This window comes from Symsagittifera roscoffensis, chromosome 7 (genome assembly GCF_963678635.1).
Source record: "Symsagittifera roscoffensis chromosome 7, txSymRosc1.1, whole genome shotgun sequence".
In the NCBI taxonomy this organism is placed as follows: Eukaryota; Metazoa; Xenacoelomorpha; order Acoela; family Convolutidae; genus Symsagittifera; species Symsagittifera roscoffensis.
Window position 1 is genome coordinate 7,141,966 of NC_087068.1, and position 144,179 is coordinate 7,286,144.

The window sequence follows — 144,179 nt, forward strand, 5'->3', positions numbered from 1 at the left end:
CATCGGGCCAAAACGATAGGCGCCGTCTCTCTCAAGTTTCCTTCCGAAACAGCATCCACTGAAGGACTACCCCATCCTTCCACTTCTCTCTTCCTCTTGCGAGTCTTCACATCTCTGCTCGAGGGTGTTGTGGCTATCATCATTGATTCTACCTCTCCATCCACTCCTTCCAACTCTTGCCTCCCCCCTGCTCGAGCCTTAAGGATATTAGTACTTTTAATCATATTACTAGTCCCAACCTTATCCCTTTTTATATCATCAACCATTTTATCCACAGTTTTTTGTTTCAGAGTAGAGCTGTCCTCACATTTCTCTTTTCTCGTCTTCGATCGTGCGTTCCTCAGCTCCACTAGCTTGTTCAGCAGCTCTTTTCTTGCTTTCTCATCCAGGCCCGTTCCTATCAGGAGCGGTTCCCCGAATCTCACTACTGCGTCCCACAGTTCCTTCTTGAACTTGTCCAGCGTCGTCTCGCTGCCCACTTCTCGATTGAATTCCTCCAGGAACTCCTGCCAAGCGTCATCCTCGAGAGATCCCAAGAATATGTCCCTATTCCCTTCGAACGTGTTCTTCTCCCTTTCCTCCGAGCTCAAGAGTAACATCCCCATATTGAAGGTCTCACCTGCCAATGGCAACTCTAGGTTCTTCCGTGGAGACGGAATCAGGGGTGGTGTGGCAGTATCTGCCCAATTCTCCTCGCTCAAATCTTTCAACAGCTCTTGAGTGGTGAGCTCCTCCCCTGATGGCCCTGGTTCAGGCGTATTCCCCACTTCCATGTCTTCACCAGCTTCACTGAGAGTTTCATCCATACTCTCTTCTTCTGACTCATGTCTCCTTCTCTCGAGAATTTTCTTAAATCGGTCCTCGACGGGTCCGCTCCTCTTGTCTCCAGGTGTGTCCACGGACAGTGGTGATGGTGTCGCGGGATCCAGCTTTTTGTATTCCGTCAGTGCTACGTGCAGTTGACCTGCTGCATCTAGTTCTGTCCCTTCCTGTCTTATTTCCACCTGTTCCAAGCCATAGGGCGCCTTATATTTTCTCGTGGCAAATTTCATGTCGTCCACCAGTGCGACGTGTCCCTCCATCACGATCATCCTGCCATCATCCCATATGGGTAGCATATTCTCAAGTCCTTCCTTCTCAAGAGTCCTCAAGACTTTCCGCACCTCATATCCAGGGGGCTGCGAACCTCTACTCTTTTTCGCTTGCGTCGTCCACGAATTTACCTTCATCTCGCTGGTATGGAAGTAGACCGCCGCCGTGTAGCCAATGAACAGGGGGTCCCAGCCATCAGTGAAATCCTTCTGCATTTCCTCCGCCCTCATCCTCGCCATTATGGAGGGAACTACCAAGGGACTATTCATTCCTAAGGTCATCCTCCTGACTATTGGGAACTCAGGCATGGTTGCCGGGAGGATTTCTTTCTCCATTATGGTCTCTAGCTCCCTCTTCACCAGTGCGAAGCACTCCTTCCAACCAGGAATTCTCAAGATTTCTCGTCCGTCCGCCGTCAATGGGTTCAAGTTCCAGAATTTGGGATACATTTCAATAGGGCCCTCTCGCTTGCCTCCCATTCTGCATTGCATTTGTCCCCTGAAATTGCACACCATCATCTCAGCATCTTTCACTTTTCCGAAGAGTACCGTGTTGCTCATACGCGCCCTGAGCACTTCCTGCTGACACCAATTCAGCGCTGCCCCATCCAGTACGCTGATGAGACTCAAGTGCGTCACCGAGTGACGATACGTTATCACCAGGGGATCTGGAAACGCGTACGTCACTGCTGGACCATAGATGCAGGTCACCACCTCCTCCAGACCTCGGATTATCCCCATTGGGTCCGACCTCATTGCCAGACACAGGTCCGTCAACAGAGGCATCCCTCTGTTCGCCTTCTCCCATTCTTCTCTCGAGGTTGGGTTCTCATCTTCACCCGTCATGTATCGATTCTGCATCATGAGGTATTGCACCAGTAGTGTCTTCAACCCTGCGGCGCACTTGTAGGAGCTGGTTTCAATGCTCGTGTGGACTCTCCCCATAGACAGAGGTTCTCCATATTCCATTAACCGATGAAACGACACCAATTCCCCATGGGTCAGGAGCACTAGTGCCAGGTACCCATCAACTCGAAGTGTCTCCACTCCCCGACTAAACATATATGCTGGACCCATATTGAACAAGTATCTGGGGTAGACCAAATACAGGGCCAAGAGCAGGCTGATGGGCATGCCCAGTATCTCCTGCACGAAGGCTCCGAAGATAGTCGCCGTGGTGCCGAACACTCCTGCCAAGAATTCTCTCTCCCAACAAGGACTCAAGAACTTGAGAATCTCGTAATCTCTCCTAGTCTTCAATTCGCCGTTGGCGTGCTCTCTCCAAAATCCTCCAATCGTCACTTCATTGGCGGCCGAGACAAATCTAACCACCGTCATGTCTCTCCTTTCAGCTAGCTCCAGTTGCTTCTCTAGAAAACTCCAGATTTGTTTCACGAGGAGTGGTGCTTCCTCCCTCGTTTTATTCGTGGCGTTCTCCAGCCTTGGTGTCAGGAATGGCCACCAGCCATTCTCTTGGGTCAAGCGATATTTCATCGATTCTAACTGTTTCTCCGTCTCGACCACATTTCTTCTCTCGTTGCTGGGACCTCTAGTCCTGCTGGTGGAATTTGCGACTTTCACATCCATACTCCGGAACCACAGGCTGGCCGTCAACTGGTTTATCGCCGGGTGGTCGTCCCCGATGACTGGGCTGAACTTGAGTTGTCTAGCAAAGTTCGATATCTCTAGCAAGAGTACCTCATCCAATACAATCAAGACATCGGCTAGTCCGTAAAAGCCCCTCAGCGCATGAGATATGTCAGCCCATGCCGCTGGTAATTCTGATCTGTAAAGTCTCAAGTTTACTGGCTCCAGCTCTCGATTGGGGGCTGCCATCAGAATCCGCCATTCACTCCCTTCCGCTATCAAGATTAAGACCGCATACACGAATTGTAGGGCGGGTGGCATGCTGGCGTATCCTGGGGATGTGGTAAACACCACCTTTGTCTTGGACCCAAATCTCGAGGCTACGTTCTCTTGTACCTCATTCATCGCCGCAAATAACGCCTGAATAGCCTCCCATATCTTCTTTGATGTCGGAATCTCCTTGCCCTTTAGTTGCTCAAGAAGTCCCATCGCGTGCAGGTGGTCATTCATTCCTGCAAACAATAGCAGCTCAGGTTCACAGGGCATCTCCGACTTTATTGCCACCACTAGGGTCAACATCTGGTTCAATTCGGCTCCTGGCAAAGAGTATACCAGAGTCTCCGGCCAGAACAACTTGGGAGACGTTCCTTCGAAGTCTGATCCCGCCACAATGATCACTCTTGCAGCAGCTGGATCTGCTCTATCATAAACTGCCAGAGTCTTGGCCAATTGGGTGCCGCCACAGGGCTTCCCGTACCTGGGATCCTCTGCCAACCTTGGACCTTCGTAAGCGGCATCAGGCAATTCCATTCCTCCCGGATTGAGTAGCTTGTCTACCACCTTCAACTGTGCCGGGGTTGCCAACCTGATCCTGGCGATGCCAGTTCGGTGCTTGGGAGGTTCTGCTATAAGTCCAGGACTCCCTAGCTGCTTAAGAGGCCTGTAGTTAATGGGTCCCATGATCGTTTTTGTGGGAATTCCAGTCAGGTCTGTAGTCTCCATTAACTTCGTTCTCGAGAAATGCGCCTCGTGTGCTTTCAACCAGTCTACGCAATGATGTCTATTCAAGTCCTCATGCGACACTCGTTCGATCCCCAGGGTTTCCGCCAACTCTCGTCTGCATTCCAAAGTCTCTAGATCCAGTTCCTTCACCTTCTCAGGATATCTCAAGCGGGTAGTCTCCCTAGACTTCTTTTCTCTCCTGCCATCTGCCACCACCACGGAGGACATCGCCGAGGTCGGAGGTGTTGATGACTCTACCTCCTCCGACTCCATTGGTGTGGCACTCTGCAATCGGGTCTGATTGCTCCTCGAGCTATCTCTAGTATCAACTCTCGCTCCCAATCGACCAGCCAAGGCCCTCGAGGCAAGGAATGGTGGGTTGGGAGGTGGCCCTAAAGTGAATTGGGCTGTCTCCAGCAGGTCCGTTTCTAGCGTGTTTATGTGTTCCTGGAAGACGTCGTTCAGCCACTCAGCTCCCCTCGGCCTATCGAAATGGATTCCATCTTTCGAGGTGTCTTCAGGGAATCCCTTGTTCTCCATGCGTTCTGCAACGTCTAACAGCCTGAGAGGAAGCACACTGTTTCGGTGTATTTCTCGGATCGCCTTGTTCAGGCTCCGCACCCTCTGGTTCATCTCTAGGGAGTGTTGATCAAACATCATGTTATAGGGGACCGTGCATATCGTCAGCAGGATGGGATCCATTTGGATCCTCAGCTCCTCAAGAAGGCAACTCATCTTGTCGCATAGCCTCGTCACTTTCCTTGCTTCTCCTCTCGACACGTCGTTGGTCCCAACCATCAAGGTGACTGTGTAAACTTTGGTCATTCCTAGCATGTCCAGAGTTGCCAACATCTGTGGCGTAGCAGCTCCAGCGAAACTCAAGACTCCCGTCTGCCAATGTGACCGGATCTGGGTCAACACCCGCACCAGGCTGTCTCCTATAATCAGGTGAACCGCACCCTCTGGCACACGAGGTGGCGCTAGATACTGCACCCAGGCTGCGTCGTGGAAGCAGTCCCTCCTGGCTTGCTGTTCCGCATTCCAGTCCAGCCGACTATGCTTGTGGTAGTTCCCCTCTGTGTTCTTCTTGTAGCTCGCGATCACGACGTTTCTGACCGGCTGTTCCCTCCAAGTTGGGGGAAGCTCTGGCCTTGTCGCTCTTTCACGACTCTGCTGCTGCAATTTCTCGCCCAGCTCCTTCAGGCGCGATGAGGCGCCACTCACCTGACTACCGCTCGAGGTCGAGGTTGGTGTATATCCTGGTAACACCACATCCATCAGAGGACGTACAGGTTGGGTCTCTAGATTGCGCAAGGAGGGCGTCGCGTCATTCGGTATCCAGACCTCCAACCCTTCACTCATGTGTTCCCTGGCCTCGCGGTCAAGGTTGAACCGTCCTCTAGCCCTGGGAGCTTCATCCACCTCCATGCGCGACTCTGGCCTTGAGCTTGTCACCACTCGTTCGTTTGACCTGGCTCCCTTTTGTGCGTCCAGCTCGCGTTGTCGTTGTTCTATCCTTTCCAACTCCGACTTTAGTTGATCACGATTCGCGGCGTTCTCCCGCACCTTTAGCTCCTGCTGATGTTCCGCCCTTAGCATCTCAAGTAATTTCAACGTCTGATCCCGCTCGTCGACTGCCTGGTCTCTCTCCAGCTGAAGCCTCTCCCTATCCAACTTCGCCTGATCCCGATCGAGGTTCGCTTTATTCCTTTCCTTCAGCGCCTTCTCAAGCTCTTTCCTTAGGACTCCCAGCTCCGGATATGCCTCGGTCGTCTGTTGCGCCCGCGACATCGACGGCACCTTACTCGAGCTCTGGCCCGTGGATCTCGCTGTTGGCCTCGTCGGTAGCGGGAACTCTCCTGCGCCGTGTTCGGTGTTGTTACTCAGGCCAGGATTTCTTGCCAAGTCAAAGCCCCTTACTCCTCCATCCGCATTCCAAGACAACCATCTGGTCTGTGCTCGATTTGATATGCCCTCAGTGGTGTAGCCGACTATCAAGACAGCCTCCGTCGCAGACTCCCTGCACTCGCCCTGGTCCTCCAACTGGAGGATCGCATTCAGCATCACCGCCATTCTCTCGTCGATCTGGGTGTGGTCCAGGTCCCTCAAGCGTCTGTACAGCTCGTCAAGAGTGGGCCTCTGCAGAGCCGTGGGCATAGAGTTCCAGAATCGGTCTGCCATTCTTTATAACTTCGGGATGTGTGTAGATAGATGTCAACCAGCTCAAGAATTACCTTACCAACTCAAGAATTACCTTACCAACTCAAGTATTACCCAATTCAAGAAATCTCTAGAAATCTTCTCTTGCAAGCACTTGCTGTAGATCCGGATTGTCGCGTGTTCAATCAAGATTCTCTTTTTCTGTTTCTCGCTTGAGTGTAGTTGGATATTCAACTTTGTTTTCAAACTTGATCTGAAAACATAAAGCTCATTAAAACTTAGTATGTCACGTTCCTAACCTAGAGACCCCCCTTCTACCCATATGATTAAAATCTTATCATTCACATATCACTTAAAACAATTTGATTGGATCTCCCTTAAGAACATGCAGATTCATTTTATGTTTTAGCACCATCAATTCTTTCTTTTAAAATTCAATTGTCATGCCAATCACATCTTAAGATCCCTTTACCTGCGCCGCACCCCAGTACCTGACTCAAGACTCCTCCCTCACACCCGACCTGGTACTTCCATGTACCCGACTCAGGCGATGCTCAAGTAGTACTTCTTGTGAAGATGCACCATTATCTCTGTTTCTGCAAAGACCACATGTAGGATAGCGTACAATTCCCTCGAGCTCAGTTTGCCCCTGTTTGGGTCGTACACCGGCATCGAGACCTCCACTATTCCTCTTTCAATCATGAAGTCACGTAGTCTTGTCAGTGCCAATATCACGTGTTCGGGATCAATTGTGTTTCTGTCGTTGACTCTCGTTACTAGGAAGCAGAGGTATTTGCCCGGGACTTGTGCCACTGACGGTGGAAGCGCTGCTATGCCTCCCAGTCCTGGCCTCTGTCTGAACAGAAACTCTACGTTCTGGTACTCTCTTTTGAAGTCAGCCTCCAATCTTGATTTGAAACTCATATCCGCCGTGATGCAGATCGCGCTGGTCCTGTTTGACAGGATGAAGTCGCTATCTGTTATCATGATGTTCTCTGAGTATTCATTGGGTATTTCGAATTTCGTTTTGAAATTCCTTCCTATGGTAGGCTCTGGTTCTTCTTCCTCCAGTTCCAATCCGCTTGTTTCCCTCACTTCCTTGAGCTTCTTTATCATCAAATTTTCGGTGTGGGTAAGTCCTACCCCCACTCCCCGGACAAAAATATTTATCGACGTCCCCGTCGATGTAGTCGGGTCTGAATTGTCCTTAGGGATGTCCAGTGGCCTGTCTGTTGCTGTCCATCCGAAAAGAGGGTCCTCTGTCTTCATGTAATTTGCTGCTGATATATCGACTTGCTGAATGCTTTGTCCTTCGTGGCTCTCGTCCTTGACATCACGCATCCACTCTAGAATCCTCAAGTTCGTGTTCTCCCTCCTTTCTATTTCACTCTGCTCGAGATCCGTCTCCAATTCTGGCGTCGAGTAATCATCCTGCGGATAATGTCCACCATCGTCAATGACCTGCCATTCCTCTCCGGCTTCCAGTTCGCCTGCGCTTAGTAGTTCATCGCCCAACTTGTCTGGCTGTATCTTATCGATCAAGAAGTCATCCCCGTACCTATTGTACCTCATGCCTGTGCGTTTACGATTGCCAGTCCTGGTTTCCGGTGGTGTTGGTCGATCCGGCTCCATCCACTTCGGTACCTCGTTTTGCTCTGGGTCGTTCCAGTCTTCTTCTACAAATGAACCTGCATCCGACTCCACTTCTATCTTTTCGTTGTCGTCCAAACTCAAGTTCTCATTACCATCATTTTTCTCTCTAGTGCCTTTCTCATTCACTTCGCACGCTGGTTCCACCACCAGGTACTCAAGACCTTCCATGTCTCTTGGTAGGCACCAGTCCTCCGGGGACGGGACATGAGGCTTCAGATTTTCGTAATGTGCTGCTCGCCCTGTACTCAAGCGATAGAACCGTCCTTGTTGATGTACTTCCGTAATCATGAACGGTCCTCTCCATTTCTTGAGTAGTTTCTTTGTTCCCTTGGGCGGTATGACATTTTGGAAGACCCACACGTATTGGCCCACTTCGTATGGCTTTGCTCTTAGTATCTTTTCGTCATATTTCTTGCGTTGCCTCATTTGCGCTTGCGCCGTGTTTCTCCGACATAGCTCGTTTAGCTCTTGTTGTCTTTTGATCGCTTCCTTCACGTATGCTTGAGGTGACGTCCTCTTCCCCTCGTACTCCGGGTAAAAGAAAGTTATAGGCATTGCCCTTTCCCTGCCTGTCAACATCATGAAAGGACTGATACCCGTCGTTGAGTGCTGAGTACTATTATAGGCTCCTACTACCTGTGGCAGGTATTTGTCCCAGTCCGTCATGTATCTCGAGCAGTACACCCTGAGCATGTTGACCAGTGTCCTGTTCTGTCTCTCTACCAACCCATTGGTCTGTGGATGATAGGTCGTCGAGTGCGCTTGAGCAATGTGTGATCTCTTCATCAATTCTTTTGTCAAGTCCCCCACAAAAGCCTTGCCGTTGTCTGACTGGAAAGTCATTGGACAACCATATCGCGATATCCAATGCGTTATCAGGTGATCACATGTCTCCTCTGCCGAGGCTGTCTGGCACGGAACCGCTTCCGCCAACTTGGTGAAGTGATCTATTATAACTAGTATTTGGTTATAACCCGACTCCGTCATGCAGATTTTCTGATGGTCTATCTGCACCACTTCATTGAATTCCGAACTCTCGACAGACTTGAGGGGAAACTTCATCTTCCTTGGGTCTTTTACTTGAAGGCATGCTAGGCAGGCATTCACCCATCTCTCGCAAGCTTTTCTCATTCCCGGCCAATCAAACCTGTGAAGTATCCTTTGTTGTACTTTATCTATCCCCTGGTGGCCCATCTGGTCGTGTGATCTGAAAAGCACCTCCGTTTGGTACAATTGTGGTAGTATGATGAGGTTGTGTTTGTGTAATATTTTTTCCTCATCTCTTCTCTTGCACGCTACCACCCCTTCAGCTGTGTGATAAAGTAAATCTCTCTTTTCCTTGTAGAACTGGCTCAAGATCTTGTAGCTGTCTTCCTCAAGTTCCCCCTTCTCCTTGACTCCCGAATGGATCCATTTGGAGAGGTTACTTGTCATTTTGTCATTCTTCTGGGCCCTTATTAGGTCAGACAGCCTGTATCTCGCCTTAACGTGCTCCTTTAGCGCCATGATCTGTCCATTCATTTCACCAGGGTTGTGGGTGTCATCACTCAGCTTCACACATATCATCCTTTTCACGATTTTCATGTCGTCTTCTGGTACCAGATTCGTTCTGACGTTTGAGTTGCACGATAGTTCCCTTAGTGGTTTTCTTGAAACTGCTATTTTCTCGAGCTCTTCACCACCTCGTACCTCTTGTGTTTCCAGATTGTACGTCCCTGAAGATGGATCCGTCTGTAATTCCCTGTCGTGCTGTCTTATCTTCTCTTCCGCCAGTATCATGCATAGACTGTCTTGGTCTTCGCTGCTCTCATCCGAGTCTTCATCCCATTCTTCACGCTCCCCGGACAATTTCCCTTCTCCGGTTTCGTCTTCTTCCATGAATCTGGACCACTCCCCGGACTCTTGATCTAGTCCCAGGTGTTCAACTTCTTCTCTGAATGTTACTTTCTTATCCCTGACTTTTGTCTGCTCCAGAATTTTGTCGGGGATTTTTTCAACTAGTGATCGCACAACTTCCTTGCTATCAGTGATGCTTCCTTTTGAGACGTCAGTATTGTTCACTGTTTCTTCTCTCCGAAGTATGGTTAGTTCCGGTGCCTCCTGACCTTTCCCTTGGATCACGGGCTTGTCATCTGATAGTTTCTCAAGCAACCTCATTAAGTCTTCATCTATTCGGACCGTTCCCTCCTCTACCTGGGTGAGATCATAACCTTTTGCCTTGAGTGTCTCCCTCACGATCTTGGACTTGAGCATTATTCCTATCGGAATCCCTCTATTTTTCTTCAAGATGGTCTTTTCAAGAGGCTCTTTCGGCAATTCGGGATGATCTTCTATCGGTTTGCCTGATTTGTCCAGCCATCTCGTGAGTGGAAGACTGTCGTACGTTTCTTTGTCCATAAAGGAGAAGCCGTCTTTGATCTCAGGTCTGTCCGCCTCTCTTTGTTCTTGCCTCTCGTAGAACTCCGTCTTCTTACTCAAGCTGTCAGCATTTTGATGTTTATCTCGTGTTCTGTGCTCAATTATCATGTTGTATCCATCCAAGCGAACTATCCACCTCCCAATGTAGCTCTGGTCCATTGAGTACGTTTTCAGCCAGCTTAGTGCTCGGTTGTCGACTCGCAGCTTGAAGGGCTCACTGCCTAGGTATGCTCTGTATTTTTCGACAAAGGTGACCACCGCGAACATCTCTGCTTTCGGTGCTCCGTACTTCATTTCTGTGTCACTTAGGACCTTGCTCCCGTATGCTATTGGTCTCAAGACTGTCTTCCCATTCCATTCTTGTTCTTGATGGAGAATCCCAGAAATGGCGACTACTGACGCGTCCGTGTCTAGCACGTACATCCCCTTCTCTGTCGGCATACCCAGTACTGGTGCCTCACATAGCTCTTTCTTTATTCTCTGGAATGACTCTTCTGCCGCGTTGTTCCACGTGAACTTCTTGCCCTTATGTCTCATTAGTTGTTGCATCGGGTATACCTTGTCCGCATAGCCCTTGATGAATTCTCTATAATAGTTGGCGAAACCCAGGAAGCTCATCAGCTGGTGCTCCGTCTTCGGTGATTTCCAGGTTAGGACTGCTTCCACGGCGTCTGGATCAGGTCTAATGCCGTGCTTATCTACCATCCTTCCCAAGTATTTAATCGAGTCCTTGAGTATCTCGCACTTTGATGGTTTACACTTCAGCCCCGATCTCTTCATGCACGCGAACACCTCGTCAAGCCTCTCGATGTGGTCTTCTAGTGTCGGCGTCGCTATTACCACGTCGTCCACGTAGCACATTACCAGGTTGCCGTACTTCTTCGTCACGCCTATCAACGCGTGTGCCATCAGCCGCTGAAACGTGGCTGTTGCATTGCAGAGTCCAAACGGCATCCGTTTCCATTGAAACAGACCCAACTCGCAGGCGAACCCTGTCTTGTCCCTGTCTTGCTTCCTTAATGGTACCTGCCAAAAAGCCGAGCCTAAATCAAGAGTCGTAAAAAATTTTGCATCACCTAACTTCGAGAGGCTCTCATCAATTCTAGGTATGGGATAGGCATCCTTCACCGTGACGGAGTTCAGGTATCGAAAGTCACAACAAAACCTTAACTGGTCGCCTTTCTTTTTTGCCATCACTACTCCACACGCCCACGGTGACTTGGATGGTTCTATCATGTCATACTCTAGTAACGTTTCGATTTCTTTTCTACACGCGTCCGATTTGTGTGGGGTCATGCGCCTCGCCCCCTCCCTGTGTGGTACCGCGTTTTCCTCAAGTTCAATTTCATGTTCAACAAAATTACAACACCCGATATCCGCCTTATGCCTTGAAAAGACCTCCTCGTTTCGCTCTAGTACGTCCTTGATAGCTTCGAGCTGTTCATCTTTCAGTTTGCCCCTTAAATGTTCAATCTCCGGCAGAACCGGTTTATCAATTTGCATTTCATCTAGTGTGGGTCTCTCTGGAAAGTTCGAACAGCTCGAAAGCCCATCGTCCGTTTCTGACTTAAGTGATTTGATAAGACCTGAAGAATCTTTTATTCTCTGCAATCGTCTCAAGATACAAATTTTGTCCCTGTGGTTGGGACAATCAACAACTTCATTTTGTTTTGAGTTTTCAATTGTTTCATATCGAGTTTTAACCGGTAAAGCATATCCCAGCTTCCTCCCTCTCTGTATCGTGATCGGTATATCAAGGGTATTCAACAAGACACTGACGCAGAGGCCGCTCTTCGTTATCGAAAATGATCTTCCTAAAACAGCAGCGCTTTGACTATTAGGATTTGGAACTATACACACTTGCTTGTTGTCACTTAGTTCATTATAATTTTTCATCCTCAAGCTTACGATTGCCGCTTCATTAGCTTTTAACCTCACTCTCCTACTCAAGAATACCGGTGCTTTGTTTTCATTTGCCATTATTAAATTTACCGGTTTGATTGCGTACCTCCTATCCGGGTTCCGTATCCTGAACATTGCATTATTTAGATCAATCGTTACGTCGAAGTTCCTGATGAAGTCTCTGCCCAAGATGAATTGGTCAGATTCATCTAGGTTTTCTACCACGATGAAGCTCATCCACAGGTTACGTTCCCCCAAATTGAGAGCTATTATCGGCGTCCTGCCCAACACCCGAAGGGCCCCTTTGTTTGCAGCTGACAGCCGTATTCTAGAGTCTATCAAGTCACCTTTGTCAAAGCCCATTTTTTCCCATGTTTCGATTGGTATGACGCTCAAGACTGCTCCCGTGTCGAGTAATCCACGTAACTGAGTCTTTTTGCCATTTATGTCTAGCACGTGCCCTGTCACGTCTGCTTCCGTCCCGATGTGCATTGCATCTTCTTCGAGCATAGCGCAGTGTCCAATCGATCTTACTTTCAATTCTTCTTTCCCTACATATATTTGTCCAATTAGGTCTTCGTCGCATGTTATCATCGTCTTTGTGTAGATGTTGATTCCATCTATATTCAGCATGACCTCATGTGGACCATAAGCTTCAGTGTACCTATTATCAACACGTACCGATTTGCTGCCCCCTCTCGTGAGTAGTGCCCTGAGCGCTCTAGAAGTCGTTTGTGGACTTATTCCACTCAAGTAGTCTGCATACACGTCAATGTGCATTATCGTCTGGTCGCTCGGCTCGCTCAAGTTTCTGGTTACCTCGTGTCCGCCCACTGTGATTATCGACATTATTCTTGCTCCGATTTTCGATATCCCAAAAGGTTTACCTGTCACCATTTTCACGGTGTTACAATTCCCGGTCTTCATTGAGCCCGTTCTAGCCTCTGGTATTGAGTTCGATCCGGTTAATGCTTCGTTAAAATTCTGTCTTTCGATCTCCAACTTTAGTCGTTGCTCTATTTCTTTCGCAGCCAGATCTTGTTTCACTTTGGCAATTGCTTCCGTCGCCGCTTTCTCATAATTTATCTCTAGAGAGCTTCCGGCCGCGGACTCTAACGCACCGCTAACATGTGTAACAGCTTTCACTGTCTTCGTCGGCAATTCGGTGTTTGGTGCCCCCAAGTTCCTAGATTCAAACTCGTTTTGCCTGTTCCGCTGATTCTGCACCGCCGCTAATGCCAACTTATGTTTGGGGTGATTCTGGTCCTTGACCGCTTCCCAGAACAAGGGACAATCCATTCTGAAGTGCCCCTCCTGATTACAGAAGAAGCATCTGGCGCCTATCTTGATGATCAAGCCATTATAGTACTCGTGTTCCTCCATCTGGCTCATATCCTCCTCATCCGGTGCATAACCTAGGCTCTTCATGCCTTGTTTGTACGTTGTGCAGTCAGCCACATGATGATCCGCTGACCCGCAGTTCGCGCATGATCTACGCTTGTCCATATCATCTCTAGGTTTGTACCATGATGACCTCTGGGGTTGGCTTCCCCCTTGCGTGTTCCTGTTTTCGGAATATGAGTACTTCTTAGGTTTCATCAGCATGTATTCTCTTGATTTCTGTCTCATTTCTTCTGGGGTGGGTGCGCTGTCCTTCGACAATGTGTAGTATGTTGCTAACATTGTCCTTAAGTCATCACTTTTCACCCCATCGATGAACTTCGAGGCAATGCTAAAGTTCCGTCTATTTGTCGACTCCTCTGGGTCACTCCTCCTTCTCAAGCTCTCGAGGTCATCTAGGAACCGATCTATTGACTCGTCGTCCCTCTGCCTTCTCTTTTCAAATCGCATCATCGCTTGGTGACCCTTCATGCCTGACCCGAATCGATTCAGCAATATCTCGAAGATCTTGTCCGCGGTGTCGCGTTCTTCCTCCTTCTTTGCGACCACGCATTTTAATGCCGTTCCTTCCAAGTTGCTCAGTATGGCTGTACATGCTTGCCTTTCGTCACTCAAGTTGTCTTGCTCTAGATGTAATCTCATCACTTCCACCCAAGTGTCAATGCATCCATCGGAGTCGTCCTTGAATTCTTTTGGCTTCTTGAATGTCTTTCTTGATTTTCCCTCTCTCCTGTCGCTCGAGTCAGTGTTCCTCGTGGCGAAGGCCTCTAGAGTCCTGTTCATCATCTCCCAAGTGCTGGCCCATGTCATAGCATCTGGTCCTGTGTTGCTGTTAGCTGTTGAATCTCCCGGAGCAGCCGTTGTATTCGACGTTCCATTCTTCATTATTGTTTTCGCAGTTGTTGGTGCTATGCTTATCGCATCCCTGGTTAAGGGCAACGGTGTCGATTGCCGTTTGTTCCTTTGTGGTTCTACAAAGTCAACTCTGGTGCTTTGCGTACGATCCGCTGCCGGTCTTTCTTGTGGAGTAGAACCTCTCAAGATTGCATCCAACTTCGCCTGTATTGCACACGAACTCTCGGCTTGACTCTTGCTCATTGTGTCCATTCTCCTTTCCAGGCTCCCTAATTGGCTGTTGACATCATCATATCGGTTCTTCAACTGTTGCATGTCTGTTTTGATGTTCTTTTCTCGTTCTTCATTGGTGGCTTCTACCTTGTCTGACATCTCCTTGAGTCTCTCCTCTGTTGCCTTAGCCAGGTTAAAATAACTGTCTAGATATTCGTGCTTGTTGTATCTTATCTCCTTTTTTATCACCTCTCTGTCTTCTTCACTGTTCTTAAGTCTTTTGTCGATCTGATTTAATTTCGCCAACAAGTCGCCCAGCTCAATGGTAGTCTCTTCATGGTCAGCCGTGAGTTTCTCTTCGGCCTTAGCCTCTGCTTTAGCTTGTTCCTCATTCTGGCCGGTTTCTGTCGTTTTCGTGCTCACTGTACCAAATGTTCGTGCTCTTTCTGCTTTCGGTTCTTCAGTCACGTTTTCTTTCGTTTTTATTCCGAACATTATTCCCAATTTTTCCGTAAAAGATGTCCTCTTTACTTGAGAGTCTTCTTTCACCGTTTCTTCGGTGTTGCCTATTGCATCTTCCGCGTCATCTATCGGTGAGAACTCTATGGGTTTCTGGTTCGGTTCCTCTGCATTGGGCATTGGAGTTGACTCTGTCGCCATCTTCCTTGTTTCATCCACACTTTGATCTGGTGTCTCTAGATCAATCTCGATGGTGGGTTCTACTCGCTCCCCTTCCGTGCCCTCTTTCGCCCTGTTCTCCGCTGTACTCCTTGTGCTGACCATGTTAACTGAAAAATTCGTCTTCGTTATCTTTGGGCCCGTTGATGTCGTTCCGCGCAGCGATGAATTATACTTCGTGTTTGATCCACTTGACCTTTTTTCGAGCACCGGTACCCTACTCCGCCTCATTATTTCTATTTACAACTGCTTCTATTTACAATTTTATTATATACACGATTCTATTCTAAGGGTAAAAAAAAAATATTTTTTGTGGTAACAAACTCTGTACAACGTGTTAAAAACCTTATCCAATTCTCTTTCTAAAACCTCCGAAAAATTTTCCTTAATTTGGTCTTAACCCTACCTATTTCGATTTGTCTTATTCTGTCTTAAAACGCACTTGTTGTAATTTGACTTCAATTTCTATACCGTCCCAAGACTATTCGTCACTATCACAGTACTCTCCGCTAGTGTCCTAAGACCCTTGTACCAAGACCACTGTTCCAAGACTAGTGTCCCAAGACTACTGTCCCAAGACCAGTGTCCCAAGGCTAGTGTCCCAAGACTACCGTCCCAAGGCTAGTGTCCCAAGGCTAGTGTCCCAAGACTACTGTCCCAAGGGTAGTGTCCCAAGACCAGTGTCCCAAGACTACTGTCCCAAGACTAGTGTCCCAAGGCTAGTGTCCCAAGACTACTGTCCCAAGGCTGGTATCCCAAGACTAGTGTCCCAAGGGTAGTGTCCCAAGACCAGTGTCCCAAGGCTGGTGTCCCAAGACTAGTGTCCCAAGACTAGTGTCCCAAGACCACTGTCCCAAGACTGTCCCAGGACCACTGTCCCAAGACCCTGTCCCAAGACCACTGTCCCAAGACCACTGTCCCAAGACCCTGTCCCAAGACCCTGTCCCAAGACCCTGTCCCAAGACCACTGTCCCAAGACCACTGTCCCAAGACCCTGTCCCAAGACCACTGTCCCAAGACCCTGTCCCAAGACCCTGTCCCAAGACCACTGTCCCAAGACCACTGTCCCAAGACCCTGTCCCAAGACCACTGTCCCAAGACCACTGTCCCAAGACCCTGTCCCAAGACCACTGTCCCAAGACCCTGTCCCAAGACCACTGTCCCGAGACCCTGTCCCAAGACCACTATCCCAAGACTGCTCTGTTTTAAGACTTCTTCGGTCTTGTCCCAATACTCGTCACGGAGTGTCTTCCTCGTTGTAGGGTCTTCTTGAACCACCGTACCTTGTACCACCACTCGAGCTCTAGTAAAATTTTCCCAAAAACCCTCTCTTAAAAGCCAAATGCTGACCCCCTCTTCTTTTTGGTTGTTTCTATTTCAATGTAGGTGCGCAGGTATCTTGTGATCACCTGTTCGTATAAAACCAAACACAAATCCTCACTAAAATGCAACAAAAATCTAAGTAAGAAAAATAATAAAAACAGAAAAATGAGCCCACCTGAAATTCAAAGGTGACCAATGTCTACCTTTCGTCCAAAAAAAAATGTCTGGTACCTAATTGCCACGCGCTTTCCTCCCCCCACTAGTGATCTTATGGGGTATCACAAAAGCTGTCTATATCCGGTCCCCCCTACCAAACCAACCAGCGTACCAGTCTTAACTCGAGTTGAATTCTGGATCTCCACCTAATATTACCAACGCGTGTTAATTTCTAATGTAACTAAGTCAACGATGTCGACTAATTAGTTACTCTAATTTCCCCCTTTTTACAATTTACAACCGCCAACCTCTAACTTAACCAGCCCCCCTTCTAACCTCCCCCCTTTCTAGCCCCCCTTCTTAAGCCTAAAAATTACTTTAAGCGCCGGGTGCTAAACCTCTCAAGAGAAAACCGTAGACCTGTTTCCAGGCCTGCTCAAGTAAAAACGTTCCTCAAAACTGGGGGATTTCGCTTATCCAATTTTACACTTATTTCCTATAATGTAATGTGGATTCTAACGATACCCGTTCTGCCCAACTTGAGAACTCGAGAATTGCCAAATCCTTCTTGGCTGCTTTCCCACTCGACTGGTCACCTGTTCCAGTCCAGTCTCCTATTGGTTCAGCCAAGTGTCCCTGAACCACTTTCCCACTCGGCTGGTCACCTCTTCCAGTCAAGTCTCCTATTGGTTCAGCTCAAGTGTCCCTGAACCACTTTCCCACTCGGCTGGTCACCTCTTCCAGTCAAGTCTCCTATTGGTCCAGCTAAGTTCCAAGCTATCTGAAAACCCTTGATAACGCCCCACTTCGGGCACTTTATTCAGTTTACTGGTTTAAATTGCTAGGTTGATCGAAACGATCGAACTTGTAAAACAGTATGGGTATACTATTTAATTAATATAAAGGTTTGATCCAACTAATCTGGTGTCAAAGTCACTGTCTTTTTTCGTTTTATGGTTTTTGTTCCTTTTTCTATTCTTTTTTGGTTTTTGTTTTGCTTTTTGTCTTTTTGCTCGTGTTTTTGTCCCCCTAGTTGCCCCCCCTTTACTCGGTTAGCTAAGCCTCGTTCGGAGAGCGTACCAGGAAATTTTCTCGAGTTTTCTTAAAAAGCTATCACGGTACAACCGGAAGGTTTGCACGTTCCTGTCGAACCGTACCGCCGGTACTCTAGAATGGGCATTCAGCCCGAAGCTGTCTCAAGTGGGTTCGACTCCGTAGTCTTGATGTCGTAAACACCCAGGAGCGCCATAAAAACACTATGTAACATTCGTCTACTGCAGTCACACATGAGGCTTAAGAAAAATAGGCCCTATAACCACTGGCTCAAGGGTCAGGGACACTATCTCTTGTGTTTTCCCACCTCAAGAACGGTCGGAGCCAGTTCGGTTCGCTTGTGACATGAGACTACGACCCGTTACAGCTTAAAGGCTACTACTAAAATATCCCCCCACTCTAGAATTAGAAACGTCCCCATACTTAGGTCTCTAGATACCCAAAATACATGAACGCCGTTAAAAACCGGGTTGGAACAATCCGTTAGGTTACTTTTTATTAGACAGTGTGACTTTGATCCATTTCAGATGGATCAACCTAAAACTCGCCTTACCTCAACATAACAATCATAAAACACACTCTAGAATTTAAATTCGTACTCACATATCAGCGCTCTCAAGAGTTGGGAAAATAATCCAGTCAGTAACTAACTCAAGAAATAAATAACTAAGAGAAGTTTAATGTTTTATAGTTTGGACAGCAAGGATAAGTTCATGCTCTAGAATTTGAGTTCTCTTGGACCGTTGGGACACTCCAGTTGTCCGCCTTTCCGCTGAAGGTTCACTCTGGTCCAACTTTAGTAATCGCTCTCTCGGGGATACTCTGTCTTCTATTTCAAGTAGGACAGCTCTACTCTCGTTCACTATGATGGAAATTGCGAATAGCAATTTCCCACTCGTTTTTAATTGACAACTTCCCCGCAATTGTTCTAAAATTGCTCTGATTTCTTTTTCTGATTTTCAGTTATCGCGAGAAAATCGTGCATGACATGTTCCTTTCGAAATTTTGAAAAATTAAATTTCACTTCAAAATCAAGTATTTTCTGCTCTTCTCAAGGTCAAACTTCCAAATATGACCGACTGGCACATCTGGTGACACTATAAACTTTTTAAATCAAGCCTTATAACCTCGCTTTCTATGCTGCTAAATTCTCTCTCACCCATTGGGTGCCACCACCGGATAAATATTCGACCTATCCATTATTGTGCTACTCTCTTCATAATCGGGCCTTCCTGTTGGGTCATTACCCTGACCAACCTACCGGCTCATCCACCCCAGCGCCAAAACATTTCTTTCGCGTGGCGAAAGTAATTGAACTATATTTAAATTTTCGCTCTTATGAAATATGCTATCATGGTCCAAGGTGCTCTTTTTTCTTATAATACTATCTTCTTGCCCATCGGGCCCGCCTGTGGGGTCTTGCCCGACCAGTCTAATCGCTCATTCGACCAGCCTACCCGCTCATTAAATTTTCGTTATTATAAAACATGCTATCATGGTCCACGGTGATTTTTTTGATATTACTATCTTCTTGCACATCGGGCCCGCCTGTGGGGTCTTGCCCGACCAGCCTACCCGCTCATTCACCCCAGCACCTAAACACTTCTTTTGCGTGGCGAAAGTAATAGGTTATAGATAAATTTTCGCGGGGAATGTAAAATGTATCATTTAATGTTTGACCGTTTAACCTCTGAGCAATACTGATCGATGACCTTTACCATATTAATTTAAATACATCTGCCAAAAGCGCAACGGCTTTTGGTAGATTTGGAATTTGTTCACTATCTTTTGTGAAATGCAACAAATCATCAGAAAACGAATTCAACCTTTTTAACCTCTTTTACTTTAGATAGATACCACCGTCTTTTATTTAGTCCTAGATAAAAGTCTACAATTACTTGTAGGAATCTTATTCAACCTTAGTCTTAATCTAGTCTTAGTTTAAGTTACCACTCTTAATCAATAAGGAGTGTTATCCTAATTTTTTAACAGCAACTGTTTTTTGGAGCCACATTTGGCTCCAAAAACAATCTTGCTTTATTTTTTGTTTTCTGACATGATATCTAAAAAATGTTTTGCAGGCGAGGAAGTAGGATTTTCTCGGCGGGGGATCTATAAAAATTTTGAAAAATTTGTCATTTTGTGGTTCACTGCGACCGTTTGTCTTTCTGCCATCTGATTCCTACTAATGATTCTCCCCCTGCCGAACTCATTGGTTAAGCCTATTTGATATTTGTAGCTAGCAAAGAAACTCCAACTTTTTGCAAAAGGGTATAAATAAAGAGATACTGACGGCCAAATTGATTTGCCTATCTTTCAGAAAATACTATAAAAATTACTTTTGCGCAGAGGGTAATTTTTTGTGAGAAAATAGAGATCTTGTCAACTTTTACCCCCAGTTTCGATTTTCGGAAAGTCAGCTCGATTTGAATATTCTGAATATAGCTTAAGACAACTTCTAGAAAAAAAATTTATTTAAAATTCTTAATTTCGTGTCTGTACAAAGCCGTCCCATACAAATCAAATCAGTCCAACAGAAAACAGACCAAAAAAAACGAAAATTAAAGAAAAATGGTCCAATACAAAAAACAGTCCGAAAAGCAGTCCCAAATGATAATTGATTTTAAAAGCCGGTAGGCCGAGAGTTTTCGTTTGTTAAACAAAAACTGTGAATAAGGAACCACCACAGCTGCGCAAACATGTTGCACGCTTGCCAGCAAATTGAAGCCCATTTTTGCCACGAAGTGACAACGCCCGTGCTGCGCGCGAACCTGCTATCTTAAACTGACAGTCGGCTAGGTAGTCTTTTAATGTTTAAATCGGAGTGCAGCCAGTATTTAGACAGCCGCGTATTCATACTGGTCAGTATTTAGACAAATACTGTATGAACCAATCAGAATCGAGAAAAAACATAAAAATCCAAAATAAATAATAATTATTTATTAATTTCTTCTTTGTCTCGATTCTGATTGGTTGAAACAGTATTTGTCTAAATACTGACCAGTATGAATACGCGGCTGTCTAAATACTGACATGTAACCGTTTAAATCAAAGTTGGAAAGTTTTGTATTGGACTATCTCTGAAATAGTGAGTAATACAAACACAAAGGCACAAAAAAACCCAATTGATTGTTGACATTTTCGAAATGTATGTTAAAAACAGTTCTCAAAAAGGATACATATACAGAATGAGCGGGTAATTCATAAGGTCCAACAGATAGAGAGTTATTTACCAAGTTTCAAAATCAGGCCATTTTTGAATGTTTTGACCCCAAAAAAGTTGTGGTTTGTATTGCGCGCCTTAAACCACACCCCCTCTCTCGAGATTAGGGGTAGGTTAGAGTCGAAGGTGCGTTTGCAAAACTTAAAACCGCTCAACTCAAATGGATGTCGTAAGGTGCCACAGAAGAGAGCTGTCCGAACATTCATAACATTCAAAAACGAATTAGAGTAAACGAATCAAACCACTCAGAAAAGTAATTCAATAACTTTCAAATATGTGTCTTTTTCATTTCCATTCATTTCTCTGGGACACATGTTGCAAAAAGGTAGGATTTTTTTTTCTAAAATCAGCGATAAATACTTCATAAGTGAGCGCTTGTAAAGCGATTCCGAGTAGAGCTTTTTCTTCCAACTCTCGAAGAAAATGAAGGATTATTTTGTCCTCGGGGTGGTTTTTTCCAGACAAACATTTTTTAAAAAGCATTTTTTAAATAGCTTTTTTTCAGAAATTTTTTAAATCATCCAAAAAACATTAATTTTCTGAGCTCAGTGTTGAAAACATATTGGCTCTTTTTCCTTTCCTCCCAACTTCGAAACTTAACTAGTAAAATTACTGTTCTCTTTGTCCGACTGTTACATAAATTGGCAAGCAGTCTAACTGAGCCGAGACAAACTTTTTTGGTATTGGGACCTTACCTCATAAAACCCTTGATACACCATAAAATGGATGCTTATCAGAGACGTGGGGAGGAAAAAGAAACAAGATATTTCCTATTAAATGATTTTTGGTAAAAATGGGGGTTCAAACTTTGTCAGTTTGACAATTTTAGGATAATCAACGCTCGATAATTTTCGCGCTAATAGCGCGTTGATGGGAGTTTAATCCGTCTTAGCAATGGTTCCTAACTTCTCAAGCAATTCAGTCAATTTAAAACTTTGCTAATGCCAACCGTCACTTGGTATTTTACAAAAACAAATCTCAATTCATAATTTTTTGATTAGTAGTTTAAACGGCAGTCGAAACATACTGGGCTTTGCTTTTGTGCGGCGGGGAAATAGAGAACCCAACTCTTCATTGAATCCAACTAAATGGTTACGCCTGCACTAAAGTAATCATCCTTAATGCAGGCGTAACTGACGCCCTATTAGCCTGCTATTCTAGCAAATTGGTTCCATATTGTCCTCAAATGTTTTTGTACAGTTTTACTAAGTACCAATTTGGTAAATTTTTGAGTATAATTACTCAATCATGTAACAATTATTTCTCAACTTCTATGAGTGTACCGATAAGATTATTCATTACGTTTGATCAAACTTTCTATCTCATTCAATAAAGACAAACCAAGGTAAAAGTCGAACTATTACAAGCCACTGAAACAAACAATCAATGGTTTCCTGGTTTTCTGCAGTTTGGACTTTTTAGTTTACCACCTTTATGAACCATCAGCAAAAACTACTTCTCATCTTCACAGTCCCCCCAATTTTTAGATATACAAAAACTATTAGAAATTTGGTTTCTGTCGTGTTGTCCTTGTCGTATTGCCTCAATCAAATGTGTTTATTTTGTCTTGTGTCCAACATCATTTCGTCTCATGTTCGTAGTTATATTTCGAATCAAAGACAGGTTATCATCGTATCTGTTTTTGTATATGTACATGTATCTCACTCGCATTTTTCCAGCTTATTGCCTTTTACCCGCCCAGCCTACACTGTCTTAAAATCATTCTAAGCAATAACAAGCCATTCCAAACCATCCCATTTCTTTTTTTTTCAAATCAGCCTTCTATATTTACAACGACAATTTTTTCAAAGAACCGTCTTTAAATTTAAAGTAAAGTTTCAATCTTTACTTTAAAATATTCGTCTGAGTAGAGCGCTGTCCGATTTTTGCTATGATGTTGTCTGAAATAAACCGTTCAGCCCAACAATTACCGTTTTTTGTACCGCTTGTACACCAAAATGATTGTTTTTTTATCAGGTACACCAATTTGTACCATACCATCTCATATTTTGCAGCTCGCTCTATAAAAATTTCAATTTGAGATGTGTCTAAAATATTAAATTGCTTGACGCTTTTTGACTTGATTGCCAACGTATCGTTGCTTTCTTTTTCTTCCTCTAACGGTTTTCTCTCCCTGTACCGTTGTTCCCCTTGTATGATTGAATCACTGGTTGCTGTTCATTGTATTTTTGCTCTTTATTTCAATCTTTTTTTTTAAATGCGTGATATCGTTTTCATTAGAAACTTACCAAAAAAAAATAAATTTTAATTTTTTATAATTGTATAGCTTTTAGTTTTCCCTTTTTTGTTTAATTAGTTCTAAAACCGATACCAAATCCTCTAACTCGAAAAAATCATTCGAAGTTAAGTAATTGTCGTATCTTCGCAACGTTGGCGGATATTCCTTGAGAAGTCTAGCTCAAAACTGCACCATTGCTGCTTTAACTTTTGTCCACAGTTTTCTTGTTGAAGCTTTCTTGTTATGAATGCACATGTCAGTGTTTGTTTCTTTGGTCCAGTCTGCGAGAAAAAGTTTTCACGTAAAAATTCAATTTTTAGTGTCAGTACTAACTGTCAGTTAGTACTAACTATAATGTCAGTACTAACTGATGTCATTAGTCTGGTGTTCAAAAAGGATTCTATTTGACACTCAATTGTCATAAAACTGTTTTGATGTAGTATCTTCGATCCAGCAATATGAAAGAAGAGTCGTCTGCTGACATCAGCTAACCTTTCCCATACTCATACAAAATGTAGAGTCTCAGGTGGTACAAAATTCCATTTAATTTTCCCGTTATCCACGTATTCTTTTAATTTGACCGTCGAAAATAACTTTCAAAGGTTTTGGTCTTTGCCGTTTTGACAAAGCCGAGAGCATTGTCACTGTGAATTTTAGTAAGTTGTTCACATCAACTGAAAAACTTCACCTTACAATCTGTGATGAAAAAACTTTGTACAATTTTCACTGCTAGTAGTTGACTTATATCATCAACCCAGTATCCTTTTTCCTAGTTCTCCACAAGTTGGTCCAGTCGTAGACTTGATGTCTATATATTTTGTGAAATGGTTTAGCTATAACAAAGATTGGTGAAATCAACTCCATTGATTCAAAAAAGCTAGACACATACGACATCTCTGCTACATCACCACATATCTTTTTTACAATTGGTTTCCGTTTTCAGTAAAAAGCAAAGTTCGACACATGCCAAATTTCAATGGATGCCGACAACTCTTTAACTAAATTTGCCGTCAAACTTTACTGACAAGGACAGCTGTTATTGCTTTTTTTTTGTCAAAATGAAGCACTTTTGATTAGTATTTTTACTGCTGCGCTTGCAGTTTCTTCTCTTTGTCTACGTTTCTCACCGACAAAAATAGTTAGTCCGAATTATGATTTTATTTTCGTCCTCGCTTTTACTGATTGTTTTTTTTTGAAGCGGCATTAAATCTGGCAGTTTGTTGCTAGGCGAAGTTACCTCAGCAGGTGAATCTTGATCTCACAAAACATGTCGTTGTTATTTGTAGCCGTCAATAGTTGCTGAATTAGGAATTTCCCTGAGAAAACGGAGAAATCGCCTGTCCAATTGTTCAACGCTGACTTCCATGAACACTCCATCTTCGTTTTTCTGTACAGCCACTGCAGAAACTCGAGAAAAAATTGATCCGTAGCATGTCAGCAGGCAAATATGATCTGGCTTGCAGCTTGTATTTTAAGCAAACGATTGGTACTTTTTTGTTGCAAAAGCATATGATTTTATCAGGCTTGTTTGAATCCACAAGTACCTACTGAGCTTTGTAACATTAGATATTGACTTCTACATTCTTCGTTACTTTTGATTAAAAAAACTTTTTTAGGGATCATGTTGTATGCATTAGTCGTATTTGTTGCACCTTTTTGGCTCCTAATACAATCGTCCTAAATTTTTTAAATCAGAAGTAGTAGAATTGAATTATTAATATTCGTTTCCTGGTTCATAAAAATCGGCTTCAATCATATTTTAAACATCAAGTTCCAAGGCGGTTTGTACTTCAGTTTTTATTGAAGTCATCTTCATTTCCATACTCTGTAGTGGTGATTTCACATGAGAATAAACTACAACAGCTAAAAGATATCCTAAAAGAAACATCCATGCAATTTAACTGATGTCTATTGAGCGCTCTTCAAAAACTTTGCGCTCTACGCAATCATGTTTCGGTCTCCGATATGATGAACTGGATCCATGGAAACACATAATTGAAAAGCTGAGAAGTGCAATCGACATCGAATCCACTAAAGCACTTGACTTAACGAAGTTATTTCAATTTTTTTCACAGGTCATCGAAGCAAGTCTTTTGTAAAACGTGGTAGCAAGTTTGCCTATGACTCCCGTGCACGAAAGAACAAGAGGTGTGAATGAACTATGTTCAGCTTCTCTGATACGTTGCTCATATCATCTCCCTTTTTTTACCACTTCGTGCTTCTTGTAAATACTTGGCAGAGTACCAGAATTTGATTTGGCGCCCTTCATCGCCACTAATTGATGTTCTCAAAGCCAAAATCTTGCCAGATAACCGCTCTAAATGTGTTTCGTTTGAAACATTTGAGCGAATTTTAGTCAACATTTCGGCTGTTATGTCTCTCACTTCATTTTGCCAAACAGTTGGGAGGCCTCCAGAAGGACAAGAAACGCAATGCACAACCGAGAACATTTTTCCACAAACTCAATGAGAAAGGACATCTTTCAGCGGCCAATTATATTGCAGGCACAATGCATCACTAAACGCAGCTTTACTCAGGCAAAAAGCATGTTCTTCTAACGGCAACGTTGCGAGCCAGTTTGACGTGCCTCTTTCGTTAGCCAGTTCAAAGGCTCTTGAGTATGGTGTACTGTTACGCGATTGCAACACAACATCTTTCCTTCTTTTGGCGCGCCGTTCGTTGTCCTTCTGTATTTCAGTAGATGATCGTTTCTGTCTACTTGCAACTTCGTCAAAATCACTATCGCTTGACAAAAGTTTCTAGACAAGAATTTTAAAGATTTACTCGGAGTCTTTCAATTTTTGAGTAGTGGCGTCTGTTTCTGAATTGATAATGTTCAAATCATCCAGTCTTGCCGGAAACAGATATTTCAATGCCTCCTGGTGATACTCTACCAGCCATTTTTGGCAAATTTCATCTTGGCTACAATCGATAACTCTCATCAGCTATTTCCACTTTGGATTGAAACTATGCTCAAACGCTTCAAAAGCACAATGTGGCTGTGTCTCAGTGATGTGACATAAGCTCTCTAACTCACTTGTCTATCCGTCTGACGGTTTAAAAACATGTTGTTCAATGAATTTTTTTGCTGCCAATCGGGCATCTCAAATTGGTGTGTCCCTCTGCTAAAATTATGATACCGCTTCCAGAGAAAACACGCTCTGCAAAGTCCAAGGGTTCACGTTTAACAAAAAGCTTACTCTTGAAATCATCCGGGATATATCCATACTCCGGTCTGAGTTGTTTCAACGCTTCCCCCCTTGACTTCAGTTGTTCAAGTTTCCCACCTGCAGCTGAGTCATCTGCATATCAAAATTGCTTAACATGGTCACGGAGTCGTTTAATGAGAAGTAACATAGCTACACCATACTTTGGCATAGCTTCAGGCCCGCCATGACTAGTACCTTCTTGTGACAAAATCACTTCTCCGTCTATAAACAAGTTTGCAGGCTTTCTGTAGATATTGGTGAGAAACGCAGCCACAGATGGGCACTCAAGATACATGTTCAGCGAATCAAGTTGTCTGTTGAGCTCATTAAAACCATTGCTAGCTTCAACCAGCAGCACTCTTTCAGTTTTTGACTCATTAAAACAGACGAGAGAGCTGAAGCAGCTGCCTTGCAAGACGCCCGTTGGCCAGCATATAGTTGGAAAGTACCAGCTGCACCGAGTAGCTCAGACGAGATGCTACGAAGTATGCTCTTGGAATTTATTCTGCGTGCAACTTCTCCAATGCCAATTTGTCTGACAGCTGGAAAAGCGGTTAATGCTTGCACTCCCTGAGGACCTGTTACTGCAGTAGCTAGCTTACGAGATGTCATGGCCAAGGCTTCACCCAGAAATTTTGATTTCTTAACCAAATACCGTGCATAAGCGTCTCCAATGCAAAGCATCGCCGTCAGAAGATCCTGCTGCTCCATAGACAAAAAGATAAAAAGCTGTGTCTGATAAGTCTTGCGTTATTGATAAGACTGCTGATTTAGAGAATTTACAAGATGCTGGGTGTGTGTTTTTCAACGCTTAGTAAACAGATAGTTTCACGGTGTAATCGCATCCAATTTTAACAACTTTTTTCTCTTCTGTCAAACCGTCTAATTGCTGAACCACAGCTTTCTCTCCACTGAGCGATCGCATAGCACTTGTAATTTTTCCTTTCTTAATGAGCTTAGCGAACGAAGGAGCAAGATTCTCTTTGGGAACTTTGTTGCTCATAAGACGTAGTTTACTTTGAACAGCCGTACCTTCTTTTAAAAGTTCCCTTAAATCGCCACTCTTCCAATGTTCTTTACTGCACTTCAGATTTGGAATTTTCTATTTGAATTTGCTCTTTCTGGATGTCTTCTGACAAAGTAGTGCTGGCATGAGCATTGCTGACCTAAATCAATGAGTTCATTACTAGAATTCCCAGCAAATGCAAAAAATCAGTCTGCCAATGGACCTTGAAACAAATTTGGTTTCCAATGCACCACTTTCTCATACATTTCATCAATGACTTCACACATATCTATTCGATTAATTCAATGCCACATACATTTAGCATGTGAAATATTAAATCAGCATGTGAAGTAAATCATATTAAATGATGTCGTAGATGTGTCCGAGCAAAGGATTCAATGTTTGGTAAATTCGGGTACTTAGCCCATAAAAGTACTGTTTCGTGTTTTTTGTCTGATTTGCCGTAATTTTTTATTTGTTCGTTTGACTTTCACTGGTTGTGTTTTCTCGTTGTATGTTGAAATTATTTCTGCTTTCCACCAATGAGCAGATTCGTCAAAAGTACTGACGTCACAATCCAGACATGTCTCACAAAACCTCGTAACAGGGTAATCTAAATATAGTGTTCTATATGTCGTAGTAGCATAGGGAGAGCCCATCAAAGTTTGACCTTACTTGCAGTTGGCTTTTTTGTAGGACCAGTTTTTAATTGAAGTGCAGAGATCAAGTTAAAACTTTCTCTCCAATGACGATTGTCAGTTCCCTCGTGCCCAGTTTTGGTATGCCAATGTCTTTTAGTTTATTGTACTGCTTCAGTATTTTGGCTGGATGCTGGTGAAAGGATGGTAAGAAAAATTGACACACCACGCAAGCGTTTTCGAAGTCAAAACTTTCACATCCGCCGACGCTCGATATCTGTATATTAGGTTTTGACATCTGAACCTATGGCCGCCAAAAGACAAATTTGCTGTTGCTCCAATTTTTAATTCTTCAATTAGTTTGCTGTTTTGCGCAAAATTGTAGTCAGTGTGCTTCCAGAGTCCTGAAATACATAGGTACTGACTTCGTGCCCCTTACATAAAAACTTACTGAAAGAATGGAAAACAGGCACTCCATAGACTTTGTTTTCATCTCCGTAGTTTTTGGAACAATTTGCTGAGTCTCAAGGATACTGAAGAGCAGTTTTTGATTGCGTAGATTGCTGTTTCCCGTCGTGTTGTTAATTAAACTTCGTAAAGAAGTGAAAGATTTCATATTTTTTAACCCGGAGAACGGCATATCAAACTTGACAGACACTCACGTGATCTGTGCCCAGATTTCAGACAAGTAATGTAAAGGTTTTGTTGTTGTACTACCATCCATCGAGAATCAGGAGTTTTGGAGCTGAAAAATGGGCAGCACATGAGAACCTGATGTCTGTTATTGAAAAAGCAAGAAGTTCTTTTGTTGGTGCCACTAGTAGTCTATCTATTGCCACTCTGGTATCATCCGCGCTTCTGTTGATCTGCCGTTAATTTTAACGTGCTCGTTGTATGAAAACTTTTCAGTAGAGTGCTTCATTATAATCTTTGATTGGGATTGAAAAAAAAAGCAGTTCTTCAAGTCTGCGAACCATGGTTGTTTTAGGTTAAGCGCACTCAGTTAGTGTTTCCGGTTTGCGCGAGAGAAGTCTTGGAAAACGCGTAAATCTTTTGATGAAGCAGTTAACAATAGCTGTTGGATGGTCGAAACGTCGCGGTAACTCTCCAACTGCATCCTCAAACAAATTGTCGTTGCAGACAAAGCCTTCAGTCTTAGTTTTACTTTTTCCTGTGACTAGTCCTTGCAGGTGTTTCTACGAAGAGAAAAAATAATCAAGTATTAAGATCCATCCAATTTGTTGAGTCTCTTTCAAAAGTAGCGAAATTGATTTTTGGCGGTGAATTGGAGAATTCAAAGCGTCCACAGTTGTCGAAGTTTGCATTGGAAGCTGATGATTTCAGGTTTCCGCCAAGTATATGAAACTCTTTTGTCCGCAACCCCTATTTAACTAAATTTTTGGTCACCTCCTTCGTTGCACTAGTAGCTGACACTTCATTTGTTGTATCAACAACATCTTCTTCATCGTCGGCTGAGTGTTGTCTTGTGTAATTTGATGCCTGTTAAGTTGGGTTGAAGTATTTTGTCAAGTCATTGTCCAGGATTGAGCGACCATCGCATGTCCATATGCTGCTCGTTTGCATTGTTGACGTAGCTCTTTTTTGACTGTTTTCATCATTCAGCCTAGAGTTCAACTCCTTTTCTAGTTTCCCAAATGATCTTTTGTCTTATTGGTGAGTTTATTATGAAACTTTATTTGTAGTAGTTTGTAGGTCGTTCCCTCACGGCTGTCTCTTGGTGTTGTTGATAGCGTCAACCAGTTTGTTTTAGTCGAAAGTTTTGATAGTTTGGTTTGGTTCAAAGTTACTACCAAAATTCTGAAAACTTTACGTTGTATTTTGGGTTCAACAAAACAATAGAAAAAATTGTGTCAAATTTGCAATGTTAAAAGTTATATAAACCACTAAGAGACGTAGAATAAATTTTTTCTTTCAATGGAATGAAAATTATTCCATTGCGTTCAAAAAGATTAGTAATGAAATAGTTAATCCTTCCTAAAAGACACATTTTGGCCTTAAACGTCTACCAAAAGCGAATTATGACGCATCACATCGAATTCTAGGGGCATCTTTAAAATAACTCCGTGGAAATAACATGAAAGGTTTTTTCATTTGCATCAAGATTTTCAAATCACAACAAAGCAAAAAAAACTCGACCCAAAAAATTTAGAATTGCTAAAAATACTATGGGCAGTCGAACACAACAAAAATATTCAAAAATAAATTGCATTATTTAAATTTATGTTTTTCGATTTAGAAAGAACTACCGATCACAAAGCCCTCGTGTTTGTTCACTCTTTATATCGTAGCACAGACAAAACTTATCATAGTAGATTAACTCGTTCGTTAGACAGATCACTACTTTCTAAAACCTCAATTAACCAGTTAGCGGGCAAAGATATGGGTTTTTTTAAACAGATAGTTAAAATTCCTTCGCTGAAAGCAGTCCCTAGCTGAAATTTTGCAAAATAACACTGCAATAAAACCAAGCGAATAAACACGAAACGTAAGCTGTAATGCAATAGCTTTTAAGCTAGAAAACTCCAACTTCGCAAAATTATCTTGTCGATTCTGATTTTCATTAATTCCAGTCTCCAAGTTTGTATTTGTAGGCGCAGTCGAACCAAACTTTGATCCTCGAAATGTATTTCTTTGTTGGATTTTTCCGATGTTAACTTAACGGAATTGTTTATTTCCAGTTCATCGTTCTTCTATTTTTCAACTGTAAATACTATTTTATCGATATAGTATGAAACAATAATCGTATGAATCAATCCAATATGATTTTTTTTTAGTCTGTCTAAGACTCCCATAAGTGAAAGCTAAAGAAATCATCATATTCCGGTATGAAAACTTCTCATAAATTGAACTATCATCATCTCATCTTGCTTCAGTAAAAAATACCAAGAAAAATTTTAGTTGACTGAAAAACCTGTGGAAGTTTCCTCTTTTGGTTCAGAAAAAATATTAATGCTTCTGACATAAGAAGATGCGATATTAAATCCTTTAACTAAGGCATTCCACGAGAAAAAAGAATTAAAGAACTGCAAATACGTGGCATTTTTCTATCATTACATAAAAAACTGCATAAAACTGACATATTGCCGTACAATAACGCAAATATACCATCATGGCGTAACCTATAGTTAGTGCACAAAAGGCGGTGAGAATGTCAAAAAAATAATGCGTTTCTTTTGAAAAACTACCCGGTTTTTCTGAACCTAGGGAAAAAATCGTTTTTCAAAATTTTTTTCCCTAAAAATTGCTTCTAATATTTTTTACCGATTAAGTCACTGATTTTCTACAAGAGTACACTCATTTTCTTTGAACTCCGAATTCTATTAGAGTTGACCACTTTTTTTGTTTAACCAGTCAAGAGTTTTAAAAGATTTGCTAACCCATTCATTTAAACTTATTATTTTGCCCAGTCTGAAAGCATAGATCAAATGGATTGGTGGAGAAACTTGTAAATACTGTAAGAAACAACTCCTTGCTATGTAATTTGATTTTTCCAAACCCTCATTAAGCAACAAATTTATATGAATTATTTGGAATCAACGTTTTAAAATTCAATTTCATTAAAGTGCTATTCTTTTGAATAACACTTCGGCAAAAACTTGAATACATTTTGGAAATCTTTAGCTTCAGATAATTTCATTGCCATTTAACACAAAAAAATCAATCGTTTCAAAGAATCGAGCTAGGAATTGGGGATTTAACAATCGAATCGAGGATCGCTGAGTAGACGAGAGCACATTAACAGAAAAGCCTAAAAACAATAGAAAAAGATTAAGTTTCAGGCAATCAATCAAAAACGATCGGAGGACAACACAGCAGAATTTTTTCGGAGAAAAATTAACCACAAATCCGATATCACTTTTCGTAAATCCGGTAAAAAACATCTGCTTTCCATGACAATATACCTTTTCCGTACTTTGCCAATCTAAATCTCGCAGCAGAAAAATCAGAAAAGTTTCTCAACCAACAAATCCAACTAAGATTCCTTCGACTCCGATGATCATAATTTAATCCTCATCATAATTATCACACGAAATAGAAGGAAAACCACACACCAGCAACAAAGAAGGAAAAAAAACGACTGCAATGAAATCCTCAAGAAGTAAGAAAAAACGCCGTCAATTTCAGAAACCCGGTAGATAACACTAAAGTTATCACAAAAGTTAATAGAACTTTTGATTGAAATTCCGTATTTCATTAATCGGCAAAAACAATTAAAAACAGGGTTTTTGATTTTTAGATTTAAGATTTTTGCACATGGTTAGCGGAGAGTTTTACTTTTTATTGGCCTAATAGAGACATTGACTGCCTTGAACTACATCTTTTTTTCTACAATTTATGTTCTTCAAAAACTCGTTTATGATACTGAATGTTTAAGCTTGAATCATTAAACGGCTAGAAAAAAAACGTTGCTCGAAACTTAGCTTTACAAGTATTTTCTTCAAACAGATCCAAAAACAAATAAAAGAGCAGTACTTACCAGGAACCAAATAATTCCGCTAGAATCAAATTTTCACGGGCTGCTGAAAAATGCTAGTCTTACAGTTTTTATTTATGGATGCTGATCATTGACTCTATATTTTTCCATAGGAAAAAAATTGTATGAAATTAGTATGACAAACTTTTTCCCATAAAATAAATCGTATGACTAGCATTTTTTCATAAAAGAAATTGTACGGTAAAAATTTCCAGAGATTGATATATTTTTTTTTGTTGCGCTTTGCATGTTTGTGTTTTGCCCTAAAACACAAAAATCGAAGAATGTCTTAGAAGAGGTCAACTTGGGTTAGAAGAGTTGGCAGAATTGGGGCAGAATCTTCGTACTAATAAACCCCACTAGCTAAAGCTCGCGAGTATGATCGAGCAGCACGCAATATATACTTCGTCTGAAATACTAAACTATGCACTTCATTTTTCACCTGAACACTTTTCGCCAAAAATGTTCTCTTTAGATGAACATTAGTTTTCAAATATAGAATTCAAATTGCATTACTCATAGTACCCAAGCAGAGTTTTGTACGATTCATACACCTAATTAGGTGACAAAACTGTTTGAAAACTCCACTAGCTCAAATTATGACTTCGAGTAATATCTAGAATCGATTTCTTTTATTCAAAAATTTGTAACTAGAAACCTCTATTAATTCTATTAATCTATAATATATTTTCAAATCGGGTAAATTTTTTGAGCTTTATGTAGGATGCATACCACATTTTGTTCATTGTAATTCTTCAGCACCGTTTTGTCAATATTTATAATTTCTAATCTCGAAAACTGGTTATGAGATCTGAAACAAAAATAAGCCCAGTGTAAAGCAAAAAAATTAGATCTGCGAATGTTTTTTAAATTTCAGGGTAAATTTGTTCGAGATGTTTCCTGCACCATAATTTCCATTGTTTCAAGCTCGTGGGGTTTCATCTTCTATATTTGAGTCCAATGCCGCACTCACTGTTCTGGACAAGAGAGATAAGTCTGAGCCAGACACAGAAGCTACTCCTCTACTGTAAAATAAGCGGAAAATTAAGAAACATTTCATTTTCGTGATGTCATACTGGGATCTCGATTATTTGTAGGGAAGTTTTTGTTAAGACCACTTCACGAAATGGGCAGCAACTATGAGAATTATGACTAAGTCGTGCTCCGTTGTTCAAAAGATATTTCAGAAAAGCTCAAAAACACCGATGGCCCAAAAAATGCTCAAAAAATGACAAAAAATTCAAAATTCGTATCCAAAGAGCTAATCATTCAGCCAAAATTAGTGTGATAAAATAGTTACAAAAGGAAAAAGTTACTCCCCTCCTTTCGCTACTGTCAATTTGTAGGGTTGGGATTGCAGAAAATGCCCTCTAATCAATCTCACCCGGCTGTTTGTCTGCGTCTGCCAGTAGACTGGGATCCTGCCACAGTCGATGCTTTGGACCCCACTAATGATTGGTGTGAACTCATTTTTCCTTCCCCTCCCCGACTTGTCTCTGTTCTGTCTGACTCCCCATTGTTCTGTTAGAAACAAAAGTACTACCATATGTTTTTAATATTAAGAAGCCCCTCTAATTCCTAATTTGTCCCACGACTGCCAAAAACCCCTGTATTTTTCAAAAGGGGAGTAATTTTGCAACTAGCCTCCGTTTACAGCCGTTGGGTTAGTTTTTCTAGGTGCAGGGGCTCTTTTGTTGCTAAAAAGGGAAAATTACCAAAAATATCAAAAAAAAACGAAAAATAGTCAAAGTATTCAGTTCATTAATTCTCTCAGTTCCCTCGAACCATCAATTATTACTGAAGATGAAAAATAATAAGTGTTTTGAACATTTTAAAACTAGACTTTCAAAATTGTTCATTCATTTTTCTATTTTTTTGGATAAATTTTGGATACTTTGATGATTCTGCGTACCTTCTGCTGTTGGAGTCTTTCAGTGAGTAGCTCTATCTGCTCTTCCAGCTCCATCTGCATCTGCTCCGCGCCTTCTGCGCTTCCCACTAGAAGATCCGCTAGTTTCACTTTTTCGTCTCTCTGAAAGTATAGTAAAAAAATGTAAGCAAGAGTAAAAGGCATCTGTACCAGTAGAACAGAACGTTTTGGCCACACGTTTCAGCCGAGTTGTTATTGCCAAAACAAAATCTTTTTCCATTTTTTTTTTCATTTTTTTCATCTTTTTGGTGAACGCGAGAGGGACGCTAAAAAGTAGAACAGACGACTAAAATATTGCATTAACGTATATTAATTAAAGTGTTCACCGTTTTTACTACATTCAAAACACTTGAAATAAACAATGACCCTTCAGTTGCTGCTCTAGTTTTTTGTTGCACGTTTCCACGCAATTCAGGTACCAAAAAAATCATCTGGATGGCTATATCATAACAAATACCTAAGGTCTTATTTCGATTAATGCTAAAACAAATCCAAAAACTGTACTCCATATTGCGAAAACCGGTTGGAAACTTTTGTTTTTTAGACAAATTTAAAATTAAATTAAATTATATTTGTCTGAAAAGCAAAACTTCAATTCGATTCTTCTGGTCATTTAAAAAAGTTGCGGAAAATTCTTATCCAATAGCTCGGCTCTTTTCCGTCAGTAGTTATTGACAAATTTTTTGCTGAAAAAAATCACAGCGGGGGTGGTGGCACAACTTTTTTTAAAAAGTTTCGCCCCTCACACATTTCGCCCCTCACACGTTTCGCCCCTCACACGTTTCGCCCCTTACACAATTCGCCCCTCACACATTTCGCCCCTCGCACGTTTCGCCCCTCACACATTTCGCCCCTCTCACGTTTCGCCCCTCACACGTTTCGCCATAACACGTTTCGCCCCTCACACGCTTCGCCCCTCACACGTTTCGCCCATAACACGTTTCGCCCCTCACACGTTTCGCCCCTCACACGTTTCACCCCTCACACATTTCACCCCTCACAAGTTTCGCCCCTCACACGTTTCGCCCCTCACACATTTCGCCCCTCAAACGTTTCGCCCCTCACACATTTCGCCCCTTGCACCTTTCGCCCCTCACACGTTTCGCCCCTCACACGTTTCGCCCCTTACACGTTTCGCCCCTCACACATTTCGCCCCTCGCACGTTTCGCCCCTCACACAATTCGCCCTCTCACGTTTCGCCACTCACACGTTTCGCCCCTCACACGTTTCGCCCCTCACACGTTTCGCCTCTCACACGTTTCGCCCCTCACACTTATTGCCCCTCACACGTTTCGCCCCTCACACGTTTCGCCCCTCACACGTTTCGCCCCTCACACGTTTCGCCCCTCACACGTTTCGCACCTCACACGTTTCGCGCCTCACACGTTTCGCCCATCACACGTTTCGCCCCTCACACGTTTCGCCCCTCACACGCTTCGCCCCTCACACGTTTCGCCCCTCACACTTTTCGCGCCTCACACATTTCGCCCTAACACGTTTCGTCTCTCGCACGGTTCGCTCCTCACACGTTTCGCCCCTCACACGTTTCGCCCCTCACACGTTTCGCCCCTCGCACGTTTCGCCCCTCACACATTTCGCCCCTCACACGTTTCGCCCCTCACACATTTCGCCCCTCACACATTTCGCCCCTCACACGTTTCGCCCCCCACACGTTTCGCCCCTCACACGTTTCGCACCTCACACGTTTCGCCCCTCACACGTTTCGCCCCTCACACGTTTCGCCCCTCACACATTTCGCCCCTCACACGTTTCGCCCCTCACACGTTTTGCACCTCACACATTTTGCCCCTCACAAGTTTCACCCCTCACACGTTTCGTCCCTCACACATTTATCTCCTCACAAGTTTCGACCCTCACAAGTTTCGACCCTCACACGTTTCCCCACTCACACGTTTCGCCCCTCACACATTTCGCCCCTCACACGTTTCGCTCCTCACACATCTAGCCCCTCACACGTTTCGCCCCTCACACATTTCGCTCCTCTCACGTTTCGCCCCTCACACGTTTCGCCCATAACACGTTTCGCCCCTCACACGTTTCGCACCTCAAACGTTTCGCCCCTCACACGTTTCGCCCCTCACACGTTTCACCCCTCACACATTTCACCCCTCACACGTTTCGCCCCTCACACGTTTCGCCCCTCACACATTTCGCCCCTCACAAGTTTCACCCCTCACACGTTTCGTCCCTCACACATTTATCCCCTCACAAGTTTCGACCCTCACAAGTTTCGACCCTCACACGTTTCGCCCCTCACACGTTTCGCCCCTCACACGTTTCGCCCCTCACACGTTTCGCTCCTCACACATCTAGCCCCTCACACGTTTCACCCCTCACACATTTCGCTCCTCTCACGTTTCGCCCCTCACACGTTTCGCCCATAACACGTTTCGACCCTCACACGTTTCGCCCCTCACACGTTTCGCCCTTCACACGTTTCGCCCCTCACACGTTTCACCCCTCACACGTTTCGCCCCTCACACGTTTCGCCCCTCACACGTTTCGCCCCTCACACATTTCGCCCCTCACACGTTTCGCCCCTCACACATTTCGCTCCTCACACGTTTCGCCCCTCACACATTTCGCCCCTCACACGTTTCGCCCCTCACACGTTTCGCCCCTTACACGTTTCGCTCCTCACACATTTCGCCCCTCGCACGTTTCGCCCCTCACACGTTTCGCCCCTCACACATTTCGCCCCTCTCACGTTTCGCCCCTCACACGTTTCGCCCATAACACGTTTCGCCCTCACACGTTTCGCCCCTCACACGTTTCACCCAACACACGTTTCGCCCCTCACACGTTTGGCCCCTCACATGTTTCGCGCCTCACACATTTCGCCTCTCACACGTTTCGCCCCTCACACATTTCGCTCCTCACACGTTTCGCCTCTCACACATTTCGCCCCTCACACGTTTTGCCCCTCACACGTTTCGCCCCTTACACGTTTGACCCCTCACACGTTTCGCACCTCACACGTTTTACCCCTCACACGTTTCATCCCTCACACATTTCGCCCTCACACGTTTCGCCCCTCACACGTTTCGCCCCTCACACGTTTCGCCCCTCACACGTTTCGCCCCACACACGTTTCGCCTCTCACACGTTTCGCCCCTTACACGTTTCGCCCCTCACACGTTTCGCCCCTCACACGTTTCGCCCCTCACACGTTTCGCGCCTCACAAGTTTCGCGCCTCACACGTTTCGCGCCTCACACTTTTCGCCCCTCACACGTTTCGCCCCTCACACGCTTCGCCCCTCACACGCTTCGCCCCTCACACTTTTCGCGCCTCACACATTTCGACCTAAAACGTTTCGTCTCTCGCACGGTTCGCTCCTCACACGTTTTGCCCCTCACAAGTTTCACCCCTCGCACGTTTCGCCCCTCACACATTTCGCCCCTCCCACGTTTCGCCCCTCACACGTTTCGCCCCTCACACATTTCGCCCCTCTTTTGCCCCTCACACGTTTCGCCACTCACACAGTTCGCCCCTCACACGTTTCGCACCTCACACGTTTCGCCCCTCACACGTTTCGCCCCTCACACGTTTCGCCCCTCACATGTTTCGCCCCTCACACGTTTTGCAACTCACACGTTTTGCAACTCACACATTTCGCCCCTCACAAGTTTCGTCCCTCACACGTTTCGCCCCTCACACGTTTCGCCCCTCACACATTTATCCCCTCACAAGTTTCGCCCCTCACAAGTTTCGCCCCTCACACGTTTCGCCCCTCACACGTTTCGCTTCTCACACTTTTCGCGCCTCACACATTTCGCCCTAACACGTTTCGTCTCTCGCACGGTTCGCTCCTCACACGTTTCGCCCCTCATACGTTTCGCCCCTCGCACGTTTCGCCCCTCACACATTTCGCCCCTCACACGTTTCGCCCCTCACACATTTCGCCCCTCACACATTTCGCCCCTCACACGTTTCGCCCCCCACACGTTTCGCCCCTCACACGTTTCGCACCTCACACGTTTCGCCCCTCACACGTTTCGCCCCTCACACGTTTCGCCCCTCACACATTTCGCCCCTCACACGTTTCGCCCCTCACACGTTTTGCACCTCAAACATATCGCCCCTCACAAGTTTCACCCCTCACACGTTTCGCCCCTCACACATTTCGCCCCTCACACGTTTCGCCCCTCACACATTTTGCCCCTCACACATTTCGCCCCTCACACGTTTCGCCCCTCACACATTTCGCCCCTCACACATTTCGCCCCTCACACGTTTCACCCCCCACACGTTTCGCCCCTCACACGTTTCGCACCTCACACGTTTCGCCCCTCACACGTTTCGCCCCTCACACATTTCGCCCCTCACACGTTTCGCCCCTCACACGTTTTGCACCTCACACATATCGCCCCTCACAAGTTTCACCCCTCACACGTTTCGCCCCTCACACATTTCGCCCCTCACACGTTTCGCCCCTCACACATTTCGCGCCTCACACATTTCGGCCCTCACACGTTTCGCCCCTCACACATTTCGCCCCTCACACATTTCGCCCCTCACACGTTTCGCCCCCACACGTTTCGCCCCTCACACGTTTCGCACCTCACACGTTTCGCCCCTCACACGTTTCGCCCCTCACACGTTTCGCCCCTCACACGTTTCGCCCCTCACACGTTTCGCCCCTCACACGTTTTGCACCTCACACATATCGCCCCTCACAAGTTTCACCCCTCACACGTTTCGCCCCTCACACATTTATCCCCTCACAAGTTTCGACCCTCACAATTTCGACCCTCACACGTTTCGCCCCTCACATGTTTCGCCCCTCACACATTTCGCCCCTCACACGTTTCGCTCCTCACACATCTAGCCCCTCACACGTTTCGCACCTCACACATTTCGCTCCTCTCACGTTTCGCCCCTCACACGTTTCGCCCATAACACGTTTCGCCCCTCACACGTTTCGCCCCTCACACGTTTCGCCCCTCACACGTTTCGCCCCTCACACGTTTCACCCCTCACACGTTTCGCCCCTCACACGTTTCACCCCTCACACGTTTCGCCCCTCACACATTTCGCCCCTCACACGTTTCGCCCCTCACACATTTCGCTCCTCACACGTTTCGCCCCTCACACATTTCGCCCCTCACACGTTTCGCCCCTCACACGTTTCGCCCCTTACACGTTTCGCCCCTCACACATTTCGCCCCTCGCACGTTTCGCCCCTCACACGTTTCGCCCCTCACACATTTCGCCCCTCTCACGTTTCGCCCCTCACACGTTTCGCCCATAACACGTTTCGCCCCTCACACGTTTCGCCCCTCACACGTTTCGCCCCTCACACGTTTCACCCAACACACGTTTCGCCCCTCACACGTTTCGCCCCTCACACATTTCGCTCCTCACACGTTTCGCCCCTCACACGTTTCGCCCCTCACACATTTCGCTCCTCACACGTTTCGCCCCTCACACGTTTCGCCCCTTACACGTTTCGCCCCTTACACGTTTCGCCCCTCACACATTTCGCCCCTCGCACGTTTCGCCCCTCACACGTTTCGCCTCTCACACATTTCGCCCCTCTCACGTTTCGCCCCTCACACGTTTCGCCCATAACACGTTTCGCCCCTCACACGTTTCGCCCCTCACACGTTTCGCCCCTCACACGTTTCGCCCCTCACACGTTTCACCCAACACACATTTCGCCCCTCACACGTTTCGCCCCTCACACATTTCGCTCCTCACACGTTTCGCCCCTCACACGTTTCGCCCCTCACACATTTCGCTCCTCACACGTTTCGCCCCTCACACGTTTCGCCCCTTACACGTTTCGCCCCTTACACGTTTCGCCCCTCACACGTTTCGCCCCTCACACGTTTCGCGCCTCACACGTTTCGCTCCTCACACGTTTCGCCCCTCACACGTTTCGCCCCTCACACGTTTTGCCCCTCACACGTTTCGCGCCTCACACGTTTCGCGCCTCACACGTTTCGCGCCTCACACGTTTCGCGCCTCACGCTTTTCGCCCCTCACACGTTTCGCCCCTCACATGCTTCGCCCCTCACACTTTTCGCGCCTCACACATTTCGCCCCTCACACGCTTCGCCCCTCACACTTTTCGCGCCTCACACATTTCGCCCTAACACGTTTCGTCTCTCGCACGGTTCGCTCCTCACACGTTTTGCCCCTCACACGTTTTGCCCCTCACACGTTTTGCCCCTCGCACGTTTCGCCCCTCACACATTTCGCCCCTCCCACGTTTCGCCCCTCACACGTTTCGCCCCTCACACATTTCGCCCCTCACACGTTTTGCCCCTCACACGTTTCGCCCTTCACACATTTCGCCCCTCACACGTTTCGCACCTCACACGTTTCGCCTCTCACACTTTTCGCCCCTCACACGTTTCGCCCCTCACACATTTCGCCCCTCACATGTTTCGCCCCTCACACTTTTTGCAACTCACACGTTTTGCAACTCACACATTTCGCCCCTCGCAAGTTTCGCCCCTCACAAGTTTCGCCCCTCACACGTTTCGCCCCTCACACGTTTCGCCCCTCACACATTTATCCCCTCACAAGTTTCGCCCCTCACAAGTTTCGCCCCTCACACGTTTCGCTCCTCACACGTTTCGCTCCTCACACGTTTCGCCCCTCACACATTTCGCCCCTCACATGTTTTGCCCCTCACACGTTTCGCCCCTCACACATTTCGCCCCTCACACGTTTCGCACCTCACACGTTTCGCCTCTCACACGTTTCGCCCCTCACAAGTTTCGCCCCTCACACATTTCGCCCCTCACATGTTTCGCCCCTCACACGTTTTGCAACTCACACGTTTTGCAACTCACACATTTCGCCCCTCGCAAGTTTCGCCCCTCACAAGTTTCGCCCCTCACACGTTTCGCCCCTCACACGTTTCGCCCCTCACACATTTATCCCCTCACAAGTTTCGCCCCTCACAAGTTTCGCCCCTCACACGTTTCGCTCCTCACACGTTTCGCCCCTCACACGTTTCGCCCCTCACACGTTTCGCTCCTCACACATTTAGCCCCTCACACGTTTCGCCACTCACACGTTTCGCCCCTCACACCTTTCGCCCCTCACACGTTTCGCCCCTCACACGTTTCGCCCCTCACACGTTTCGCCCCTCACACGTTTCGCCCCTCACACGTTTCGCCCCTCACACGTTTCGCCCTCATACGTTTCGCCCCTCACACTTTTCGCCCCTCACACGTTTCGCCCCTCACACGTTTCGGCCCTCACACATTTCGCCCATCACACGTTTCACCCCTCACGCGTTTCGCCCCTGACACAATTTGCCCTCAAACGTTTTGCCCCTCACACGTTTCGCCCCTCACACATTTCGCCCCTCACACATTTCGCCCTTCACACGTTTCGCCCCTCACACGTTTCGCCCCTCACACGTTTTGCCCCTCGCATGTTTCGCCCCTCGCATGTTTCACCCCTCACACATTTCGCCCCTCACACGTTTCGCCCTTCACACGTTTCGCCCCCCACACGTTTCGCCCCTCACACGTCTAGCCACTCACACGTTTCGCCCCTCACACGTTTCGCCCCTCACACGTTTCGCCCCTCACACGTTTCGCCCCTCACACATTTATCCCCTCACAAGTTTCGCCCCTCACAAGTTTCGCCCCTCACACGTTTCGCTCCTCAAACGTTTCGCCCCTCACACATTTCGCCCCTCACATGTTTCGCCCCTCACACGTTTTGCAACTCACACGTTTTGCAACTCACACATTTCGCCCCTCGCAAGTTTCGCCCCTCACAAGTTTCGCCCCTCACACGTTTCGCCCCTCACACATTTATCCCCTCACAAGTTTCGCCCCTCACAAGTTTCGCCCCTCACACGTTTCGCTCCTCACACGTTTCGCCCCTCACACGTTTCGCCCCTCACACGTTTCGCTCCTCACACATTTAGCCCCTCACACGTTTCGCCACTCACACGTTTCGCCCCTCACACGTTTCGCCCCGCACACCTTTCGCCCCTCACACGTTTCGCCCCTCACACGTTTCGCCCCTCACACGTTTCGCCCCTCACACGTTTCGCCCCTCACACGTTTCGCCCTCATACGTTTCGCCCCTCAGACTTTTCGCCCCTCACACGTTTCGCCCCTCACACGTTTCGCCCCTCACACATTTCGCCCCTCACACGTTTCACCCCTCACGCGTTTCGCCCCTGACACAATTTGCCCTCAAACGTTTTGCCCCTCACACGTTTCGCCCCTAACACATTTCGCCCCTCACACATTTCGCCCTTCACACGTTTCGCCCCTCACACGTTTCGCCCCTCACACGTTTTGCCCCTCGCATGTTTCGCCCCTCGCATGTTTCACCCCTCACACATTTCGCCCCTCACACGTTTCGCCCTTCACACGTTTCGCCCCCCACACGTTTCGCCCCTCACACGTCTAGCCACTCACACGTTTCGCCCCTCACACGTTTCGCCCCTCACACGTTTCGCCCCTCACACGTTTCGCCCCTCACACGTTTCGCCCCTCAGACATTTCACCCCTCACACGTTTCGCCCCTCACACATTTCGCCCCTCACACGTTTCGCCCCCCACACGTTTCGCCCCTCACACTTTTCGCCCCTCACACTTTTCGCCCCTCACACGTTTCGCCCCTCACACGTTTCGCCCCTCACACGTTTCGCCCCTCACACATTTCGCCCCTCACACGTTTCACCCCTCACGCGTTTCGCCCCTGACACAATTTGCCCTCAAACGTTTTGCCCCTCACACGTTTCGCCCCTCACACATTTCGCCCCTCACACATTTCGCCCTTCACACGTTTCGCCCCTCACACGTTTCGCCCCTCACACGTTTTGCCCCTCGCATGTTTCGCCCCTCGCATGTTTCACCCCTCACACATTTCGCCCCTCACACGTTTCGCCCTTCACACGTTTCGCCCCCCACACGTTTCGCCCCTCACACGTCTAGCCACTCACACGTTTCGCCCCTCACACGTTTCGCCCCTCACACGTTTCGCCCCTCACACGTTTCGCCCCTCACACGTTTCGCCCCTCACACATTTATCCCCTCACAAGTTTCGCCCCTCACAAGTTTCGCCCCTCACACGTTTCGCTCCTCACACGTTTCGCCCCTCACACATTTCGCCCCTCACATGTTTCGCCCCTCACACGTTTTGCAACTCACACGTTTTGCAACTCACACATTTCGCCCCTCTCAAGTTTCGCCCCTCACAAGTTTCGCCCCTCACACGTTTCGCCCCTCACACGTTTCGCCCCTCACACATTTATCCCCTCACAAGTTTCGCCCCTCACAAGTTTCGCCCCTCACACGTTTCGCTCCTCACACGTTTCGCCCCTCACACGTTTCGCCCCTCACACGTTTCGCTCCTCACACATTTAGCCCCTCACACGTTTCGCCCCTCACACGTTTCGCCCCGCACACCTTTCGCCCCTCACACGTTTCGCCCCTCACACGTTTCGCCCCTCACACGTTTCGCCCCTCACACGTTTCGCCCCTCACACGTTTCGCCCTCATACGTTTCGCCCCTCACACTTTTCGCCCCTCACACGTTTCGCCCCTCACACGTTTCGCCCCTCACACATTTCGCCCCTCACACGTTTCACCCCTCACGCGTTTCGCCCCTGACACAATTTGCCCTCAAACGTTTTGCCCCTCACACGTTTCACCCCTCACACATTTCGCCCCTCACACATTTCGCCCTTCACACGTTTCGCCCCTCACACGTTTCGCCCCTCAAACGTTTTGCCCCTCGCATGTTTCGCCCCTCGCATGTTTCACCCCTCACACATTTCGCCCCTCACACGTTTCGCCCTTCACACGTTTCGCCCCCCACACGTTTCGCCCCTCACACGTCTAGCCACTCACACGTTTCGCCCCTCACACGTTTCGCCCCTCACACGTTTCGCCCCTCACACGTTTCGCCCCTCACACGTTTCGCCCCTTAGACATTTCACCCCTCACACGTTTCGCCCCTCACACATTTCGCCCCTCACACGTTTCGCCCCCCACACGTTTCGCCCCTCACACTTTTCGCCCCTCACACTTTTCGCCCCTCACACGTTTCGCCCCTCACACGTTTCGCCTCTCACACGTTTCGCCCCTCACACATTTCGCCCCCTCACACGTTTCGCCCCTCACACATTTCACCCCTCACACGTTTCGCCCCTCACACATTTCGCCCCTCACACGTTTCGCCCCTCACACTTTTCGCTCCTCACACGTTTCGCCCCTCACACATTTCGCCCCTCACAAGTTTCACCCCTCACACGTTTCGCCCCTTACACGTTTCGCCCCTCACACATTTCGCCCCTCGCACGTTTCGCCCCTCACACGTTTCGCCCCTCACACATTTCGCCCCTCTCACGTTTCGCCCCTCACACGTTTCGCCCATAACACGTTTCGCCCCTCACACGTTTCGCCCCTCACACGTTTCGCCCCTCACACGTTTCACCCAACACAAGTTTCGCCCCTCACACGTTTCGCCCCTCACACATTTCGCTACTCACACGTTTCGCCCCTCACACGTTTCGCCCCTCACACATTTCGCTCCTCACACGTTTCGCCCCTCACACGTTTCGCCCCTCACACGTTTCGCCCCTCACACATTTCGCCCCTCACAAGTTTCGCCCCTCACACGTTTCGCCCCTTACACGTTTCGCCCCCTCACACATTTTGCCCCTCGCACGTTTCGCCCCTCACACGTTTCGCCCCTCACACATTTCGCCCCTCTCACGTTTCGCCCCTCACACGTTTCGCCCATAACACGTTTCGCCCCTCACACGTTTCGCCCCTCACACGTTTCGCCCCTCACACGTTTCACCCAACACACGTTTCGCCCCTCACACATTTCGCTCCCCACACGTTTCGCCCCTCACACGTTTCGCCCCTCACACATTTCGCTCCTCACACGTTTCGCCCCTCACACGTTTCGCCCCTCACACGTTTCGCCCCTTACACGTTTGACCCCTCACACGTTTCGCACCTCACACTTTTTACCCCTCACACGTTTCATCCCTCACACATTTCGCCCTCACACGTTTCGCCCCTCACACGTTTCGCCCCTCACACGTTTCGCCCCACACACGTTTCGCCTCTCACACGTTTCGCTCCTCACACGTTTCGCCCCTCACACGTTTCGCCCCTCACACGTTTCGCCCCCGCACACGTTTCGCGCCTCACACGTTTCACGCCTCACACTTTTCGCCCCTCACACGTTTCGGCCCTCACACGCTTCGCCCCTGACACGCTTCGCCCCTCACACTTTCCGCGCCTCACACATTTCGCCCTAACACGTTTCGTCTCTCGCACGGTTCGATCCTCACACGTCTGGCCCGTCACACGTTTTGCCCCTCGCACGTTTCGCTCCTCACACACTTCGCCCCTCCCACGTTTCGCCCCTCACACGTTTCGCCCCTCACACATTTCGCCCCTCACACGTTTTGCCCCTCACACGTTTCGCCCCTCACACGTTTCGCCCCTCACACATTTCGCCCCTCACACGTTTCGCACCTCACACGTTTCGCCCCTCACACGTTTCGCCCCTCACACGTTTCGCCCCTCACACATTTCGCCCCTCACATTTTCGCCCCTCACACGTTTTGCAACTCACACGTTTTGCAACTCACACATTTCGCCCCTCACAAGTTTCGCCCCTCACACGTTTCGCCCCTCACACGTTTCGCCCCTCACACATTTATCCCCTCACAAGTTTCGCCCCTCACAAGTTTCGCCCCTCACACGTTTCGCTCCTCACACGTTTCGCCCCTCACACGTTTCGCCCCTCACACGTTTCGCTCCTCACACATTTAGCCCCTCACACGTTTCGCCACTCACACGTTTCGCCCCTCACACGTTTCGCCCCGCACACCTTTCGCCCCTCACACGTTTCGCCCCTCAGACGTTTCGCCCCTCACACGTTTCGCCCCTCACACGTTTCGCCCCTCACACGTTTCGCCCCTCACACGTTTCGCCCTCATACGTTTCGCCCCTCACACTTTTCGCCCCTCACACGTTTCGCCCCTCACACATTTCGCCCCTCACACGTTTCACCCCTCACACGTTTCGCCCCTGACACATTTCGCCCTCAAACGTTTTGCCCCTCACACGTTTCACCCCTCACACATTTCGCCCCTCACACATTTCGCCCTTCACACGTTTCGCCCCTCACACGTTTCGCCCTTCACACGTTTCGCCCCTCACACGTTTTGCCCCTCGCATGTTTCGCCCCTCGCATGTTTCACCCCTCACACATTTCGCCCCTCACACATTTCGCCCCTCACACGTTTCGCCCTTCACACGTTTCGCCCCCCACACGTTTCGCCCCTCACACGTCTAGCCACTCACACGTTTCGCCCCTCACACGTTTCGCCCCTCACACGTTTCGCCCCTCACACGTTTCGCCCCTCACACGTTTCGCCCCTCAGACATTTCAACCCTCACACGTTTCGCCCCTCACACATTTCGCCCCTCACACGTTTCGCCCCCACACGTTTCGCCCCTCACACTTTTCGCCCCTCACACTTTTCGCCCCTCACACGTTTCGCCCCTCACACGTTTCGCCCCTCACACGTTTCGCCCTCACACATTTCGCCCCTCACACGTTTCGCCCCTCACACATTTCGCCCTCACACGTTTTGCCCCTCACACGTTTCGCCCCTCACACATTTCGCCCCTCACACGTTTCGCCCCTCATACGTTTCGCCCCTCACACGTTTCGCCCCTCACACGTTTCGCCCCTCACACGTTTCGCCCCTCACACATTTATCCCCTCACAAGTTTCGCCCCTCACAAGTTTCGCCCCTCACACGTTTCGCTCCTCACACGTTTCGCCCCTCACACGTTTCGCCCCTCACACGTTTCGCTCCTCACACATTTAGCCCCTCACACGTTTCGCCACTCACACGTTTCGCCCCTCACACGTTTCGCCCCACACACGTTTCGCTCCTCACACGTTTCGCCCCTCACACGTTTCGCCCCTCACACGTTTCGCTCCTCACACATTTAGCCCCTCACACGTTTCGCCACTCACACGTTTCGCCCCTCACACGTTTCGCCCCGCACACCTTTCGCCCCTCACACGTTTCGCCCCTCAGACGTTTCGCCCCTCACACGTTTCGCCCCTCACACGTTTCGCCCCTCACACGTTTCGCCCCTCACACGTTTCGCCCCTCACACATTTCGCCCCTCACATTTTCGCCCCTCACACGTTTTGCAACTCACACGTTTTGCAACTCACACATTTCGCCCCTCACAAGTTTCGCCCCTCACACGTTTCGCCCCTCACACGTTTCGCCCCTCACACATTTATCCCCTCACAAGTTTCGCCCCTCACAAGTTTCGCCCCTCACACGTTTCGCTCCTCACACGTTTCGCCCCTCACACGTTTCGCCCCTCACACGTTTCGCCCCTCACACGTTTCGCCCCTCACACGTTTCGCCCCTCACACATTTCGCCCCTCACACGTTTCGCACCTCACACGTTTCGCCCCTCACACGTTTCGCCCCTCACACGTTTCGCCCCTCACACATTTCGCCCCTCACATTTTCGCCCCTCACACGTTTTGCAACTCACACGTTTTGCAACTCACACATTTCGCCCCTCACAAGTTTCGCCCCTCACACGTTTCGCCCCTCACACGTTTCGCCCCTCACACATTTATCCCCTCACAAGTTTCGCCCCTCACAAGTTTCGCCCCTCACACGTTTCGCTCCTCACACGTTTCGCCCCTCACACGTTTCGCCCCTCACACGTTTCGCTCCTCACACATTTAGCCCCTCACACGTTTCGCCACTCACACGTTTCGCCCCTCACACGTTTCGCCCCGCACACATTTCGCCCCTCACACGTTTCGCACCTCACACGTTTCGCCCCTCACACGTTTCGCCCCTCACACGTTTCGCCCCTCACACATTTCGCCCCTCACATTTTCGCCCCTCACACGTTTTGCAACTCACACGTTTTGCAACTCACACATTTCGCCCCTCACAAGTTTCGCCCCTCACACGTTTCGCCCCTCACACGTTTCGCCCCTCACACATTTATCCCCTCACAAGTTTCGCCCCTCACAAGTTTCGCCCCTCACACGTTTCGCTCCTCACACGTTTCGCCCCTCACACGTTTCGCCCCTCACACGTTTCGCTCCTCACACATTTAGCCCCTCACACGTTTCGCCACTCACACGTTTCGCCCCTCACACGTTTCGCCCCGCACACCTTTCGCCCCTCACACGTTTCGCCCCTCAGACGTTTCGCCCCTCACACGTTTCGCCCCTCACACGTTTCGCCCCTCACACGTTTCGCCCCTCACACGTTTCGCCCTCATACGTTTCGCCCCTCACACTTTTCGCCCCTCACACGTTTCGCCCCTCACACATTTCGCCCCTCACACGTTTCACCCCTCACACGTTTCGCCCCTGACACATTTCGCCCTCAAACGTTTTGCCCCTCACACGTTTCACCCCTCACACATTTCGCCCCTCACACATTTCGCCCTTCACACGTTTCGCCCCTCACACGTTTCGCCCTTCACACGTTTCGCCCCTCACACGTTTTGCCCCTCGCATGTTTCGCCCCTCGCATGTTTCACCCCTCACACATTTCGCCCCTCACACATTTCGCCCCTCACACGTTTCGCCCTTCACACGTTTCGCCCCCCACACGTTTCGCCCCTCACACGTCTAGCCACTCACACGTTTCGCCCCTCACACGTTTCGCCCCTCACACGTTTCGCCCCTCACACGTTTCGCCCCTCACACGTTTCGCCCCTCAGACATTTCAACCCTCACACGTTTCGCCCCTCACACATTTCGCCCCTCACACGTTTCGCCCCCACACGTTTCGCCCCTCACACTTTTCGCCCCTCACACTTTTCGCCCCTCACACGTTTCGCCCCTCACACGTTTCGCCCCTCACACGTTTCGCCCTCACACATTTCGCCCCTCACACGTTTCGCCCCTCACACATTTCGCCCTCACACGTTTTGCCCCTCACACGTTTCGCCCCTCACACATTTCGCCCCTCACACGTTTCGCCCCTCATACGTTTCGCCCCTCACACGTTTCGCCCCTCACACGTTTCGCCCCGCTCATTTTTCGCCCCTCACACATTTCGCCCCTCACACGTTTCGCCCCTCACACGTTTCGCTCCCCACACATTTCGCTCCTCACACGTTTAGCCCCTCACACGTTTCGCCACTCACACGAATCGCCCCTCACACGTTTCGCCCCTCACACATTTCGCCCCTCACACGTTTCGCCCCTCACACGTTTCGCCCTTGACACATTTCGCCCTCACACGTTTTGCCCCTCACACGTTTCGCCCCTCACACATTTTACCCCTCACACATTTCGCTCCTCACACATTTCGCCCCTCACACGTTTCGCCGCTCACACGTTTCGCCCCTTCCACGTTTTGCCCCTCGCATGTTTCGCCCCTCGCATGTTTCACCCCTCACACATTTCGCCCCTCACACGTTTCGCCCTTCACACGTTTCGCCCCCCACACGTTTCGCCCCTCACACGTTTAGCCACTCACACATTTCGCCCCTCACACGTTTCGCCCCTCACAGTTTTCGCCCCTCACACGTTTCGCCCCTCACACCTTTCGCCCCTCGCTCATTTCGCCCCTCACACGTTTCGCCACTCACACGTTTCGCCCCTCACACGTTTCGCCCCGCACACGTTTCGCCCCTCACACGTTTCGCCCCTCAGACATTTCGCCCCTCACACGTTTCGCCCCTCACACGTTTCGCCCCTCACACGTTTCGCCCCTCACACGTTTCGCCCCTCACACATTTCGCCCCTCACATTTTCGCCCCTCACACGTTTTGCAACTCACACGTTTTGCAACTCACACATTTCGCCCCTCACAAGTTTCGCCCCTCACACGTTTCGCCCCTCACACGTTTCGCCCCTCACAAATTTATCCCCTCACAAGTTTCGCCCCTCACAAGTTTCGCCCCTCACACGTTTCGCTCCTCACACGTTTCGCCCCTCACACGTTTCGCCCCTCACACGTTTCGCTCCTCACACATTTAGCCCCTCACACGTTTCGCCACTCACACGTTTCGCCCCTCACACGTTTCGCCCCGCACACCTTTCGCCCCTCACACGTTTCGCCCCTCAGACGTTTCGCCCCTCACACGTTTCGCCCCTCACACGTTTCGCCCCTCACACGTTTCGCCCCTCACACGTTTCGCCCCTCACACGTTTCGCCCTCATACGTTTCATCCCTCACACTTTTCGCCCCTCACACGTTTCGCCCCTCACACATTTCGCCCCTCACACGTTTCACCCCTCACACGTTTCGCCCCTGACACATTTCGCCCTCAAACGTTTTGCCCCTCACACGTTTCGCCCCTCACACATTTCGCCCCTCACACATTTCGCCCTTCACACGTTTCGCCCCTCACACGTTTCGCCCTTCACACGTTTCGCCCCTCGCATGTTTCGCCCCTCGCATGTTTCACCCCTCACACATTTCGCCCCTCACACATTTCGCCCCTCACACGTTTCGCCCTTCACACGTTTCGCCCCTCACACGTCTAGCCACTCACACGTTTCGCCCCTCACACGTTTCGCCCCTCACACGTTTCGCCCCTCACACGTTTCGCCCCTCACACGTTTCGCCCCTCAGACATTTCAACCCTCACACGTTTCGCCCCTCACACATTTCGCCCCTCACACGTTTCGCCCCTCACACGTTTCGCCCCCACACGTTTCGCCCCTCACACTTTTCGCCCCTCACACTTTTCGCCCCTCACACGTTTCGCCCCTCACACGTTTCGCCCCTCACACGTTTCGCACTTCACACATTTCGCCCCTCACACGTTTCGCCCCTCACACATTTCGCCCTCACACGTTTTGCCCCTCACACGTTTCGCCCCTCACACATTTCGCCCCTCACACGTTTCGCCCCTCATACGTTTCGCCCCTCACACGTTTCGCCCCTCACACGTTTCGCCCCGCTCATTTTTCGCCCCTCACACATTTCGCCCCTCACACGTTTCGCCCCTCACACGTTTCGCCCCTCACACGTTTCGCCCCTCACACATTTCGCCCCTCACACGTTTCGCCCCTCATTCGTTTCGCCCCTCACACGTTTCGCCCCTCACACGTTTCGCCCCGCTCATTTTTCGCCCCTCACACATTTCGCCCCTCACACGTTTCGCCCCTCACACGTTTCGCTCCCCACACATTTCGCTCCTCACACGTTTAGCCCCTCACACGTTTCGCCACTCACACGAATCGCCCCTCACACGTTTCGCCCCTCACACATTTCGCCCCTCACACGTTTCGCCCCTCACACGTTTCGCCCTTGACACATTTCGCCCTCACACGTTTTGCCCCTCACACGTTTCGCCCCTCACACATTTTACCCCTCACACATTTCGCTCCTCACACATTTCGCCCCTCACACGTTTCGCCGCTCACACGTTTCGCCCCTTCCACGTTTTGCCCCTCGCATGTTTCGCCCCTCGCATGTTTCACCCCTCACACATTTCGCCCCTCACACGTTTCGCCCTTCACACGTTTCGCCCCCCACACGTTTCGCCCCTCACACATTTAGCCACTCACACATTTCGCCCCTCACACGTTTCGCCCTTCACACGTTTCGCCCCCCACACGTTTCGCCCCTCACACGTTTAGCCACTCACACATTTCGCCCCTCACACGTTTCGCCCCTCACAGTTTTCGCCCCTCACACGTTTCGCCCCTCACACCTTTCGCCCCTCGCTCATTTCGCCCCTCACACGTTTCGCCACTCACACGTTTCGCCCCTCACACGTTTCGCCCCTCACACGTTTCGCCCCTCACACGTTTCGCCCCTCAGACATTTCGCCCCTCACACGTTTCGCCCCTCACACGTTTCGCCCCTCACACGTTTCGCCCCTCACACGTTTCGCCCCTCACACATTTCGCCCCTCACATTTTCGCCCCTCACACGTTTTGCAACTCACACGTTTTGCAACTCACACATTTCGCCCCTCACAAGTTTCGCCCCTCACACGTTTCGCCCCTCACACGTTTCGCCCCTCACAAATTTATCCCCTCACAAGTTTCGCCCCTCACAAGTTTCGCCCCTCACACGTTTCGCTCCTCACACGTTTCGCCCCTCACACGTTTCGCCCCTCACACGTTTCGCTCCTCACACATTTAGCCCCTCACACGTTTCGCCACTCACACGTTTCGCCCCTCACACGTTTCGCCCCGCACACCTTTCGCCCCTCACACGTTTCGCCCCTCAGACGTTTCGCCCCTCACACGTTTCGCCCCTCACACGTTTCGCCCCTCACACGTTTCGCCCCTCACACGTTTCGCCCTCATACGTTTCGCCCCTCACACTTTTCGCCCCTCACACGTTTCGCCCCTCACACATTTCGCCCCTCACACGTTTCACCCCTCACACGTTTCGCCCCTGACACATTTCGCCCTCAAACGTTTTGCCCCTCACACGTTTCGCCCCTCACACATTTCGCCCCTCACACATTTCGCCCTTCACACGTTTCGCCCCTCACACGTTTCGCCCTTCACACGTTTCGCCCCTCGCATGTTTCGCCCCTCACACGTTTCGCCCTCATACGTTTCGCCCCTCACACTTTTCGCCCCTCACACGTTTCGCCCCTCACACATTTCGCCCCTCACACGTTTCGCCCCTCACATATTTCGCCCCTCACACGTTTCGCCCTTCACACGTTTCGCCCCCCACACGTTTCGCCCCTCACACGTCTAGCCACTCACACGTTTCGCCCCTCACACGTTTCGCCCCTCACACATTTCGCCCCTCACACATTTCGCCCTTCACACGTTTCGCCCCTCACACGTTTCGCCCTTCACACGTTTCGCCCCTCGCATGTTTCGCCCCTCACACGTTTCGCCCTCATACGTTTCGCCCCTCACACTTTTCGCCCCTCACACGTTTCGCCCCTCACACATTTCGCCCCTCACACGTTTCGCCCCTCACACATTTCGCCCCTCACACGTTTCGCCCTTCACACGTTTCGCCCCCCACACGTTTCGCCCCTCACACGTCTAGCCACTCACATGTTTCGCCCCTCACACGTTTCGCCCCTCACACGTTTCGCCCCTCACACGTTTCGCCCCTCACACGTTTCGCCCCTCAGACATTTCAACCCTCACACGTTTCGCCCCTCACACATTTCGCCCCTCACACGTTTCGCCCCTCACACGTTTCGCCCCCACACGTTTCGCCCCTCACACTTTTCGCCCCTCACACTTTTCGCCCCTCACACGTTTCGCCCCTCACACGTTTCGCCCCTCACACGTTTCGCACTTCACACATTTCGCCCCTCACACGTTTCGCCCCTCACACATTTCGCCCTCACACGTTTTGCCCCTCACACGTTTCGCCCCTCACACATTTCGCCCCTCACACGTTTCGCCCCTCATACGTTTCGCCCCTCACACGTTTCGCCCCTCACACGTTTCGCCCCGCTCATTTTTCGCCCCTCACACATTTCGCCCCTCACACGTTTCGCCCCTCACACGTTTCGCTCCCCACACGTTTCGCTCCTCACACGTTTAGCCCCTCACACGTTTCGCCACTCACACGAATCGCCCCTCACACGTTTCGCCCCTCACACATTTCGCCCCTCACACGTTTCGCCCCTCACACGTTTCGCCCTTGACACATTTCGCCCTCACACGTTTTGCCCCTCACACGTTTCGCCCCTCACACATTTTACCCCTCACACATTTCGCTCCTCAAACATTTCGCCCCTCACACGTTTCGCCGCTCACACGTTTCGCCCCTTCCACGTTTTGCCCCTCGCATGTTTCGCCCCTCGCATGTTTCGCCCCTCGCATGTTTCACCCCTCACACATTTCGCCCCTCACACGTTTCGCCCTTCACACGTTTCGCCCCCCACACGTTTCGCCCCTCACACGTTTAGCCACACACACATTTCGCCCCTCACACGTTTCGCCCCTCACACTTTTCGCCCCTCACACGTTTCGCCCCTCACACCTTTCGCCCCTCGCTCATTTCGCCCCTCACACGTTTCGCCACTCACACGTTTCGCCCCTCACACGTTTCGCCCCGCACACGTTTCGCCCCTCACACGTTTCGCCCCTCAGACATTTCGCCCCTCACACGTTTCGCCCCTCACACGTTTCACCTCTCACACGTTTCGCCCCTCACACGTTTCACCCTCATACGTTTCGCCCCTCACACTTTTCGCCCCTCACACGTTTCGCCCCTCACACGTTTTGCCCCTCACACGTTTTGCCCCTGACACATTTCGCCCTCACACATTTTGCCCCTCACACGTTTCGCCCCTCACACATTTCGCCCCTCACACATTTCGCCCTTCACACGTTTCGCCCCTCACACGTTTCGCCCCTCACACGTTTTGCCCCTCGCATGTTTCGCCCCTCGCATGTTTCACCCCTCACACATTTCGCCCCTCACACGTTTCGCCCTTCACACGTTTCGCCCCCCACACGTTTCGCCCCTCACACGTCTAGCCACTCACACGTTTCGCCCCTCACACGTTTCGCCCCTCACACGTTTCTCCCCTCACACGTTTCGCCCCTCACAAGTTTCGCTCCTCAGACATTTTGCCCCTCACACGTTTCGCCCCTCACACATTTCGCCCCTCACACGTTTCGCCCCTCACACGTTTCGCCCCCCACACGTTTCGCCCCTCACACCTTTCGCCCCTCACACTTTTCGCCCCTCACACGTTTCGCCCCTCACACGTTTCGCCCCTCACACATTTCGCCCCTCACACGTTTCGCCCCTCACACATTTCGCCCTCACACGTTTTGCCCCTCACACGTTTCGCCCCTCACACATTTCGCCCCTCACACGTTTAACCCCTCACACGTTTCGCCCCTCACACGTTTCGCCCTTCACACGTTTCGCCCCCCACACGTTTCGCCCCTCACACGTCTAGCCACTCACACGTTTCGCCCCTCATACGTTTCGCCCCTCACATTTTTCGCCCCTCACACGTTTCGCCCCTCACACATTTCGCCCCTCACACGTTTTGCCCCTCACACGTTTCGCCCCTGACACATTTCGCCCTCACACATTTTGCCCCTCACACGTTTCGCCCCTCACACATTTCGCCCCTCACACATTTCGCCCTTCACACGTTTCGCCCCTCACACGTTTCGCCCCTCACACGTTTTGCCCCTCGCATGTTTCGCCCCTCGCATGTTTCACCCCTCACACATTTCGCCCCTCACACGTTTCGCCCTTCACACGTTTCGCCCCCCACACGTTTCGCCCCTCACACGGCTAGCCACTCACACGTTTCGCCCCTCACACGTTTCGCCCCTCACACGTTTCGCCCCTCACACGTTTCGCCCCTCACACGTTTCGCTCCTCAGACATTTTGCCCCTCACACGTTTCGCCCCTCACACATTTCGCCCCTCACACGTTTCGCCCCTCACACGTTTCGCCCCCCACACGTTTCGCTCCTCACACCTTTCGCCCCTCACACTTTTCGCCCCTCACACGTTTCGCCCCTCACACGTTTCGCCCCTCACACATTTCGCCCCTCACACGTTTCGCCCCTCACACATTTCGCCCTCACACGTTTTGCCCCTCACACGTTTCGCCCCTCACACATTTCGCCCCTCACACGTTTAACCCCTCACACGTTTCGCCCCTCACACGTTTCGCCCCTCACACGTTTCGCCCCGCTCATGTTTCGCCCCTCACACATTTCGCCCCTCACACGTTTCGCCCCTGACACATTTCGCCCTCACACGTTTTACCCCTCACACAATTCGCCCCTCACACATTTCGCTCCTCACACATTTCGCCCCTCACACGTTTCGCCCCTCACACGTTTCGCCGCTTGCACATTTTGCCCCTCGCATGTTTCACATCTCGCATGTTTCACCCCTCACACATTTCGCCCCTCACACGTTTCGCCCTTCACACGTTTCGCCCCCCACACGTTTCGCCCCTCACACGTTTAGCCACTCACACATTTCGCCCCTCACACGTTTCGCCCCTCACACGTTTCGCCCCTCACACGTTTCGCCCCTCACACGTTTCGCCCCTCACACGTTTCGCCCCTCAGACATTTCGCCCCTCACACGTTTCGCCCCTCACACATTTCGCCCCTCACACGTTTCGCCCCTCACACGTTTCGCCCCTCACACGTTTCGCCCCTCACACGTTTCGCCCCTCACACGTTTCGCCCCTCACACGTTTTGCCCCTCACACGTTTCGCCCCTCACACTTTTCGCTCCTCACACGTTTCGCCCCTCACACGTTTCGCCCCTCACACGTTTCGCCACTCGCACATTTCGCCCCTCACACGTTTCGCACCTCACACGTTTCGCCCCTCACAGATTTTGCCCTCACACGTTTTGCCCCTCACACGTTTCGCCCCACACACATTTCGCCCCTCACACGTTTCGCCCCTCACACGTTTCGCCCCTCACACGTTTAGCCACTCACACATTTCGCCCCTCACACGTTTCGCCCCTCACACGTTTCGCCCCTCATACGTTTCGCCCCTCACACGTTTCGCCCCTCACACGTTTCGCCCCTCAGACATTTCGCCCCTCACACGTTTCGCCCCTCACACATTTCGCCCCTCACACGTTTCGCCCCTCACACGTTTCGCCCCTCACACGTTTCGCCCCTCACACGTTTCGCCCCTCACACGTTTCGCCCCTCACACGTTTTGCCCCTCACACGTTTCGCCCCTCACACTTTTCGCTCCTCACACGTTTCGCCCCTCACACGTTTCGCCCCTCACACGTTTCGCCCCTCGCACATTTCGCCCCTCACACGTTTCGCACCTCACACGTTTCGCCCCTCACAGATTTTGCCCTCACACGTTTTGCCCCTCACACGTTTCGCCCCTCACACATTTCGCCCCTCACACGTTTCGCCCCTCACACGTTTCGCCCCTCACACGTTTCGCCCCTCGCATGTTTCGCCCCTCACACTTTTCGCTTCTCACACGTTTCGCCCCTCACACGTTTCGCTCCCCACACGTTTCGCCCCTCACACGTTTAGCCCCTCACACGTTTCGCCACTCACACGAATCGCCCCTCACACGTTTCGCCCCTCAAATGTTTCGCCCCTCACACGTTTCGCCCCTCACACATTTCGCCCCTCACACGTTTCGCCCCTCACTCGTTTCGCCCCTCACACGTTTCACCCCTCACACGTTTCGCCCCTCACACATTTCGCCCCTCACACGTTTCGCCCCTCACACGTTTCGCCCCTCACACGTTTCGCCCCGCACACTTTTCGCCCCTCACGCTTTTCGCCCCTCACACGTTTCGACCCTCACACAATTTGCCCCTCACACGTTTCGCCCCTCACACATTTCGCCCCTCACACATTTCGCCCCTCACACGTTTCGCCCCTCACACGTTTCGCCCTTCACACGTTTCGCCCCTCACACGTTTCGCACCTCACACGTTTCGCCCTCACACGTTTCGCCCTCACACGTTTCGCCCCTCACACGTTTCAACCCAGACACGTTTCGCCATTCAATTTGCGCTTAGTGGTACGCTGGCAATTTAGTCCATCCCAAATGTTTTTCGTAACAAGGGAAATTTTAAGTGTAACATTTACTAGATGAATCAAAAGTATTTGAAAATCTAAACAAGACTGCTCGTATCAGGGCGAAGCCCTGAAAGCTCCCACTGCCTTTTAACATTTATTAAAAACATAAACAATATAAAAAAATTAAATGAAACAATATAAAATGAAAAGTTTTTTTTCTTAAATTTGAAATTTTTTCTATGAAAATCATCTCCCCACACGCCATAATAAGTATAAAGTGATAAATTTCGCTGCTAGTAACAAATCAATTTTGGCAAATAAGCGTCTTTCAACCAATTTGGAACGATTTTTAGGACGGATTAAATCTCCGCTTACTCGTTAATAGCGCGAATTATATCGCTCCTTAATTGTCCCAATTTGGTCAAAATGGCCAAAAAGGCAATCTTTAAACCCCCATAACTTTACAAAAAATCACAGGTTAAATAACTTTTCAAATTCAAGCTCAGGACAAAAAATTTTTTTTGCATGTAATGAAAAAATTCTGTCAAAAATGGCTAGTTAACAAGTCAAAAATTGTCTGAAGAAAAAGAAAACCACCCCGAGCACAAATATTCCATTACTTTCGTATCGTAGGTTGAAACAAAAAATGATGAAAAAGGAAGCTTGGCTTGAGATTCTTATTTTAACGACTCGTTTTGAAGTTACGTCGGCCTGATATTTAATAAGCACAAAATATATAACTTAAAACGCAGAATGTAGCACAGAGTGTTCTGACTATAGTCTTCAAAAACCTACAAGAAAAAAAGTTTTTTTAAAAAAATTGGTGTAGTTTTTCAGCGTGGTATGATAAAAGGATCTCACGTAAAACTATAATTTAGGCAAATTTGACAATCATAGTAAAATTGGCAAATAGGACAGCAGTTTTTGTCTGAAATTACTGGAAAAACAAAAAAACATATATATATTTTTTGAAAAAAAATCACAAAAAATCTATTCATCAAAAAGCTATTGTAATTGGCTTAAAATAAGCAAAAATATTTCTGCTTGCTGGCTTTCGTCGCCCAAAATTAGACCAAAAAAACAAAAGTTTCAAGTCGTTCTTTTTTCGACACTCGGAAAAAATGTTGGGAATTTTTTTTATTGTGGTTTCGAATCACGACTAAAAAGGTTTCAATCTGATAAAATAATTCAACTCAGTCCGATGATTAGTTGTGGCAACTGATTTTACGTTGAAAACACAAATGTAAGAAAAAGAAAAAACTAAATACACCCGAATACAAAATTCCTCCCCATTTTCAATGTTTGGAACAAAAACTAAAACACACCCGAATACAAAGTCCCTTCCCTCGCCATTTTTAATGGTCGGAACAATAATACGCTTAATACGTTACAAGACGCAAGCCTAGCAAACATCACTTTTTAATTTGATACATAACGATAGACAATAAAATTAAGAGGGAAAATGAATATTTTTTTCGATTTGTTAAATTTCAAAGCTTTTTTAATAATTTTTTTTTCATGGCAGTCAGACTAACCCGGGTTTTGTCTTTATACGAACAGTCTTTTTGTAAAACATTACTTCTTTTAAGAAAAATTATCTGGATTCAAATAAGTATATCCGTTAATTGTGAGTATTATCAAAAGAAAAGAGATACCAAATATATAAGGGCTTAGTCATTTTCCAAACGTCTTAAACTCTGTGGAGCCAAATAACAAGGTGTTATTGGCATGTTTACTTAATTATTCCTATTTTCTCATCAAGCAGAACACTTTACTGACTGTGAGTTGTTGTCCCAGGAGTTTGTGAATTGTGTCTTGAGGGTGTTGATGACTGTGTCCTTCTGATACAGCTGGCCAACCACTCTCTCCATCTCACTCAGCTTCAGATCAGTCTTAACAAAAACACCAAGTAAACATTGTTCTTATCAGGGTTAAGCGCTGAACCTTCTGATTGTTTCTTAAAGTCTACGGAATTAAATCTAAGAAAAAAAATAAAAACTGATAAAAATTAGTTTCCCACGCGCTATGTAAAGTACAGATTGATTTAATTAGCGCACAGCAAAAAATTACAAATTTCACACAGGATGCCTCAGATAAAATTGCTAAATTTTTGAGTAGGTTTAAATTGCCGCTGATGCTTTAATGGCGCAAAATAAATTGCGAATTAACTATCTTATTTTGAATTATAGTCGTCGAGGTAGTCCCAAATTCAAACTATAATAAATTTGCAAAGTATGATCGTTTTATGATATCAAGACAACGATATACTTCAAACGGTTTTTCAAAAATTTTTAAACAATCTAATTTTGACTGAAGCACTCCAAGTTTTTCTTCCAAAGCTGGAACAAAACCATTGCTTGTATCAGGACAAAAAGGACCTGAATGCTTATACCGTCTCTCAATTTCTCTCCGATAATCTATCTTAGCTTTACAAACTTTTCATGAAAAAATGTTTAGGTTTCAAGATAGCTATTATTCCGACTTCCAAAGAAAGGGAAGGAATATAAGTACACTGGGTGGTTTTCCTCCAGACCAATTTTGACGTTTAGCAAGCCATTTTGAAACTGAAATTTTTTGATACCATCTGAAATACAGTTGAGTTGAGTTCTTAGGTCTAACTCACAGAGTAATTTCAGATAGGGTACACCGTCTGCTCGTCACGCTACCTTATTTTCGGCCGGATAGATTCGTGCAACTTCTTAGTGAATACCGATCTTAATCCTACTCTTATATCTGCTAGTCTCAATTAGTCTCAATAGATCTAGAGTATACTGGTTTATTGCGAGTAGGTCTCTGGAGAGGCAACTAAGTTCTAAAATAAATTCAAATCTCTCTGGTGCTGAAGTTACAAGTAATTTCAGCACTTACAAATAAGTGGGTTGTTAGTTCGATGGATTACGATTGGTTAGTTTTACAAAAATTTAATAGAGATAAAAAATCTAATTAACAACCAATAATAAAATCATAGTTTAGATCTGGTTCCACCCATCCGGGGTTTACAGAGTTTTTGAATCTTTCATATTCTATTTGGCGAGAATCATTTCTGGTTCGGTTCTTGAAGAAAAAAGTTCCAGGAAGCTGGATTAGTCGATATGATTTTTGACATTCAACAATGACTGTGACCGCCAACGAAATCAGTCTGACTTCAAAATGGTTTGCTATGATTGTTCGTTCTGCTTCGGTGGAGAACTGATTGTGTTTCGTTCTTATCTGGAAATGGCGTGTAGATTGTGTTTGGAGGGAATGCCTTGAAACTCAGGTGGTCATTGAACATCGAGGTGGTCATTGGTCTGATTCAATGAAGTCCTTTTCTGCGAAGTCAAGTCGTACTTCAAATCCTTTTGAGTTGTGATTGTGAGCGGCATATCGGTTGTGTTTAGCCATTCTGTAGATTGTATATGAGGGGGTCGTCTAATTTCTTGATGCTCGTCTTGTGGTCGTGTATGATCTATATACTGAATTATATGATTTTATCTTTTATAAAATTTTCGTTAATTCGGTTTTTTAGTTATGATTTCTATTAGTTGTTCTCGCGAAAGTTTTTAATTTTAGTTCTGTCTTTTTTAAGCGTTTCGCCCCTCACACATTTCGCCCCTCACAAGTTTCGCCCCTCACACGTTTCGCCCCTCACACGTTTCGCCCCTCACACGTTTCGCCCCCCAAACGTTTCGCCCCTCACACGTTTAGCCCCTTACACGTTTCGCCACTCACACGTTTTGCCCCTCACACGTTTCGCCCCTCACACGTTTCGTGCCTCACACGTTTCGCCCCTCACACGCTTCGCCCCCCAAACGTTTCGCCCCTCACACGTTTAGCCCTTACACGTTTTGCCCCTCACACGTTTCGCCCCTCACACGTTTCGTGCCTCACACGTTTCGCCCCTCACACGTTTCGCCCCTCACACGTTTCGGCCCTCACACGTTTCGCCCCTCACACCTTTCTCCCCTCACACGTTTCCCCCCATCACACATTTCGCGCCTCACACATTTCGCCCCTCACACGTTTCGCCCCTCACACGTTTCGCCCCTCACACGTTTCGCCCCTCATCACACGTTTCGCCCCTAACACGTTTCGCCCCTCACACGTTTCGCCCCTTACTCGTTTCGCCCCTGACACGTTTCGCCCCTCACACATTTCTCCCCTCAAATTTTGGCACAGTTTCCCCCTAAAATGTACAGTAAGAAATTGGCGTTAATTAACTGTGTAATAAGTTAGGGGCGAAATGTGCCAATAGATTTAAGAGGGGCGAAATGTGTGAGGGGCGAAATGTGTGAGGGGCGAAACGTGGCACTAGATTTAAGAGGGATGAAATGTGTGAGGGGCGAAATGTGCCACTAGATTTAGGATGGACGAAATGTTTGAGGGGGCGAAACGTGGGACAGTCTCTTAAAATTCATAGCATTCTCTTGCTCAATTTTGGTTAAAATTCTTGGATAACCATGGCGCGTAGTTTGGCCTTGAGGTGTTTGTTGTGGGCGATGGTGTCCCCCAACTGTCTCTCCATCCCCTCCCTCTCCCCCTCCAGTCTCTCGATGTCCCTGCTTCCCCTCTCCACTAGGCCACGCAGACGCACCAACTCATCCACTCGCTCTCTAATCATATCAATATTTATAGTTACGAGATAATTTGCAAAACTTTCACTTAGACAGCTTTAAAAATTTCAGACTAAAAGGCAATTGTTTTGTTTTGTGGAACATTTCAAATCAAATAGTCTTTTTTGACGGATTTTGAGACGTAAAACATGAAGTTATTATTCAATTATCTGATTTGTCAAAGTTTTGAAAACAGTAAAAAAAAACCCATGGTGTATAAAAATGTTTCAGGACAATTAACGCGCAACGTAATTTGCCTAGTCAACAGCATGCGGTAAATTAAATCGTGTCATGCTGAACTGAGGCGAGCAATTTGCGCTTAGTGATACGCTGGCAATTTAGTCCATCCTAAATGTTTTTCGTAACAAGGGAAAATTTAAGAGTGACATTCACTAGATGAATCAAAAGTATTTGAAAATCTAAACAAGACTGCTCGTACCAGGGCGAAGCCCTGAAAATTCCGACCGCCTTTTAATGTTTATGGAGCAGTAATAACATTTCAGAAATTAAATGAAATAAAACAAAATGAAATTTTTTTTTTTTAATTTAAATTTTTTTTAATGAAAATCTTCCCCCCACACGCCATGTTAAGTACAAAACAATAGATTTTGCTCCTTGTAACAAATCATTTATGGCAAAAAAGCTTCTTTCAACCAAGTTGGAACGATTTCTAAGACGGATTAAATCTCCGCTTACGCGTTAATAGCGCGAATTATATTGCGCGTTAATTGTCCCAAATTGGTCAAAATGGCCAAAATGGCAATCTTTAAACCCTCATAACTTTACGAAAAATGATCAAAGGTGAAATACTTTTTCAAATTTAAGCTCAGGACAACAATAGCTTTAGAATGACATAAAAAAATTCCGTCAAATATGGCTAGTTAAAAAGTCGAAATTTGTCTGAAGAAAAAAAACCCACCCGAGCACAAATATTCCGTTACTTTCGTATCGAAAGTCGGAACAACAAGACTGCTCGTATCAGGGCGAAACCCTGATTGCTCCGACTACCTTTTAAGGTTTATGGAGCAGTAATAACATAAACAACATAAAAAAATTAAATGAAGCAAAATAAAATGAACAATTTTTTTTCTAAAATTTGAAATTTTTTCTATGAAAATTATCCCCCCACACGCCATAATAAGTATAAAGTGATAAATTTTGCTGCTAGTAACAAATCAATTCTGGCAAATAAGTTTCTTTCAACCAATTTGGAACGATTTCTAAAACGGATTAAATCTCCGCTTACGCGTTAATAGCGCGAATTATATCGAGCGTTAATTGTCCCAAATTGGTCAAAATGGAGAAAATGGCAATCTTCAAACCCCCAAAACTTTACAAAAAATAATCACAGGTGAAATATCTTTTCAAATTCAAGCTCAGGACAACAATACCTTTTGAATGATATGAAAAAATTCCGTCAAAAATGGCTAGTTAAGAAGTCGAAATTTGTCTGAAGAAAAAAAAACCACCCCGAGCACAAATATTCCGTTACTTTCGTATCGAAAATTGGAGCAAAAAATGATGAAAAAGGAAGCTTGGCTTGAAGTTTTTATTTTAACGACTCGTTTTGAAATTCCGTCGGCCTGATATTTGGTACGCCCAAAATATATCACTGAACTTAAAAATTAGTCTAGTTTTTTTTAAAAAATTAGTCTAGTTTTTAAGCGTGGTGTGATAAAAGGATCTGACGTAAAACTATAATTTAGGCAAATTTGACAATCATTGTAAAAAAGGCAAGCAGGAAAGAGTTTTTGTCGGAAATGACTAGAAAAACAAAAAAATATATATATATTTTTTTGTAAAAAATCGCAAAAAAAACTAATCATAAGAAAGCTATTGTAATCGTCTTAAGATAAGCATAAAAAATTCTGCTCATGGACTTTCGTCGCCCAAAACTAGACAAAAAAATATCAAACGTTTCAAATCGTTTTTTTTTTTTCGACACTAGAAAAAAATGTTGGGAATTTTTTACTGTGGTTTCGAATCACGACTAAAATGTTTCAATCGGATAAAATAATTTAACTCAGTTCGATGGTTACTTGTGGCAACTGATTTTACGTTGAAAACAAAAATGTAAGAAAAAGAAAAAAACTAAATTACACCCGAATACAAAGTTCCTCCCCATTTTCAATGGTTGGAACAAAAACTAAAACACACCCGAATACAAAGTCCCTCCCCATTTTCAATAGTCGGAACAATAATACGTAAAATACGTTTCAAGACGCAAGCCTAGCAAACATCACTTTTTACCTTAGATACATAACGATAGACAATAAAATTAAGGGGAAAAATGAACATTTTTTTTCGAGTTGTTAAACTTCAAAGCTTTTTTAATAAACTTTTTTTCATGGCAGTCAGAATAACCCGGGTTTTGCCTTAATACGAACAGTCTTTTTGTATAAATTAAATCTTCCAAAGAATTATATCTGGTTTCAAAGAAATATATCCGTTAATTGTGAGTATTATCAAAAGAAAGCAGAGACCAAATATATAAGGGCATAGTCATTTTACAAACGTCTTAAACTCTGTGGAGCCAAATAACAAGGTGTTTTTTGGCATGTTTACTGAATGATTCCTATTTTGTCATCAAGTAGAACACTTTACTGACTGTGAGTTGTTGTCCCAGGAGTTTGTGAGTTGTGTCTTGAGGGTGTTGATGACTGTGTCCTTCTGATGCAGCTGGCCCACCACTCTCTCCATCTCACTCAGCTTCAGATCAGTCTTAACAAAAACACCAAGTAAACATTGCTCGTATCAGGGTTAAGCGCTGAACAATCTGATTGTTCCTTAAGGTCTACGGAATAAAAAGAAAGAAAAAATTGAAAAAATTGATAAAATTAGTTTCCCGCGCACTATGTAAAGTACAGATTGATTTAATTAGCGCAAAGCAAAAAATTACAAATTTTTATACAGGATGCCTCAAATAAAATTGCAAAATTTTTGAGTAGGTTTAAATTGCCGCTGACGCTTTAATGGCGCAAAATAAATTGCGAATTAACTATCCCATTTTGAATTAAAGTCGTCGAAGTAGTCCCAAATTCAAACTATAATAATTTTGCAAAGTATGATCGTTTTAAGAAATCAAGACAACGATATACTTCAAACGGTTTTCAAAAATTTTTAAACAATCTAATTTTGACTGAAGCACTCCAAGCTTTTCTTCCACAGCTGGAACAAAAACATTGCTTGTATCAGGGCAAAACCCTGAATGTTCCTACCGTCTCTCAAATTCTCTCGGATATTCTATCTTAGTCTTACAAACTTTTCATGAAAAAATGTTTAAGTTTCAAGATAGTTATTATTTTGACTTCCAAAGAAAGGGAAGAAATATAAAGGCAGTTGGTGGTTTTTTCTCCAGACCAATTTTGACGTTTAGTAGGCCATTTATAAACGGAAATTTTTTGATACCATCTGAAATACAGTCATTGCCTGCAAGACTACCAGTACAACCAAATGTCCCTCAAAACGTACTCTTTAGCTAAAACTACATGAAATGGTTTTAACTCATACATGATGATTGCGTGAACTTAATCTCCTTTTGATGTTATAAATCATATCTCACGTTTTGTAATTCGCCCTTTTAAATAACTTCATTGTTTTAGTAGTGATATGTTTTTGATAGAATTTTATCAAAATTTTTGCTCCGACTTTTCTGTTTTTCAAGCTTTTTGAGACCAGAAATAGCCAAGAAAAAGAAATTTTCAGATCTGAAATAGCCAAAAAACACGAAATTTCAGATCTGAAATAGCCAAGAAAAAGAAAATTTCAGATCTGAAATAGCCAAGAAACACGAAACTTCAGATCTGAAAAAGCCAAAAAAAATAAAATTTCAGTTCTGAAATAGCCAAGAAAAAGAAAATTTCAGATCTGAAATAACCAAGAAAAACAAAATTCATGCGTTATTTAAATATTTCACAACCTATTCCAGATCTGAAATTTAGATCTGAAATAGATAATTTCAGATCTGTTTTTAAAAAATTTACTGGGTACGGGTGAGTTCAATTTTAAAACAGATCGTTTTTACCTGCGATAGTTTTTAAAAAGCTATCAAGGTTTAAAAATTGTCGATTTGGCTAATTTGGGACAATTACCGCGCGATATATTCTAAATTTTAAACTAATTTTTCATAATACGACAGAAGTCTTGACATCATCCAAAATTTATATTTCCTTGGCTCAATATTAATTTAATATTTTATCAGTGGTTTTTTTGTACAAAAACTTATTCCATATTGAATTGAGACGTGTCCCTAAATATATTCACAACTATGTCGTATGCAAAATATTCCCCTCTGTTATTTTCTTAGCGTATGGTGGATGGTTTTCAAAAAATTCAAATAATTTTGAAGAATTTTTTCCATTTTTTGAAAGTTTGCTCCAAAATGTTAAATGTTATTAAGAAATATTCTCAGAACTTCGCTAAGACACTAACAGTCTTGCTAATCTGACTTTCGAAAAAATGACAAAATAATTGTGCTCGGGGTGTTTTTTCTCCAGACAAACTTCAATTTTGAATTAGAAATTTTGACGGAATTTGTTTTTCAACAGTCGAAAGGTTGCATTGAGCACAAAATTCAAAAGATATTTCACCTGTGATCATTTCTGGAAAAATTATGGGGGTTTAAAGATCGCCAATTTGCCAATTTGAGACAATTAACGCGCGATAGGTTTCGTGCAAATAAAGAGTAAGCTGAGATTTAGTAATCTGAGAAATTGAATTCAGGCATCTCATTTTGTCTATATATTTCTTCGCTATATATAAAAATTTATAATTTTGTACGTTTCGCAATGATTTGAAAACGACTCAAAATTTTTTTTAAAAATTATTAATTTCTCGAATCTTTTATCAATTTTTTTTAAAGTGAACACTACTCCATAGACCTTAAAAGGCAGACTAAACTCTCAGAGTTTTGCCATGGATACGAGCAGTCTTGTGAGGAGTCTTACAAAAATTGGCATTTGGAGATTCAAGAAAAAATGTTTTCCGTTCCGGCATTCAAAATAAACTTAGTCGAACTTATTGATTTGTTCAACCAAACAATGAGAAACTTCAAATCTGCAGATTCATATTTTCTGAGCTGAGGCGGCCGAAGGCTGATTTCTCTAAATGACAGACATATTTGGACTGATATTTTGACCCTGGTCGATTTATTTATCGAATTTAGTAGAACAAAATCTGTAGACGCCTATATAGCATGGGTCAAACATAAGACAATTGGTCGAACCATATACGAACTTTACTAAGTTCGACCAAGGTTATAGTGACTGAATGAATGGAATGTAAATGTATGGATATACCTGTGTGTTGAGTTTGTTGTGCAGCTGATCCACCTCCTCCCTCAATTGCCTCTCCCTCTCCCTCCCCCTCTTCACCCCCTCCTCTCTCTCCTTCAACTGACCCCTCAATTCCTCACAGCTACTACACGACTCCTAAAACACACAACACACTAAATAATTCCAAGTGTATTTTTTCTCAAGCTCTATCAATCGTTTAGTTAATCAGCCCTATCGAACTGAAAATTGTTTTTTTACGACAGGCTTTTTTCTGATAAAAAGCAATTGTCTATTCACTCTTGATCAGGAATAGACAGTTAAAATGATAAAAGCAGTGGCTGTCTAGTTACAGAGTTGTTTACCAAATAGGGCAGTGGCCTCTTCATCCCTTCCCTATTGATCGTTTTTTTAACCTATTTTTTTAATGTTGTTTTATTTAATTTTTTAAAAAAAAATAGTGTTTAACTCTTCTAGTCAATTATAAATTTTCTCACTGCTTTATCTTGGCACTCTTGACGAATAAATTTTTCTGTTAACTTCGAAACTCGCAGGCAAACTTTTCTCTAGCCTTGTATATTTCATTTTCAAGCTAAAGTCTGTAAAAGAAACCGTCTTGCGCTTGGAATTTGTTCTGAACATTTGTCTGACTTTCATTGTTTTTTCTAATTGTTCCGTATTCGGGTGTTTTAGTTTTATTCTTTTTTTTGTATTCCACAAAAAAATCAGCTACCACAAAAAAAATTATCCTAGAGATTTGAGTCATATATCATATATTTAAGCCATTGCAGTCGTAATTCGAGCGACCTGAAGTTTTGACAAAACTTACCCAGCGTCAAGAAAAACCGGTTCAAAATTTTTGATTTTTCGTCTTATTTCGAGCGAAATAAAGCGAGCAAGCAGGATTGCAAAAGCTTTTCTTAATGGCTTAAAAGCTTACAATAGCCTAATTTTAGCTATAAAAACTGAGTTTTACTCCAGTGAAGTCAGTTTTTGGAGTAATTTGGCGCCTTTTTAGCATGGAAATTTTCAAAAAACCGCAGAAAAAATGATTTAAAAAAAAAAATTTGTTGTAATTTTGAAGACTGGTCGGAACGTTCTAAGCTACTTGCTCAGTAACCAACTATCCTTGTTTCTTTTTGTCAGTGCTTGCATCAAGTGAAATTCAGCATGGAACGACTTCTTGAAGTGTGAAATGAGATTTTTTCCAATTGAAAAAAAAACTATATTAAAAAACTCAGTTTTTTTACCTGATGAAATCTCAATTCACTTTTTGAATGATTTCTCAGACCTCTCAAACATAAAATTTTCTCTATTTTAGCGTTAATACAATTTTTTTTAGCAAAGTCCAAGAACATGTAATATTTTCATAAATGATTTCAATTTTCCAAACAAATTTCAGGAACAACAGTTGCTGCATACAGATTACTTCACATTGCTTATGAGCTGGTTTTCTTTGTGCAACAATTACTTTTTTTTCAATTACTTTTTCAGTTGTTTTTTACTTTTTTGTCAATTACAGTTTTGAAAAAAAGTATGTTGTGAAACTTTAATCCAGCGTTAATATTTTTTTGGTCAAGTTTTCGTTTTTATTCAGATCTTAATTTTTCTACATGTTTTTAGGATCCGTATTTTCAACTCTTTTCTTGCTTCAATTTTAAGAATGCTGTCGCCATGTTTTTTTTACTGCAAAATTTCAATGGCAATTCTGATACGTATTTCAGATTGGTCCAATAATTGTGCGAGAAAAAGCTATGAACTGCCCTCATTAGAATCACGAGCGTCAACTTGTTTCAATTACAGCATGCATTTATCAATCCTACGCTATATAAATTTTTTTTTTCTTGCATCTACTTAATGATCAATTCGTTCAAACTTCTAGCAGTTATTTCAAAAAAATGTTGAGAAATTTTGAGGAAAAATGATCGCCAAAATTATCAGACGATGAAAGTAGGATATTTTTAGAAGGAAATTCCTAGGTACATAAAACTGAATCAATCAAAGTGCTGCTAGATTCTGTTTTATCTTCTTGAGTTGCATATCATACAGTTTTTCTTAATTTTTTTTCTATCATTTTGTTATCATTTTTTGTGCGACTTGTAAAATTTAACAGTAAGCTTAGGTTGAATCACCAATTGCTATCTTTTTAAAATCAAGTTCTTGCGATAGACCATCCGAATAGAATTTTAGACCTAGAAATTTTAAATTAGCAATTTTGGTGGAATATATACACAGGTTACTACACGTTTCTGATTAATTAGATCATATATGGGTATTAAAAAGTTTCTTGAAAAAGTCTGCATGATTTTAGTGAACAACCTGATTTCTGCCCTACTCTTGATATAAATGCCTATTTATATGTAAAATATATTTTTTTCAGAGCTGTTTTAAAAACCGAGTTTTTTTTGTTCCGACCATTGAAAATGAGAAGAAATTTGGTATTCGGGTGAGATTTTGTTTCTGTTTTTTTTTTAAATTCTTGTGTTTTCCAAGCCGAATCAGGTAACGCAAACAATTATACGATTGGGCCAAGTGCGATTAAAAAAACTCCAGCACTTTCTCTCGCGATTCGAACGACATAAAATCTTTTTCTAAAATTGTCTTAATATGGAGTAAAACAGGTTTATAACTTTTGATTTTTAGCCCAAATTTGATCTCACAAATCAAACGAGCGGGCTTAAAATAGCTTAATTATACTTAATTAAAGCGTACAAAAGTAGTTACTTGAACAACTATCGATTTTGGAGCTTTCAGTGCCATTTTGCTAATTAAAAATTTCAAAAAGACAAGAAAATATCTGCAAAAAATTGCAATTTTTTAAAATGATTTCTTAATATTTTTTTGTTTTTCTATTCACTTTTCCATGAAAAAATATTGTCCAATTCGCCTTTTTTACTGAGACTGTCAAATATTTTCAAGTTCTATCTTTGCGTTCAGATTCTTTTATCAGCAGAAACATTACAAATTTTTTGAATTTTTTTTTGAATTTTTTTAAGACTATGGTCGGACTATGCGGTCCTTCATGCCTAGTAACCGGATTTCCTTGTTGCAATCGACTTTGCTGCGATTGATCACAAAATTACAGGGCACGGATATGATAAATTGCATTAAAAATGTTTTCAATTTGTTTGCTACTTGTCTCTGTTAACCATTTCTTTGTAAAACATCTCATTCTCATAAAAAAATTTTTAGAGTTTTTTTCTCTTAATAGGCTTTTTTATTTGTGTTTATTTAGAATGAAAAAAATTAGGCCAATATCTGATTCTGAGGGTAACCAAGCGATACCAAAACGCATGTTGTTTTGGGATAACTTGTGAGAATGAAATGATAACGAGTGTGAAGGTACGATTCCAAACGTTCTAGTATAGAAACACTGAAAACCATTAATCCTTTGTTGATTTATATTTGACAGTCGCTTGGCAAAAATTGAATAAACACTGGTTTCTTACCATTTTATCAACCACTTAACTTGGCAACTGATAAATGTACATTGTTCAAATTTTTTTATATGATTTTCTAATTCAGTCAAAAGGTTTTGCTTTGATCGAAATGGAAAATTTGGTTATGGAGGAGTTGTTTAAAAATAGTCGGTCATAACCAATTTCAAAAAGTGATCATGTAATCGAAAGATTCTGGAAAACAGACTTACTCATTTGAAATAAAAAAACTCAAGGCTCTTGAAGGAGGAGAAACTTCTTACAGGAGTATAGCGCTAAAGGAGGGAAAATCTTACAAATAATTAGACCCCTAGACAACAACGTAGCGCATGCTTTTAAATTCAGTTTCTACTTCTGTGAGAATTTAGCGGATTTTTTCAGAGCAATACATTCTGCCAATTTTCAAAAATGCTACTACCTTGGCATACGGAGCAATTTGCTCAGCCATAGAGGTAAAGGTTTACCACTAAACCATCGGTTGAGATAACAAATTTTTCAAAAAAAAATTTATTTCAAAAAGCGAACTAATTGGTCAGTGTCTTGATGAAAAGCAACTGAATAACTTCTCACAAGAGATTCAAACTCCCGTGTTTCACCTGCCAGGCGGCTGATAATCCTCTCCATTAACTGCGTGGCTTTTAAAGTCTGTCACAAGATCCAATTAAAGTTAAAAAATTTCATAAAAATGCTGTAGAATTATGTCGCCACAAGTCTCGGTTTCGCCACGATGGAGTCTCGGCATAATTTAATCACGTATTATCTCATTCTAGATTCAACTTAGAATTCAGAACACTGAATCTGTTGAGCTGACGTTATTTGACCATTTGAAGCAAACTTAATCTTTTCAGGAAGCTGCCATATTTGATTTATTTCCTGATGCAGCACATTTTATGAACTTTGTTTAGTTTGAAACAATATGCTTAGAATTGTTCAGAAACCAGCAACAATCAGCCGGAAATTTTTCAATTGAGCAGGGATTCTTTCCCATAACTACCAAAAAACGGCCTTCATGAAAATTAACGTAACAATTAATTTGAAAATTCCATGCATTTTTTGAAAAAGTTTTGAAAATACCAGTGCAGTTTTATTTTAAGTTTTTTAGGAAGCAATGTAAGTGCATTTATGAAGCACAGAGGAGTAAGTTTATTTTGAGAAAAAAAATTAACGCTCTCGTTTGAACGACATGTTCTTACGATTTTTTTTTCAGAGTCAATAATACACAATGAACTCACTAACCAAATTGTTGATAGCATCACTCACTATTTTTAAACACCATTTTAAGTTATCGTCGACAGCCACCTGATCAGACAAAAAAGGAAAGCCACGCGACTTTTCTTCTGTGAATTCGTGCAAGTTATAAAAATAGCCACATGTTTGTTCATTCTGGTTTCTAATTGGCTGAAAATTATTGTTCCGACTTTCGATACGAAAGTAACGGAATATTTGTGCTCGGGGTGGGTTTTTTTTTCTTGAGACAAATTTCGACTTTTTAACTAGCCATTTTTGCCGGAATTTTTTAATATCATTTAAAAGGTATTGTTGTCCTGAGCTTAAATTTGAAAAGATATTTTACTTGTGATCATTTTTCGTAAAGTTATGGGGGTTTAAAGATTGCCATTTTGACCAATTTGGGACAATTAACGAGCGATATATTTCGCGCTATTAACGCGTAAGCGGAGATTTAATCCGTAATAGAAATCGTTCCAAATTGGTTGAAAGAAGCTTAGTTGCTATAATTGATTTGTTACGAGGAGTGAAATCTATCCTTTTGTTGTTTATATGGCGTGTGGGAGGATGATTTTTATTAAAAATTTCAAATTTTAGAGAAAAAAAACTTTTTTAGGTTATTACTGGTAATAGGTATTTAGGTAATATATTTTTTAGGTTATTACTGCTCCATAAACTTTATAAGGCAGTCGGAGCATTCAGGGCTTCGCCCTGATACGAGCAGTCTTGTTCAATTTGTTTCCAGTAATCAAATGACTTTTTTCTTAATCCTTGCAAATTGGATTGAAAGGGGAGGAGAGTTGGCAGATTGTAGAGTTTTTTCTCCGATTTTCGAGTTTCATAGTTTGACGGAAGTTTACTTAAGTCATCTGAAAACTACTGATATTTTTAGCTGATTTTAATCAGATATTTAGCCTGCAAAAGTTTTTCGCTAAGTTATTGAGGTTTGAAAAAATCAAAATTGGCCAAATTGGCAACTTTTAAACCCCAAAACCTTACAACAAGACTGCTCAAAAGGGCAATATCAAAAGTGTGAAATTTTGAGTCTTACGAAAATAAAACGACCAATTAGCTAGCCTCAATTCAATTTGGAACACATTCGTTGTGCGGGATAACTTGCCACGCAAAAATACTTCGCGTTACGTTCTCAGCATTATGAAAAACTCTTCAAAGCGCCCATAATTGGCAATTTTCACACCCCCAGAACTTAACAAAAATAATTGGAGGGGAAATATCTTTTTCAAATTAAACTCCGGAAGTCAATATCTTCAAGGGGGTATAAATTTTTTTTCATTGAAAATCATTATTTCGATCGATAAAAATTGACTCAATAATAAAATCCGCGCCGAGCATAAAATTCCATTTTCTTCGAAAGTTGGAACGAAAAAAAGATCACAAGTGAAATATCTTTTTAAATTTGAGCTCAAGACAACAATAATATTTGGCTGATATAAAAAAATTTCGTAAAAAATGGCTTGTAGAAAATTGTCTGAAGAAAAAAGAACGCCCCGAGCACAAATGTTTTGGGAAAGTCGGAACAACAAAACTTCTCGTATCAGGCAAAGCACTGAATGTGCCGACTGCCTTTTAAGTCTATGAGTCAGTGTTTGCTTAAAAAATGATCTCAATCTTTAAGCCATCATAAAATTTACTAAAAAAGATCACAGGTGAAATTTGAGTTTAAGACAACAATACGTTTCGGCTGGTATAAAAAATCGAAATTTGTCTAGAGAAAAAAACAGCGAGAATAAATATCCGAAAGTCGGAACAAAAACATCACTTTAGAAACTTTCAAAAAATTGTGAAACAAGTAATCGCCTTTTTTTTATAGGTTGTTTCATGTTTTTCTAAATCTTAATCTCTTTCATAAACGTTAAAGAGCAGTTGCAGCGTTCTGGGTTGGGTTTCGCATTATTACAAACAATATTATTTTTCGCAATTTGAGTAATAGCAGTTTTTTTCATCTCCACTACACTTTTAGATCATGCATCAACTACTTTGATCATGCATCAAGCAGTTTTTGGGAGTGGAATTCTACGTGAAGTGTTTCATGAACAGAACAGCTAATGATTAAATTTGGTCTATGACATTTGATTGTGAATTATATTTGAATTAACCTTACAATAGCAACCTAAGTCGATTAAGGGAGGCGAAAGTACGAATTTTTCATCAATAACTTTGAGGAGAAAATCATATTTTCTCACTGAGAAGATTTAAATTATTGGAACATAAATAGAACGTCGATTCAACTGAATTTGTAGCCTATCAAAAAAAATGTACGAACAGTTTCAAAATGATTATATTTTGAGCGTTTTGTATCAAATGCATGTTTTAAACAGAATTAAACAGAAATAAGTTGATACATGCCTTGGGAGGGCGTTCTACGGTAGGTCACTTAGGGGGGTGCAATTGTACGGTTGATCTTATTATTTTTAATATCTCAAAATTTGCACAAGATTTAAGTTTTCATGAGCTGTAATTTTGAAAAAAAAAGTTGCATTGGTTGCTTTTCATAAGTTTACTCATACGAATCTAATTTAGTCGATAACCGAACAAAAAGCATTTTATTTCAGAGAAAAAAAGTGATGATAAATTTCTAAAAAATTGTTTGGCCACGAGCTCGTCATTTTCGAAAATCATGATTGGATGAAATTTATGGTTTGATATCCTGCTACACACTATACTACTGTTCGCTTTCATTTAGCCTCAAATTGTTCTTCTAAGCCTCAGATTGTTTTTCAATGTTTTTCTAAGACTCTAGTTTTGACAAGGAAATAACCTATTGATCTGTTCTGTTAACTGCACGTTTTTCACAAACCAATAATTTCAGTCAGCGTTTTTAGTCATTTCTCGTATTTTGCTGCCTTCAAAGTTGTTCAAAATTATAGTTTTTTTGTAAAATTTAGACCTTGATCGGCTACCCGCAAAGACAAAAATGGTTTCGCATTGATTTAAATTATTTTAAATCGATTTTAAATCGATCCAAATTGATTAACAATGTACATTTTACGAACTTAAATGGATTTTGAATCAATTTAAATCAATCTTTTTTGAAAATTTTGGATCGGCTTCAGTGTCTTAAAAATCGATTGAAATCGACTTGGATGGATTTTCAGACTCTATAAAAACCATCCGAAACTGACTTAAATCCACCACAATCTCACTTAAATCCATTTAAAATTGGTTTAAGTCGATCTTTCTTGAAAGTTTTCGATCAATTCAAAAAATCTATTTAGATCGATTTGGATGGATTTTTTGACTCATTAAAATCACTTTTTTGCTGACAGGGCAAAAAAAACATAATCTTTAGAAAAAATAATTGAAATATTTTATTCTTGACTTTTTATCCTAATCTATTTTTGTCAGTGCGGGTAGAGATATAACAACACAACCCCCCTTACCCTACCCAAGAAAATCCGCTCATCAGAAGGAAAATCTTGCTCTTGAGTTGTGATCTTATTTTTGTTCGGTGCATGGATTACAAAAGAAATCATTATAAACTCATTTGTTCTTTGCTGAATATGTTAATCTAAAATATCAATTACATCATTCAAAAACTGTGAACGTTATTTTTAGGTTTTCGTGGACAGCCGAGTGAACGTATAAAAAAGGAAAGCGGCGCGACTGTTTTTTAGTGATCTTGTCAAAATTCTAAAAATTGTAGATTTAGGGGATCTAGGTTCGTTCTCTCGTTCCTAACGACACTGCAAAGTCGTCCCTTGGGCAGTGAATTCAGTGGGGGCGACCGAGATTTACTACTCTCTACAATCCCGAAAGGGTTATTTTGGTGGTAACTATTCTGTATTGTATTATGTTGCTTGCCCCTCTGTGTAATGCTCTTTGGCTGTCTTGTCTCGTCTACTCGATACAATCGCAAGAATTTCCAATGATAAATTAATTTAGATGGTTATATGTCCAATTACAGAAGACTCTGAGTGGCCAGGATATAATCTACTAAGCGAGTGAAGAGGAAAGGGTCCGCGATTTATCGGCCAATTTGCCTAATTGCAATTAATTGTCAACTAACTCCACTAACACTAACTATTCTCTCTCTCTAGAGAATCTCTGATGAGAACTAACTATCTATTGGTCTCTTACTCCGAGAACCAATTACTTGACTAACTAGCAATAATTGTTCTCTCTATCTATCGGAGAACCAACTATATTCTCTCTCAGTATCAGTTGCTCTCTTCTCTGACTGAAAACCAATTACTCTCAATAGTAGCTAACAACTGTTCTCTTCTCTGACTGAGAACCAACTACTCTCAATGGTAGCTCACACTGTTCTGACTCTTATAGGCTCTCCGGTACCCTCCAGTTCCTTATCTCTCTCTACACTTAGTTATAATTAAGTCACGCCATTCCCTATCAGTCCTGACATCCGCCTAAATCACCCGACCGCACATGTTTTAAGGCTATACCCCTCCCCCTGTCAACTCTGCTACATGCCAACTTCGGTTTCTTTTATCAATCTTTTCACACTTCTTAGATACCCGGTATGCGGTAGCTGTCACAAGTTGACCAAGCAAACAAATGTCGTACGATTCTAATCAACTAGTTCTTGACCTCTGTGACTTCAGCCCTCGAGTTCAACTCAACCTCCAAACCATGCTATGTTTGTTTAGTAATCCTCCCAAGGTCTTCATTTCAATTATCACGTTAACGTTCCGTTCTCCCCAGGGTAGGGGGAGACCCTTTTCATGGGTAGCTGATTCATTCCAAGCATCTAAAATTTCTCTCTGTACTCTATTCCAAGCTCTACCTTCTAGCTATCAGGGGAACATAGTTCGTCTATTAGGGGTCAAATCAAACCAGAAAGTCACCAATGGGAAGCCAAGTAAAATCCCCGTCCATTCATACTATTTAGGAAACTTAATTCTCAAGCTATGCCTCTATTACTACCAATTCCTCTGGGACTACTTTTCTTTTACCCTAATTGATATTCTATTAATAGCGCATTCACCAAGCTAAATTGAACCCAATGTTTACCAAGTCCACTTTAAATTGAATCCTCTACTCCAAGGTTCTCCCAATATACAAGTTTTCCTCCCAATTTTCAAGCAAGGTGACCGATTCTAATTTCCAGGGGTTGGGCTGGGAAATACGCCACTTTCCGGTGTTAATCTCGGGGTTTTCCATGCAAGTTTGGGGTCAAAACGCCCAAAGGTCAACTTAAGGTCACCCAGGGGTCAACCGGGGTCAAACGTCCATATTTGGGTTCAAAATCCCATGGGGGTCCTAACTACCAAGTTTCATTCATATCCCATTATTACTTCACAAGTTATACCATTTTTAAGGTCCATTATCACTTTTTCTGGGAAAAGGCTATAAAACCAGAAGGAGTCACCGGAGGGTTTTCATTCGCCAGGGGTCTTTTTTCGGGGTCCGTATTTTGTGTGCATTGCCGCAATAAAATACCTATGCCACCTTTCATCATTTCGCGTACAATGCCCATTTCCGGTCTAAGGGGGTGTTTTTCCAAGTGCTAATAGCTTGTGGTCCAACCGCCTGATTTGGTTCAAATTATAATCCAAGATGTATCTTGCCACTACCTATCATCCCTCCAAGTTTCAGCTCCCTGCGATCATTGGAATCCGAGAAACGACTTCCGGAAGTTAGGGTTGGGTTTGTTTACTTAGGGCATAAAACCGGAAGTGGGGGTCTGAGGGTTCTGGGTCTCCAAACTTAAGCTCCCCTTAACTAGGCCTACAACATACTAGAATTTGAGCCAACACCGCCGCTAGTTTCCGAGTTCTGATAGGGTTATTTACACTTCCGGGGACCGTTATCACTTGCCCCCCGAGGGTCTGACGGGTCCCGATTTTTGTATGCCCGGGCCAAATCATCTCTAGTATCGCTCCTCTGAATTCCATAACATTAGATTTCTTAGTTCCGATTTGGGGGGGGGTTTGCCGGTTTTGTCAAATTTTGTTTTCTGGCATAGGAGGGGCGATATCTTCGAAGATTGAACGATTTTGAACATTTCCCTTTGTTTGCTGTACTACTTAACTTAATGTCGAATCAATCTTACGCTCAGGTTACTATAGAATGTATTACAGTAGAATCACCAATTATACACTCATGTTCGTTAATTTGTTCACTATCACAGATTGTTCAGTCGTTTATTCATAAAGATTACAATATAAAAAGAAATTATCTTTCGAAAAACAATTTCTCAAAATGAACGACGGAGATTCGGCGGCTCTTGTCATTGACAACGGATCCGGACTGATCAAGGCCGGATTCGCCGGTACTTCTTTTTAAACTAGATTAGTTATGAAATTTCTTAAAATAAATTCAAATATTTGTTAAGAAAAGAAATTTGTAAAGCTGTTGAATATTTTTATTCAGGTGATGACCGCCCACTATTTGACTTCCCTTCGGTCGTTGGACGTCTGCAAACGGGCATGGGACTTACAGGCATATATCATAAAGATGCTTACGTTGGAGACGAGGCAGAGAGCAAGCGAGGAATCCTCAACCTCAAATACCCGATCGAGTGTGGAGTCGTGACCAACTGGGAAGACATGGAAAAGATCTGGCACCACATCTACTACAAAAAACTTCAAGTGGATCCAAAAGAACGCCCGGTGCTGCTCATTGATACGCTTTTGAGTCCGAAAGAAAACAGGGAAAAGATGACCGAAACGATGTTCGAGAAATTTAACACGCCAGCGTTACATATTACCAATCAAAATGTTCTGTCGCTTTACGCCTCAGGACGACCGACTGGAATCGTAATAAACTCTGGTGAAGGTGTATCATGCATTGCTCCTGTGTTTGACCGTTTCTTATTGCCTGATAAAAGCGACCGACTGGATTTTGCCGGAAAGGACGTAACTAGTAAGTTAAGCATTTTAATCTCTATTGTTAGAGTTTATAACATTGAACCAATAAAAACCAACAACAGTAAAAATTCTACAGCAATTTGATTTGAATGCTTTGACCACAGTTGTCATACAATTATAGATTTAAAAAACCAATCGAATTTTTCCGAAATGTTTTAGTTTTACCTTTTAAACTGGCTCTCTTTTTTCTGCGATAAAATCAAAACACGAACTGTTTAGACTACTATCTGGAACTCTTGGAGAAGCGTGGATACTCCTTCATATCAGAAATTGTGCGAGAGATCAAAGAGGAGCTGGCTTATACTGCCCCGGACTTTGAGGCGGAACTTCTCACAGCTTCTTATAGCTCCAGCCTCGAAAAATCGTACGAGCTCCCCGACGGCCAGGTGATTTCAACGGGAGTCGAGCGATTTTCGTCTTCCGAGGTTCTTTTCAAACCCAACTTAATAAACAAAAATTCTGTTGGAATCCACGAGGCAACATTCGACTCAATCATGAAGTGCGATGAAGACATTCGAGAAGATCTATTTGCCAACATCGTCTTGTCCGGAGGCACGACTTATTTCCCCGGATTTGCAGACCGCATGGAAAAGGAACTCTCTTCCCTGGCGCCGAAAAAAACGAAGATCAAGGTCATCGCTCCTCCTGAGAGGAAATATATTGCCTGGATCGGGGGATCTATTCTGGCTTCTTTGAGCAGCTTCCAACAGATATTGATCTCGAAGCAGGAGTATGATGAATTTGGCCCCACTATTGTGCATCAAAAGTGCTGGTGAAAATTCAATTATACAAATTACATATCGATAGTTTTGATTAAACAATAGTTCATTATTGTACAATAGACAGTTTATGCTTTTAAGCAAAAGAACTATAAGCAAAAGAATAAAAATAACCACCAACGGATTTAGGAAAGGGACGGGGGACGCCCCATCTTCAGGGATTCGACCTTATACCGACCCAAAGGGTCCCCCTTTGTACTAATTTGAATATCCATTTTTGGCTGAAGGACCCTAAAATTTTTTTAAAGGCGCCTTTGGTGCCAATATTTACTAATTTTGAGGGGGACAGCGCCAAGAAACGCAATTTTTTGTTCTTAATGTTCCAAAAAATGCCTTGGCCTGTTTTTTCAAACCCTGCGACACAGAAAATTAGAAAATTTACGCCAAAAAGGGTCTTCTTCGTGCTTTGGGAGAGCTCGGAAAATCAATTTAATCAACCTTAAAAAAACGTCAACAAAATTATCAAAAATTTTTTTAAAGTCCTTGTAAAAATCCCAGATCCGCACCTAATCATGTTAATGCTTGTTGTTTGGCAGTTGAAGTATTATTTCAAAAACTAATCACAGTTTTCAGAATGCTCTTTTGAATCAATGAAAGGCCTTTTAGTGAGAATCAAGCTATAACTTTCCTAAGCCATTCGAACTTTGCAAAAGTTAAGCAACGTTCAAATAGTTTTACACATTCACAAACAAAACTAGGATAGCAAATATATAATTAAAATAAATATTTTTCTCAATTCTTTGTTAATTTTTTGTCCGATTTTTAAAGCTGTCAGGGGCTACAATATGTTCAGTTGTCAATCATCCTAGTTGTCAATCATCCTAGTTGCTATTCTTTATTTCTCATACTTTAATTAAGTGTGAGTTTGGTACCTGCCTGTTAATCAACTTAAAGCTGTCTAGCTGTTATGTATTGACCTCTAGTTCACTCTCTTATTTATGCGAACTAGAATACAGTCAATTGAGTATTTAACAGCCATCGTTTTACTAACCCTTGTTATGGCGCAGCCAGTGGATGGTGGGGGAAAAACCCCCTTGGAATTGTGGCCTTCTGGCCTCCGAATCAGGCGGAACCGCAACTTTTATGGGAACACTGGAAACAACGATTTCATTGGGCGATGGTGGCGAAACATGGACTAGTCTCGTCAGAATACTACTTTGCATCGACATTAACTGAAGCACAGATTACAGACCTGGGTGACATTGGTGGAAAACCACGGGCAGAAGGTGAACGTACACTGATATCGAATCTGTATTTATGCCTGGGACATGAGGGACAGAGAGCCTTGCATAACCAGCATCCACATTTAGATATGGAAACAATACGATACCCACGTTTTTTGAATACCTGTGTAGCTCTTTTTCAGAAAGAGCGGAACGAAACGTACGAGATGTACCAGATGTTGTCGAGAAAACAAAAGGAGGGCGAGAGTCTAGAATCGTTCTATGCAGAACTTAGCGGAATGGCGGCAAGATGCAATTTGGGCACCCAGGAGCGGAAGATGGTGAGAGACATATTTATTTTCAACATGAGGAACAGGGACGCGGAGAACGAGCTGTGTAGGGAAACTAAAACCCCGGAAGAAGCCTTGCGAATCGCAATGTCATATGAAAGAGGAGACAAGTACGCAAGGAGCTACAAGGGCGCCGTATCCGGTTCCACGGGAATGGCGCATCCATCGCCAGGGGGTTCCCTACAGATCAAAACGGAACCAGTCAGCAATATTCGCGGATCCAGGGGACGAGGAATGCCAAGGGGACGGGGTCAATATCCACATCGTGGAGGAGGTCGAACACAAGATCGAATGTAAGAGCGCAGATGTTACAACTGCGATCAACCGATCTTCACCCCAGAACACCGACAACGATGCCCAGCAAGAGCCGTCACATGCAATTTCTGCAAAAAGATTGGGCACTTTGAGAGGACTTGCCGGGGAAAACGACAATCCAGGGTGGGGGGGGGGGGGACAACCGGTTGGATTGATCCAAGGGGATGAGCTATTCGACGAAGAAGATACCCCCTCGGATGACGTGGAGCCCCAAGCTGCGGCAAATTCAGTAGGTTTCGTTAAACGAGAACACCACAGCTGGTCATCAGAAAGTTCAGACGATTACATGGTTAAGGCAATTCGACGGAAGAAGGAAACGGTGTTGAAAGTTGCTGGGCCTAAACTCAAAATATTCATTAATGGGCACCCGATGAACATTTGGATCGACAGTGGATCGCCGATATCCATTCTAACACTAGAAGATTTGAGAAGAACAGTGGGAAGAGCGGGAATCAACTTGAAGCAGGATAACACTGACGATGACGAATTTCGAGACTACAGTAACAATCGGATCAAGATGCTGGGCAGAATGGAACTCGAGTTAGCATCAAACGGCTGGAAGACGACAGCAGAAGTCCGAGTCATTGGGGGGACCAGACCATCCATCGTGGGACGTGATTTGATGGGTAAACTCGGACTCCAGTTGATGCAAGCAGATCCAAGGGGGGAAGTCACGAACATCCAGGGGGCGGAGGACAATTCATGTAAGGAGGGGCACGATGAACCGGAGGATGAGCAGATGGATCAATGGCAATCATACTTCAGTAAGCTATTCCCAAAACTTTTTACTAGAGTTGGAAAAATTAGGAACTACAAAGTTCAAGCAGAATTTTTCAAAAATCTTGTACCAGTGCAGCAGAAGGGACGGAGAGTGCCGGTAACGCTCCAAGAAAAAGTGGACAAAGAAATTGATAAGCTATTAACCCAGGGACATATAGAAAAATTGAAAGAGTGTTCGGATCGATATTTTGTTTCTCCGATCGTCATCACCGTAAAAAAAGACGGGTCCGTAAAATTAGCATTGGAATCACGAGAGCTTAATAAACAAGTGCATAAAAACAAATACCAGATGCCAAATATAGAAGAACTTGTATATACAATAGGACAACTTATTTCCGAGAAAAAACAAGGGGAGGTGTACTTTACTACGATGGACCTAACGTACGCGTATGGGCAACTACCGCTTAGTGAAGAAACAAGCGTGCACTGTAACTTTTCTTTGGTGGGCGGACGGTCGACAGGAACTTACCGTTTCCGAACAGGGTTTTACGGGTTAACGTCAATGCCGGCAGAGTTCCAGCGAGTAATGGACTCAATTTTAAACGAATTCCCACAAGCGAACGCGTTTATTGATGATATTTTGGTTACAACCAACGGAACGGAAGTAGAACATATCTCCTTGGTTGAAAAGATCCTCCGGAAACTAAACCACGAAAACATATCCTTGAAGTTACCAAAATGCGAGTTTGCGAAACGAGAATGCGAGTGGCTTGGCCATCGTATAACCGAAACGGGGGTTACGCCTCTTAAACGAAAAACATCGCCGATAGACGCATTGAAAGCTCCTAAGACAGTCACGCAATTAAAGTCATATATGGGCTCAATCCACAGCTTGCATAAATGTTTACCAGCGATAGCGGAGATGTCAGCTCCATTAAGGCCACTCCTCAGCAAGAAAAACGAATATAACTGGACCGCGGAATGCGAAAATGCTTTCCAAAACATTAAAATGGGGGTAGCGAACATAGTTGAATTAAAACACTTTGATAATCATAAAGACATTAGAGTTGTTTGCGATGCAAGTCACAATGGCCTTGGAGCGGTTTTAGAGCAATTGGGTACAGAAGGGTGGCGCCCGATATCTTTTGCATCACGATTTTTAAACGCAGCCGAGAAAAAATATTCCACTAACGAGCTTGAGATGCTGGCGGTGGTATGGGGGGCCGAGTATTTCAGAAACTTCATCCTAGGAGAATCATTTACAGTTATTAGCGATCATAAGGCTTTAATTTCATTACTTAACGGGAATAACAAGAAAAACAAAACACTTTTTTCAAGACTGACACGTTGGCTAGACAGACTGATTCCTTTTGACTTTGTAATAGAACACAAACCGGGCGCCAAGATTGGATTGGCAGATTATTTGTCAAGGCATCCTAGCGAACCCCCTAAACCGATAAGTCAATATGATAATTTGTTCACCGTGGCAAAAATCGCTTCGATTAGAAAATCCCTTGGTTTTACAAATGATTTAAAACCCCTTGGTAAACGAAATTATCAGGATATTGGAGAAACTGGTTCTAAACAGTCTAGACGGTTTTCATCCAATCAAAAGCGAGAACGGATAACATGCATACAACCAGCGACGGTTGAGGGCGGAAAGTCATGCGTGAAGACAACGACCAATAGGAAACGATCAATTTGCATAACGCGTAAATCAAAGAAATCCAAGGGACATTCAGTGTGCTCCAGATATTGTTCCCTTGGAAGACGGTTAAATTTGCCTACATCAAAACACTCAAACAAAATGGATAGCGACTCTAATTGTTCTTTCCCAGTATTTGAAATTGAAAATGTTGAAAATGTTACAATTGATTCCCAAACTAACACTCCGAATATACTACAACCTCAGATCAACTCTCCGCTTAGATTAGATGAAAATTTATTGAGTAGCGATGAAATAACTGTCATTAACCCTGAAATTGTTGCAATTACTAAAAACACACGGGATTCAAAAATTAATACAGTACTTTCCATACCTTCGAAATTTCCAGGCGAGCTTTTTCCTACTGTTAATCCGAATCAGCAAATTATGTCCATCATTCCCCGTGATTGCAAGGTTATCAAGAAGTCCCAAGCGTTACCAGAACTTTTTAATTTAGAATTTGTTGCCTCGAACATACCAGCGGATATGAACTTAGTACGAGTAAAAGAAGCATTGGAGAAGAAGACTAACTTGAAAGAAGAACTTCTGAAGATTGGGAAGTACTGGGCTCAATACGCTAACGATCTGTCGTTACGGGACGATTGTGTGTGGTTGGATGGACGGTTGGTCATCCCCTTGCCTTTACAAGTCCCAGTTGAATCGCGGACACACTATTACCATCACGGTAAAAGAAATATGTTCGAAGCAGCGCGTGACGTCTGGTATCCCTACATGTACCGCAGTTTGGCAGCAAAGGCCACGTACTGTCAGCAATGCACGGAAGCGGATAAGAATCTAAAATCGTTATTACCCAAGGGAGACATGGGTAAGGTCCCTGAACCAAGGGAACCCAATGAATGTTTACAGTTGGATTTCTGGGGGCCGATAAATTACTTGAATGAAAGTAAGAAATATGTTCTGGTTGCTACGGACCGATTCTCAAGGTGGCCGTCAGCAATGGTTACTACCACTAATACGTCAGATAAGGTCTTAAAATTCCTTGATAAGTACATAACGCATCATGGAGTACCTCGGAAGATCCACGTTGATCAGGGATCATGTTTTACATCTAATAAATTTAAAAGCTTTTGTAACGAAGAAGGCATCGAGCTAATGTACTCCCCAGTGAATGATCATCGAGGCACGGGGTCCGTTGAACGGACAATAGGAAGTTTGAAGAGTTTTGTCTTAACATATGCGACAGAAAAAGAGCATAAGTTTCTAGAATCTATGGTCGATAAAGCGCTAGGCGCCCTACGATTCTCCAAAAATGCAACTACTAAATTAACACCTTTGAAGCTCACCACGGCAGGGAGGCCAATACCGTTTTACGAAACCTTACGAAAAAACCAAGTTTGAATAATTTGAATTGGAAGAACGTCTTAAAACAAAAATGTTTGTGTTTAGACGAAACTGATCCTGAGATGAGTAAAGTTGCATTCCCTCAGCATTCGAATTGGGAGGAGAGGTCTGACCTAACATACGCTCCAGCTTTGCGAAGGGCCCCTATCACGCTCGATAGTGACCAACAAATGGACGCATGTCCAAGGGAGGTATCGGGAGTTGCCCCAAAAATCCAAGGGAGTGGAGACACTGGCCCTAACATCCAGGGGAGTGGAGGAGGACACAACCTATACCAGCGTACTACCAGCAAGACCCTAAATCGGTATAAATTACTAAAATCCAATGTTATCTCTGAATCCGAACATACTTTAAAACTTAAAAACGGATCCGTTCTTAGGAAAAGTGCAGTGGCATCAAAACCGAAACCTGACCTTCCCAAGAAACGGAAGCCGGCTACGCTCAAGGATATGTTAGCGAGCGCAAAGAAAGGGGCAGTCGTGAGCCCGAAATCAAAAAGGGCAAAGACCATGCAGACGGTACCAGTAGCCACCTTCGAGTCCGACAGTTCGGATACTGAAGACTATCAGCCATTGACTATCATCCCTGCACGACTACCGGTAGAAATGCTAGCGAGACGCGAAGCAATTGCGGCGGGACAAGGCCCAAGCGGCAGTACGGCAGTAGTGGAAGGAGGAACGGGAGCTAAAGCCAAATCCAGAGTGACAAGAGCGAAGCGAGGAAAAGGGGGCCAAAGAAAACAAGTGAAGGAAAGCCAGGAACGTCCAGTGTTAGTGGTGCGAGAGTGCCTTGTAAATAGTAGTCAGGAAGAAGACGTTGAATCAGGCAGTCAAAGTGAAACCTCGGGAACCAGAAGGAGTACAAGAAGAAGAAAGCCAGTAGACAAAATGGGAGGAGTTATGATCGAAACTATCCAGGGGGCGGAACAAACAGGAAAACATCCAGGGGGAGAAGGAAAATGAATCTTATTCTACACTCAATCAAAAATTCATTAACCCAGGGAGAGAGATGGCCATAAGCCTAAAACTCAAGTTTGTTAAAACTCAAGTTTGTTGTATTATAGTTGAGGCGGCAGGTTGAAGGTGTATTTATTATATTAAAATTTAAATTACTATGTACTTAAATTTTACATCCATACGGAAATGTCAGGGGCTACAATATGTTCAGTTGTCAATCATCCTAGTTGTCAATCATCCTAGTTGCTATTCTTTATTTCTCATACTTTAATTAAGTGTGAGTTTGGTACCGGCCTGTCAATCAACTTAAAGCTGTCTAGCTGTTATGTGTTGACCTCTAGTTCACTCTCTTATTTATGCGAACTAGAATACAGTCAATTGAGTATTTAACAGCCATCGTTTTACTAACTCTTGTTAAAGCCCAGGGTAAATGAATTCGTTAAAAGTGAGCAAATTACAGGCAACTAAAAGTCCTTTAATGAAAAGTTGCTGATTAAATTGAGAATTCACGTTTTCCTCGTTTCTTCGTTTACTTTGTGTCATTTAGTGTGAAATGCAATTTTTTCTTTGAAACAGACAGTTTTTTAAATTATTTTTTAAAACCTAATCACAACCAACAGGAAACTAATGTGACACTGCGTTGCACACCTTACGAGATTTATATGAGGCAGAGCATAGTGAGACACAAAACGCCATAACCCGTACTTTTTTGCCAATCCGTGATCTGGTCGGAAGAATAAACTTAAACACTCAGATGCACAAAAAAAAAACAGGACGAAGACTAGCAAAATTGTTTTTAAGAGCTGAGACCAACAGCGTTTGGTCCCACAACTGCCCTTGATCACCCAGACGAACAAGATTTTGTCAGAGAAAAAAGACAAGATTGTTCAGAAAAATTGAAAAACTTAAAATGTTTTTGTTTTGTTTTTGTTATTTTATCCCCCCCCCCCCCCCCCCCCCCCCAAGTACTATGCGTTATTTTTAAAAAAAAGATTTATTTTGTGTCTGCCACTAATGGCCGATAATTTTGTGGGAATCAAATGTCGTCCGCGATGTCAAGCATCACGTCTATCCATGTCTATGTTAAGTGCAAGCTGTGTGGAATTGTGTCTCTCACATGTGTGAGAATGGCCACTCAGTCGTCAATAACCACGCATTCGTCCCGTACACTTAGTCTGGGACGGATGTTATAAAAATCTGTTCTGTAGGATAGTTCAATTGCCTCTCAGTTTCTCTCTGTCTTAAGTTCTTATATTTCATGGTTGCTGCAGTTATAAAACTGTGTCCCAGCATTCGTGGGTAGTGATGTTGTTACCTTACCGTCAATGTTAGTTTGTGAAAAAATTTTCCGTAAGGTCTTTTCCGAGGCTGCTATATTATTCGTCTGGGACACCTTATAACAGTTTTTTGTTGATGTTATCGTTGAGGTCAAAGAATATTTTTTTGTACTTTTCTTGCTAGGTCTTGCTTCGTCTTTACATGCATTTTTTCCGAGTTGGCCTTCCTATGTCCATTTTTTGTGTGATCCAGCTTCATGATCGATCTGCATTTGATATTTTTCCTTGACGCTTTTTCCGGCTATTCATTGATTGAAACGGTTTCCTGCCTGCTGGTGTTTTTTTCGGTACATGCGCTGATTATCGTGTCTGCCCCTTTTTGCCATAAGCTTGCTGCTAGTTCCTCTCTGTCCTTCTTCTCTAGTCTGGCTATTATATTCTTAGCCACTTCCTTTTCCCTTTGGCGGATGCCTGCTTTTGTTTTGGAGTATTCTTGTTCCCATATGGTCGTTTCCATTCGCTTCTGTATTTTCCATTTTAGATGGTCAAAAATTTTTTTTCGTTTTCTCCTCGGTATTTTTTTTGGATGGTAGACCGGTTTTTACAGAAAAATTGCTTAAATTGGATTTGATTTGCTTACGCTACGCTTTTAGCCAGTTAATCAAATATTTTGTGATCTATTCCAATTGACCAGTTCTTTTAAACTAATTTTATCCAAATGTATCCCTGCGGTAACTTTAAAAACTACAATTTTTTGTTGGTAATTGCTAGTTAGCAGCGACGAGTTGACTGGATTTCTAATTTTTAATCCCGTCAAATGTTTTCTGTCAAAGTTGAATGGTATTAATCTGCCTAAATTGTATCGTTTTTGATTTTTTCGATACGCTTTAGGCACTTAATATAGCTTGGTCGTCGATAACTATCCTGAAGTTTTTTCCGTGTTTTCCTAAATAACTCCAATTCATCTATTGAGCAGTATTCTTCACGTGAGTTTAAAAATTTGGATGCGTATGATATGATATGTCAACCAACCTTTAACAGAGTAATGGCCAAATCCGCTCTTAATCTGTCATTTAGGACTCAAGCACCAACCTGGTTTCTGAACAATGGTCAAAAAGTTTTTTGGTGAGTTCGACCACTAGTTTTACTATTTATATGAAAGTCGTGTTATCAATTTCCTCTCATTTGAACCTGTTTTTTTTGCGGTTTTCAGTAGTAGTCCAAGCTGCGCCGTTTCTGATGCCAAATTTGGGAGGTCTTTGTTAGTTGGTGCATATAACCTATAAAACTTTGAAATAATTTTAAGGTTTTTGGTGTTATGTAGGTTTTCTATAGCTGCTGTCTTTTTGACAAGGCGTCTTGTACCTTCTGCGTTCATGTTAAAGCCTAAGCATTTTGCTTCTTTGCTTGCAGTTTTGTGAATTAGCCAATCTCTTGTCATTTAAACCATCTAATACCGTGATTAGAGCCGCTTGCTGCTCGGTTCTTTTCATTATTTTTGAGTTTAGTAATTACCAGTATGTCATGTATATTACGCTAGTGGCTAGTGTTCTTACAATTGATCAGAGTTATGTCAAGACTTTTTGGTCAAAAACTCGGCTGGCATATCCATTGAACTTGAATAGTTTATTTGGGAGAGTAAGATTATACAGACAGGTAAACAATAAACCACATGTACAAATCAAACCCACCAAGGATCATGCAAAAAGCTATGCAGCTTATCGAGGCATGACCCTGAAAAAACCCATGACAGAAGTTGCGATATAATATCCGACTTGATGATTCAAAAAAATAAATCTAGAAGATCTCCATTGTCATTAAGAAACAATGAAAACATTTTTTTGAAAAACCCATTTAGTTGATGCTCAGTTAACTGTTTTAGGTTATCTGGTATTAGCTCGTTTGATTTCAAAAATTTATAACATTTAAGAGAAAAATTTTCCATGAACGCTGCATTATTTGTGTTCTAGTTTTCATGCTTGGTAAAGTTTTTGCCACAGAGGCCCGAGTAACCCGACGATTATTTAGAGATTCCAAATTAAAAGTTTCAAGAGGGGTTTTACCACGAAGTTGATTAAAAGTTTCTTTGAATATTTGTCTGAAATATAAGTCAAAACGGTGTCAATCTCAAAGGAATGTAAGATATATGAGGCTTATTCAAATTTTCTCTTGAAACAAATAGTTTTAAAAATACGTTTTTGCATCACAAATATTTTTTCTAATAGGCTTTTTGATTTTGCACCCAATGCAAATAAACCGTAGGAAATGAGTGGCTTTGCATAGCAGTTATAAAATTTAACCAGCACATTTTTTGAGAAATAGTTTCTACCCTTGAATCGTAAACCGTTAAATTTAGCTAATTTACTACAAACAATATTAATTTGACTTTCAAATTTGAGTCTGTTGTCCATTTGAATTCCTAAAAACCTAGAATCCGAAACTTCGGCGAGTACATTATTACCAAAAGAAAATTTTTCATTTAAGTTATCTCTTCCAAATTTCATTATTTTGCACTTCTTTTGATTTATGAGCAGTTTGTTATTATTGCACCAATTACATATTTTATTTAATTCTGTCTGGAATTTCGTTTTGGATGCAAAATTTTGAGCATCAACTACCGTTGTATCATCTGCAAATCATGTTAGCTTAACGTTGCTGGCCGACGGCATATCATTTATGTATAAAAGGGACAGAAATGGCCCCAAAACTGAACCTTGAGGAACACCTTTTGTACATTCTCGCATATTCGAGACCGATTGATTTGAATAAACATATTGCTTTCTCCCTGTAAGATAATTTGTCATTAACTTGTGAATTTTCCCTCTGAACCCATGTTGATAAAGTTTGTCAAGCAAGATTTTCTGATCAATTGTATCAAATACTTTTTTCAAAACAATAAAGCAGGAGTAACCAAATTTTTTATCAATTGATTCACGAAAAAAGTTAGTAATGGACAAAATGGCATGAGTACAGAAATGATTACTTCGAAATCCAAACTGATGCTTATCAATCAAGTTGTTTTTAGCGGCAAAATTGGATATGCGCTTGAAAATAAGTTTTTCAAAAAGCTTACTTATACAAGACAACAAACTAATTGGACGGTAGTTATCGGGTTCAGTTTTATCGCCATTTTTATACAAAGGTAAAATTTTTGCAATTTTGAGAAAATTAGGAAAACACTCCTTTTCAAAGCAGATATTAAAAAAAAAGCGCTAAATGGTCAGCCAGCACCGGAGCAGAAAATTTTACCATTTTACTACTTATCCCATCATGACCAGTAGGTTTTTTATTGTTCAAGTTTTTAATTTCCTCTAGTATCTCATATCGATTAGTATCATATATAGCGAACGTGTTTTTATTAACAGGAAAATTTGATTTATACACGCTTTGTTTGAATTTTTCTGTTAGTTTTTCTCCAATAGTAGCAAAGTGTTCATTGAAAACATTAACCTCGAACAAAGCAGTATTCACATTTTTTTTACCACAAAAATGTTTTAAAGCATCAAAAATTCCGGACGAGTTCTTCTTCCTCGTTATCGTGTTATCATATTACCGGCGTTTACTCACCCTTATAACCTTAATAACATTGTTCCTACAAGAGGTGAAATTATTTCTGTTTTCAATGGATGATGTCTGAACCCACTTTTTGTGTAACACATTTTGGTTATTCATCATTTTCTTAATTTTCAGGTTAATCCATGGGTGGTTGTTTTTATTCTTTTTTCGGATTTTTTTAGCAATACTTTGAAAATTCATCAATCAAGATTTGAGTCATTTCAATGATGTAAAGGTCAGGATCATCATCATTAATTTTGTTCAATCGATTTTTTAGCGAAAATAAAAATTTCAAACAATAATCATCATTCAGTAGTAAATCATAGTTGAAATCCGATTTATAAAAATCCACGTTTTGCTTTTCTGAAATAATTTTAGGTCACGCATAAGTCCATAATGGTCACTAATAGTACAATTTATTGTTGTTAATTGAGTTTCCTCCGCCGCAATTATATGGTCAATGCATGTACTTGATGTTTTAGTTACTCTAGTTGGCTCGATATTTTGAACTTCTAAGTCAAAAGAAAGCAGAAGATTTTTGTAGTCAATAAAGTTGAACTGGTATGCCCATGTTGTTTTTCCTTCCACTGATCTGAAGTTAGCTTGCGCTTTGGTTTCGTTATCTGACAGGGTTTGAGCAAAAGCATATCTGATATCCAGGGCTACAAAAAAGTGTCTCCAATTCTATTTCTTTTATCGCCTGTGTGAATTTTTCTAATCATAGTTGTCAAGAAATAGATTCCTGTGTTTTTGGTGGAATAAAAGGTCTCATACATTTTGGAAAGGAAAATTGTCTGATAAGCGTTTAAATTAAACAAACAATTGTCTGATAAGCGTTTAAATTAAACAAACAATTGTCTGATAAGCGTTTAAATTAAACAAATAATTGTCTGATAAGCGTGTCAGAAGTTACCTGAAAAGAAAATTATTGCTCAAAAATTGAGGAATAACTTTCGTTCACTTTTTGATTCTCTAAATCTTTTCTCTGATTCAGGAAAACTTTTACCAAAAATATTTGCTTGAAAAATTGTTTTTTTTTCTAAAACATAATTAAAAAAAAGATGCTGGAAGGATTTTGAAAAGGACACAACTTCCCAACACAGATTTTTTTTGAAACAATTTATAAACACGTTTTTAAACACTCGACCCAGAATCCCTGAGTGCAGTTTAACTGCAAAATTCTTGCCTCTTAGGTTGTGTGTTTTCTTAATAAAAAAATTTAAGATTAATAAATTCTCGGGTAAAATTAAAAAAAAAAAGAAACACAAATAGTTAGCTGTACTTATAATTCGCTGTACAAAAAAATGTAAATGCGTATCATACAGTTCAAGGGCGGATCTAGGATTTTCTCGAGGGGGGCGGAGGGCGGATTTTCAAAAAATTTTCGAAAATTTTGTCGACCTTTGTTTTAGGTCGACCAAATCGTTTTTTCGAGCTCTCCCAAAGCACTGTTTTGTCCCTATTTTGGCCAAATTTTCTGCGCCGCAGGCAAAATTTTGAAAAAATAGGCCAAGACAAACGTTTTTAGGCACTTTTTGGAAAATTTTGACCGAAAAATTGCGTTTTTTCGCCGCGCGCTCCCCCCTCAAAATTAGTATATATTGGCGCCAAAGGCACCTTTAGAAAAATTTTAAGATTGGTCGGCCAAAACTGGATTTCTTAAAAGTACCAAAGGGGGGACCCTTTGGGTTGGCAGGGGGTCGAATCCCTGAGGAGAGGGGGGGGGGGCGTCTGGCAACACCCCCCCCCCCCCCTAAATCCGCCCTGATACAGTTACAGGTAATAGGAAAAAGCATATCATACTATTCCATATTATAGAAAAACCCTTATCTTGCCACATTCATACCAATTGATTTTCTATAAAACCGTAGGATAGGCATTCTTTGTCAACCTGGGGATTCGTGTGATTAACTTATTTCATAACGTGCCGGAAAAGTTGTTTAAATAAGTTTTCGATAGCAGTTTATCTGAAAAAACCTATAAAAGCTTAACTGTTGAGATAAACATGAACAATAAAAGCAAGCTGATTCGTAGAACAAAAAACTTTTCATTGGTGTTTTTTGTGGTGTGAATTTCAGTACTTAATGAAACTACTGCTAGCAGTAATATTATTGACAAAAGTACATCTGTAGAAAATTAGGAACATTTAGCTTGACGATGATGAAGGGCGACAGGAATTTAGAGGCAAAGCAAATTAGACGTCACTATTAAAATGCTATACTAAAAAAATAGAACTTTGGACGAATAACAAAACGATGACATGTATTGTGCTTTTTGCATAAAACAAAAATTCACAAATAGTAAAAACGTATATAGCCCACTTGCAAATCAAAATATTCATTCTAAATTATTTATAAAACGGTAATTTGGATATTGTAAAACATTTTTGTAATGCGTAGATCATATAAGTGAAACATTTGTCACGTTATCTAAATGTTTCACGTATACGTGAAAAGTTTGTGCATCTACGAAAGCTAAAACGAAATTTATTTGAAGTCACTCAAACTGAACAAAACTGGCTGTATCAAGACAAAGTCCTGAATGTTTCGACTGCCTTTTAAGGGTCTATGAAGCATTAATGATACGAAAAATTAATTGTAATAAATTAAAATGTTTTTGTTTCTTAAATATGAGGTTTTATTGGAAAAATGATTTAACGAAATTTATTTGAAGTCACCCAAGCCGAACAAAAACTATGAATATTGACAAACATTCTAAATTATTTATAAAACGGTAATTTGGATTTTGTAAAACATTTTTGTAATGCGTAGATCATATAAGTGAAACATTTGTCACGTTATCTAAATGTTTCACGTATACGTGAAAAGTTTGTGCATCTACGAAAGCTAAAACGAAATTTATTTGAAGTCACCCAAACTGAACAAAACTGGCTGTATCAAGACAAAGTCCTGAATGTTTCGACTGCCTTTTAAGGGTCTATGAAGCATTAATGATACGAAAAATTAATTGTAATAAATTAAAATGTTTTTTTTTTCTTAAATGTGAGGTTTTATTGGAAAAATGATTCAACGAAATTTATTTGAAGTCAGCCAAGCTGAACAAAACTGGTTGCATCAAGACAAAGTCCTGAATGTTTTGACTGCCTTTTAAGGGTCTATGAAGCATTAATGATACAAAAAATTAATTGTAATAAATTACAATGAATTGTTTCTTAAATTTGAGATTTTATTGAAAAAATGATTTAACGAAATTTATTTGTAGTCACCAATACTTAACAAGGCTGCTTGTATCAGGGCAAAACCCTGAATGTTCCCACTGTCCCCTAATCCGTATCCAATAGGTTCTAGGAAAAGAAAATATTGAAAACCTATAAATTTTGAACTATATCAAAGTGTGAAATGTTGAGTCGTCCAAAAATAATACAACCAATCTGATTAGCTAGCCTCAATTCATTTCATAACGATTTTGTTGTGCTGGATAATTCGCCACGCATAAATAGATTGCGCTACGCTCTCAGCAATATCTATAAATTCTTCAAAGCGCGCATAATTTAGTCCAGTACATAGCCACTTTCAATTTTCAAACCTCCAGAACTTTACAAAAAATAATCTGAGGTAAAATATTTTTTAGACTTGAACTGATGAATTTGATATCTCCAATGGGGTATGAAAAATTTGTCGAAAACTATTATTTCGATCGGCGAAAATTGAGTGAATAAAAAACCACACCGTGCATAAATATTCCGTTTTCTTCGAAAGTCGGAGCAACAAGCTTCCGACAAAAACAACACAGTTCGAGTAGTTTCCAATGATATTAATTTGTTCATTCATTTTTCAAAATTCACTCTTTGGTGACTTCTAATTTGCTTGTCGTCTAATTCTTAGGTACTGACTGTGAACCAAACCGATTACAGCTAAATTTTAGGTAGCAATTTAGTTGATAACGTTTTTTGTCAGGTCAGCTTTTGCATACAAAAATTTGAAGTTTTCCTGTAAACAATTTCGATGCTGAGCCAAACTTCAATATATAGTTGAACTGCCGCGTGTTATTCTTTTTTCAATAGTTCTTAATCTGATATCGTCTTTAGAAGGCCTGGATGGACTTTTTGATAAATTTGAAAAACAAATGGTGAATGAACAAACAGTAAATCTGATAAACCTGTGGAGAGCAATTAAACGCAGGGAGAGCACATTAACTTCTCTCAAAAAATCAAACAGCTAGGCTAAAATTATCAGGTGAAATAATTTTGATGTCCTTTGAGAGCAGTTAAACTGATAACTTTCTTAGAATATACTGTTTTTTGTGTTAAATTAAAAAAATATTTTCTTAGGGCAGAAGTTATTGACTGCTTCGCCTTTGTCAGCAAAAAATTTAGAGGTCTGTCTAAATGATCTCTAACGTCAATTGTTTCACCTTCTAATCGAGCTGTCGCAAGAAAGTATCAAAACAACACAAAAACTAACCGTAAAACTAACACAACTCGTCTGCAAGGATATGGGCACCTGCAATGTTCGTTCTTAAAGAGCAAAAAATAAGAACAATATTAACTTTTTTGAAATTCATCTCACTAAAATCCTGAACTGGTTTCAGTGACCAGGCACTTCAGAATTATTTCTTGTTCATTGAAAAACTTATCGTTCGAAGAAAACGGAAAAATTATGCTTGGTGTGGTTTTTTTATTCAGTCAATTTTCGGTGATTGAAGTAATAGTTTGGACAAAAAATTTTTCTTCCCCATTGAAGATGTTGACTTTCTAAAATCAAATTTAAAAAGATATTTTACATCCAAGCGTTTTTTGCACAGATTTGTGCACTTAAAATATGCCAATTTGGCCATGCTCTGGACTAAATTATGAGCGCTTGGTATATAATAATGAGTTTATAATGATTTTATTTTCCTACAAACTATTAGATATGGCTTAAGGGGCAGTTGGAACATTCCGGGCTTTGCCCTGATATATAAGCAGTCTTGTTTGTCTTTAGGCTTTGGCACAACAATTTTACTCAAATGATTTTCAAAACTCTGAGATATTCGGTGCAAAACTTACGATTTCAATTGACAATGCCTTTAAAAAATAGTTCTCTAACAAATCATAACAGTTTGTAGCGGTTTTGTCTGAAATGGCTAGCATACAACTTGTATTAGTTTTGTTACATAACTTGGCGATAGTTTCCGTAATTGGCTTTGATTTTAATGCCTTGGAAAGATTGCTTAGGTTGAGGTATATACATTTTGAAAATGTTCGTGTTCTGTTCGTGTTTCTTGCATGCGTTCTAGGCAAGAGATTGTAATGGTCGCATCCCTCATGATGGAGAGGACGGATGTTCCGAAATTATTTTCAGCGATTTTCAGCCAATCACAGTTGAGCGTTCAAAAACTTTAAAAAAAGTCGCGAAAATCTCACAGAAAGCAAATAAATCCAGGAAATTAAAACTAACATTGTCCGGTTAGAAGAAAAAAGCAGATAAATGACTTTTCAAAGTCGGATATTGGAAAAAACCTAAGGCTGTTTTCCAGTTCCCCCTTTCACTTTTTCTGAAATTCAATATATAAAAGTATATTTAAATTGACTTTTCATGTTATAAATTGCACTAAAACGTTTCAGCGTGAACAAGTGAACAAATTTCTACAACATGCAGAATACAAGAGAACAATTTTTGATCAGCTTTATTTTGTAATTTTACGAGGGGGGTGGGAAACTGGAAAAGAGCTAAACCTAACACCGAAATTTCAAAAATGAAAAATAAAGCAAAAAAAGTAATAGTATATCTGCATTTTCTATCGACTTTGAGAACACCCCTCCATCATGAGAACACGCCCCTCTCCGCTTGTATTGAATTTCGAAATTTGTTCACATCTCGACGCTACGTGTCTCGATTTGTGTCAATAAAATTTCTCGGTGCAATTTTTAGCTGTTGTTTATCTAGTACAACTCGGCTATTCTGATAGACTTTTGAATTGAAAATTCAGATTGTGCCTCTGTTAATTTTCGATCTTTCGCTCTTTCTGGCACGTGGAACTTCCCTGGTTATGGGATCAGTTTTTAAACCTTATATTATATCCAGCACAGAGTGGACTGACCTTGAACTGTTTGACTTGTTTCTGCAGCTGTCTAATCTCCTGTTTAGAGGCCACCAGCTGGTCTCTCAATTCAACCACCTGTTCTGATCGAACACTAAACATTCAACCACAGAAGATACTAGACTATCAAGTAAACTGCAACTATAGGTCCGTCGCCTACCTCTAAATTTTGTGGAACGAACTTTGTATTCAGGTATTTTTCCCACGGAAAACTGGATACCAATAAAGAACGTCGGCGGATAAACAACAAACCCCCATGTCTACAAACCGCCATATCTTGAAGCCTAAATTGCATCAGAATAAAGTAAATAACATCAGAATTACCTAATAATTGCATAACAACAAGGACAATCTGTCGTTATGTTACATAACAGTATTAAGTTTTGGCTTGTTGGAATCGTAATCCTAGTTTCGGTTTGATGGACCTTGGGCTTGTTGGCCTACCACCAGAACGGCAGATGATGTTGAAATGATTGGTACAGATTTCGTCCTATTTATTTGATTAACAGATTTCGTCCCATATGCAAACATCATATCATCCCATGTCCAAATTTGTGGGACGAAATCTGTGTGCGCTTTGAAATGGGACGAAATCTGTTGAAATTAAAATGGGACGAGATCTGTCATGGGACGAAATGTCACAGCCGTTAAAATACCTTTTTATTGTGGTTTATGCGATTACATAAGCTACACATTAGCGATTCGTGAAATACTGTTTTTTCACATAAGTAGTTTTGTTCTTCAGAGTCTTAAAAATGCTTCGCTATTAGCTGTATTCAGGCGAGGAACGGTATTTGTGAGAGGTGGAATTGCTGGGGGAGGGGAGCTTCGAAGGGCGAAATGTGTTTATGTCGAAATGTGCGAGCGATTAAATTACATAATAATAATATTAAGACATTTATCCACGGGGGAAAGGACCAACACAAGAGCTGTACAGCTCATCACGGCGAACCGCTGTTGTGCCCCTGTTTAAGAACTACATGCAATTTTTGGTTATTTTTCTGGGCTGGGTAATGTTGCCTCACCCTCAAGCAACGAGCACGGATCATGGTGGGCCTCGAACATCCGATCTTTCGATTGAGAGGCGGAGACGTAACCACTTCACCACCGCTCCCCAAATGTTAGTAGTAGTGTATACCTAGCAGACTGTTGTAGGAGGGAGGCCACTTGACCTTTGAGTTGTTCCACTTTGTCCTCCTTCTGCTCAACCGAAGACAGTCGCTCACTCCTCACAGCTTCCATTGCATCCTCACACTACAAAAAAAATAATTTGATAGCATATTTATAACACAGAGGCGAAAAAACACAGATATAACACACACATAAAAAAGCAGGGGCGGATCTAGGACTTTCTCGAGGGGGGCGGATTTTCAAGTAATTTTCGAAAAATTTTGTTGGCCTTTTTTCGTAACTTTCTGAGCTTTTTTTTCCAAATTGATTTCACGAGCTCTCCCAAAGTACCAGAAAGACACTGTTTTCGCCAAGTTTTCTGCGCTGCAGGCAAATTTTTGATAAAACAGGCCAAAAAAGGCGTTTTTAGGCATTTTTTGGAAAAAATTTACCACAAAAATTCGCGCTTTTTGGCGCGAGCTCCCCCCTCAAATTCAGTATAAATTGGCGCCAAAGACGCCATTAGAAAAAAATTTAGAGTCCCTCAGCCAAAAATGGATATCTCAAAATAGAACAGGGGTGACCCTTTGGGTCGGCAGGGGGTCGAATCCCTGAGAGACGAGGCGTCAGGCACCCCCCTCCCCCTCCCCCCTAAGTCTGCCCCTGAAAAAAAAAACATAATTCAAAAAACTTAAATATCTTAGAAAAAACAAGGTGAAACAAATTTTCGTATGTCTCGATAAAAATTAACTAGCTAAAACTGGAGGTACATGTTAGGTAATTTTGGAACTTTTTTTTTATAATTACGCGGAATGAAACGGGTAATCTCAAAATTTCAAAAATTGTACTTTGCCTAATCCTTCTACTTAAAAAAGCAAGAGTGAAAAATTGTTAAAAATTGGAACTTTCCCAAACAGATAATATTTTTTTTACAAAAAATTAAAAGTTCGCCGCGCAGGAATAATTCTCGAACCTGGTTTTTTTCGATTGAACCCTTCATCTCGAATTTGATTTGGTAGTTTCTAAGCAACGTCAAAAAGTTTCTACAAAACGGTCAAAAGTTCAAAAATTTGACTTTCTTATATTTTTTCTGCAAAAGATAGTGGCCGCTAAGCAGAGGAAATTCCTAAAACCAAGTTTACCGATTGATCACTAAGCTTAACAATTGGCCGTGTAGTTTTCGATAAAAGTTGTAAAATATTCGAAAATTTGTTCAATAAAGCATTCATTTGACTTATCCGAGAAATATAGCTTTTTGTGCAAAAAAACATTGAGCACAACTGCTCATACAGAAGAGATCCACACAATTTGTTATTTTGTTTGAACGCAAAACCTCAAGTTTGGGAGTATAGTTTTTGAGAAAAGTCAAATAATTTCATAAATGTTTAAAATAATCAAAAAGTGAGTTTTCCTAGGGCCATAACTATTTGTGTTTCAAAAGTCTGGCGTTTTCAATTATGCAAGGGATTTTTCCACAGCCCGATGTTCAGCCTAAAATCTCAGATTTAGGAAAGTAGTTTTCGAGAAAAATCGAAAAGTTTTAAAAAAACGCTTAAAAACAAAATTTTTGACTGATCTGAAAGCCATAACTTTTTGCGACAAAAAAATTGGGCACAGCAGCTGCTTCTGTAGGGTAATTTTCTACAACCCGTTCTTTGGATTGAGCCCAAAATCTTAGACTTGGGAGGGTAGTTTTCAAGAAAATTCAAGTATAAGATAATTTAGGCGTAGCCACATATGCAACGGAGCTTCTAACAACACTTTTTTTCAAATGAACCTAAAATCTGCAATTTAGGATGTAGTTATCGAGAGAAACCAAAAAGATTCGAAAAAGGTAGAAAAGTCAATTATTTGATTATTTCGGGGGTCATTTCTTTTTGTTTTAGAAAAAATTGGGTGTAGCCACTTGTGCAGGGAATTTTCCGGAACCTTTTCCATCTATTGAACCCAAAATCTCCAAATTGAGATGATAGCTTTCGAGAAAACGAAAAATAATCGAAAACTAAGAGTCAAAACTCCCCCCCCCCCCCCCCCCCCCACCTCCCACAAACATTTTCGAAGGCAGTAGATAGTGGGGTAAAGTAATGAGACTAGCGAGTTAAACAGACACACAGGAGAGAAGGCGGTTTTTTCATTGATACTCCGTTTTTGAAAAAATGGTAGCGCAGTTTTCGAGAAACACTGAAAATTTTGCAAAAAGGAAAAAAATATCCAAAGAATCTCAAAAAGAATAAAAAGACTAAAAACCGAACCCCATACATTCCCTTGGCAAACATTCCCAAGCAAGGTATTTATTTGAGTTTTACATTAGCAACGAAAAAAAATTACGAAGCGGAAATAAAACCGACAATTTTTGAGCAGACACCAGTGGAGCCGAAATTTCTAAAAAAAAAGTTTTTAAAAATTTTAAGTCTCCCTGAAACTACATTGATCAACATTTGCAACTATCCTGATAGTCGCCTACAGCACAACAAAAATTCCTGATTCGACAAACCTTAAGCAGACCGACGAAAGTCCGATTATTCAATTTTTACCACACATTCTGAAAAAAAGAAGGCTCTGACGGGACTTTATGAAGCAAAAGCAACCGCGTTACTTCCAGGCCAAGCGGGAAGGAAACAATGCACTATAAGACGTCTCAGTTGATATGACATGAGTCGATTACAGTTTAGCCGAATAACCCTTTGAAGCGAAAAAAAAACTAAAACAGAACGGGAAATTAAAACGCATGCATGATAAACAAAGTCTGTATAAAATATGTCTGTCGAGTAAAAAAATGTCTGGAGAAAAAATCACCCCGAGCACAAGCATCCCGTTAAGCTTTTCACAGGAGAATCTGATTTCAATAACGTTGTCTGTCATTTTGATGCGCGGAATACAGCAAGTAGTACGGCAATAATTCGCGAAATAAAAAAAGACAATTGTCTTTTTTTTTCTTCAAAAATACAGAAAAAGAATCAAGAGAGAATTGAACTTAAAATTGGATCATGAAAGTAGCGAAGGAGCTTTTTAGTCGCAAAAGTCTAGAAAGGGTAAGCTTTGGTCGCAACAGTCACGTCATTTTCTGTGTTGCGCCGTTTATTCTTTGGTCGCGAAATCGTGACGGAAGTTTTCGGTCGTGAAAATCTGAAATGGCAACTTTTGGTCGCGAATTTCTGCTTATGCTAAAATTTTGCCGCGAAGGTCAAGACACAAGTCGCGTGGACTTCGACCCGGCTGCTACTGGACTTAATGCTTATATCATCGTAACTAAATTTCACATCTAAGTTTCTTTAGGGAATGTATTTTTTAAAGTTACTAACCTGTTTAGTGATTGTTTGTACGTGTTGTGTGTGAGTGGAGTGCATCTGTTCCATCTCTTTAGTCATCTCCTCGATCCTCTCCCTCTGCCTCTCCACCTCCTCTCCCCTCTCTTCGTTCTCCTCACACTTCACACTCATTACACCATTCTCATCTTCCAGCTAAAAACAAAACTGAAGAATATCAGGTAATTATTAGGAACAACGATAAAAACAAAGTAAGAGTAAGGCCTCCTAAAAGCAAGGGTTCTTGAAAATGAACAGCGCTGAATGCTCCAACTAGCCTTTAAAGAATCTGCATTATTTTTGGTTTAAAAAAAAGATAAATTTCAGAAAGAATCTATGTTTCAAAAACTTGATAAACAGGTCTTCACCCTAAACGTAAAATCAAATAGAAGTTTCTCATTAAGTAACACGTTGTTCCGATTAGTTAGCTTGCCTCGATTTTCCTGAAATGTTTAATTTGCAGCTTAAGCTAGACGTTTGAATGGAAACTGGAAAAGAGCGATTTGATGGTCTCCAAAAAACTGTTACGAATTGGCTCGTTTTCTATACCCCCTCCTCTCCTCAAACGAGCATCAATATTATGGTGTAATGATTAGTTTTACAAGGTTAATTATTAACATCGAATATGTTTGTCATGGCCTCACGAAGATCTTATATGTTTGTCATAGTTAATTTGTATAATAATTGGACAAGTTGAACAAAATCTTACATGTTAAACTTGCAGGTGGGGGAAGGATAAAAGCCAGCGAAATTTTTCTGGGATTTCTGAGGAAAAATCTGTCACAAAAATGATTAAATTTTGCATAGTGAGTGATACGCATTCGTGTATAGGGCACTCTTAAACAATTTTTCAGTTTCGTCCAGTAGTTTAAGAGTAAAATGACGCAATTTGCAATTTTTTGAATTTGTTGTTCCGAGTTTCGAAGACAGTCCGGGATATCTATGCTAAGTGTGATATTATTTCATTGAGTCAATTTTCGACTTATTAACGAAACGTTTTTGACGGAAAATTTTTATAGCATCAGAAAGATTTTGTTGTCCTGAGCTCAAATTTAAAAAGATATTTTTACCTGTGGCCATTTTTCGTAAAGTAAGGGTGATTTGAAAATTGCTACTTTGGCCAATTCGTGATATATATTTTTAATTTCGATATATTGCATTCTTATACAATGCGTATAGGCGAATTAATGCGTTCCAAAATGAATTGAGGCCAACATTTTAATCCTAATAACACAAAACGAGACGTCAAATTCAGTCATAATAATTGTCGGAACAATAAGAGGATCACTCCAAAAATTAAACTCCATAAAAGAAACAAAAACTAAATAGAAAAAAAACATAAAAGGCGTTTTTCATCCCATTCTAAGAACCAACGGATCGATGAGTAAACATGAAAAAAATACCAAAAAAGTCGACATTAGATTTTTGGATTGGATTTTAAGTTAACTTCTTCACTTGCCCCCTTATAGCAAAAAAAAATTGAACGCAACTTCAGATATGGTATAAGATTTATGAAAGCGTTTTTTTCGGCAAGAAAAAAAAAGAACAACTCATTTCTGCTGATCAAGCTACTGATCATTGTTTAGATTTTAAAAAATAAGGCGAGGGTTACGGAACACTTTTATCAGGTACTGCAATGATACCTTTGCAATTATTCAGTTATCAACGCTCTATCATGGGGCACCATTTTCTAAAACATTCTGAAGATGAAATTTGTAGAATTGGGGGAAACTACGATATCTCTGGGTCGGTCTGTTCCTTATATTTTCCCATCGTCGCAATATATTGGCTTTGGTACTGAGGTCAGTAGGGCAACTGAGTCTCAATAATTTCCACCATCCCTAAAGGGTTGATTTGGTGGTTAGTTGTTCTTTATTGCTGATGCTGCTTGCACCCTTGATCAGTACTCTCTTAGCTGTATCCTTGTTTCAGTTCGCAACAACACTTCCAATATCAATGATGAAATAAAAAATTTAAAAGAAAGCAGAACAGCCTATAATTGGCCGAGATATAATTTAAAAATTCTTTCAAGGGAATGTATCTGCGATAACTTCAATTAGTGACTTTCGCAGTTTAAACTACCCTGAGTTGTACTACTTTTCACAATTTTCTCCTTTTCTGGAGAACGTCTCCCAATTTCTGAACGTCCCGAAAAAACTTGTAGCCCGATAATTTAGAAGCTTTCGCGAAGTTATTTCTTAAAGGCTTTTCGTAACCTTTTCTAAGTCTTACTCGACTTATCGGTTTCTCAGTTGTCTCTTTTTCTCTCTTTGACAACCAACTAGCCCGTGTCGTCATCGCCCGATCGGGTTCCCATCCTAACATAAGGTGTACCTTGCCACTATCTATCATGTCCCAAAGTTTTGACTCCCACCCTTTCGTGTTATTCAGGATATCTTCTTCCATTGCCATGCTCCTATTACTGCCACTTTCTTCTGAGACTACTTTTTTAGTCTGGTTGATATTCTAAATAGATCATTCGCCAAGCTGAGCTGAAACCAACGTTTGGCAAGACCACTTTAATTACTTGCACTACTTCCTTGTTCCAAAGTAAAAGCTATATCCCTTTCAGCTTCTTGAGTTCCCAATGCATGAACTCCCTCCTATTATAAATTAGATGATCAATTCCCACTTTCAAGGGGCGGAGGCTGTGGAAGGTGCCACTTTCTGGTGTTAATCACAGTGTTTTCTATGCAATTTTAGTCCTAAGCGTCCAAAGGTCAAAAAAAGGTCACCCCTAGGTCGCCCGCGGTCAATTTTCGGATAATCGGTTTGAATTCATATGGCGACTGTACCTGCCAAGTTTAATCCAAATCTGACAACTACTACCTGAGTTTTTTTTTAACAATTTTTGTGTTCATTATCACTTCGTGTTCGTTCCAAAGTAAAAAGCTATATCCCTTTCAGCTTCTTGAGTTCCCAATGCATGAACTCCCTCCTTTTATAAATTAGATGATCAATTCCCACTTTCAAGGGGCAGAGGCTGTGGAAAGTGCCACTTTCTGGTGTTAATCACTGTGTTTTCTATGCAATTTTAGTCCTAAGCGTCCAAAGGTCAAAAAAATTTCACCCCTAAGTCACCCGCGGTCAATTTTCCGATAATCGGTTTGAGGTCACATGGGGATTCTACCTGCCAAGTTTAATCCAAATCTGACAAAGCTACCTGAGTTTCTCCCTTTTTAGTGTCCTTTTTCATTTTTTTCAAGGAAAGGTCAATTAACACCGGAAAAGGTCGCCAGAGGGTTATAATTTACAGAAAGATTTTTTACCATGGTAAGTCATACTATCCATCGGTGCAAATTGAACGCAACTTCGGACATGGTATAAGATTTATAAAACGATTTTTCTCGGCTAGCAATCAATGTTTAGAATTTAAAAAAATTAGGGGAGGGTTACATAAAACTTCCATCAGGTACTGCAATGATACCTTGGCAGTTGTTCAGTTATCAACGCTCTATCACGGGGCATCACTTTTTAAATTATTTTGGAGACCAAAGATGTAGAATTGGGGGGAAATTACGATATCTCTGGATCGGACCCTTGATCAGTACTCTCTTAGCTGTATCCTTGTTTCAGTTCGCAACAACACTTCCAATATTAATGATGAAATAAAAAAATTTAAAAAAAGCAGAACAGCCTATAATTGGCCGGAATATAATTTAAAAAATCATTCAAAGGAATGTATCTGCGATATTTTTAATTACTGACTTTCGCAGTTCCAATTACCCTGAATTGTATAACTTTTCACAGTTTTCTCCTTTTCCGGAGAACGTTTCCCAACTTCTGAACGTCCCGCGAAATTTTTTAGCTCGATAATTTAAAAGGTTTCGCGAAGTTATCTCTTAAAGGCTTTTCGTAATTTTTTCCAAGTGTCACTGGACTTATCGGTTTCTTAGTTTTCTCTTTCTCTCTCTTTGAGAACCAACTAGCCCGTGTTGTCATCGCCCGATCGGGTTCCCATCCTAACATAAGGTGTTACTTGCCACTATCTATCATGTCCCAAAGTTTTGACTCCCACCCTTTAGTGTTATTCAGGATATCTTCTTCCTTTGCCATGCTCCTATTACTGCCACTTTCTTCTGAGACTATTCTTTTAGTCTGGTTGATGTTCTATTAATAGATCATTTGCCAAGCTGAGCTGAAACCAACGTTTGGCAAGACCACTTTAATTACTTGCACTACTTCCTTGTTCCAAAGTAAAAGCTATATCCCTTTCAGCTTCTTGGGTTCCCAATGCATGATTTCCCTCCTATTATAATTTAGATGATCCATTCCCACTTTCAAGGGGCGGAGGCTGGGGAAGGTGCCACTTTCTGGTGTTAATCACAGTGTTTTCTCTGCAATTTTAGTCCTAAGCGTCCAAAGGTCAAAGAAAGGTCACCCCTAAGTCACCCGCGGTCAATTTTCCGATAATCGGTTTGAGGTCACATGGGGATTGTACCTGCCAAGTTTAATCCAAATCTGACAAAGCTACCTGAGTTATTCCCTGTTTAGTGTCCTTTAACATTTTTTTCAAGGAAGGTCAATTAACACCGGAAAAGGTCGCTAGAGGGTTATGGTTTACAGATATTTTTTTTTACCAGGGTGAGTCATATTATCCATTAGAACAAAAAATTGATATGCCCTAGCTCATTATCTTATGTAAATAGCCTATTTACCCCTCGATGGGGCGTTTTTCCTAAATGCTAATAGCCCGTGTCGTCATCACCTGATCGTGTTCCCATCCTATCATAAGGTGTTTCTTGCCACAAGTTTTGGCTCCCTACGGTCAGTGGGGTCCGGGAAACGACCTCCGGAAGTCGGGCGGGGACCATTTGCTTCGGGCATAATACCGGAATTAGGGGTCTAGAGGGTCTGGGGTTCCAAACTTTAGCTTCCCTCAACTAGATCTACCACAACTAAGTTTTGATCCCGTTCCAACCACTAGCTGCCAAGGTCTAACAGGGCTATTTGCACTTCCGGGAACCGTTATTACTTGGGACAGAGGGTTCTGAAGGGTCCGGGTTTTTGCATGCCCGGATCAAATCATCTGTAGTTTTCGTCCTATGAGTTTCGTAAAGTTAGCTTCATCAGCTTCTATTTGGGGGGTTGCCATCTTGGTACCGTCTTATAAAGTTCTCCATTGAATTTTTTCAGAGTCGAACTTATTTTGGACTAAAATGTGTGTACTTTCTTATTTTTCGTATTTGTTAGTGAATACCGAGCTACGTACTACTGATTAACCTTCACTATACTGCATGAATTTCTCAAAATAAAACTCTCAATCGAAATCTGAGTTTAGCGAAAAAAAAATTTAAATTCGCAGATCCTGCAAGAATCCAAATTCTTTTAAAGGAATTTGGGGGCATTCAATTAGGAAAGTAACAATTGCAAATTATTGTCAATGATATATGAAAGGTGCTAAATCAACTTTTTTGTGAGTTGATCTCATTTCTGGTTTTTCACATGCAGAGCTCAAATAATGCGTGAACATAATCAAACACCACAGACGCTCATAAGCCCATGGCTCGTAATGAGTAACCTCGATAAACCTTACAAGTCTTTAGTATTATAGCCAATCCAGATGTAAGACGATGAGTGAGAAGCAGGGAGCGGAAAACCGTCAGCACTTTTTTTTACTTTCCATGGTTTTTTTTTGCATTTCATTTATAGAGAAACACATATAAAATAAGTAAATACATAAAGTTTTGTTAAAAAAATAACCATGCATTGAAGTCAGTGATAAAAAAAATCTGCCAACTTCCTTCATAAAATTCAGTAGGTTGAAAAAAAATCAGTATTCTGAAGAAAAAACTGAGTGTTTGTCGGAAAGTAAAGATGGAGAACATGCAAAAAGGTTGAATAATGCGTTTTCAAAACAAAATTTGAAGGTTTTTCTCTTACGTTTTTCTTATTTTGTTCATTACGAGGCCAAACTGTGCAATTTGTGCATTGTAAGCGGAATCCGCAACAGGCCAAAATCAGATTTGTCGCGGAATCCGCAACATTGCTAGTTTTCTTTGGTATTCTTTGCTGTTTTGGATTCCAATAACAAAGACCCAAAACACTGTACTACTTAAAATTGGTTAAAAAAATAGTCGAAATTGCGGAATCCGCAACCGTATTTGCGGAACCAAGAACAGTTTGTGGAATAATACACAAACGAATTTTAAGAATTGCGTATAGTTAAATTGAGCTGTTGCGGAATCCGCAAATTGTAAGTGGAAATCGATTGTTTGCGGATTCCGTTCACATTTAGGTATGTATGTAGTATAGCGTTTAAAATTATTCGTCTCAATTACTGCCCTCATGAATTCACTAGAACCGGAATCTACTAGATCAGTATTTGGGATAAATGAAATTCCAAAAAAAAGACCAGTATTTGGGATTGATGCAATCCGAAATACTGACCTATTTCGACGATATGCTGTACGTTGTATTTCCAAAGCACAATCTATTCGGTGTTGTGTTTATTCGGTGTTGTGTTTCCCAAACCAGTATTGGGGTTTGATGCAATCCGAAATACTGAGCTAATTCGGCGATATACTAAGCGTTTTGCTTTCAAACACTCTCAACCCAATGACTCCAAATATTGAATTTGTTCAATGTTGTGTTTCCAAAATACTAAAAGGTGACATCCACAGTTTTAGTTAACCAATGTTTTGAGATTTGTTCGTGGGTTCCGCTGACGATGTTAAGATCCTTGCTTTCAAATTCCGCATTGCTATAGATAAAAATTCCAGCTCTAGCTTTTAATTGTTCATCTGCTAGTCCAGTAAGAAACCAAAATTCGGAGTCTACGAACAATTTGCGAAATCCGCTTACATTTGCGGATTCCGCTTACAGTTTTCGCAGATTTCACTTTTATTTGCGGATTTCACTTACGTTTTGTGGAAACCACTTTCAGTTGCGGAATCCAGAACAGCTAGCTGTATTAGCTTGTTGGGGAATCCGCGACACAACAAATACGCCGACAAAATTTACGTTACAGGAATTCCCGAAAATTTTGTTGGTGGAATCCACTTACATTGTGGAACATGTTTAAAGATTTGTCTATGGAATCCATGAACATACCGACACAAAACTTACGACAAATTTTGGCCTTGTAAAGTTTGCCTCTAAAATTTATACAAAAAGTTAACTATTACTTTTTGCAGCTAAAATAACTTTTTTTTCCCGCTCCCTTGTGAGAACTATCTTCTGTGCCAAGTGTCCAATCAAATCTAGCGTAATAAAAACAACTAACCTGTTGTACTCTATCTTTTTGAGTCGCTAGAGAGTTGTTCAGGTGTGAAATCTCCTCCTCTTTCAGTTTTATCGAATACTTCAACTCCCCCACCACCCCCTTCAGGTAGTTCACTCTCCCCCCACCTCCTGTTCCTCCTCCTCTGTATGTTGTGTCCCCTCCACCCTGAATGAAATAAAAATGATTCTTCATTAGCTGAACAGATTTTAGTGAAAGAAATGAATTGAGTTTGTTTATTTGAACTGGTAGCAGAGCAGGACAATACAAGCTAATAAAATCAAACTGCGCTATTCTATTTTATGTAATTCTGCCATTTTTACATCCGTATTGGAAACAAGGGGCTGACTTAAGGAGACGCCCCCCCACAGTCCCCTTACAGGATACCGGTCTCCTTGAGTACTAATTTAAGACGCACATGTTTATTTTAGACAGACGGACTTCAAGGCACTTTTGGCGCAAATATACGGTAATTTTTGAATGTTCTTAGGTGGTCAAAATTTTCAAAAATGCCCAAAAAAGCATTTTTCAAAATAGTGTCATTTAAGTCTTTTTGGGGAGCTAGGAAAACCAATTTGATCAATGTAAGTTAGAAGGCGCTTTTAGAAAAATTTTGACGTTGGTTAGCAAAAAAAGGATTTCGTAAAACTATAGCAAAGGGGCAGACTTTGGAAAAATTTAGCAACCAGAATTAAGGGAAAAGGGGCGGCGGCCCCCCATCCCCCGCCCCCTCGTCGCCCTACTGAATCTAACAAAAGTCCCCCTCCCTTCGAAAAAAAATCGTAAATCCGCCCTGGTTTGAAACATGAAGATCTTAACTTCGTAAAAAAGAAGTATCTAAATTGTAAGCATGAGATAGTCACGTGATCGTGGGCATGTTGGATCTCTCTGGCGGACACCTGGATCCCGATGTTGGCCTGCATGGGTTTGCCTAAACGCTTGCAACACATTATATTTTAAAAGACAAAAAAAAGACTGTTTAGTTTTTGGACATTTTTGGTATAAGATGAAGGAAAACGCAGTAAAATTGATGAAAAGTCTGAAATTGATCTAAACTATCTCCGTATCTTCACAAAGTTTATCTCTAATTTGACACGACAAAAAACGATATCTTGGTAGATCAAGTTTTTCTGCAATTATAAGTTTTCCAAGAGCCGTAAAAAATTAAACTATCCAAAAAAGAACTTGTCAAGCTGGAAAAATTGCCCGACTCGGATTCTCAGTTTCAGATGACTGTAGCTATTAACTATTAGCCACTGGACGGATTTAAAATAAGTGTTTATTCTGAGTTGACCGAAATTGATTCAAGTGAATTGGTGGCAAAAAAATCTTATTTTTCTTAAAATTTCATCGGTTCATTGGTTTGGAAACCACAAAAACTCAAAATGCTACAGATTTTATTCATCAAGGAAGTTTTGATTGCCTACCAAAGTTGTTTCCTCTAATGAAAGTTTCCTCAAAAGATATGCTGGGCTGCAACTGGTCTATAGGCGGAAGAGCTGTACTCGAAGTGTTCCAGTGTTCCTGGATCACCGGATGATAGTGACCCCCATGCAACGATGGAGGAGGAGGAGCGGGATGGACTCCTAGACCGGCAGCGTGTCTGTTGTTCTTGGGTGCCCCCGAGTGCCAGAATGAGGGACGCCTCTTACCCACCGAAGTACCTCGGCTACTTTTGTTTGGCGACATTTAGTTTCGAGGTTTTCTACAAAACCGCGGCCCTAATTGTGTCTTAGAACATATATAAAAAATCAAATCTAACTGAAATAAAAGTTATATAATTGAACCAGGCAAGCAGATGCGCAAATCGTCTGGAAGTCTGGAAAAGGGGTAGTACTTAATAATGATAAAAAACATCCGAGCGCAAAACATTCTGTAAAAAATAGTTTTTCAAAGTATTTCAATTTTTTTGAATTCATATTTACAAATCAGCCTTCGTTTCTTAATCTAAATGTTCACCTTTGGTCAAAATATACTTTGAATTATTTTGCATTTAAGTTGAACTAAAATTAAAAACTCAGTTCATTTACTTTTCCCTTGCTTTTCATTTAATTATAAACTTTTCAATTACTATCTCACAAATAGTCCCTTTTCTGAAATGACTCAACTTCACACCTCATTTTTTGCTCGCCAGAACCAAAGCATGTATCTTCTTGATATGAACAAAAAACCTGGCCGAATCACGGGTAAAAACGTTTGATTATGACCTGTGCATAAAAAGTTTTTTGATTTTAAAAGGCCGTTTTTTGTGACACTTGATTTAACGTAGGAAAAAATACACCTTAATCTATAGCTCCTCATCACTTGCAGCAGTCGGAGTAAAAATGAACATGAAAAATCATCACAGCACGAGTTTGATTTTTTTCTTGATAACCGGTAAAAGATCCAATATTTAACAAAGAGGCGAAGTTGCACTTCGCATACACAAGCAAAAACATGACCGCTAACGCTACTGGGAAAAACCAAATGAATAAAGCTTCGAGTCTACAAAATTTTTTAAGTGACGCACGCCAATAGTGAGTCTACATAAATGCTAAGTGACCCAAGACAATTATGACGCATATGCAGTACCAATCAAATTTAAAAAAAAATACCAACTAACGTGCCTCAATTGATAGAGCGGACGCATTTTAACTAGTATACGAAAAAATTCATTAAATACACCGGACCATGCGCAGGTTCGAACCCTCCTATTTTTTGCGGGTCCCCTTCCCTAACTCTACGGTACAGATCCATGATACCTTGAAGGTACAGTGCTACTAGAATCCCAGCTAAAACTGGAGAAACCTGTTTGATAATTTTTGATTTTATTGTACTGATGCGGGATGAAGTAGGTAATTTGAAAAATTTAAGCATTAGATCTTACCCAAAACCTTGGTTGTTGCTCTATTAAAAAATGAATGAAAATTTTCGGACTTTTCCAAAAATTATGTTTCTTGTTCAAATTTTAATGCGTAGCAGTTTATGCAAGAAAGCTTCTTACAAATTTTTGCGTTGACGCAACCCAGAGAAAAATTGATTTTGACTGTTTTGAGTTTCAAACTTTTTTGTGTGGAAAACTTGAGAGTAGCCGCTAATGCACGGGAGCTCCCAAAACCCGTCAGTTTGGTTGAAACTTAAATCTCAGTTTTAGGAGGGTAGTTTTGGAGAAAAGTCTGAGTTTCAAAAATGGTCAAAAATTTTTTCTACTATTTTTAGGGTCATAATTTTGTGTAAAAAGTTTGGGCAGAGCCGCTTGAGCACGGGAGAAAAAACAAAAAAAAATCCATAAATTTGGGTCAAAGATTCCCCTCACATTTTTTTTCGAAGGCTTTACAAAGTGGGGTAAGGTAAAAAGAGACTAAGGTAGTGTGCAGGCACACAGAAGAGTGAGGGGAACTCTCATCGGTACCACTTTTTTTGAAAAAAAGCGTTTCAAGAAAATTAAAAAAAATCGATCCCATACATTTTCGTAATTTCTCTTTTTATCAACTAGGAACTAAAGGCCAGCTAAAGCTGGAAAAACCATAAAGCTGTTTGATAATTTTTTAAAATTTTGCATTGATGTGGAAGGACAAGGGTTATTTCAAAAACAGTTTCAAGAACAGACCTGTCGCAAAAAAAAGTTAATACAAATTTAATGACTTGAAAATTGTTCATCGATTACGCCAATTTTCTTTAAAATTGAAGTAATTACAAGAGCTTGTTAGGATGAAAGATGCTTAAAACGATGCTCTTTAAATTTGTGAGGGTAGTGTTCAAGAGAAGTCAAAAAGTTTCAAAAACGATAAGAAATCGAAAAACTGACTTTCCCGAGGGTCATAACTTTTTGCACAAAACAAATTGGGCGTAACCGTTAATACAGTGGAGCTTCCTTAACTCGTTTTACCCATTGAAACTAAAATCTCTGATTTGTGATTGTACTTTTTGAGTTAGTAAAAAAAGTCAAAACCGTAAATTTGACTTTTCTGAGGGTCATAACTTTTTCTGTGAAAAGATCCAGGTGTAGCCGCGGATTCAAGTGAGCTTCCAACAACCTTTTCTTTTCATTTAACACAAAACCTCAGATTTGGGTGGGTAGTTTTTGAGAAAAAAAAACATTTGGAACAAAAATTCCCCCCACACTTTTTTCGAAGGCTGTAGAAAGTGGGTTAAGGTGAAAAAAAAGAGACCAGGGGAGCATGAAGGCACATAGGGGAATGTCGGTCGAATAGTATTTTGAAAATCGGTCGAATAGTTTTTAAGAAAAACGAAAATTTTCCCAAGCATCTCAAAAAAAAATAATAAAAAAACCCGATCCCATACATTTTCATAACACCTGTTTTCATCAAACAGGGATTTGTAATATAATAGTCTGTGTTAATATCCTTAGAATTGGCTATACTTGATAGCTGGTTAATGATCAAAATGAAAACTTGCAAAATGAACAATTTTTGCGACTTAGCTTGGAAAAAAAATAGTTCATACTATGACACAAGCATTGCTTGTGTAAATATCAACGCCTGTGCTATGACAATGTTTCTTAGATTAAGTATAAAATTGGCATCAAAATTCGAATAAAAAAATTCAGCCTACACTGAAAAAAAACACGTTTTAAGCTAGCACATAAACATCAGTTTAAATAATATATTTTTTTTGCAGCGAGTTCTTTTTGGTTCAATTGTCTATAAGATGAACACATAGGATTTTTTTATAGTAGTTATGAACTAAAATAATTTTTTCATCGACAAACAAAAAACAATTTCGAGCTACTAAAAACTTCTCGATAATTTTTACATACCTTTTTAAGAAAAATGTTCAAAAAATTCACCTATTCTATTAGAGTAGCTTTACTGAACAAGTCTATGCTTGACTTGATATCACTAGCCAAAAGCAATAAGGAGGTGAAAAGTATCTTTGGCTAAATTACCTGAAAACTGCAAAATAAAACAAGTTCTTGTTGAAAATGAATTTTTGCCCATTATTGATGAAATTTACAGAAAAAGAACTTTTTCTTGTTTTCGCCTGTTTCTTCAGGCACATTTGGGAGTCATAGAAATATTTTACAATTATAGTAATGATCTTGCACATTTATGGTTCAGTCATCATTTGATGACCATTAAAAATTCAATATTGAGAAAAAGTCCGAAGACTATTGTTATAAATTCATTAACTAGTTTTCAACTCAATTTTAACCGAAGTAGAAAGCGACAGGTTATTTATCCTGGGATTGGTTTTTAAGACAAATTTTAACTTTCGAACCAGTAATTTTTCACAAAATTTGTTCGGCTGTCAGTTAGATATTGATGACCGGAGCCCAAAATAAAAAAAAATTCCATGGGTGGTCATTTTTTACATTATAGGGATAAGAAATTGGAATTTACGTCTATAAACATACTAAGACTACTCAAAAATGGATATTGAACGCGTGACAAATTCTTATTTGAAGCTTCAATGAATCCCAATTGAGGCAATACAGGGGTTTACTCTTATTAGTACATTATCAACGATAAATTGGCGGAAAAATTGGAGCATTTTATAAAAATTGTTAAAATAGAAAAAAAAAGAAAACCTTTTCTCATTTCTTCGAACATAAGAATTTGGTCGGAACCTTCTGCACTACTTGCACAGCAACCAGCTATCTGCGAAAATGGACGATGTTCTTAACAAGATCCAACGTTCCAAACTGACCAGTCCTTTCAAAAAATCTCTTTGCTAACAAATTGAAACAAAAAATGTTCGTCTCTGGCGGATGCTTTACGTTGAAAAACAAGTTAATCGCAGCGTAGTTCATGTCTAAAAACAAAAAACTCGTCTTCATTATTCGAGTAAGATTGGCAATATTGAATGGAGACTAAAAACAACCACCAAATACAAAATTCGTAAAAACTACTTTTATTTCTGAATTACTTGGTATTTCGAATCGCGACAGGACTTTAACGTGACATACCCTTTGATTTCAAGCAAACTAAAAAAGATTTATTCTTCGAGAGCATTCCTTCAGCCAAAAAACGGAAATTTTTTAAAGTTGCTTCGTTCTTTACTATAATTGAGACATATTTATTTCACATGGAATAAAAACTGACACCATTAAAAGGTTACTTTAAACTGTCTGGGACCGTAAAAATCTCCCCATAAAATAATCTATTTATTGACATCTACCAAATTTTTTTTCAACTCTAAAAATTCAAAAGAATTTCAGTTCAAATCAATCATACGTTTTCTTTACTCGCAAACAATTGTGTTACTTATAGTCTACAAGGTTAGAAGAGAAAAGAAAAATAAAATTTAAATTCCATTTGTATCTAAAAAGATATGTCAGTCATCCTCCAGGTTAAACCAAGGATAGATAGAAAAACAGACAGACCAACAGGGCAGTTTTATTGTATGTACAATTTACAGATTCGGGTGAATTGAAAATTACTAATTAGAGTTAGAAATGTTGAACGTTTTAAAGTTTCACCATTATTCATGTTGATCTTGTGCTGCATTGATTCTCGAGATGCTTAAGGTGTTGATTTGAAAGCAGGTACTTGTCATTGCCGTTAAATGTGCTAACAGGTCATCTGCTGGAGGTATAAAGCTGGGAAGTATCCTTCTGACTCGACGTTCAGATCCCTGACAAGCCACCATTCAGTGTTACCTGACAAGTCACTCTTCTGCAAGACCTCGACTACCATTCCCTCTCTCAGAGAGATCTCGTTTTGGGTACTCGCGTCGTGGCTCCACAACACCTGCCATTTCTCACCCCTCAAACTCCCATTTCGATTACTGTAGATGTGATCCGCACCGCCTCCCTGTGAATTGTCCTGAGGAGTATGACTGCCTCGCATACCAAACAGGGAAGAGGAGGAATATGAAGATGAAATTGCGTGTCTGTGAGAATTTGATGCATTGGCCATCGACGACAGAGGCGATCCTCCGAAGCCAGAATCCAGTGAAAGATCGGAGAACTTACAGGTCGCCGATCCAGTGCTAAACTGATTGTTGTTACCAACAGATCCATTGAATGCTATAGTCTGCTGATTTCTTTGTGTTTGTTGCTGCGCAGTTCCTGCATTGGAACTACTTGGCATAGCTGACCCAGTCAAGGCAGGTGTGTTATAATTATACCCAACCAATTCCACGGCGTTGACTGAAGAATTATCGCTCAAAGGGTCAAACAGTTTCAGAGTGGTGTCTTCGTTGTTTCGACTAGAGGACTGTAACCCAATTATTGATCTTCGCGAGGACGACGAAATACCAGGCGCATTTATTGATATGGCTTGATTACTTTGTGTATGTTTAACCGGTGAATTTAGAATTGTGCTACTAGAATAGGTTGTCGAAAGCGCAGCTCTAGAGCGATTATTCGTTTGCGAAGCAGGCGAAGGAATCATTCCATTCGTATTTGACACATTCGTATGCTTGTACACAGGTGCAAGCATACCGAGATCTGCTTCGTCTCGACCGGAGGAGACCGTGCGACCCAGGGGTTCATGCTTGGCTGGTGACTGATCTTCTTCCCAACTGGATTCGAACATTGACTTTGGTCTCATTCTCCCGGGTTGTTTCGGTTCTGAACTCCTGGCACTGACATTTCTCTTTTGCCGCATCACAACCGGGTCGTGCTCGTCAATAGGACTAGTCGGGAAGATTGGCGATAGGAAAACTGCCTCGACTAACCCTTTGTCTCCACCCTTGTCAACCATCCAGATCTTATCACTTCCGCTTGGATCTTTCCTCTGAATAACTCCAACTAAGTCTCCCGATTCCAAATTTACATGTACTGGCTTGTTGCTCCTGTATATACTCTTACACGTGTAGAGATCTATATGTTGAAACATCTCTCGAAGTCTTTCTTTGTCCGCTTCTGTTTGTTTCCCATCCGAGCTCTTCAGAGTAGCAGTCTTCGACGACTTCTTCATCGATGCTCCATTTGTTCCTTTACGATTCCTTCCTTTGTCTTGTGCCACTTCAATAGGCAGTGTTGAAGCTGAAAAAGCAGCTGGAATGAAAGCAACTCTGGCCGCCATTTGAGAAGCGACTTCAACGTGTCTTCTTTCAAACTCTTGTCTTATATCTTCATGAGTTTCGCCTCGAACCTGTTTTACATGTTGTGCAGCGTATGTGTGGTACTTCTGAAAAACTTCATTTAGAAAGTTTTTTCTCATTCTTAGGAACAAAATTGAGAGATCTGAGATGCTGTTTTGGAGGACTGAATTAAACTGGGGTAAATCTTGTTTCAGCTGTTCATTTAATGCCGTGTAATTGCCTTTGGCCGTTACAAGATTCTCATCCGTAGAATTCTCTATTGAGCTATTATCTGCCGCGTGTAAAGACAAAAGCCTTTCGTAGTCCAGAAGTTTGTCGTCTCTTTTCTTCAAAAGATTATTAGGACCACTGAAAAGACTAGCTAGTCTTCCCACCCTTCTTTCGACACTTTTTTCCACACCCTTTACATGTTTGCCACTTAAGTCTTTAACACTGTCGCATAATGTGACGTATGCTTTATACATTTCTCTTCCATCGTCAGCTCCCCCTCTTTTGCCATTCGTGGTGGAGTGTCTCAGTAAATCGACAGCTTCGTGAGCCATTGAGAGCACATGTGTAGCGAACGTTGCAGTGGTCCGACTGTACGCGCCTAGTGATCCCTAAAACACATGAATATAATTTCCAGGGGCGATGGGATGGGGGGAAGCTTCCCTCCTTAGGGATTCGAACCCTGCCGACCCAAAATATCCCCCCTTTATACTATTACACTAAATTTTTTTCTATATTTGAGGGTGGAGCGCGCGCCGAAAAAAACGCAATTTGTTGGTCATAATTTCCAAAAAGTGCCTAAAAACGCCTTTTTTGGCCTGTTTATCTTTCAAAATTTTGCTTGCGGCGCAGAAAATTTGGCCAAAACAGATTTTTCAGAGCTCTGGGAGAGCTCGAAAAATAAATTTGTTCGATCTAAAAAAAGGTCGACAAAAATTACGAAAATTTTTTCAAAAATCCGCCCCACTCGAGAAAATCCTAGATCCGTCGCTGACAATTTCATTAGGTTAAAAATGCGGCTTAGAGAGATGTAACTAAGTTCAAGTTTGAAACCAAATTTGTTTTGTTGAAAGATATATTTTGATCTTGATTGCTTTTTTGATACTCAATGTTGTTGTTTTCGATAGCCTCGAGGGGGTGCTTCCGACATGCTCAAACTGAGTCCTACAAACATTGCTACTTAGTTCTGCTGACGCCACAAGTCTATTAGGATTAAAGTAAGGTGTTCTCAAAGTACAGTAAAGGCAGTTTGGAGGAACGCTTGGGTCTATTTTGTTCACTATAAAACGACCTTAGTTAAGAAAGAAATCTTCTGGTGCAGCGCAGAAAGGATTCTTCAGAGCGGAAGACATCTGGATTTGAGTGTAAGTACTTTCGGACGGAGTGCATCTGCGATCGCCTTCGTCACTTTTAGCGAGCAATTGTTTAAAATCGATTTGAAATTTTGGGAAGCGAAAAACCTTAGTTCGTTAAAATTATTCAAAGTCGTAAAAGATACATTTGGTATGTTGAGGAGCAAACTCGTTTTGAGTTCAAATTGCGAGAAGAACAGTTGATGATGGTGGGCAAATTGTAAATGTTCTGAAGCACTAATGTTAATGTAACCCGTTATAGCCGCATAATTTTGTTCAAAGACGTAAAACTTGCGGCATTGGGTTATGCTGGGCATGTGTTTTCTAAACATGAAGTGAAATAAGCCTTAAAGGTGACAAGCATTGTCTCTTTGCTTGATCTCAATTTGCCCTAGATAAGGCCTACAAGAGCCAGCCTATTATGATGTTCGCTTACAATTCCCTCGAAGTTGAAGGATGGGTCGAAGAAGACACCGAGTTTTGGGGTGTATGTTAATGATCGGCTTGGTGTAGGCTTTTGGTTTGAGCTTGTCGAGTTGAAGTTTCAACGACTGGACTTAAAATTTAGATTGGGCGAAAAAATTGTCACAATTTAAGGTCTTAATTATGTTTCAGGAAAGGTACGACTTCGAATTCTGTGAAACTTAGGGGATAATGTGTAAATAGTGTTTGAAAATGTTTCATAAGATATTAATCGCTTAAGGAGCTATGTTGCAGATGGTCCGTGCAGACACTATCTGGTTATCAGGTTTTTAACGGTCCCATTTTTATTACATCTCTCGACTTCGAGTGGCAAAAATCTCTTGGAGTCAGTTAAGCAAAGTTTGAGAGCTTTTCTCAGTTATGCAATGTACACTAAACGCATTTGCAAAGCTTTTCGTCTTTTAATCACTCAAACTGATTGAATGGGTTCCTATCACAACTTTGAAACATTTAACGATCGAACGATGAATGGGTTCCTATCACAACTTTGAAACATTTAACGATCGAACGACTTTCTAGTTTGGCGGTGATCAATTTGTGCGCTGAAGAATCTTCAAATTAACTTTTCCAGGCCAACTTTTCCTTTTCGAAACTTAAAGTGTTTGTCACGCAAAATTACATCAAAATGAGGGAAATGCCAATAACATGCCAGCTGATGATGATGAAAAGCTATCATAGAGCCGAGTTTGGTGGTGATCAGTTATTGCGCTGAAGGACGATTCACAATTTTCGGCACCTAGGTAAGCGCTGCGTTGGTTGTCTGGTATTAATTAGAACACCAAAATGGGGAATGCGCATTTCCATACCTATGTACAACACTATTCTCTTCTGAGAGATGTGTTGAAATGGTTGCTTTATAGCCCTTGGGACAGCTCCTGAGATTCGGATTGTTTGCCTTTACATTAACACTTTGCGCCTCATTTCACGTTCCTTGTAGAGAAAATAGAATTGAGAATTGCATTAAAAACACCCTTTTGCGGTCAGTCCTTTCTAATTATGGCTGAGTTAGGCTCTTAACCAGGGAGCGAGGTTTTTCAAATTCAAATTGGTTTCTTGAAAAATTGCAAGGTGAATATTGTACTTGCGCAGGAAAGCTGCTTTTTCAGGTGCGTTACCAGAAATGCCATTACAGTTCATCTGCAGTATATTCAGAGACTAAGTTGATTGTGAGAGGTAATCTCCTTGGTTACTAGGTGGGTTTCGTAGACAGTTGAACTATATCGGTTTTTGAAATCAGAAGGTGTTTGAGTACTGGGGAAGTGTAGTTGGAAAAGAGATTAAGTTAGTTAGAATATGATTGCATAATGTGTGCTATTGGGGGCATTTGCTACGTGGAGGGCCCTAATACAGTTTGCACAGCAAGTGGGTCAAAAAAAGCATTGCTTTAACTAGGTTAGACCACTAGCTTCACAAACGTGGCACCAGACGCTTGCGTGGCAATGAAGTGTTTTAAGAATAAACGGGGAGCAAGTTTGAGGACTAGTGAAGCTCCGTAATCAAAAACTTAGTCCGAGCTTGCTTTTCGCGCTCCCCATTTTGGGGAGTGTATGTAACTGCCATTTGCGACTGGCTGTTTGCACAACACGTCGGGTCCACCACTGGAAGGCGACATTTCTGCAGTCTTTGATATCCAATGATACATGAGTTACCTATCCTATATCCGCCCTTGTACATCACCCACATTAGTTTCAGAACTAATAATATGCAATAGGCTTCCATGAGAACTGACCTGTAGCTGTTGCAGCTGTTTCTCCACCGTGCGCAGTTGAGTCCTCTCTAATTCCAGCTGTTGGTCGTGGACCAGATTGACGGAGGAGGAGGCTATTCTTCTGGTCACACTCTGGGCCAGTCGATGTCTCTTCTTCGACAGACTACTCACACTGATCTTCGACACCATGTTGCGAAGACTACTCGGCTCCACCACCTGAAGTAAACAGACAAGAATAGCAAAAAGTTGGAACAGTATAAAATTACTAAAAAGAGCAAATGACCTACTTTAGAAAATTTTTGCATGCAAAAGCGATGCTTTCGTGCAGATAGTGTGCTCTCAAGGTCGCCTGAACATTCAAAAATCTGCATGCAAAAATTGCTCAAAATTGGCAGATTATTCTTTTTAATTAGTTGTACCTGCTCAACTTTTTTGCACCTTATTTACAGCTAAATTATTGGGCGATATTCATTTCAGTCAACCAATGTGAACGAAGTTAAATAACCTAAAACTGCAAATTCGGACACTGAAAACCTATTTCCATTCATTGCGGCACTTAATGGTGGGTGTAAAAAAAACTAACTTTGCTAGATTGATCGAGACCACAGATATTGCCAATAATTACGCACTAACTATACAGTGCTGATTTAAACTATCCGGACGAAACGCATAACTTGAAATTTAAAATGCGTTTTTGTCAAAATGGGCTGAAATTAAGTGAAAAAAGATGGAGACAACTTGCTTAAAATTTTAGCAAAACTCAGTAGTTCAATTTGTTTTGCAAAACAGACTCAATTTTTTACTCCAAAAACGGATCATTTTTGACTTTATAGTCAAGAATTACTCTTAAGCTACTGGTCAATTTTAGAAAAAAAACTATATCAAACTCAAATTTGGGAGGTTAGTTTGAAAAATAACTTCAAAAAACGGGCCAGAAGTCAAAATTTTCTTTTTTCCCTGGGCCTTAATTTTCTGTGTTAAAAAAAGAAAATGGGTGTGATCGCGTATGCAAAGAAGCTTCCCGACTTTTTCGACGGCGATAAATTTTTGTGCAGAAAATTTTTGTGAGTGGCCTCTGATGCATGGAAGCTTACTACTATCCGTTATATCCATTGAATACACAGCTTCAGATTTGGGAGGTTAGTTTTCAAAAAAGATTCAAAAAACTGTCAACAAATCAAAAATTTGACTATTCTGAGGGACATAACTTTAAATGTAAAAACTGTTCGTATCCGCTTATGCAGGGGATCTTTCAAATTCGTTCTATTCATTGGAAACAAAATCTTAGATTTGAGAGGGTAGTTTTTCAGAAAACGAACAAAAATCAAAATATAAGTCAAACAACAGAGTTTTTCGAAGGCTGTAAGCAAAGTAGTAGAGTAAAAGGAAACTAGGGGAGTATGCAGGCCGACAAGGGAGCAGGCGGTCTTTCCATTGACACCTTTTTTTGAAAATCGGTAGAACACTATTTGAGACAAACTGAAATTTGCGCAAAACAGAAAATTTCCAAAGCGTCTACAAAAAATCTAAAGACCAATCCCATACATTTTCATGATACCTGTTTTTATCAAACAAGAGTTCCTAGCAAACCTGCCAAGCAAGACTTGAACTCAAAATGAGCAACGGAAAAAAATTTAGGAAGCTGAAATCAAGTCGACATTTGAGCAGACACCAGTTGCACAAAAAAACGAGTTTATACTCTTAGGCAAAGCTTCAAACCACTTGCGATAGAAAAATGAATGAACGTGATTAAAATCAAAATAAAAAAAAGACTTAAAAATTAGAAAAAATTTTAAAAATCATTTTTTTCATAAGCCCAAGGTCTGAAACAAATTTACCTACACCATTAAAAACTTTCTAAGGAGCTTTCAAAATGATAGAAGATAGTCGAATTTTCAAAAAATCCTTTCTGCGGGAACTAAGCCGGCAAAAATAAGCAGACAGACAGACGAAAATCTGACTAAGCCAAACATTTTCAGCTTACAAAAAAAAACAAGTCCCGATTGGAATCGAACTACCAGGCTTTGACATCCAGCACTGGTGTTACAGCAACTTAGAAAGCTGAAACTTAGAAAGAAACTTAGAAAAAAAAATTGGGCTACAGGAATTGAGCCGACGAAAACAAACAGACGGATGGTAGTCCAAAAAATTACAAAAATTCAAGTTTGCAAAAAACAGACCCCAGCCGGATTTGAACCACAAACCCTTGCTGTTTCAAGCAGATATGTTACGTTTACGCCAGATGGTTGCTTGAATTCGAATTTATAACTAGCAGACAGGAAAAGGAAGCCATCAAATTTAAAAAACCTAGAAAAAACAACACAAAAAAATTCAATTCGAAATGTTGTCTGGAATCAAATTTTATTTGCGGAAAAGACTTCAAAAAACACAATCCAAACAAAAAATTAAATAAAAAACTGAACCGACAAAAATTATTTGGAAAATTTCCCAGAGAACCGAAAATTTAACTGAACAACATGTTGTCATGAAAAACTTTGAACTAAGAATTCTATTCTAAAAATTTTAGCATTTTATTCAATGAGGAACAAAGCATAAAACTTACGTTTCCTTTGAAGCGACCCCAAATTAGGTCCCTAAACCAATAAATTATAAGCCAAAATCATCAAACCGAATAAAATTTTTAAGCGAAAAAAATCAAAAACAGCAAAATATACGAAGTCACCACTAGTAAAATTACAAGGAGTATTTCAAATCACCGAAAGCACCTGTATTAAAAATTGCGAATTAAAATATCACTTACATGATATGTCAACTAAGCAGACAAAATATCAGCAGACAAACAATGAGCCGACAGTTTTTGGAAAGAAATATTTCTAGCTTGAAAAAAAGTTATCAGGCGTATTCGTCAAGTATAGGCTGAATGCTATAACAATTTTCGAAAGTGCTGGAGACACGTAAAAATTTGAATTCATGATGAACCAAGATACAATTGATTCAAGTGATTCATGTTGTTAACCCGAAAAAAAGTATATATTCCGATTTGGTAACGCATGCTAATCGCAAGCGTAAAAAAACTACAAAGTTTCAAGTGCCCGGCGAAAATACAATAAAAATCAATTGGAACAACTATTGTACTTGCTTAGAACACAAGAGAGATCCGTGATATTGCAACTAAGTCGGACAAAACAAAAATCCGACAAATCAATTTTTACCGGAAAAAAAAATTCAATTGCTGCATACATAATAAACAACAAAGTCCAACCGCGATTCGAGCACCGTACCTTAGACTGCAAAAGCGACGGCGCTACCTCTAGGCCAAGTGCGAAGAAACATGGAAGTTGGTCAGATTCAATATTAAAGCAAGTTGAAAATTTGTAAGAAAAATTGCTTTCGGATAAAAGTCTAGTTCCGGATTACAAGACACTTGATTTCACAAGTGTAAAAGTCAGCTGAGGGCATTGATATCTTTTACATGGTTTAAAACTTTTGGTAAAAACCTTTAATTAAGTGGAAATTTGCCGAAACAAAAAAACAAGACTGACAACAAATAATCCGTCAATATCATCAAAAATTCCGTCAATTTCTTGGAAAAATTTTTATAGACTGCATAGCGACTGTTTTAGTGCTTGTCCATAGAACTGAACACAGAAATTGCGAACAAAACTGTGCAACTTTGGTTTACAAAAACCTATGCTGTTGTATATACAAGAAATTGCTAGCGTTAACAGAAGATCCCGTACAACTTGTGATCTTCAGGTTTTTAACTCGATCAAGCTGAATGATTATTACAGAAGCGAAACTGAACATTGTTAAAACGAGCACCAAGGAGCAAATTGAATCTCTACAAATACGTTATTTCTTTTGGTCAAAAGAAAAAATTCGCATAGACAACAGGGAGTTTGACTGATTTTCTTGAACTTTTATCATCAACTTTAATGTGTTAAAACTAGCCTGACTTGAGATCAATGGTTTATAAAAAAAAGCTTAAGCCTCATGAGCATTTTTAAAGTCACAGCACCAAATATGCATGAAAAATTTATGACAAGCTTTAAGCAGAAATTAAATAAACGCTCTCCTTGAAACTACAGAAACAACACCATCAGACATTTGGAAAATTTCATAGTCAGAAAATTTCAAGTAATGGTGAAAAAAAAGTCAAGAAAATGAAAAAGCAGTCATCTCAAATTTCCTAAAGCTACTTCACCTTGAAAAATTTCAAATTTAACGACATTTATTTCGATAAAATACAGTTGTGTCCATTTAAAACTACCTCTCGTTTTCTCGCTTAATTTCCACTTTTGTAATTGAAAAGCATAACTAGCCTTCTATTTATCAAATGCATTTAAAAACTGCAGTCGAATTGTGTTATTATGAAGATATTATGTTCAAAAGTTATATCATAGTAATATTGCATCAGTTATTCAGTTGTTTAACTAACAAACGTACCAAAATACTGAATCACAGTCCAAAAAATAAATTATTGCAAATAAAAATATAAGGCGGTAAAACGCTGACGAATCAACCCAAATTTGTCGAAACGATGAGTTTTCAGCATTCATGATGCCCAGCTCGATTTATTTTTGGATCAATCGATAAGACAGCGATTTGGAAAACTTTGATGGACAGGGAAACATTAATGGAATTCACACAAACCATGCCACCACCAATTAATCATGCTACACCAAAACCAAGTCCAATCACTGATCCTACCTTCTAAAATAAGACAAAAACATTTAGTAGTGCACGTAAAATGGATAAGATTTTTAACCTAAAACTATCACCTAATTTTAAACTATAATACCTTACATCAAGATCTAGAAACAAATCAGTTTTTGTTGCTACTAGCAAGACGTTTTAATTTAAAAAGCTTCAAAAAGTTAGTTCATTTGGATTCAAAAAATAACACTTGTCTAGTTACATTTTCATCGCAATCGAGATATCTTACCTTATATCTCTCAATAACTTCCTTGGCCCGCTTGTTCTGATTGATCACACCCACCGCCTGCTGCAACCTCTCAACTGCCATGCCCAAATCCCCCTTATCGGGGTGAGTAGTGGGGGTGTGTTTGTTCAACTCGGCCAACATCAGAGGGTACTTGGTGACTCTCTGCACTGGCTGCAGTAGAACTGACTGGACATTCATGGCTCTACTTCCCTTCTGGTTCATTTCTCTGATTCCCTTCTTGAAAAACCTAAACAAAATTGAAGAATGGCCGAAATGTATGATACGGAAAACATTAATTAATGAAGTATTTGAGGGCGGCGTTTGACGCTTGCCAACAATCAAATTGTTGCTTTTTCTGTTGTTCAACGTTCTTGTGCGCGCTCTTTATTTTTCGAGACATAAAAATAAAAATTCTTGTACGAAAAGCTCTTTAAGAATTTTAGAGGCAAACTCTTGTAAGTATAAAAAAGTATATCAAAAACATAATTCAGAGGCATAAATATTTAAAATTTCAAGTAACATGTATTAGACTATGTATAAAATGTAGCAGATTATTTTGGACCTCAATTCTTTTTGATACGAGGCACACCACTTCGAGTAGTGATAGATGAAGAAAGAAAATACTGACTTTTGGATGTCTTTATTAAGACAGTACTGCTCCACTGTGTTCGGTACATGTTCAAACGCAGAACAGTACTCCCCGTACACTTTGATCAGGTCCTCACTTCTGTTCAGAAACATTCTGCCGAAACAGCACTCGTCTTGTGCCGCTCCTCCTGCGCCGTCTGATGAACCCAACAGTCGCTGTCTCTCTAATTCAGCTGTTAGGGCCTTGGAAAAGCTGTGGACCTATTTAAAAATAAATCAACCTTTTAAATGTAGCTCAATTAAACAGGTTTCTTTGCGAGCAACAAACTTAAAAGACACTCTCCATACACGATCGTAAACGTAAAACACGGGCAAAGTTTGTCCTATGATTAACCCCTGAAGTCTTGATTATTCTGATTTTTTAAAACCGTATTTACTGCTATAAACATACACGCACGGTGGGTAAAGTTTTCATGATTGGCTAAAATAAATAGTGAAAAAAATATAGGGAAATTGTTTTCAAAAAACAACGAGTCAACTTTCTTAAGCAAAGGCGAAGCGGAGCGATGTGACAACGCTGCCTGATGATAACGATCAAATGGTCTAAAATTCCGGATGGGGTCAGTTGGGCAGACAATTAGCACTAGTACTGCCTTCGACAATTCGTAGAATAAAAAATCACGTGCCTGTGCAATATTTCCACATATGCTTCTGTAGTCCACCTTCAAAGCAGTCCAGTGATAATCCGAGGGAGCGAAGACTTCCAAGAACAACTCCACATCTCTGCAAAAAGACTTCTCTGTCCCGACCAGCTCCTCAATTGCACTTTCCCTTTTAGAGCAACCTTTACCCTTTCCCAACTGTCTCACATCTGAGTGGGAGGCACTCTTGTTCAAACTGCCGCCCGAACCACCAAAGATACCCGAACTCCGCTTACTAACACTGTTGTCTTTCTTTTCTAGCATATCGTCATCCCATGCAGATAAAAAGTCAGTATTGATTCCCCCACTTGACTCGTCACTAGGCGGAAAGTATTGCGACACAGCTCTTCTCATACCTAACCCTCCAGATCCGAAATTTGAATTTGACGTTGTTGCAGAGTTGGATGAAAATGTATCTCCAAACGAGCTAGTCGCTGAATAATTATTGGGCTGAAACGCTTTCATAGGAGCTGCGGATGACTTAGTCACGTTGTGATTTTGAGGACTTGAAGCACTGTTTGATTGCGTTGATGATGCTGATGTATGTATATTGTTTGTAGAGTGTTCGGTTTGAATAAAAGAAGCACTTGGAGGCAGTTCATTGTTCAGTCCAAAACTGTCGATTCCTGAGGAGCTTTTTGCATGTGTTTGATTAGACTGTTGATATTTCGTTGAGTTCATAGACGTGGTGGTTCCAAAACCATTCGAAAACAAGCCGGTGGCTGGATCTCGACTTTCTTCAGTTTCTACGACGATTGCAGAAAGGAAGTTCCTCGGAACATTGCCTCTTAGTCCCCGTTGGTTCTCTATGCAAACCCAGTTTTCGTCTATGATTTCTGCCAAGAAAAGGGTCTCACCTGGATATACTGATAGGTCCTCTGCACATTCTGCGTTGAACACGTACTGACCTGTTGCTTTGCATTGTCCTTTTCTCCTCACAAATGAGGCAGGAAACATGCCCTGATGAAGGAAAAGACAGAGATAATTTTCAGGTTAATTATTTCTTTTTAAAATCTCAATTGAAACATCGAACAAACTACAAAAAAAACAGAGGGAACGAGATTTATCTCATTTTACTTTAAAAACATGAATATATGTTAACAGTTTAGATATTACTGCTACGTTTTCTAGCGTTATATCATCTAATTCAATCGCCTTCAAAAGAAACCAAAATAACAAAAAAAAATTAAACAAAAAGTAATAATTTTTCCAATTTTCAAATTCTTTCACACAATTGAATTTTCTTGATGCATTCAAGGATTAATCTGATTTGATTTTGATTGGTTTATCAGGAATATCTAAAAAGTCGAACTAAATCTAATAGTCTTAATTTGATAAATGATATCTTTGATTGTAAATGAACGTAGTGAAGACACTTATATAGGTGGTGATGGTTTTTTGGTCGTGATGGTTTTATCAGGTAAAATCAAATAAATTCCTCAAATTTGATTTTTTCGCGGTCGGACGTTTCGTTTTTTAGTTCAGTCCAATTCTTATGTCAAAAGAAGGCAAACTCCACTATCGAACAGAAAAAGTGTAAAGATCTCGAAAAATGTTGACATCTATTTTCGAAAGAAGACTTTTCTTCGGATTTTCCAGCGACAAAAAAATTTAGCTATTAATTCAGTAGGGGTTCATTTTTTCCAAAAAAGTATCTATCTTAGTTGGTTTTTGAAATTCGAACACTTTTCAAGGCAACATTTCCCTTTCCCTTAATTTCGAAATTCTTTTGAGGTTTTCGAATTTCGTGCAACCGGTTTCTTTTTTAGTCAGTTTTTTTAAATGGTCATAACAGGATATTTTAAAACTTTTTAAAAATTGTGATAGTTACAAAAAATTAAAGTTTTTCTTAAAAGTTATGGTCAGATCATTCTGCGCGTCTTGCACAGCAAGTTGCTCTGATTTTTCTGTGAGAAAAATTTGTTTAAGAGTCACTGAACATATGGAAAAATCTTATATAGCTCTTGCTGAATTTTTTAGGATACCCTCAAGATGCTCCAATAACTATAAATGTGCATTCACACATCAATTATTTCATGAATGCTCTTAGGTTTGTATTACTTTTTTTGAGTTCAATTCAAAATCATCTGTAAAAGTATGGTAAATTGTGCTCTCCCAGAAAAGCAAATCAACGTGAACGTGAAATTCTAAAAAAGTTAATTTGAAAACTGTTAGATATTTTTCAGTTTGAAATTCGGAAGGTTAATTTTATTAATAAAAATGACAAACAAACTGTTCTAGCAGTTCAACGAGCTTTAAGGCAATTCATTTTTTCGGATTTTTTTAATAAGCCTGTTTATTTCTGACTCTTTTCCAACTGTCTGTTGGTCGTGTTTTTGAAGGAAATTTGAGTTCTCTTTGATTTTTTGCAGATATTAGAGCAACGCTGAAAAAAATCAACCTTGAAAATGCAGTAAGAAACAATTTGAAGATCAGTTTCTATTAAAAATATCAAATTCAGTCAATATCAGACCAGTTTCTAACGATCCATAATTTTTCCTGACACAGGAAAATCTGAGTTAAAAAAAAAGATCCGAAAACAAAAAAAACTAATCAGTCAAAATTAACTTTGTTTGTCAACGCTTCAAATTTAGAGGAAGAAGTAGAAGAAATATTCGGGACTTCCAGTATCAGAAATAATTAGTTACGCACACATGGTGCTCTGACTGATTTATCATTATTACCCAAAATTCAACGCATGCTACAATTCAACACGCCAAGACAACAATGAAAAATTAACAACGGAAGAAAATTTACCGAGCTGAAAAAATCAAAACATGTACCCTCATGCAAAAAAACTGTACTAGCTCGTCAAATGAAGAAAACGAGTCCACTAAGCCGATGTAAAGAATGCGAAACCTATTAAGCGAAACCTATTAAGCCAAAAAAAGGAGAATAAACCAAAATTCAAAAAAAAATTAAGACTAATTATAAGTTATTTATTCCCCCTCATCCTCAAAACACACATACTCACGCAAAAAAAAAAAACTTGATTCGGCTCTTTTTCTTCCCCCCCCCCCCTCCCCCCCACCTACCACGACCATCAATTTTATGGTGTAACGAGTGGTTTTACAAGGTTACATATGAAGACCAAATGTGTTTGGCACATCCTAATTAGTCCGCATGTCAATTTTCATAATGATCAGACAATGTGAACAGTAACTTTACTAGTAAAAAATTGCAGGTGGGGGGAAAAGGAGCCCTTGATTCGTTGAGAAATATGTCATAAACATAGAGGCAGAATTATCTTTTTCAATTTCGAACAAAACTTTTCTGTTAGCTTTTCCCTGAAATCAATCGAAAATTCTGTTAACAACGACAAAAAATATATTTTTACGAAAAGCTGCAAAGAGGTTTTCTGCTATACGAAAATTGCTGCCAATAAGTTGAAGAAAACTTTATAGAAATAGCACCATTAAGGCGAGTAGCTTAAACTTAGTAGAAAATTATGAAAACTCAACAAAGCATTCGTTACGTGATTCCGTATATCCAACAAAAAACTTTAAGATAACACTAGCTCGAAAAACCCCATCATAAACACCTGAAACATATTCAAGAAAACCTTAAGGATCTTTGGCGAAATTCAACTAACCGGTTTTTCGCAATTTTTTTTTAATATCAGAAGACTCCCCAAAGCCCTCTGAGGCTGAACCTAGAAGAAAATTTGGATCTCTTTAACTATATTCCCCCTCGGGTACCTACTAACAAATATCCCCCTATAAAGAAATAACCCAACGGTTAAGCATATGAGAAATTTATATCTAGTAACAAATCTCCTCCCTTTTTGCATAATAGGGGATTTGCTAGTTGAGATCCAAACATTTTTAGTGAAAACTAGAAATTAAGCTGGCAATGGACCCAAACAATTTACTATAATTGCTATCGCTTTCAAACAAAACAATTTTCATTTGAAATATAGTTGATATTTTGAAGCGTGAAAAAATCTACTTCGAACTTGAAGGAAATAGGAATGATATATTACAATAGGTGGTAAATGCAACTGTAACTGCGCAGAACAAAAAGCTGGCTCCCTCAGGGATTCGAACTCTGGCCTATGAGCTTTAATCTTTTAACCACTGAACCAACGGGTCTGTGAATTGAACAGTGAAAATTAAACAACGTAAATCAAACTGAAAACCATGAGCAATTTCGGTTGCTTTTCGCAAAAAAAAAACTAAATTACAAAAGGGGCCCTTCGTAAGTGCACAAGCTGGATAGGGCCAAACCAGCGATATAAAAATGCATATATATCAGCAATGAAGTCATAAATCAGCATTAAATGCATCGTCATAATGTTAATTTATCTTAGCCGTCCTTCCTCTACAATAGCGCTTATGGAGTTGTCGATAAATTGAACTTTGCGTAGCGATCTGTTGTGTTGGTGCAGAATGCACTGTGAGAGCGAGAAAACAATAGATAAGTATGCTTGGAGGTCACTAACAGCGGGAAACTTGTCGTTGGAAAAAAATGATTTTTGAAAGTTCGAAATGATCGATTCGAGCTGTTTTAACTTTGCTCTTTTTCTTTGCGGTAAAAATGCCAGTCGGTCAAATTTCCACTACTTGAAGTTATTCCAAAAACGGCAGTGGATTTTTATGCTATATTTTGAACAACGTGTTCGTGAGTCCTTCGCAACTTACAAATTTGTGGATACAGATTTGAGAGATCAGGAAAAACCATTCATATAGACGAATCTGCCGTAGCCAAGAAAAATACTACCGAGGTCAAAAGACCAAAGAAAATTTTTTTCCGGTGAATACGGCCCGGAAAAAAAGCTCGGCTTTTTGGCATTTGTTGAGAACAGGGGATAGAGTTGGCAATGTACTAGTACCACCTAAAACCGGTACTGGTACGTACTAGTACATATACTGGTACCGCAAAAAAGGACATCGTTCAGGCTAAAAAACTTGTTTCGAAGAGCTTTATTCGTAATCGTCATTTGGATAATTGATTCTATCAAAACCATAAGTAGAAGAGGTTAAACTCTGAAAACGCGACAAACAATTTTTCAATCAACGAATACTTCAAGCTTTGCAAATAGTACCGGTACCATGCCAACTCTAACAGGGAAGCTGAAACGAAAATTGAGCATTCACAAACAAAGTTTTTAGCGGGGAAATGTCTTGTAACCGGTTGCAATACCCCTGCTTAAAACAGGCGTAAAATAAAAAGTTGAACAAAAAAATGAAAGGGCTTCGCACTATGAAAAAGGCGTCACAGTTAATACACCACTACTTGGTGACATCACTTTTCTCATACTAATTAAATAATAGGAACAGAAATCTTTGCCTGGGCTAATGATTCGGTGACGACAATGTCCGCCGAAGAAGACAAAACTGATCTTGACGATGATGTGATCCTTGACTGTATCAATTGCCCTCTGAGCCAATCAGAATTGACTTGTGCAGTGAGTAGAATGATGTCACCACTGTAGAAATTGAGGTCATCGCTTTCTCCACTCTGATAATCATGACATGCCTCAGCTGCAACGCCCACATAATACTGCACAGACGCAGATGACATGATCAAGGATCTCACACGATACTACTTTCTTCAGTTAAAACGATTCAACACTGAGACGCCTTCGGAGCATCCGATCAGACGCCATATTTCGATCTGAAATTAAGAACGCTACGCTGTCAGAGATATCTAGCTACAAGAGGGTTGCAGTAAACCAAAGTACCAGAGTATAACAAAAGTACATTGAGAAGAATAACCAGTTGCTGTAGTAACAACCACACAAAAAGATCTCACAACGGTTACTTCTGAAAAATTAAAACAACGAGAGCCGGTAACTGAGCAAATGGCACAGAATGTTCCGACCATAATCTTAACAAAAATACAAAATTTTTCTCAAAATAGTGTCGTTTTTTCTGTGGTAAAATAAAAAATCTGAATGAAAAAACAGAAATTAGGCATATTCTATAGTCATAGTCAAAAAGACTAATTAGAAAAACAATTTTTGTGGGAAAGACTAAGCACTGCAATTTTTTAATTTAACCCATTTTTTCTTATTTATTGTGCGGAATTTTTTTGAATTTTTGATTTGCAAATTGACACTAAGAAAAACTCAAATATTAACTTTGCTCGAGTGAAACTAAGTTTTCACAGCTTAACCTAGACTTGTAATATTCGCCCAAATACTACACAGTGACGGAGCGTAGAAAAAGTACCTATAGACGACTGGCCAGCATCAGTTACCTAATTTCTACTCGTTTTTCACCATCTCGACCTATTCAGTTGATTTTCTGGTCTGTTTCGGGCTAAGTAAAAAGTTACCATTTTCAGGCCATCAATCAAACGACTTTTGTTCAGCTTGCGTTTGCATGCGAAGACCACCACATAGCTGGGTCTCGGATCCCCAGACTACGTGATTGCTATTAAAAACACTACTTGAATATCCTATTTTGTGTGCCAGTCGGTCATGTCTGGGGGTTTGACCTTGAGAAATACGTAATTTTGGAGTGAAATTTTAATTTTGCAAAATTCGAATCGAGCCTGTCATGCTCAATTTTCTCGAACCAACTGAAAATGAAAAAGTCAGAAATCAGAACACCCGAATTAACAATTGCGGGAAACTACTCAAGAAAAAGGCAGGAAATTGCTATTCGCAATTTCTCGATACGAAATATCAAGAGAGTAGAGCTGTCTTGTCCTGAAAACAGGAGAATCGAATACGGACTTGAGACAGAACAATTATTCGAATGGAAAGGAGTGGACTCTGAATGGAAGAGTGGACAACTCGAGTGTCCAAAGGGTTCATTCAGAGACTTTGATTCTAGAGACAAAAACTTACTTCTGTTATTGAAACTAATTGGCCTTAAAACTTATTTAGTTATATTACTTAATTCTCAAGCTGCTCAGTTATAACTTACTCCTCATATTCAAGTGCGTCGATATGTAAGTTCCAATTTAAATTTCTCGAGTGTATTTTATGATAGTTATGTTGAGATAAGGCGAGTTTTAGGTTGATCCATCTGAAATGGATCAAAGTTCCACTGTCCAATAAAAAGTAACTAAGCGGATTGTTCCGACCCGGTTTTTAACGGCGTTCATGTATTTTGGGTATCCCGAGACCTAAGTATGGGGACGTCTTTATTTCTAGAGTGGGGGGGTATTTTGGTAGTGGCCTTTAAGCTGTAATGGGTTCCAGTCTCATGTCGCAAGCGAACCGAATTGGCTCCGACCGTTCTTGAGGCGGAAAAACACAAGAGATAGTGTCCCTGACTCTTGAGCCAATAATTATAGGGCCTATTTTTCTTAAGCCTCATATGTGACTAAAGTAGGCGACTGTTACATAGTGTTTTTATGGCGCTCCTGGGTGTTTTTACGACATCATGACTACGGAGTCGAACCCACTTGACACAGCTCCGGGCTACATGCCCATTCTAGAGTACCGGTGGTACGGTTCAGCGGGAACGTGTAAACCTTCCGGTCGTACCGTGATAGCTTTTTAAGAAAACTCAAGAAAACTTCCTGGTACGCTCTCCGAACGAGGCTTAGCTAACCGAGTAAAGGGGGGCAACTAGGGGGACAAAAACACGAGCAAAAAAGGAAAACAAATAGGAACAAAAACTATAAAACGAAAAAAGACAGTGACTTTGATACCAAATTAGTTGGATCGAACCTTTGTATTAATTAAATAGTATACACATACTGTTTTACAAGACCGATCGTTTCGATCAATCTAGCAATTTTTCGATCAACTAGCAGTGACCTTGGTAGGGTGCCCGAGTGGGGGGCGTTGTTAAGGGTTTTTAGATAGATTGCGACCCAACCGGACCACTGGGAGACTTGACTGGAAAGGGTGACCAGTCGAGTGGGAAAGAGGTTCACAAGGATCGAAACGGACCACCAAGAGACTTGATTGGAAGAGGTGACCAGTCGAGTGGGAAAGTGGGTCTGCTGTCAAGGGCAGAACAGAGACAACCAGCACAGGGCCACCACAAGAGGACGCACAAGGGTGTTCTCAGGTCGGACAACGGGTATCGTTAGAATCCACATTACATTATAAGAAATAAGTGTAAAATTGGATAAGCGGAGTCCCATTGTTTTGAGGCAGTTTTTACTCAAGCAGACCTGGAAACAGGTCTACGGTTTTCTCAAGAGAGGTTTAGCACCCGGCGCTTAAGGGATTTTTCGGCTTAAGAGGGGGGCTAAACAGGGGGGAGGTTAGCAGGGGGACTGGTTAGGTTAGAGGTTGGCGGTTGTAAATTGTAAAAAGGGGGGAATTAGAGTAACTAGTTAATCGACATCGTTGATTTAGTTACATTAGCCATCAACACGCGTGGTAACAATAGGTGGACATCCAAAACTTATCTCGAGTTAAGATTGGTACGCTGGTTGGATCGGTAGGGGGGAACGGATATAGACAGTTTTCGTGACACCTCATAAGACAACTAGTGGGGGGAGGAAAACGCGTGGCAATTAGGTACCAGACATTTTTTTTGAAAGAAGGTTGACATTTGTCTCCTTTGAATTTTAGGTGGGTTGATTACTCTGTTTTTTTTTTTTTTTTTTTTTCTTTTTCGGTATAAAATTTTATTTTTTCTATATACATTGTTGCGTTTTGGGGAAGATTGGCGATTGGTTTTTAATACAAACAGGTGATCACAAGATACCTGCACACAAGTTTTGGCTCCCAATTGCTGGGAACATTCAAAAAGAGGTAACTAAAAAAGGGGGGCCAGATTTGGCAACCAAGAGAGGGTTTTTGGGAAAATTTTCACTAGAGCTTGAGTGGTGGTACAAGGTACAGACAACCAAGAAGTCCCTACAACGAAGAAGAAAGAAATCCTATATCCAGACACTCAGTGACAAGTCTTGGGACAGTACCGAACTAGTCTAGGGACATTGCAGTCTGGGGACAGTCTTGGAGCAACACAGTCTTGGGACAGTGCAGCTTTGGGGCAGTCTTGGGCCAGAGCAGTCTTGGTACGAAACGGTCTTGGGACATTGGTCTTGGGACATTGGTCTTGGGCCATTGGTCTTGGGACGTAGGTCTTGGGACATTGGTCTTGGGACATTGGTCTTGGGACGTTGGTCTTGGGACATTGGTCTTGGGCCATTGGTCTTGGGACGTTGGTCTTGGGACATTGGTCTTGGGCCATTGGTCTTGGGACATTGGTCTTGGGCCATTGGTCTTGGGACGTTGGTCTTGGGCCATTGGTCTTGGGACGTTAGTCTTGGGACATTAGTCTTGGGACATTGGTCTTGGGACGTTAGTCTTGGGCCATTGGTCTTGGGACGTTAGTCTTGGGACATTAGTCTTGGGACATTGGTCTTGGGACGTTAGTCTTGGGCCATTGGTCTTGGGACGTTAGTCTTGGGACGTTGGTCTTGGGACGTTAGTCTTGGGACATAGGTCTTGGGACGTTAGTCTTGGGACGTTAGTCTTGGGACGTTAGTCTTGGGCCATTGGTCTTGGGACGCTGGTCTTGGGACGCTGGTCTAAAGGTACCAACGAGAAGTACAGGGACAACGCTGAACGGTCTTGGGACGGTAAAGAGAAAGTCTTGGAACAGCATTAGGAAGGGGGTACTACAAAAGTAATAGGTTAGGTTGAAGCACCAAGTATAACAACACGTTCAACACGTTCCCTATCCTAACCTAACACGAAAGAGCTTACAAGAGTTCAAGAAAAATTGTTTTTAGCGAATTATTAATTTCTTTTTCCTTGGAGTTTTTAAACCTTAGAATAGAATTTTTGTAGATAATAATATTGTAAATAATAACAATTGTAAATAATGAGGCGGAGCAGGGTACCGGTAGCTGAAAAAAGATCGACCGAAGCTAAGTATAATTCGTCGCTAAGCAAAGCAACACCAATGGGTCCGAAGATAACAAAGAAGAACTTTTCAGTTAACATGGTCAGCACAAGGAGTACAGCGGAGAACAGGGCGAAAGAGGGCACGGAAGGGGAGAGAGTAGAACCCACCATCGAGATTGATCTAGAGACACCCGATCAAAGTGTGGATGAAACAGGGAAGATGGCGACAGAGTCAACTCCAATGCCCAATACAGAGGAACCGAACCAGAAACCCATAGAGTTCTCACCGATAGATGACGCGGAAGATGCAATAGGCAACACCGAAGAAACGGTGAAAGAAGACTCTCAAGTAAAGAGGACATCTTTTACGGAAAAATTGGGAATAATGTTCGGAATAAAAACGAAAGAAAACGTGACTGAAGAGCCAAAAGCAGAAAGAGCACGAACATTTGGTACAGTGAGCACGAAAGCGACAGAAACCGGCCAGAATGAGGAACAAGCTAAAGCAGAGGCTATGGCCGAAGAGAAACCCACGGTTGGCCATGAAGAGACTACCATTGAGCTGGGCGATTTGTTGGCGAAATTAAATCAGATCGACAAAAGACTTAAGAATAGTGAAGAAGACAGAGAGGTGATAAAAAAGGAGATAAGATACAACAAGCACGAGTATCTAGACAGTTATTTTAACCTAGCTAAAGCAACAGAGGAGAGACTCAAGGAAATGTCAGACAAGGTAGAGGCCACCAATGAAGAACGAGAAAAGAACATCAAAACAGACATGCAACAGTTGAAGAACCGATATGATGATGTTAACAGCCAATTAGGGAGCCTGGAAAGGAGAATGGACACAATGAGCAAGAGTCAAGCAGAGAGTTCGTGTGCAATACAGGCGAAGTTGGATGCAATCTTGAGAGGTTCTACACCACAAGAGAGACCGGCAGCGGATCGTACGCAAGGCACCAGAGTTGATTTTGTAGAACCACAAAGAAACAAACGGCAATCGACACCGTTGCCCATACCCAGGGATGCGATAAGCATAGCACCAACAGCTGCGAAAACAATAATGAAGAGTGGAACGTCGAACACGACGACTGGTCCGGGAGATTCAACAGCCAACAGCAACTCAGGACCGGATGCTATGACATGGGCCAGCACTTGGGAGATGATGAACAGGACTCTAGAGGCCTTCGCCACGAGGAACACTGACTCGAGCGACAGGAGAGAGGGAAAATCAAGAAAAACATTCAAGAAGCCAAAAGAATTCAAAGATGACTCCGATGGATGCATTGACACTTGGGTGGAAGTGATGAGACTACATCTAGAGCAAGATAACTTGAGCGACGAAAGACAAGCGTGCACAGCCATACTCAGCAATTTAGAAGGCACGGCATTAAAGTGTGTGGTTGCGAAGAAAGAAGAAGAACGCGACACCGCGGACAAAATCTTTGAAATACTGTTGAACAGATTCGGCTCAGGCATGAAGGGTCATCAAGCGATGATGCGATTTGAAAAAAGGAGACAGAGGGACGACGAGTCAATAGATCGGTTCCTAGATGACCTCGAGAGCTTGAGAAGGAGGAGTGACCCAGAGGAGTCGACTAACAGACGGAACTTTAGCATTGCCTCGAAGTTCATTGATGGGGTGAAAAGTGATGACTTAAGGACAATGTTAGCAACATACTACACGTTGTCGAAGGACAGCGCACCCACCCCAGAAGAAATGAGACAGAAATCAAGAGAATACATGCTGATGAAACCTAAGAAGTACTCATATTCTGAAAACAGGAACACGCAAGGGGGAAGCCAACCCCAGAGGTCATCATGGTACAAACCTAGAGATGATATGGATAAGCGCAGATCATGCGCGAACTGCGGGTCAGCGGATCATCATGTGGCTGACTGCACAACGTACAAACAAGGCATGAAGAGCCTAGGTTATGCACCGGATGAGGAGGACATGAGTCAGATGGAGGAACACGAGTACTATAATGGCTTAATCATCAAGATAGGCGCCAGATGTTTTTTCTGTAACCAGGAGGGGCACTTCAGAATGGATTGTCCCTTGTTCTGGGAAGCGGTCAAGGACCAGAATCACCCCAAACATAAGTTGGCATTAGCGGCGGTGCAGAATCAGCGGAACAGGCAAAACGAGTTCGAATCTAGGAACTTAGGGGCACCAAACACCGAATTGCCGACGAAGACAGTGAAAGCTGTAACACATGTTAGCGGTGCGTTAGAGTCCGCGGCCGGGAGCTCTCTAGAGATAAATTATGAGAGAGCGGCGACGGAAGCAATTGCCAAAGTGAAACAAGATCTGGCTCCGAAAGAAATAGAGCAACGACTAAAGTTGGAGATCGAGAGACAGAATTTTAACGAAGCATTAACCGGAACGAACGTAGAACCAGAGGCTAGAACGGGCTCAACAAAGAACGGGAATTGTAACACCGTGAAAATGGTGACAGGTAAACCCTTTGGAATATCGAAAATCGGAGCAAGAATAATGTCGATAATCACAGTGGGCGGCCACGAGGTGACTAGAAAGTTGAGCGAGCCGAGCGACCAGACGTTAATGCACATTGACGTGTATGCAGACTACTTGAGTGGAATAAGTCCACGAACTACTTCTAGAGCGCTCAGGGCACTACTCACGAGAGGGGGCAGCAAGTCGGTACGTGTTGATAACAGATACACTGAAGCTTACGGTCCACACGAGGTTATGCTAAACATAGATGGAATCAACATCTATACCAAGACGATGATAACATGCGACGAAGACCTGATTGGACAAATCTATGTAGGGAAGGAGGAATTGAAAGTAAGATCGATTGGACACTGTGCTATGCTTGAAGAAGATGCAATGCACATCGGAACGGAAGCAGACGTGACAGGGCACGTGTTGGACATAAGTGGAAAGAAGACTCAGTTACGTGGGTTACTTGACACGGGAGCGGTCTTGAGTGTCATACCAATTGAGACTTGGGAGCGAATGGGCTTCAACAAAGATGATTTGATAGACTCGAGAATACGGCTGTCAGCTGCGAACAAAGGGGCCCTTCGGGTGCTAGGCAGGACGCCGATAATAGCCCTCAATTTGGGAGAACGTAACCTGTGGATGAGCTTCATCGTGGTAGAAAACCTGGATGAATCTGACCAATTCATTTTGGGCAGAGACTTCATCAGGAATTTCGACGTAACGATTGATCTAAATAATGCAATGTTCAGGATACGGAACCCGGATAGGAGGTACGCAATCAAACCGGTAAATTTGATAATGGCAAATGAAAACAAAGCACCGGTATTCTTGAGTAGGAGAGTGAGGCTAAAAGCTAATGAAGCAGCAATCGTGAGCTTGAGGATGAAAAACTACAATGAACTAAGTGACAATAAGCAAGTATGTATAGTTCCAAACCCTAATAGTCAAAGTGCTGCTGTTTTAGGAAGATCATTTTCGATAACGAAGAGTGGTCTCTGCGTCAGTGTCTTGTTGAATACCCTTGACATACCGATCACGATACAGAGAGGGAGGAAACTGGGATATGCTTTGCCGGTTAAAACTCGATATGAAACGATTGAGAACTTAAAACAAAATGAAGTTGTTGATTGTCCCAATCACAGGGATAAAATTTGTATCTTGAGACGATTGCAAAAAATTAAATATTCTTCAGGCCTAATTAAATCACTTAAGTCAGAAACGGACGATGGGCTGTCGAGCTGTTCAAACTTTCCAGAGCGACCCACACTAGATGAGATGCAGACAGATAAACCGGTTCTGCCGGAGATTGAACATTTGAGGGGCAAACTGAAAGATGAACAGCTCGAAGCCATCAAAGACGTACTAGAGGGGAACGAAGAAGTTTTCTCGAGGCATAAGGCGGATATCGGGTGTTGTAATTTTGTGGAGCATGAAATAGAACTTGAGGAAAACGCGGTACCGCACAGGGAGGGGGCGAGGCGTATGACCCCACACAAATCGGACGCGTGTAGAAAAGAAATCGAGACGTTACTAGAGTATGACATGATAGAACCATCCAAGTCACCGTGGGCGTGTGGAGTAGTGATGGCCAAAAAGAAAGGCGACCAGTTGAGGTTCTGTTGTGACTTTCGATACCTGAACTCCGTCACGGTGAAGGATGCCTATCCCATACCTAGAATTGATGAAAGCCTCTCGAAGTTAGGTGATGCAAAATTTTTTACGACTCTTGATTTAGGCTCGGCTTTTTGGCAGGTACCATTAAGGAAACAAGACAGGGACAAGACAGGGTTCGCCTGCGAGTTAGGTCTGTTTCAATGGAAACGGATGCCGTTTGGACTCTGCAATGCCACAGCCACGTTTCAACGGCTGATGGCACACGCGCTGATAGGCGTGACGAAGAAGTACGGCAACCTGGTAATGTGCTACGTGGACGACGTGGTAATAGCAACGCCAACACTAGAAGACCACATTGAGAGACTTGATGAGGTGTTCGCGTGCATGAAAAGATCGGGGCTGAAGTGCAAACCATCAAAGTGTGAAATACTCAAGGACTCAATAAAATATTTGGGCAGGATGGTAGACAAGCACGGCATCAGACCTGACCCAGACGCCGTGGAAGCAGTCCTAACCTGGAAATCACCGAAGACAGAGCACCAGTTGATGAGCTTTCTGGGCTTCGCTAACTATTACAGGGAGTTCATCAAAGGCTACGCGGACAAGGTATACCCGATGCAACAATTAATGAGACACAAGGGCAAGAAGTTCACGTGGAACAACGCAGCAGAAGAGTCATTCCAGAGAATAAAGAAAGAGCTATGTGAGGCACCAGTACTGGGTATGCCGACTGAGAAGGGGATGTACGTGCTGGACACAGATGCGTCGGTAGTCGCGATTTCTGGGGTTCTCCATCAAGAACAAGAATGGAATGGGAAGACAGTCTTGAGACCAATAGCATACGGGAGCAAAGTCCTAAGTGACACAGAAATGAAGTACGGAGCACCGAAAGCAGAGATGTTCGCAGTGGTCACCTTTGTCGAGAAATACAGAGCGTACCTAGGCAGTGAACCTTTCAAACTGCGAGTAGATAACCGAGCATTAAGCTGGCTGAAAACGTACTCAATGGACCAGAGCTACATTGGGAGATGGATAGTTCGCTTGGACGGATACAACATGATAATTGAACATAGAACGCGAGACAAACATCAAAATGCCGACAGCTTGAGCAAGAAGACGGAGTTCTACGAGAGACAAGAACAAAGAGAGGCGGACAGACCTGAGATCAAAGATGGTTTCTCCTTTATGGACAAAGAAACATACGACAGTCTTCCACTCACGAGATGGCTGGACAAATCAGGTAAACCGATTGAAGATCATCCCGAATTGCCAAAAGAGTCTCTTGAAAAGACCATCTTGAAGAAAAGCAGAGGGATTCCGGTAGGAATAATGCTCAAGTCCAAAATCGTGAGGGAAACACTCAAGGCAAAAGGTCACGATCTCACCCAGGTAGAGGAGGGAACGGTCCAAATAGATGAAGACTTAATGAGGTTGCTTGAGAAACTATCGGATGACAAACCCGTGATCCAAGGGAAAAGTCAGGAGGCACCGGAACTAACCATACTTCGGAGAGAAAAAACAGTGAACAATACTGACGTCTCAAAAGGAATCACCACTGATAGCAAGGAAGTTGTGCGATCACTAGTTGAGAAAATCCCCGAAAAAATTCTGGAGCAAACAAAAGTCAGGGATAAGAAAGTGACATTCAGAGAAGAAATTGAACACCTGGGATTAGATCAAGAGTCCGGGGAGTGGTCCAGATTCATGAAAGAAGACGAAACCGGAGAAGGAAAATTGTCCGGGGAGCGTAAAGAATGGGATGAAGACTCGGACGAGAGCAGTGAGGATCAAGACAGTCTATGCATGATACTGGCGGAAGAGAAGATGAGACAGCACGACAGGGAATTACAGACAGATCCATCTTCAGGAACGTACAATCTGGAAATGCAAGAGGTACGAGGTGGAACAGAGCTCGAGAAAATAGCAGTTTCAAGAAAGCCTCTTAGGGAACTATCGTGCAACTCAAACGTCAGAACGAATCTGGTACCAGAGGACGACATGAAGATCATGAAAAGGATAATATGTGTGAAACTGAGCGATGACATCCACAATCCTGGTGAGATGAATGGACAGATCATGGCGTTAAAGGAGCACGTTAAGGCGAGATATAGACTGTCTGACCTAATAAGGGCCCAGAAGAATGACAAAATGACAAGTAACCTCTCCAAATGGATCCATTCTGGAGTCAAGGAGAAGGGGGAACTTGAGGAAGACAGCTACAAGATCTTGAGCCAGTTCTACAAAGAAAAGAGAGACTTACTTTACCACACAGCGGAAGGGGTGGTAGCGTGCAAGAGAAGAGATGAGGAAAAGATATTACACAAACACAACCTCATCATACTACCACAACTGTACCAAACGGAAGTGCTCTTCAGATCACACGACCAAATGGGCCATCAGGGGATAGATAAAGTACAACAAAGGATACTTCACAGGTTTGACTGGCCGGGAATGAGAAAAGCTTGCGAGAGATGGGTGAATGCCTGCCTAGCATGCCTTCAAGTAAAAGACCCAAGGAAGATGAAGTTTCCCCTCAAGTCTGTCGAGAGTTCGGAATTCAATGAAGTGGTGCAGATAGACCATCAGAAAATCTGCATGACGGAATCGGGTTATAACCAAATACTAGTTATAATAGATCACTTCACCAAGTTGGCGGAAGCAGTTCCGTGCCAGACAGCCTCAGCAGAGGAAACATGTGATCACCTGATAACGCATTGGATATCGCGGTATGGTTGCCCAATGACTTTCCAGTCAGACAACGGCAAGGCTTTTGTGGGGGACTTAACAAAAGAATTGATGAAGAGGTCACACATTGCTCAAGCACACTCGACGACCTATCATCCACAGACCAATGGGTTGGTAGAAAGACAGAACAGGACACTAGTCAACATGCTCAGGGTGTACTGCTCAAGGTACATGACGGACTGGGACAAATACCTGCCACAGGTAGTAGGAGCCTACAATAGTACCCAGCACTCTACAACGGGTATCAGCCCTTTCATGATGTTGACGGGCAGGGAAAGGGCAATGCCTCTGACATTCTTCTATCCGGAGTACGAGGGGAAGAGGACGTCGCCTCAAGCATACGTGAAGGAAGCGATCAAAAGACAACAAGAGCTGAACGAGCTATGTCGGAGAAACACGGCACAAGCGCAAACGAGGCAACGCAAGAAATATGACGAAAAGATACTGAGAGCAAAGCCATACGAAGTGGGCCAATACGTGTGGGTCTTTCAAAACGTCATACCGCCCAAGGGAACAAAGAAACTACTCAAGAAATGGAGAGGACCGTTCATGATTACGGAAGTACATCAACAAGGAAGGTTCTATCGCTTGAGTACAGGGCGAGCAGCACATTACGAAAATCTGAAACCTCACGTTCCGTCCCCGGAGGATTGGTGCCTGCCGAAAGACATGGAGGGTCTTGACTACCTGGTGGTGGAACCAGCGTGCGAAGTGAATGAGAAAGGCACCAGAGAGAAAAATGATGGTAATGAGAACTTGAGTTTGGACGACAACGAAAAGATAGAAGTGGAGTCGGATGCAGGTTCATTTGTAGAAGAAGACTGGAACGACCCAGAGCAAAACGAGGTACCGAAGTGGATGGAACCGGATCGACCAACACCACCGGAAACCAGGA

General features: G+C 42.1%; 3 protein-coding genes across 4 annotated transcripts; 1 reads left to right on the forward strand and 2 right to left on the reverse strand.

Moving 5' to 3' along the window:
* Positions 1 to 32,958: 32,958 nt before the first annotated feature.
* Positions 32,959 to 110,722, reverse strand: LOC134851028 (trichohyalin-like). 2 transcript variants are annotated; one of them, XM_063866908.1, is made up of 13 exons: positions 110,393 to 110,722; positions 109,829 to 109,896; positions 108,969 to 109,133; positions 101,741 to 101,899; positions 98,467 to 98,582; positions 97,329 to 97,422; positions 67,620 to 67,751; positions 64,931 to 65,043; positions 62,169 to 62,322; positions 34,215 to 34,334; positions 33,687 to 33,823; positions 33,276 to 33,327; positions 32,959 to 33,113 (listed from the first exon to the last, which is right to left on the reverse strand). In XM_063866908.1, exons 1-13 carry the CDS (start codon positions 110,652 to 110,654, stop codon positions 33,105 to 33,107), a joined length of 1,581 nt encoding a protein of 526 aa, XP_063722978.1. In that variant the 5' UTR covers positions 110,655 to 110,722; the 3' UTR covers positions 32,959 to 33,104. The 2 variants fall into 2 exon arrangements, with proteins under 2 accessions (XP_063722978.1, XP_063722977.1); XM_063866907.1 differs by having other exon boundaries at positions 32,959 to 33,327.
* Positions 78,328 to 80,388, forward strand: LOC134851029 (actin-1/2-like). The gene is made up of 3 exons (XM_063866909.1): positions 78,328 to 78,506; positions 78,608 to 79,099; positions 79,324 to 80,388. The coding sequence occupies exons 1-3, from the start codon at positions 78,437 to 78,439 to the stop codon at positions 79,878 to 79,880; spliced, it is 1,119 nt and encodes a 372-aa protein (XP_063722979.1). The 5' UTR covers positions 78,328 to 78,436; the 3' UTR covers positions 79,881 to 80,388.
* Positions 110,723 to 115,197: 4,475 nt separating the features above from the next.
* Positions 115,198 to 132,295, reverse strand: LOC134850976 (dynamin-binding protein-like). Its single transcript, XM_063866815.1, has 6 exons — positions 131,973 to 132,295; positions 126,669 to 127,643; positions 126,023 to 126,243; positions 125,395 to 125,641; positions 120,510 to 120,704; positions 115,198 to 117,556 (listed from the first exon to the last, which is right to left on the reverse strand). The coding sequence occupies exons 1-6, from the start codon at positions 132,204 to 132,206 to the stop codon at positions 115,478 to 115,480; spliced, it is 3,951 nt and encodes a 1,316-aa protein (XP_063722885.1). The 5' UTR covers positions 132,207 to 132,295; the 3' UTR covers positions 115,198 to 115,477.
* Between the last annotated feature and the right edge of the window lie 11,884 nt (positions 132,296 to 144,179).

Excerpts from the sequence above, each read along its gene's own strand:
- LOC134851029 (XM_063866909.1), top strand. The coding sequence starts at position 78,437 with ATGAACGACGGAGATTCGGCGGCTCTTGTCATTGACAACGGATCCGGA. Across the intron at positions 78,507-78,607 it reads GATCAAGGCCGGATTCGCCG|GTGATGACCGCCCACTATTT; the intron begins GTACTTCTTTTT and ends ATTTTTATTCAG. Across the intron at positions 79,100-79,323 it reads TGCCGGAAAGGACGTAACTA|ACTACTATCTGGAACTCTTG; the intron begins GTAAGTTAAGCA and ends CGAACTGTTTAG.
- LOC134851028 (XM_063866907.1), bottom strand. The coding sequence starts at position 110,654 with ATGTCGCCAAACAAAAGTAGCCGAGGTACTTCGGTGGGTAAGAGGCGT. Across the intron at positions 62,323-64,930 it reads TCCTGGGACAACAACTCACA|AGAGCGAGTGGATGAGTTGG; the intron begins GTCAGTAAAGTG and ends TGATATGATTAG. Across the intron at positions 34,335-62,168 it reads AGGCCAAACTACGCGCCATG|AGAGACGAAAAAGTGAAACT; the intron begins GTTATCCAAGAA and ends CTATACTTTCAG.
- LOC134850976 (XM_063866815.1), bottom strand. The coding sequence starts at position 132,206 with ATGTCATCTGCGTCTGTGCAGTATTATGTGGGCGTTGCAGCTGAGGCA. Across the intron at positions 126,244-126,668 it reads TATGTGGAAATATTGCACAG|GTCCACAGCTTTTCCAAGGC; the intron begins GCACGTGATTTT and ends ATTTTTAAATAG. Across the intron at positions 117,557-120,509 it reads AACAGCTGCAACAGCTACAG|GGATCACTAGGCGCGTACAG; the intron begins GTCAGTTCTCAT and ends CATGTGTTTTAG.